The sequence below is a fragment of the Tetrao urogallus genome (genome assembly GCF_951394365.1).
Source record: "Tetrao urogallus genome assembly, chromosome: 5".
Taxonomy (NCBI): Eukaryota; Metazoa; Chordata; class Aves; order Galliformes; family Phasianidae; genus Tetrao; species Tetrao urogallus.
In genome coordinates this window covers 49,902,515-50,046,693 of record NC_136818.1, presented here as the reverse complement: position 1 = coordinate 50,046,693, position 144,179 = coordinate 49,902,515, and the positions used below count along the sequence as shown (strand labels likewise).

The following is a 144,179-nucleotide window of genomic DNA, read 5'->3' as shown; positions in this document are numbered from 1 at the left end:
TCTGTGTGCCTTATGTTGAACATGCTGTATTTGTTGCCTAACACCTTGAAGAAACTGTTAAAAAACTGTTTATGCAAAGAGAATCCCTGAAATTTTGCCAAGGTTAACGTTAGTGTGGGTTACAGACCATTCCAGAGCCCATAGGACTAGAAAGCCTGCCCAAGGGCATAGGAAGGGTGTAGCATAGTTTGGAACGGATTAATATGATAAGGAATGTAATGTAATTTCTGAATACTGAAGAGTAACAAAGCATTTTAGATTAAAGATATGACTGACACTTTTTTTCTGTAGTTGAAACATATGCAGTGGAAAGACAACATTTTCAAAAAAAAATTTCTTCTTCTAACCTTGTACTGTAAGCAATTATTCTTTGCGAATATTGCATAGCTAACCAGCCATATTTTAGAGCCTTATTCTCTTCATTAATCTCTTTTCTTGTGGTAAAGTCCTGAAAAGCCAACACTTTAACTGTGAGCTCACTTAACATCCATTAATGGAAGTGTATGTATATTGACAGTGTAACATAAAATGAGTCTAGAGTTAAATTTAAAGTGACTATTAAAATTGTTCCATGTAATAAATAAAAAAGGGGAGTAAAAACTGTCTGGGGCATTGTCATATACAAAGTACGCAAAACATCTCATCTGCTCTCTGGCATTAACCCAGCTGAGACCTAGCTACCATGTAAAAAACAGATTAAACTAACATCCATCAAGGTGAAAGATAATTATTGCTTGTGTCAGACAACACCTGTTTTTGCAGCATTCCTCAACTCAGTTAAACTAGAAACATGCTGAAGCTTTCCACTGAATTTTACATTTGACAGTTCCCTGAGGCAATTGCGTCTGCAAAACACCTTAAACACCTTCACCTCTTCCTTTGTTTACATTTTGGGTAGATTAAAAATGTTGAAATACTAAACAGAAAATTTAAAATGAAGCAGAAAATCCAACAGCAGACAAGACAATGATGGACATTTGCTGAAAAGAGTCTACATAAAGATCTGTTGAAAGCATTCATTTTAGAATGAGTTGTTTACCTTACTCACGTGAATAATTTCACTTACCTCACTGGAAGTTTGTGAGATGGAAAGACAGTGCCTAAAAAATGCCATCATGCACTCTCGCTATCTTTAATTGCACTGCATAAGTTGTAAAGTAAAATGTTCATCCTGTGTGTTATCTGTATTACAGGCCCAAGGCTTCGCAACGAAGTCGTGCTTCAGATGTCCCAGAACAGTTTAGGGCTCATGGATCAAAGTGCATTCTGTTATGTGACAAGGAATGATACATATGCTTGCTATAGCTTTTAATAGGTCAGCTCACAGAGGGATTCAGTGTCTTTTCTGTTTGGTTTTGCCCTTTTGTGCAGTGTAGGATAAAGTTTGATTTTGTGATTGCAATATCAGCAGATGTCTTTTGAAATAGACTTCTTTTGAAATACAGCTTATTTTTGCTGTAAATGGATAAAAATAAGTTGAGAACTCTAGGTCATCAGCTACTCCGCAAGTAACAACCCGACTTGATCAGGTTAAATACTGAAAAGTCCAATCTAGACTGCTTATATCAGAAAGGGTCTTTTAATGGAATTGAAGTTTGGATTATAGCTGATAGAAAGGCCAGGTGGGTGATTGTGCAAAATGGTATCTCATACGTGAATTTGATTGTAGGAGAATTGCAGCCTCTGGTGGAAAATGCACACTGAGCCGAGAGGGATTGGAAGTGGATAGGAGTACAAATAATGGAGTACCAATCATCCCATTAAAAACAAAACTGCCAGCACACGGTAATCTATGGCAAACTGTGTTCAAAGGGTGAAGAAAGCCTCTCTGCAAAAATGTGCTTCCCAAGAGAGAAGCAGAGGTACACAGAACAGAATGCACTGAGGTCACAGATGTGATATTTATTGGGGCAATAGATTCAGAGGCAGCACAGCATGCCTCATTGCAAAAGGAGGCAGCACTTAACAGTGATTGGTACTAGATGTTTTTAATGACACAGTACTTCTAAAGGCTGCACAAAGATTTGAAAACAATCATAATCAGATGGAAAGATTGGAAACAGATAAAATATATATGCCTTAAATGAAAAGGTGCTGCTGCAAACAAGTTAGGGTAGACAGTTGCACTACCACTGATAAAGTTTTAAGAACAGCTTGTGGGAAACATTCACTAAAAGACCAGGTAGAGGAAATACTGAGTCTATTTCAATTAGTCTTACGGGTTTTATCTGAGAGCATGTTAGGGCAAGGGCAGTGCTGATGCCACCCGCAAAGAGGAGGGGTTGAAGGGACTGCAGTGTCACCTTTTCTTTTTGAAATTAATGTGGAGTACAGACCTTGGTCAGCAGAGTACATCCTTAAATGAGTAACCATACTCCTAGTAGAATTAAGAGAGCAACAACCATAACAAAATCAACAGAGGAGACCACAAATTCATTAAAATGAAAGGGTATCTGTCAAAAAACAAAAACATACACACACAAAATCCCCCCCCCCCCCCCCGAAAATTAGTGATCTGTATCAATTCCTGAGTTTTTGTTAAGCTTGAAATACAAGAAGAATATTAAGTGCTGATGCGGGAAGGACAGTTATTGACACAAACACAAACATTTCATACAAAGGATGCTCTACAAGAACCCATGGTCTTAAAATAGATGGCAGGATGGCCAAGATACGTACACAAAAATATTTTAGTAACATCAACACATCAATTTCCAGAAACTTCAGAACTGTGGATGGACAGAGACCCAAACCTGATATGTCAATACAGTAACTAGAGGCAGCAGTTAAGAGTATGCAAACAGTGTGAGTGCGCCTGTGGAAAGTGTTTTGGAGACAATGCATCAATAGAGGATGAGGTCAGTGGAGAAAGCTGTCAATTATTTGAGCTGGAAATCTACATTGCTGGGAGCTGTATTAACAATACAGCTGGTACTGATTACATAAAAGCAGTACAGGAAATACCAGAAACAGAAGATAAAAAATGTCCTTTGGCTTTAATATATGAAAAATACTTCTTTGTAGTTACAGTGACAACTGTGGAAGGTCTAGAGCATTGCTTTACATTTATTTTAATGTACCAATTCAATTGTTTTGAATAATGTGTTTAGAGCATGACTCTGTTACACTGAACCTAACTAAATAAAAGGTGCAATTGATTATTAGAGAAGTGCAATGAGATCAGTGTGAGGAACCAAATAATTAGGTCCTATATGATGTTTTTTCAGCATTTTATTTTTCAGACAAATCTGAGTACAGACCTAACATGCATTCTTTCAAATCCCAGACATAAAAAAAAAAAAAAAAAAAAAACATTGTCATGGTTATGAAACATAATAGTCTTACCCCTGAGTTTATAGCTTAGAACTGAGTGCCAAGTCTATATTTCTATCTGTGTTAACGCTTTAACCTCTAATACTATCTGAAGTGATTGAAAACTGGTAGAGAAAAACCAAATCCCTAGGCCAACAGCCAACTTGAAGAACAAATCATTACAATTAGCTGCCAAAGAGGAGATGATCACAGCTGGATCCTCGTTGAAGGAATGGACCCACTAATCATGTGCACCAGTTGAATCCCATGTAACAAACCCTCACCCGTGTGTCTATATACCATATACCATGTACTTGAGTTGGTACTAGTGTTGAATGTGGCACTACATTTATCTTACAGATTTTTTCTGATCCACAGCTTCCAGATACCTGCACAGCTAAAACCTGTTTATAAAACTCACAGCCTCTCATATCTCAGTTCCAAGGTACCTTTCTGTCTGGTTTTCACAATTCAGTTTTTCCATGTTCATTTCCATTCAGAAAGACAGCTAAAACCTTTATTTTCCTACCCTGTTATTTCACTCATCTCTCTCTCAGAGCCATTCCCTCTGTAGTGTAAGTCAGTGTAAATGATTTGTCTGTGAAGGAGTTTCGTAGCTTTATCTGAGCTTCTCATTCAGCATCTAAAGGTCGACTCCTATTTTTAACCCATTAATAATGCCAGTATCTATTTTCCACTTGTTACGTTTTCAAAAGAGCACCATAGTGCTTTCATCCATATATTTGGCAGAAAGCGTCATTAAGAACTTCTTTAGAAGTGCAATCTATTTATCTTCATTACCCTTAGATACAATGCCTACACAAAAATTGCCATCAGCAGACCACTTGGGGTCCTGAGACGCCTGCTCCTCAAGCTGATGAGTATTGCTCTGGTGTTCTGTTGAAAAGCTGTAATTTGTTCTCTTTTATGTGACAGTAGAGCTCTTTGGGGCAGGGACTTAGGGATTTCTTCTGTTCTATGTTTATGCAACATTATTAGGACCAACAGATAACAGATGCCAACAGATAAATAATTAATAAAACAGCATTAAAAAGTATGACTCCCAGAATCCAGGGTTATTTACCTCTATCTTATACCTTATGGACAGCTCTACGCAGGGACTTACAACCAGTAAGTGGAAGACTTAACACGATCAGCTAGCTATCATGAAATCCTGATCTTTCTTTACCATCAAGCAGAGAGTTTGTGTGTGATTACACACATCATGTCTGAAAATGGTCTTTATAAAAGCCTGTAGCATAGCTCCAAACATCATATTCTGTATGTTCCCATGTATTTGGCTTCTGCTAACTCCTAAATTTCAGTGACACTGCTTCCTTCTAAACTTTCTCCCTCCTAATCTCTTAAAAATGCATGCATCAAAACAGCGGTCTAACAAGCCATTTTAGGAGCTGATTTGATTGATGCTTCTGTAATAGGTTGCCAGTACAAGTCCTACAACAAATTAGGAAGAAATGGGAAAGCAGCAGCACACGCAGGGTCTACAGAGCAAGGGTCAACTTCCTAAGTCTCACAGAGGGTTCAGTGTTTCTGCTGGGGAGTGGGTTTGGTATACTGTTCTGAACTTCCCAGAGGGAAGACAAGGGAATATGAAGGACTAAACACATATTGGTCACTGCTGCAAAGGTAACAGCAGCCTCAGGGGGCTGGCAGCAAAATATTTCCTGTGCATTATTGTTCCAGTGTAACACTCCCTACTTAGGTGCCAACAGCCCCTTCCTCTCCACAGTCAGCCTGGATGAATCTCACAGAGGGGCTGGGCTATGGGGGCTATGTTAGGGTGTTCTGCAGGGACAGGCCCCACCAGAGTATTGCATCCAGTTCTGGAACCCCTGAAAAAGGACATGGAGTTGTTGGAGAAGGTCGAGAGGAGGGCCACAGAGATGTGCAGAGGGCTGGAGCATCTCCCTGTAAGGATAGGGTGAAATAACTGGGGCTCTTCAGCATGGAGAAGAGAAGGCTCTAGGGAAACTTTAATGCAGCCTTCCAGTACCTGAAGAAGGCCTACAGAAAAGCTGGGGAGGGACTTTTTATAAGGGCATGTAGTGACAGGATGAGGGAAAATGGTTTTAAACTGGAAGAGAGTGGGTTTAGACTATCTGTAAGAAAGAAATTCTTTACTGTGAGTTGGGGAGACACTGGAACAGATTGCCCAAAGAGGTGTGAATGTCCCCTCCTTGGAAGCATTCAAAGTCAGGATGGATAGGGCTGTAAGCAACTGGTCTAGAGGAAGGTGTCTCTGCCTACAGCAGGGGTTGGAACGAGATTAATTAATTAATGATCTTAAAGGTCCCTTCCAACCCAAACTGCTCAATGATTCTGTGCATGTCAGCAGCTGAAGAAGGGTAACTTCATCCCTTGTAAAGTTCAGCAGGTTGTGAATTCTCTGCTGCATGGGGGGTACATAGAAACAATGAACAATTCAACTGGTTTGTTTATTTGTTTTCAAAATAGAATGACTATGGGAGCGTACAGAATGTTCTTGCTGTAGGTCAGACCTCCACATGGAATCTCACTGGGTTGTTGGCCTTGGAACAGTGACTCAGTGCCTCACTCTCCCTGTCTTTGTGTACTTTAGGACACCATGGCACATGGGCGGGTCCCCAAACCGAAAAAAAATATTAAGAGAAAGCAGCTGCTATTACTGATGGGGCTCCCTGGCTAACGAGAGGGCTGGATTGCAGCTGGATTCACCTCCAGGTGCGATGTCCTTTTGCAGAGCACACGCCCACGCGCCGCACCGCTCCCTGCTCGCGCGGGCCACTCTGGTGGGAGCGCGGCCGTTAGCGACGTTAATGAGGGCAGCGCGTGGCGGGAGGGCCGTGCGCAGGTGCTCGCGACAGGTGCGGGCGGACAGCGATGCACCGTCACCGGCTCGGCCTCTCCCTGCCACCGGGCTCGGGGCCGTGCCGACGGGAGGGCTTCCTCTGCTGCAAGGCGTCGCCGGGCTCTGGCTCTAAAAAGCGACTGCCTCCTCCTCGCAAACGCAGTTTGAGCAGTTTTGGTCTCCTTGGGAAGTGACGTAAGAAGACGGTGGAACTGCTAACCCAGGTACGAGACGCTCTCTGGTCTGTTTGCAGTTAAGCGCGTCTGCGGTTGGCTCTGGGCGCCGGTTGCTTATCGTTATTTGCATCTGCATAACCCGTTAATTGCGCGATCTGGAGCTCGGCAGCTCCTAGGGCGCGGCCCCGCAGGGTGCAGCCGCTCGTTGGTGCCGAGCGGTGCCTGCGTCGCACCTGTGCGTCCGAGCGGCGGAACTGGGGCCGCCCGCACGGCTGCGGGGTCAGATCTGCCTGAGGATGAAGTGGATGGCTTGGAGGCACAGCTATGCCATTAGGCTTTGGTGCTAAATTCTGGAAAATAAAGTACTATCCTAAGCTGCCTTAGGAGCTTTCTGGTACTCGAATTTGTGGTGCTGTTATTGTTCAGTTGAATGGAAAGATGGGTAGCATCGTTATTAAGCTTTGTTGCAGAGGTGGCACGAAATGTAGTGTTGTTAGTGATTGTTACAGCTGCAGTAAGTGAATAATTACAGTAAGTAGAGTCTGGGTTGTTTTTCCCACTCTTTTCAATGGAAGGAAGTACTGAGTGACTGTAGTCCTACAGATCCTTGTGCAGTGTTGTTATTTTTACAGGCAGTTTACAAGAGGCTGAGCAGTTGCAGGGCTTTAACGCTAATGATATCATACTGCAAGGCTTGTTTGAATCCTATGTAGTATGTAGTTATGGCTTAAGGTGGTCAGAAATCTTTGTCACTTGTGTGTGCTGGTGAGTTATGAAGCTGAAGTATGGGACATCTTGCAGGGTCTTAAAAATAATTTTTAAAACCTCAAAACATTTTCCAAGTTGTGTCAGCTAATGGGTCTGAAGTTGATAAAGCATGAATTGAGACTGCTCTAGAATTTTCAGTAACTCTTAAGAAGGGATCATAACAGTTGTGTGCAAGAAGGCTGAAATTTAGGGTCTGTAAAGAGCATCACTAAGAACCTTAAATGCTCTGTGTTCTCTTCCTGTCCCCTTTCCCCCTCCCCCCCAGTTTTTATTTATTTATTTTTTTTAAGGATAGAACTGTGAGATAAGTCAGGAATGACTGTGACAACCTTCTTCCTTTTGGGGGAAAAAAGATTTCAGCTTCTTCATAATAAAGAGAATTCAGCACAAACATGAAAATGAAATCGCAATGCAGGCAGCCAAGTGAATTCATGTGTGCAGAGTATATGCATTTTAACTAACTTTATCTGTGAACTCCCAGCCCTGGAGCCTATTTGAAATAAGATAGGAAGCTTCAGTCTTGTCACAAATGCAGCTACAACTTGTCCTGGGGAAGCCTTCGTAATGGGGTCAGGTAAAGTTCAATGAACTACCAAACCAGCACTATTTCAGAAATGCTAAGGTGCTCTTTCCACTGATCTCTCTACTCTCTCTGGCTGTTATTAAACTGGTAGTTTTTACAACATCAATAAAGAACTTTCCTACCCAATTGCCCCAGACAAAGGCCTGAAAGCTAGGTTTAAACTATGAAAACTTTGTGTTAGGTTCATTTAGATTGTTTTGCTGTGTCAAATACTCACTTGAGTTCAAAAGTTCACATGAACCATGAACTTTGTCATTTCACAGCAGGCAGTTCTACAAATACAACCTAAAAGTGAAAAAATTCACAATATTTAGGGTGCATTTGTTGTTGGGTACGGAACACGCTTGGAGTTCTGTGTTTGCAAAGTCCTGTCTGATTTAAATAAATTTTTAATTCTTTAAAAGAAGGAAAAAAACAAAACTAAACACAAGCCAAATAATTCCTTGATCCCTGACCTTTTAGGTTTTCAAACTAACACATATTCAGTGTCTAATCATTACTGCACAAACTAAACCCAGCTAATCTTCTTAATAAATTGTGAAGTCTTGTATGTCTCATGGTTTCAGTGATGGCTTTTCTCCCCGTCTGGAATACTGTGGAATATCAAAACAAATGGGTCATGGCTTCGCATATTTGTTTAAGGCTTGAATCTATGTCATCTCATGATATGGTCTTGAGTTGAGCAGGTTTTACAAGTGTGTGTGAAGTAGAAGACCATTAGGAATGAAAAAGCAGTCAATGCAGTTTTCACCTATTTATTAGATAAAAACAGGTCGGCAAAAACTGTTTGTGCAGAGCTGCTTTTTAAATGTGGAAATTTAGCTGACCGAGGAGCCTGTAATAAATTCAGCCTCTTTTCCATGAAAAGGAATTCTTTATGCCTACTCTCCTTGTATCTAGTAGGTCTGGAGACTCAATCTATCAGGAATAAGCAGCATTTTATTTCAGACTTAAATCTGACATTAAAAACTACTGCTTTAAATCTGTCATCCTCGACTGTTAAGAAATTGTGATTCAGAGAATTGCTATGTCTGTTTTAAATAAATAATTAATCCATGACATCTGAACTATGCTTTTTTAGTATCACGCATATTTTGTGACTTCTACATTAGGAAAAAGCTCAAATTTTTGAAGTTCTCTTCATGCTGTGTAAGAACTGGTACCTTGTTTTGAGGGCTTGTCTTATAATTGCCACACTCTTGGAAACCCTCACCTAAGGGAAATATCAACTAATTGTAGAATGGGTTTTTTGTTTGTTTTGTTAAATTCGCTACATTTGGTCACTGTATGAGGCACGTGTTCTTTGCAGAAGGAATCATTTGATTATTCAAAATAATTGATCGCTATTGTGTAACTCAGCAAAGAACAGACAAACATAAGGAAGAAATTAACAGTCATGTCCTTTGTGAACAACAAAGATGGAAGAATGAGGAAATGTCACATTTGGCGGACATCTGCAGTAGTTCAAAATTTATGGTGCTAAACCAATAGTGGTAGTTGAGATTGTGATCGAGCTGGTGATGTGAGCTGTGATTGTTGCTAGGATCACAACTCTACCTCCTGCCTCTTGATTCTGTTAAGTGGAAAAAAGTATTTGTTGTAAGAAAGCATTCGTTATCTTGGGCAGTTCTGTTACATTAGAAAAGGCTACAGTATCTTAATGCCATGCACCCATTCCAGGAGTTGGTAGTGCTTATCTTATGGGGCTAGCTCTGCTGCAGTGTGAGCTTTCCTCCTGCTTCCAGGATGTTGTGGGATTAAGCTAGCGAAGAAAAAGCTGATTTTTCCTAAGCGCAAGCAGCATGTCTCAGTGGCAATAGCTTCTTATTAGGGTTAGTGAGAAGTATTATATACCACAGACCCATCTAATGGTTTGTTTGTAACCAACCTAGTTCATGCATGTACATGTAAGACTCTTCAGTTCTTCATGCTGGGTAAAAATCACAGTGGTAATAAAAGCCTTAAGAATTTCGGGTGTAGGTAAGGCTAAGACTTCTGTTCTCTTTTCCAGCACTTGTGCAGATGGGTTGGGCAGTAGAAGAGTTACTGCAGGTGAGGGCTGTGGGCTATGCTGTTACCATAATTTGGTTGGTGAGTGACCCTAGAAACTGCGAGACAGCCTAGCATCACAGAAATCTCAGAGACAGCTTTAAGCCGGCTGGGCATTCTGAAAGCTCTCTGTGCATCTGCATAGGGATACAATATGTGTACAGTGTGCCTGAAGTGCTGTATAACCTGAGCTGAAGACAATTTCTGTTGATTTGCAGTGTGTAGTTTTGCAGTACAAAGTCCTTTGCAAATGTCTGAATGAAGGTAGTTAGCTAATGCCGAGGCAGCTGTTCTTTGCATCTAGTCGCTGACATTGGTACAGGTGAAGACATTGGAAGGGAAAGTTATTTTTCTCCTATTCTGGACCTGGCCAGTAGTTTTAATCATCACCTTCTATTTGGGAAGCTGTGTTTTATCTGAAGAACATGCTGCAGAACTAACGATGTTTATGCAATTAAGTATTTTAAATTTGATTAAAATAGGCAATGAAATATAGTGAGAGCAGTATTTTTCTACTTGTGGATATCTCTTGCATAAACAGATGTTCAGGGTCTATCTAATTCACTGTGGTAGGTCCTAACAGGTGAAAACTTCTTACCAGGTTCCCTGTTTTTATTATCAGTTCTCCTAAATGTTTCAGGAATGCATTGATTTTATTTTATTTTTTTTTCAGTTTTCTAACTGCAACTCCATAATACATAATATGGAGTATTACATAATACATAATAATTTAGTTACAGTTAGAAAACTGAAAAACTCACTTTTTTTTGTTAGAAATTTATTTCTATAAGTCGCCTTGGTCCTCTGTAAGCACAAATGAAAAATGATAGATACAAGATTTCTTATTAAAGCTACATGAAAAAGGTCAAATTCATCTAGTACCAATCCACAAATTAGACTATGGTAATTTCTTGTATTCTTTTGACTGAACTATTATTGGTGGCAAATACAATCAGTCTTTCTTTTCAGGTTGTTGTTAATTGGAGTCATCAAATTGTTTGATTAATTGAAATAATTCTAGAGGTAGAGAAAGTGACTCACCTGGGACTGCGTTCTTTGTGAATGCTTGGATTACTAGACTTTTCTAATTATTTATTACATTTATTATTTAACAAATGTAACAGATGTGATATGTTATTGTAACTTTTTAAAAACTTTTACTGAATCTTTTTTTTAAATTTTGATGTATAGACAGTGTACCAACATAAAAAGAAAGCATGATTCCTTTTCAAGAAATAGTGAAGTTCTGGGTTGGCAGTTTAGGCACCTAAAATACAGTTGGGTCTTCTCAAGCTTCCTTGGATTTGAATTGTTGGACAGAAAGCTTGAAATAAAAAGTCAGTTTCCGAAATTAACCTCTTACTGTCTATTTAGGCATATTTGGTGAAAAGAGTTTTCAGTGGTATTTTGGCCTTTTGGCTCTGATTGCAAGGTAAGTAAGATTGAAAAATCATTAGGGTTATTTCAGAAATGTTCTGTTTAGACTTTGTGTAAAAGCATTTAAAATATTTTTGGATTACCGTGGTGGAAAAATTGTACATTTTTTTCCAAAGCGGTTGAACTAACTCAGTGCGGTATTACCTATATAACACAGTACAAGTTTTGAGCTTCTTTTTGAAACAGTGTCCTTTAAGAGTAAATACTACTCTTACACTCTACCTCCATAAATATTGCGTTACTTTGGTTGGATTTGTGTCACTAGATCAACCAGTCTTTTGGGGTTTGACTTTTAAATAAGTGCTGAACAGTAGAAAAGCTGAGGTTGGCAGTGAGACCGCAGAGAAGGCAGTGGTGCACTTGGTTAATGGTTGGTTAATGGTTAATTGGTGTTAATGGAAAGCTGACCAAAAGATGTGCTTGGAAGTCTGAAAATAATGCAGTAGTATTGGTGCCCTCCCTAGAGGGAACAGGCAAGTGGCAAATTGCAGTTCCAACTGTACGTGTTTGTAGTCAAACCCTGTATGGGCAGAGACAGCTGCTGTGGTGTTTCGGTGTTGGTGTGCAGGCGCAGGGAGATGTTTCTTCTAGTGACTTGTGGAAGCGTTTGCCTTTAATGGAAGTGTTTACATACACAGCAGTTTCCCTGTGAATGGCAAGGAACAACATAATCGAAACAGTGGAAAGAGCAGAATGATAATATGTTGTAATAGTTGCAGCAAGGAGTTTGTCTTGTTTTTGTCTGCCTTCTGTATTCTCCAGTGTGCTCTCTGACATCTGTTAGGGATGCTGTCAGGAGAGTGCTTTGCTTTGACCTTACAAAACAGTTGCCATTTTCCTGCTAAATGAGAGTCCCTCCCAGCAGGTTAGCTGTGAATTTACATGGTTTACATCTTTCATATCCTCCTTCTCAGATCAGATAATTCACCAAATTGTGGCTAGCAAGTCTACTTCTTTGGATTGTTTGCTGGCTGCAAAGCTCCATTGCCTCGGCCTTCAGCACTGCCTCCTGTCCTTCAGCCAGTTACTCAACTGCTACCCTCTGTTTCCCTGTTCTTTTTGAAACGTATTTCCACTGCTACAAACATTATTTTTACCTCCATTTTCTCATGGCTAGATGAAAATGAGGAACTGTCAGTACTGGCTTCACAGCCCAGACATGAATCTGTGCTATTGCTAGTTTTCACCACGTTTTTTTTGGGAAGCTGTACTGTTGTAGGAGGCTGCTCCTGTGCAGCTGTCAGAGCTCGTGCAGTAAAGTGACACTCATTGCTGTATGTTTTCACCTTGGTAGGTCATGAATGCTGCTGGCCTGTCCTGTGCCCTGGGAGGCTATCCCACCCCAGTACAAACTGCAGAGGATTAACTGTTTTGCTGTACTGAGAATGCTAATGCCTTGTCAGGTCATCCACTGCTGCAGGTTTCTGATGTGGCCAGCCTTGATTACTGAATCAATAGGTCTATCTGTACAAGTGGCAGCAATCCTATGTGTGCAGACTGACATATTTTGTTTGCCTAAAAAGAAAGTTTATTTCCGTGCTTTATTGCAGCTGTGGAGAAAACTTAATATAGATCCACTGCCTCAGGTGTCTTTGTGCATTTCACTGCCACTCTATATGGGCAGTTCATTTATTAAGGTTTCTACAGGATAGCTTAAGAGCCTCAAAGCAACGTTCAGTTGGGTAGACCTTTGTCGCTGGCAGAAGTCCTGCTCTGAAATCGTCTGATAATAAGATCCCTCTCCAAGTCAGAGGCTTGAGATTCTCACGATTTTGTGAGGAGAATTGTCCCTGCTTGCAGTCATGCCTGGCAAGTATGCTAAGCTGCCTGCATGTACTTGCTTACTGGTGTGTTTAGAGTAGGCTCAGTCATCCCTGATGTTTAGCTGAGATGCTGTTTCAGAACTGAGTGTTCTGTTATGTGACAGGGCCTTGAAACTTCAGAAGGGGATAAAATAACTGAGAGAGCCCGTTAAATAGTTGAATTTTTCCAGTGTAGTCAGTGATACGTGACATTGCTAAGAAACTTCTTGCAGAGAAGTGTGGTGGGAATAGGAAGAGAAGCAGCTACTTACTTTGAAAACAAGTTCATCATATATACAACCTCTCTTTGGATAAATCCATTATATTCAGAAAAGAACTTTGATTCTCCTAAGATACTAAGGTTTTACATCTTATATACAAATATTGTTGAAACAACTTCATATAAATACATATATATATTTGTTGGGAACAAATATTTTAATTAATATCTTTTCTTCCACTGTCAACTTTTGTATACAAATCCTGTCCTTACCTGCCTTTTTGCTTGTCTTCTGAAGCTTTTCCTTGGATTGATAGCGAGCAGTGTTAAATACCCACTTTCATCTTCCAACCAGAAATGAAAGATTATGCAGTGACACCTTATTAATCTATGTGGAGTGAGTATCTTTTGACTTTAAATATTGTTTATTATATAGGTCAAATGTATTGTGAAAGATAATATTCGTTTTCGAAACAAAGGAACACCTGTGTGTCACTTGCTAAAATCCCTGTGCTGTAAATTCTGTAAACTCAGTTTTGCAAGTGTTTGCTTTTTAATGTTCTGAATAAACTTATTAATCTTCATAGGAGTTGCTTCTTTGGTTAGTTATATTAGTGGACTTCCTGATGTTGTTTCCAACTTAAGATAGTGTTCATGCAGTACTTTCACAGTTTGTTTCAAATCCCAAGTCCAGTCCAATGAAATAACTTTATTTAAATGATTCACTGCCCAATCTGTAGATGGCTGTTTCATGTAGCTCACAATTCACTGTGACGCTGATGATCTGCTCAGCCTATATATGACTGTGCAGACATCTGTCCTTTTTGTAGTTCTTGTGTTCTCTAAAAGTGTGAAGTTGTGGCTGGTAAATCTGAAAGTTTGTGGTCATGCTAGAGAATCGGGATCTGTTCTAAGTTCAAGTGATGCTGTACTTATTTCCCTTGTTGTTTGTATTTTATGTGCTTCTAGAAGGAATTAATTTTTCTTTAAAAAGAATCTCTTTTACCTGCAGTCTTATCTATTCACTTTCATATTAGCCTCCTAAATACCACTGCTACTTCAGCTGTTCTGTAAATATAGGAAATATACTTCCACTTTTAAAAATATTATTTTAGTGGAATGGCTTTCTGTCATAAAACCACACAGAAAGCACAGCTGAGGAGAGACAGAACAGAGGAAATCTCATTTTTATGCTACCTCACATTGGGATCTGGTTAGCTTCTGACACAGGTGTGCTCGGAGCAATCTTGCATTACTGCTGGTGGGTTAGTGTGTGGTCCAGGATAAATGGAGTATATGATAGGCTTGAGACTCATCTTCTATATAGAAAATGCTGTATGTTTGTTTTTTTTTTTTTCTCTTTTTCAATCTGATTTCTATAAGGATGTTGTTATGGCAGCAGAGTAGCAGTTAGTTATTTTTGGAAGAAAAGCACTTTACCTGTCAAAGAGTGTGCAGGCACAGGACCTGCAGTGTACCCACTGTTTTCTTGGGAATATTTGATCTCCTTGTATTGATGTGTCTATGATGCGTGGGTTTTGGAAGAATCATAGAAGACCAGGATTCTTCAGATGGTTTATTATTTAGAGCCATGCTGTGTTATTAAAGTTAGGATTGTAATGCAGTGAAAAGACTGGATTCCTGGGCAATATGAAAACCCTGGAAATCAGGCCTAACTGCTTAGAGAAGAGGACAGAAGGAAAAGGTAAAATCAAGAGTTGATGAGAAATTATTTGGCATGGGAGGATGTATTCATCAAACGTCAATGGCACTTTCAAATAACAACCTACCTTTTAGATGTTCTTGCATCTGTGATCTCTGCTCTGAAAAATCTCTTGCATTCTTTCACCTTACAGCTGGAATATTGAATAAGTGACCTTTTCTGACTCGGATACATTGTTGTCTCTGACCTCTTCAAATCATGGTTTCACCTTTGTTGCTGCCAGATGCTTGACTACCTTCCATCTCTTTACACCTCAAAAACTGTCCTTCACTGCTAGCCGAGACTTTCCTGTTGGTCTGTCACCGAGCTGCTTTTCTCACCACTTGCCTCTCAGATAATTATAATTGACAGGCATTTACATTTTATTCCACTTTAGGAAAGCAAATTCCATATGGGAAACACATTTTATTTGATGCTTATTTTATCCAGGAGCTGATCTTAGTCATAACTGTTTCTCATTCAGGGTTGCTGCTTTTCTTTCTGTATTTTCCAGCTGGACTGTTTGAGGCATAGGAGGTCAAGTGACTCGTCCCAGACTGAGTCAGTGCTGTGAATTTGGACTAAACCCAGTATCCTAATAGCTCTGTCTTCTCCTCTGACCATTGCTAGACCATGCAGCATCTCTGAAAGGCTTGGCTCTATAGAAGAAAAGAAATTAAGAACGCAGAGTTTGAATCATTAATTCCCAGAATGTAGCCATTGAGCCTTACTCAAATTACAATGAAAATATGTTTTTGTAAGTAAATAAACCATGCTACGGCTTTTTTAGGTTTTGAATTTGTCTCTTTTGTGCCTTCTTAAGTCCATAGTACTGATAAAATGTTTTTTATCACCAACTAATACAGCAGGGTAAGCATGAAGGGGCAGAAATCTATAAGTATTTGGCCTGTCATCATTATTTAATGTATTTTGGGCAGTCTGACTCCTGTAGCTGCATGAAATTGTAGCTGGGTAACTATTCCACTTAGTTTGAGCGTACTGTTGTTGAAAGTCTGAAGGTCAAACCCTCTTCTTTATCTGTGGTATATACCATATCCTATTTTTTTCAGAGGTGCCTTCTAGAATGCTTAGGCTTCAGAGACCATAGTTAAAACATTTTGCTTTCTGGGAAGCTCCACAAAGTGACAGAGTACTCCTCAATTTAAATGAAGTATGATTAAAGTGAAGAGAGGTTGGTGCAAGAGTGTCTGCTAAATTTGGGTCTCCAGTCTAAAGACTTTAGACTTGAGTTATGAGGGAGAAGAAATTATGTTGCTTATGCTTTAAAGGACTTTTAGTTATTGTTGCCTGGTTGTTTTTTGTTGCTTTTTTTTTTTTTTGATGTTTTTTGTGGGTTTTTTTTTGTTTGTTTGTTTGTTTTTGTTTGTTTTTTGTTTTTAAAAGAAACAATACGAAAATGACTTGTTCACAGCATCATTGTAATTCCACAAGTTAGAATTTCAAAGAATTCATCTTGTGGAGACTTGTGACAGTTTTTATGCTGACAGCACTTATAGTGTTGTCCTCTGCCACTCAGTAAAAAAGTAATTTGCAGACATAAATCCTTTTGCTGATGTCCCATGAAGTCTTTTTCTGCTTTACTGTTGTTTTTGTTTGTTTGTTTCTCTCTTCCCATCCTCTGGCTCTTCATCCTGGTTTCCAGTCTGAGCTTGTACATGAGCAAAATAATGGTTTCCCATCTAAGCCTTAAGTCTTTGTTCTTGAACGTAATAGTGCCAGGCATTGTCATCTGCATGTCCTGATGGGGCAAAGCTATTCCTCTCTTCCTAAACTTATTTCAGGCAGCAGTGCTACAATTGCACTGAAATTGTCCAGGAGTCTGTCCTGGAGCAGGTAGGAGGAATGGGAGCATTCAGATTAATCAGTTGGGGATCTGCAAAATTAGAGGCAGTTGATAATGTGATGTGAAATATTGTATATCCTTAGCTTATTTGGAGTCAGACATTAATAGAGTGAAGCTGCCAATGGTGAGTTGGCTCTGCAAGAGCCACTGTTACATTGTTAGTATGGCTATGGGGCTGAGCTGTGAAGGAAAACAGCAGAACTTGGCTGACAGGCAGTTAGATTTTGCTAGGTACCTGGCTTTGCCATTGTGTATCTTGTTTTCTTTTGAATAACATGCAGGCCCCTGGCTGCTTCCATCTGCTTTATTACCTCATATAATTAGGGCTAAATTTGCTTTTAGTCTAAAATAAATCTATCATCAACGCTTTGACTTTTATATCTATATTACTATAAGCCATTGGTAACAGCACTCCTGATAATGCATTATGTAGTCTTTTGGAAGATCTTTAAACTACAGGAGCTCGTTTGGTTTTGAAAATACCTAAATGTGATCATCACACTGCTTTTAGTCAGCTGAGATCACTTCAGTTATCTGGTTCTTGTGTCAAATGTTTTTGATGATGCTCAGAATTGATTTTGAACTGGTGTTTATCTTTCTTTAGGTGCTCTGCTCAGTAGAAGATCTAAGACCCCTTTCACCACATACACAAATTACCCAACTATGTTTTAACTTTATTCTAATTTTAAATTTAAATTCATTTTGTAAGTCTCTAGACAGAGGGGAGTACAGTTAGTACTCCAACTAGTACATCTCTAGAAGCAATCATTAAAGAGGTCATTTAAGACTGACTTGAAAAAAATGGGCACATAAGAGATGGCATTTACATACTGTAAGATTCCAAGGGAAATAACTCAAGTTTAGCAATTCTTGTAAGATGTCTGCTCTTTGAAACTCTTGGAAATTCATATTCTCATGAATTTTTCAACGAATGAACAGAATAGAACTAAAGCAGATCTGTCTAGTGTTGATTTCTAACTGTAGTCAGAGCAATTGGTTCAGTATTGGGCAACTTCAAGAATACTGGCTTTCATATCTGAAATCCTTTAATCTGCTGAAATATTAGGCTGAGGCAGAATTATGTAATTGAGGTTCTTACTATATCTCCTGTCTAACAAGCTTTCCATAATCATGTGTACACATAATTTTTTCCTTTTTCTTTTTTAAACTAATGTTGTTTACCAGCTTACACCTCTTGTAGAATATAAACATAGGGTGAGGAAGCATTGCATGTCATGGGAATTTGGGGAGGGAGGGTGTTGGGGTGTTAGTTCTCTTTGGACTTTTTCTGCTTAAACTTAAATTTGAGCTCTAGAGGTAAAACTTTCCAAAGTGTATCTCTCTTGGATTTTTTTTTTTTTTTTTTTTTTTTTTTTAAGACATAAGTACTTACGAAATGGGGAATGTCTGGTTCAACACTTAATCTCAATTTAGAAAATATCAGTTTGCTATTGCTCAGTCTTTATGGTAAAAAGAAAATATTTTATCTTCCGATGCTGTCTATTGTTTTTCCTGCATTTGAAACTTTTCTGAGGTAGTGGAACAGGAACAGTATATACTTAGTAAGTATAGTGAATGTGTTATGTAAGCACTGGGTGGTTTTTTTTTTTTTTTTTTTTTTTTAAGCTCTGTAACTGTGAAATGAATAGTTTTAGTGCTCGATCTGTCTGGAAAGCTGAGCGAAGTAGCAACATACGGTTCCGCTTACTTTACTGTGGGACCACAGTATGCAAACTTGCAGCATAAACTGTTGCATTCAAATGAGAGAAAATGAGAGTGAGGGAGGCTTGCCTGGTTTTTCACCTGCTGCTATGAACTTCTGACTTCACAGAATTTGTATAAAGCCTGGAAAAGCATTAAAGTTTAACAGCTACTGGTTCTTCCATCAAATCATTTGTAACAAGCAGTGCATAGAATAATAGTTGCTCCCTTGAGTTTTTTATGTGCAACACACAAGTGAAGTTTTACTTTTGCTGTTTCATGTACTGCATTTTCTTCTATTTAATAAAACTTACTGAATGCTTCATAAGATCTGCTGTTCAACATACACTGCCAGCCTCCTACAACTGTAGCTGGTAAGGGAAGTAAAAATGTTTCACTGCTTTTATTTTTATTTTGTTGTGTTTTCTTTGTTTCTCTTTTCCTTTCTCCTTCTTTCTGCATATTACAGCCCCTTTATTGTCATTAACACTTAACATTGACATTTTTTTCTTTCCTCTACAGTACCTTACAAACTGGGCAAATAATTTTTTTTTGTATGACACAGAAAATAAAGCTATGCATTAGATGTTGCTTTTAGCTCTTTGAATCTCCCATCTACTTGTTCAAAAAACCTTGCTACTGATGTTAAGTGCTGAACACAGGAACAGGTAGTTTGCATCAGGGCTTCCCTTATAGCTGCAATAAGTTAATTAGAAAGGAAGGAAAAACTGACCCATAATTAGTAGGTTTAACTTTTATTGTGGTCATCACTAAATTTTGTTTTTGGGTTGTTGTTGTTGTTGTTCCCCCCCCGCAAAGAATATTCTTTGAAGAAGATATAAGTAAAAACAAATGACTTCCACAAATTTGCTACAGTAACTGGGAGGTTAAATGAAACAAGTTTTGATATTCTGTTGTTTGAGGGGAAGGAGGAAGGGGACTATTTGTATGAGATATCTGAAATGGGGAAAAAAATCTTTGGGAAATTTGTTTTATCTTTATTGAATTTTCTTTTGAATCAGTTATGACATGGTGCACCAAGAATGGCTATTTCTCTCCTTCCTCCCCTAATGAATTCTTCAACAAGTAGCAAATTATTTAAGATAAATGTCTACTGCTGTAGACAGCTGCCAGAATAGAAGTGAAAATAAACTGGTGAAAGGAAACTGCCCAGTTCATGGAAAGGGCAGCAACGATATAGTGCAGCAAGTCCATGACACTTCTGGATACACATGCTGAAAGACTTACCCTGGCTGGCCTGCTACAAATCTCCCAGTAATTCATTAAGGGAAATGCTCCTTGCAACATTTCACTCCTATTTTAACACCCTTTGTCTTTACTTTCCATACTCAGTGGGTTCATTCCTATGTCAAGTGAGCCTCACTGAAACCAGTTTTTCATTCCTGATAGAGCATTCTGTTTTGCTCGAGTAGAAAGATTAGATGGATGCTTTTACTGTAAGTATTTTAACAGTCTGCCGTATTTTTCAAGGTTTGGGGTCAAAAGAAGGATGTGATCATTGTGATCCAATAAATAATGCAGAATAAAGTAGCGTGACTAGTGACTGTAGCAGTGATGAATGTTGTCATGTTTTGCTGTAACTTTGAGAGACAGCCTTGAAGAAACAACATCCTCTAAACACATTGCAATGCATATTAAGATAGAAAGATAAAAATATTGTGGTGCTTCTGATCTGCTTCAAATCCCTGAAATTACAGAATTAATTTATTTTCATTATCATAGAGGGCAATTTGAGGACAATTAGTCATACTTGTTCAGGGAGGAGTCCCATTAAGCTCACTCTTAAATTTTTCTGAATGCTGACCGTGAGATTTGTTCCATTTAAACAAAAGTTTGCCATTTATGCCAACTGCTATTTAGTTACATCAAATGTCTCTATTCTTCCTTATGTAACTTGACTACCCTAAAGAAAGTCATAGCTGAGTCCTGGTTTAGTAATTTTGTATTTCTAAAACAGATCAGAGTGAGATGGGACAATACTTGATTTTACACAATAGTTTCTGAAATATGTTGGCAGAAACCTCGATAACCTGAGTGCGTGTATCCACAGAAGTCAAGAATGTCATCTTTTGCTTATAGTCTACAGTGTTATAAGATTAGGCAGAATGGGAAGACAAAGTATAGGAATACCTGTGCTTCTGGTATACTTTTAATTTAAGATGTAATAGTGTAAAGGAAAAAAGGGCATGATGGATTGATGGCAATTGCTGCTGTAGCTAGAACTGATTTGATTTTTCTAAACAGTAGTGTGCAGATCTTTGAGTGCAGTTTGTGGAGAATAGTTCTATTGAGCAGATTACAATATTGTTCTATTAAGCATGTTGTTCAAGATGTCTGTTTATCTTTAGTGTGTCTCTAGCCACAGATTCCACCTTCTTATAGACTGGAGAAAAAAAAAAAAACCAAACAACAACAACAGCAAGATAAAATGCTCATCATGGATGGCCTTCTGTGTGGCCTCTAGATTTCATTCATAATCCTGTGGGATCTCCATGGTCTGGAGATATATTCTATCGTGCATATGTGCTCATATATACATGCACATGATGCAGTGTTAGATGCGTAAAGGAAACTGGTCTTGAGTAGATGCATGTAAGTGAGGCATGATCTGGCTGCTGGATTTTTATACTGGGATGGGAGTGGATTGTATGTTTATACTCATCCCTAACCCAGTAAGAAAGCTAATTGCTATAAATCTTGGGAAATTTTATTGGCTGTGTCTTGTGTTGCCGGCATTATGCATCATTATTATTTTGTGCTTTTTAAAGTTTGTTTTTAGTGGTACTAATCTCTGAGACTGGAATCTAGATTGCAATAAATGCTGTTAAATCTGATGGGGGTTTCAACTTGGAAATCTAGTCAGCTGCTATGTCAGTGGTTTCATTTAAAAAGTTGTTTCATTTGCTTGTAAATCACTGGGATGGGAACTGGTAGCATTATGAAGCAGAAGGAAGCAAACTCTTTGCAGTAATTATTTTATTTTACTCTCTGCTTTAAGTTTGAGATACTACATCAATTTCTTTAAGTCAACTTCATCTTTCTAAGTGATGAGAATATCTGAAGTGATGAGTTTGTATATGGGTGAGAGGAATGTGTATTTGTCATCCTACTGAAGTCCTATGCTTTATGTGTTCTTACTATTAATGTAGAACATTATTAAAGTTTCTCTTTCACTCTTACATTTTAGCATTCCTGTTTTTCCTCTGTGATTATATTTTGTGTCTAAATATTTTTCAATGTGCTATGATTCATTTAGGCTTAAACTGTCCCTACTCTGTCAGATATGTGCATCACCACATGATGAAAATAAATGATCACTGTTGTCCTTTTCATCCCAGGCCATTCTATGATTCTATCACCTGCTTGGTATCGTAACATATGCTTTGCACTTTAAGAAAGAATGCAGTGATGCAGTCTGAATTCTAACAAGACTATATTTAATGCTCTGTACAGTTTTGGAACCTGAGGTTTCCTTCTCCTAAGATGAATAAATTCTCTGTGTTTATCTATGTGTTCTTGTAAAGCCAACCACATCTGATAGAGTGGGTGCAATTGCAAGGCTCCAGGGTTTTTACTGAGAGATAATTTTTCCCTTTATTCTGTGTGGAAATATCTCCTTCCTTTCTCAGTTCTTTCAAAGTACGCCCTTTATTTGCACATATGACTGCTAGGTTAATCAATCCTTGTCATATATGGACAGGAATATTCTTTTCACCTTTTACCTTTATAAAAGTTGCCTGGTCTGTTAGAATGTAATCACTCTTTTAATTAAGCGCATATTTTAAACTGTTTTGATTTCTTGTGTCTTTTATTCCAATTGATTGTATTAGCCTTCTGCCACTTTATATTACTAATCCACCAGCAGTATCTCCCTTTTTGGTCAGCTTGCACAATGTAATCAGATACAGACTTCAAGAGCAATGGCAAATCAATGTACTAATAATATGAAAAGCAAAGAGTAATGAAGGTAGAAGAACTAAAGCCAGTAATAAATTGAGTAGCTAACAGAAAAAAAATATTAAGTAATATTATTTTTGAGTTACTGTGATGGATGTGGTTTTAGCTAGAGACCTATTACACATGCCTTAATGAAACAAAGCAGTATCAACTGGTGAAAAAGCAGCGAAGCTGATTTTTGTAACTCTAAAAATAGGAAAGTGGCAAACTGTGATGAATAACTGCTTACAGAGGTGCTCCTCTCAGTCAGATGAGCTGTGGTACCAGGAGTCATTACAAACGTGAAGATTTAACTTACCTGAACTTACCTCACCTTGTGTACAAATAAGGTGATGCATGACTTTAAAATTAACATTTAATACATTTCTGTAATTCTTCAGATTTATGCCTTTTCCTTTGTTAGGTGGAAATGGAAATTAAACATTCTGCAGTATAAAAAAGATCAGTGCCTTCCTGATTCAGTACCAAATGTGTTTGTGTGTTTAAGGCTGCTAAAGTACAGCCTTCTCTAATTTGTAAATTCTTTTGGTGGATAAAGTGATAGACTGAAAACCTCTGTTACATAAATCATTGTTTGCTCTTAAAGATTATTTGTATGCCCTGTAGTCCGAGCATGGCACTAGTATGCAAGCAAGTTATTTCTTCGTGTTTGCCATTCATTATGAGAATCCACGAGTGCTGCTGTTTTATCCAAATTCAGACTGTTTGACTGCAGCACTGGTTTTATGAGTTTAGGTTTTACTGCTGGAGTTGCATTGCTTTTTGGGAGTAAGGTAAATTGTAACTCCCCTTTTTAGCTGGAGGTTAATGAATAACGAACAGGTACAAGAAACATTCTTATTTCTGTGATTTGAGATATCCTTGACCACAGTGAACTAATTAATTTGTCAGTGATAGGACTAATTTGTTTTCTTACAGATCTGTGTTCTGTATCCCTATTTCCTAGCTAAACCCTAACTCTCTTAAGCTGTGTGGTTCCCTTTGCAGTGTGCTGTTCCCATGTCTGACAGTTGCTCCTCTATTTGAGAACACCTGTGACTGTCTCATACCCGTTTGCCACCCATACAACAAGAAGCAGTGTGTTCTTTGTTGGCTTAGATTTAGTTGTACTTATTTGACAGTCGTTTTGTATGTCTAAATTAGCCAACACACAGGCAACACAGGATGGATGGCTATCAAAAAAAGGTTACAGTCTTGCAGAGATGTTACTGGTGCTTGCCTCTTTACTCCTCTTTTGAATTCACAAACTGTGTGTGAACTTGAGAACACTACTTAGCTTTCTCAACTTGCTTAATCCAGTTAACAGGCACAAAAATTATAGGGGAAAATGACAGATAAACAAACTATACAGTTTTAGGAGCCTCACTTGAAAATGAATTAGAGCAGCAAAATATCAGCTCTTCTTGAAACAGAAGATATATTTGTAGCACTTGAAGAGCTTACCCTACCCTGTTCTTTCACTTGGTGTATAGATGAGTCTTGTAAATCAAATGAAATTAAGTAGCTGTTTGAGTTGAATCATGAATTTGATTATCATTATCAATGATGAGCTTTGATTGCCTCTGCTGCTTTTTTTAGCAACTCTTGTCATCTTCTGCTTTCACATACCCTAGCAGTGAAGAACTTGGAGTTTTATCCTTGTGCACCCCATGAGAATGTGGGTTTGTTTGTTTGTGGTGTGTGTGTGTGTTTTTTTTTTTTTGTTTTTTGTTGTTTTTTTGTTTTGTGTGTGTGTGTGTGTGTGTGTGTGTGTGTGTGTGTGTGTGTGTGTGATCCACATTCTTCTTCTTCTTCTTATGTTTCTTCCAATTCTTTGGTATCTCAGCAGTGATACTTACTGTTGAATCTGAGGAAATATTCACATTTTAGTTTATACGTTGTTTCTTTTTTTCCATTTCCATGTAGTTTAGGAGTGTCTCCTATAAATTCAGCAGCAGCTCAAAGCAAGAGTAGAATTGTCAGTAACATGTGAAAGGGGAATCAGTTCCTCTCTGTGGACTGCTGAACTTGTATAGAGATCTATGGAGGCATCTCTCTCTGCAGATTCCTAAGCCATATCAAGAAGAGCTGTACTTTAGCAGCCTTAAACACACAAACGCATTTGGTACTGAATCAGGAAGGCACTGATCTTTTTTGAATCTGAAAGGTTCTTAAAAAGCTTTCCAGATATTAGTAGTTATTATTTCAAAAACTGATATCTTTAAATTCAAATGCACGTGTTTATGATGCAATTTCATTAGGACTTCCAAAAACCTATGCTTTGCAGAGAACTGTTTCTCATCATGTAGACCCGTTAACCACTGGCTCCATAGTTCTTCCAGAAAACAGCAAAAATCGATGTTACTTTCCAGAAGTTCATCCCTGGATACCCTAGTGATGACTGCCCAGAACATCAGAAAGCCGTCTTTTTAGAAAGTGAAAGTACAGCTAGCTTCTCATTTCAGAAGGGCTCTAGCAACCTTCCTGCTGGAACCTTACAGCTCCAGAAGTGCGAAGTGCATTTCCTTGGAAGGTTTTAATCTGGCTGTTGTAGCAGGAGTGTTACAATCTCTGGATTGACACAGAAGGTTATTAATACAGGCATAACTACCATTTCTTGTGCTCAAAATAAGAATCCCAAAGCTAAATTCTAAGTAAAAATGCACATACTGTGGGATGGAGTGTCTGCCTTACCAAAGTATATTGGTTTAGTATAGCAAAAAGGAAAGACTGTAATGCATAGCGCAAAAATGAAGGGTCATCATAAGCATCATTGCTTTGCTGCATCATGTCCCTGCTTCAGGAAGTCATCCTTACTTTAGGAAACATTAATAATAGAAAAAGTGAGATTAGAAACAAATCTAACTGGGCACAAACATAAGCACGGATGTGTGTTAGAAACATTAAGATTCCATAAGATTTTTTTCTTCATTGAAAGTGAAAGAATGTTTCAAGTAAGGAACTTGCAGTAATTCAGTGCCCCAAGTGTATGCTCTTTGAATTGCAATAATTACTATTAGGGTAGGAGAGGAGTCAGAGATCACTTCCTTCATGCTGTTTATTCTTTCTAGTGTGTTGCATGATTGAATGTATGGCAGGATGGGTGTCCTGCCAGTCTTCTGTGACACTTTAAATATGGCCAATCAAAAAGAGTTTAGTGTACCATCACCATTGAGTCACATTTTCATCTGGCAAGAGTATCAATTACAGCAAACATTAAAGGGAAAGGAGGACTTTCAGAGAGCAACAGGTCTTAGAAATGCAAATTTTCTAGTGTTCCAAAAGTGGTAGAAATGCATAGGCATTAGTAGAATAACTTTCGAGAACAGTGTATGCTTTAGTGGAATAGCTGCATATTTTCTGAATTAGATCACATACAGTGCTGAATTAGCTCATCCCTACCTTAGCCACTTCAGAAAAGAGCCAAGGGCCTGTTTATCAGACAACTAGCAGTTCACCAGAGGAGCAGATCAAAGGCACAACCTGGTAGGTGCCCTTTCATACACTCAGTGTTCTCATGCTTTTCCTTCTGGGAGTCTGTCTCTCATCAATTCTGTCCTGTGAACAGTCAAGTGTGTCCAGTGAGATAGAGAAGTCACTTGCCCCTATACTCCAAACACTGGCTCGTCTAGAGTTGGGCTCAGGTTTTAGAATTCACTGTGACAGTTGTCCTTAAGGTGAATTAAAAATGCCATAGATTTGTCTGCTAGGTAAAGTAGAACATTCAGATCCTTGGGTTTGGATTTGCCTTGCTATCACCATATTACAGTACTAAACAAAGAAGACCAGTACCACTAAATTTTATTAAGCCATTAGTGAAATCATTATGAAAAAATTACCGGCAATACTAATTCTTGATCATGGTTATTTACTAAAAAAGAAGAGGAATAAATAGAAGTTTTAGAGCAACTGGGATTACTTCAATCCAGGAATGAGTGGCTCTGATTTTCAAGAGAGGTCTTCTGGGGAAATTGATTACAAAATTCTCTTTGCTTTCGTGATAGTTCTTGATTCCTATTTGTTCCTAAGTTGTGTTATGTACATAATCAAAGATGGGCTTTTTGTTTGTTTTTTGGGAAAGCAGTTTGGTATTTGAAGGAAAAGCCATGAAAGAAAGAGTTCAGAAATCAGGTTATATTTTAGACTGAAGAGCTGAGTTACCACTGTAGTCCAGTTACTGAATATCTGGAATACTTTCCTGCCACCTCTAAGGAAAGTGCAGTGGGAAATGGGGATATCCATTTATTCCTGGGAAAGAAAGGTAAATACCTGCAGGTTCATGCTTAGACCATGATCATGAAAAACCAATTGGTTTGTCTCCTGCTCAAAGGAGAAACCATGGTACATCCACCAAAGTGTGTAAGACTTTTATTATGACATAAATAAAGGGAAATGATGGCAGTCTTAAATAAATTTGTGAAAAGAGGATTCTCTGTGTTCACAAAGAGTGAATCTGAGCTTAGCGAAGTTCTCAGACTTACTGAGAAGCCCTTAATACAAGAGAGCAAAGGCTAAAATATGAAATTAAGAGTGAGCTGCCATGGGAACTTCTTGGGTGATTAAGAATTGCCATGAGCAAATTTTGTCCACAGAGGTTTACCTAGTATCATGTAACAAGTTAATGGCTGTGCCAGGAATAGAGCCTGGATCTCTTGGCTGCTGATCCAGTGACTTATCCACTGCCAAAAGCAAACGGTGATTAATGAAAAAGCATCAACATCAATTCTGGCAAGAAATAGGAAGCCATAATATGTTTGAGATGGCAAATGCCAAAAAGCTGCTTAGTCCACCTCTTACACACATTTGAATTGGAAGTACATTAATAAATCTTGGTTAGACAAATGAGCAAATGTCAGGAAATATAATATTTCTAGTTAATCTTATTTTATTTAGTTAATCCTGTAATTCATACAAAAGGACTCCCACTTACCCAGAATAGCAAAATAAAAATAACTCAAACTTTTCTTCTGTTGAGGTCTTAGTTAATCGTTAGAAATGGGGTGTGTGTGTGGTGGTGGTGGTGGCGGCGGCGGCGGCGTTTTGATTTCCCTCCCCCACCCCATATTTTCCCCTTTGGGTTTGTTGTCATTTCCAGGTACTTTTTTGGTCTGATTTTCAAGCAGCATACCTGACTTACTATATCTCTTTTAACTTCAGTTGCAAAGTTTTAGAAGTTCAATAATTATTTTTTTTGCTATGAAAAATGAAGTTCTCAGTGAAAAAGGCTTTTATATGGTGATTGGTAGGTCTACTGTATTTCTGGTTTTAAAATTAACTTTGTTCATTTTTTTCCAAAATTTTTTTGCAAAAAAGAATAGTGTCAATATTGCATTCTATTGAGCGAGTTTCCACTATAGGCACTCAGACGTCAAAATGTTTCAAAAAAATATAAAAAATAAAGAAATGAATAGAAGCTTCCTTGTTCCTTAAGTTATTACTGTGTTACCCTGAACTGTAAGTGAACCCTTTTTGCTTATAAAAGAAGCAGCTGTTCATGCGATTGAAACCATGGTTCATTACAAGCTGACCTCAAATTCAGGAGTAAAACTTCCTCTATTTTACTACAACTATTCAGACGTGGACTAGAGATAAACAATAATCAAAATCAGGATGAAACTTGACTGGGAAACCCTCTATACTCTTTGGCAGAATTATAGCAGCACTTGGATCAGGGAGAGTGATATAATGTTAAATGACCCTAAAACATTCCCTTCTCAAATGCAGCAGGTCCATGCTGCCAACTCTGTAGCAAACAAAGGCTGATTGTGATGACTCCTTAAGCATAAGAGTATAGAAACATTAATTATCACATTTTTTCACTTTAAACATTTACGGAGAGTCAAGATGTAAATGGGCCTGTTTATGTTCATTTTATACTTATTTTTTGGGTGAATTGCATTCTATTTGAATTTCTTTCCTAAATGAATGGTTTTACTTTTAGCTAGCTTTGTAGTTATATTGGGTGTAAAACTAATGAAAGTAAGCTCCTGTTACACTACTATTTTGACCGATGATGTACATCTAGAATAATGTCATACCATTAAAAAACGTAAACTAAATTAATGCTCATTACTAGCCAGCTCTCTTTTATAAATGAAGTAGGGCAGTGACATAGTGCCTTGGATGTATGTTTCTCTCTTTTGGTCTATTGTGTTTGTTATCCCTTTTCTGTAGCTCCCTTGTTTGTTGTTTGTTTTGAGACCCAGCAATCCTTTCTAATATTATTCATGACCCATATAACGAGACTTGGAGATATAATCTTTTAGTATTAACAAGAGTTCCGTAGGATTTCTTTCTGAATACGTGTTTGCCATGATATATTTAACTACATAGATTTGGGGTAACAAGTTTGAGTCAGTGAAGTACAGGATGCGTCAAGTAATAGCAATATTAATGATACTTGTTCAGTAATTTGTAGTATAACTATTCAGATCATTCTTTTGGGATCTGGCCTGACTTTAAGTGTGGGGATTTTAAAAACTCTGCAATGAGTACACGTCTCTGGATTTTAAAAATGTGTTGTGGAAATATCTTAAGAAATGTCAGAAGTAAAAACCAGGGGGCGAAGCTGTTTTGCTGGATGGGAATTGCTGGGGATTCGTAATGCTGTTCTGAGAAAATGCGTATATAAAATCTGATACTATCTCCCATTGATAGATAGTTTTCATTATGCCTTATTCTCCCCCTGAAGTGCATGTGATTTGTGGCTTTCATTATTAATAATGCATAGAATTGTTGATTTCCTTTACCCACAGATTATTAAAGGTGGTGCTTTTTTTTTTTAAATTTCTTTTTTTCCCCTCCCCAGAGATGGGGTTTAAATTGTCTAGGCTTTCAATCTTAGGAAAACAAAACTTTCTTCTCCTTTACTGAGGTGTCGTTTTGAGTGAAGATCACTGAAGAGATGAAATGTTAGATTTCTCTGAAATGTTTTCTTAAGTTTGTTGGATTTTCTCTGTTCTGCATGCAGTGCCATTTTCCTTGCTCTGTGGCATTCCACATCATCTTTGTCCATGTCTGTCCTCCCATTTCTGTAAATAAACCAGGAGGATACCAGCTAACTGTCACAGCAGTCTTACTAAAGCCACTGTTTGGGTTCATCCCAGTACCTTCAGACTCCATTGGGTTACTCATGTCTTCTTGTTAGAGTATTGAGGAGCCTTCCTTGAAGCCACAAGTGGGAGAGAATAAACTTGATATGTCTGGGCTTTTTCCTCTCACTTTCTGCTTAAGTTTTTGCCCTGTTGGTGCGAACTCTGCCACAGTCTAAGTGGAGAAGATAAAGGAAAGGGGGAAGGGAGGCTGGCTGCCTTTCTCTCCATCCAGACTCCAGGGATGAATCCCTTTCACAGGCTGCATATATCCTGTTTTCCATGTCCTACAGTTTCCTCTATAGGCATCTGTCCTGCTAGAGGAACTAAAGCAGTATTACTGTTAAGACTGGGAGCCCAATTACCTTCTTTTGATAAGCGAGCATCCGCCTTGGTACTGATCTTTTTGATATTTGAAGGGCACAGGCTCATTGGTCATTGTGACCTGCTTTATTTCTAAAACAACTTTGTGGTGTTTTAGACAGCTTCAGCTAATTTCAGGACCTTTTGAGGCAGAGCAAATCTTAGGTCAGCTACACTTGTATTTTCTAAGCACAGTTGAAAAGTACCTTTAAAATCTGTTGCAGTTTCAACAGGTACATCAAATACATCAGACTGAGAGATTGCTGAAGAGATGGATTAGAACAAAGCTTCTCAAGTTACTCAAAGTTGTTTCACCCACTCCTAAAATGAAACCATGCCGCTTCCAAGAAAGGGAACCGAGGATAATGTGCTCTAGAAGAATGAACAGGACTGTCCAGAGAAATCAGTATGCTCACCCCTAAAGATGGCCTGAAATAATTAAAGATCTAAGTGATCAGGAATATTTTTGTGCCTGTCATAGCAGTTGCTCTAAGTTCTGAACTAAAGCCAAAGGAGCCTGTTCTCCTTGCCTGATAGCAATAGTGTCACCTATTGAACTGCTGTTTCTCCTGCTTAGAGCATTCTGAATTGTCTTGTGTCTGTTCTTGTCTGCCCAGGCTTTACCAGGCTGATGGTAAACTATTTAGATGGCAGTGTGATGGGTACAAATTGCAGACAGGCTACCGCTTTCTGCCTCCCTCTCCTATCTCTGATGAATTTTTTAGATAAGAATATTTGTAGTTTTAACCTTTCTTCTCCTTTGCAGTGGTTTGAGTTAAAAATGAAGTGTCAGATGTAATTTTTAATTTCCTGTCTATTTCATTTTAACCCAGGTCTTTTTGCTTGTTTTAATCAGTGTGATATTTTAATGCAGCTGTTGACAAGTGACTCTTGCTTAGGCATGTTTTAGAAACATGCAAAATATCTGCAATTCAAAAAGCAAATGATGCATTGCAAAATTGAAGAGCATAAAGAGCAAAGTAGTAGACTTGTTTTTCTCTATATAGCTAGAAAGTAACAAAAACTGGTAATCCTAAAGCAACCTAGAGCAGACTTTAAAAAAATGATGAAGGCCGTATGTTCTTGGAAGATGCTGCATAGGTACAGCCCATGCGGAGGAGAAAATGGTTTAAAATGCGAGGGATGGTTTTCATTTAAGAGACTTTGTAATTTTTTTCAGGCTTCAAAAATGGGTTAACAGAAAAAAGATATCCACTGCTATTCATTCTTTGTAAGAACAAAGCAGATAAATGCCTGTATCAAAATTGATATTAGGATAAAGCCTATGCAGGCTGTACTGTTTGTCATTCATGGTCCCTGTTTCAGGGAAGCTAGTTTTCCCTGTTTTCATCTTGGATTCACTCAGGAAAATGTAGAGGGGTCTAAACATCCTGGAGAGGACTTCTGGTGCCTGTTGCAGAGGCTGCTCTTGTAGTGATGTAGATTGTACTTATTTTCAAGAAGAGTCAGAACAAGACAACCCCTCCATGACTAAAACCAAAATATATGATACCTGAAATGTATCAACTTTCTGGTGCCTTCTTTGTATTGAAGTATTTGTTTATTTTGTATGTCTGAAAGTTTTGGTTTCATACATGTTAGAAACATTTAAGAAGGTAACAGCACGACTAAAGACTTACTGAAGCTAAAGCTAAGCAAACGCGATGTAAGGGGAGAGTGGACACTTCTATTTATTTCTACTTGCCTTTGTTATTTTGTTTTCTCCATCTGCTGCTTTATATCTGTTTACTCGCAGCGTTCTGTTACTGGGTATTTAATTGCACATATGTGCCTTGTCTTGTATAACCCTTTCTTAATCTATTATACAACTCTTATGAGTTTTTTCCGTTTCATCTTAGATTTCTTCAATTTTCAAACTTGTGTAAAGCATTTATTTCAGCTGTAAAAATGTAATGTTCTGCTTCAAACTGGTTGGTTGCCCCAGACCTTTTTGGGAATTGCTCCTAACATGTTGGTTTTTGTGAAAAGTGCTTATTAGTCTGCCAATTATCTTACTATGCCAGAAAGATATACATGCACATGAAAGATATACCTACAGCAAAAATGAAACCTGCACTGTGCTTATGGTCTACTCTGTGCTTGCTAGTCCCGGGTTGCTGCAGCCTGGAACGTCTTTTACTTGCTTGCAAGAATGTTAACTGTGTGATCCGCATACAAGTGCCAAACAGACGATTCATCCCATCTTGGGGGTGTTTGTGTCCCTAGGCATAGAAGAACAATGGCCTTTGATATCCTCTGTGGTTATGGAAAAGCTAGAGAAGAATGCAGGCACTGGATTTTGCAGTTCAGATATTTTATGAGGCAGATTATTTGCAGATTAAATGGATATTAAATTGTTTCTTTTATGTTAGTTACTGTTTGTCTCTAATTTGATTTTTCAGAACAAGACAGTCTATCAGGAGGTGCTGATAGCTAGACCCAAAACTTACAACCTCTATAGGGTTGTGCTTTTTTTTTTTTTTTTTTTAGTGCTACTCCTGGCTTATCTCATAACTGTATTGATTTGTCTTTCATTTTCTCTTTGCTGTCCTCACTTCAAGAAAATCACACTACTCTATAAACTGTCAAACTGGTTAATGAAATGAATATTAGTACTTACAGAACAATTCTAAATGAACCAAAGAGGTTGGTTGGCAAAGCCATGTTTCAGCTCTAAATTTGAGATCAGTTAAGTGGCTTTGACGTGGTTTTACGCTACTGCACTTACACTGCTTTTTTTTTTTTTTTTCTTTTTTTTCTTTTTCCCCCTATAATCACTTACTTTCTGTATGGAAAAGTAAGCTGTGTAGTGTGGAGAGCAAGTGGAAATTGTGTGGGAAAAGGTTTGGGTCTCGGAAGTCCTTAAAAAGGAGTTCTTAAGCTTTTAAATCAAAGAAGAAATTTGTCAGTTATTCTACTTCACAGCAGTAGGACAAATTTGGTGTGAGTGAGGACTTCTGTCCCAAAGCTACCTGAAGTTGCAAGTTTTGGCTTTGTTGTTGATCCTTGACAGAAATTGTAGTCCAAGTTCCCTTCACCCTCTTGAGACTTAAAGAATGCTGGCTCTCTTCCAGCTAAGTCACTGTTCCAGAGGAAGGTAGTATAGCTAAGCCGGTTAACTGTCTGAAAGTAGCTGAACTAGAAAGGAAAAAAGAGTGTAAATAGAGAGTGTCTTTTACACAAAAATAAGAGTTGCTTTGCTACAGATTTTTACATTGACTTGTTCTGACTTCTCTCTAATAATAGCCTGAATACGTTTCCCATTTATCCCAAGTTTACTATGTCCCCACCAGAAGAAACTGGCTTGAGGAAAACTTGGCATAACAAGAAGTCCTATATTAAAGAAAACTAAAAATTAAGCAAAAAGATTTAATCAGCGGGTGTCTTTTAAAACTGATTTTATCTGAAACACCTCTTCAGAGCTGAGACAGGAGAGAACAGTGTTGGCTAGTTTGTAGATTGGTTAGAGACATTTAAAATTAAATATCACTTAATGCTGGATGTAATTTAATCATTTTTTCAACCAGAAGATTAAATGAAAGAACGCAAACTTCTGTAATAAGTAATTGAACTGAAACATCTTTCAGAGAAAGGTCTCCTGTTTTCTTGTCCTGTGCCTTCCTGGACTAGTAACATTTGTGCAGCCGGAGCGTTATCCTGTATGGCTTCAGCGCAGTTTGGTGCTGTCTTTTGCCACTGTACGTATAAATGTTTTTTTTCATGGGTATTTCTAATTTGGGTATCTGCATATTTATAATGACTTAGCATTATTTATTGGTGTAAGTGCTCTTCTTTTCAAACTTTTCTTCATAAAATTTCAGGAAATCCAGGTGGTTTTTTTTTTTTTGTTAGTAGTACATTTATGGGATTAAGACTATAGATGCTCAAATAAAGAACCTCAAAATAAATTGTTTTTTTTTTTTTTTTTTTTTAATTTGGCAGAAGTTCTCTCCACTTTGCTGAATTTAGATTAATGAAGTTTGGTTTTCACGAGGTCAAGTTTGTGTTCATCATGAGCAGCAAGCCCACAAGTGGGTGCCATTTTCAGGCAGGATAACAGAGTTTGGTGAAAATAGCATTGACATATGGGGTGATTAGATTAGATCAGATGTGGTATGTTATGGTAAAGGCTGGTTTGGGGAGTGAGAGAGCTGTGATATGCCAGTGAATAGTTTTCAAAGGCATGCTAAGCATCTTGGGCTTAGTCAAAGGTCCACTTCTGTGGTGGTCCCATGTGGACTAGTATTTTATTTATTTTTATATATATGTTGGTTTTTTCTCTCCAGTGTTTGTTGTTTTGGGGAATGAAATGAGGGAGTTCCTGAATACATGCAAAGGCTTAAATGTTTTTTTTTTTTTTTTTGTGTGTGTGTGTGTGTGTGTGTGTGTGTGTGTGTGTGTGTGTCCGTCCCTTTGGACTTAAATCCCAGTGTGACTTTGAAATATCTTTAGTCTTTGAAACATTTTGTTTTTCCTAGCATGCCTTACAAATAATCAGCCTTTAAAAAAAATTCTAACCAGAACTGAAAGCTGTTAAGAGAGTCTGGAAATATTTTTCAGATACCTTTATGATGAACAGTTAAGGCTTTTGCAAGTATAATCCAGGATTTAAAAATAAAATAATAGTTAAAAACAGACAAATTCAGAGAGCACCACCTTTACAAAAGATAATAATTAGATGAAATGGCTAATGGTCCTTAAAGGCTGTAAGGGAGCTGAGCATCAGTGTTAGTGTCACACCATGTCCACACAGGGGAGGATTCAGGCATGTGGAGAGAAAGCTAAGCCTTACAGAGCATGGTTTGTTTTTTTTTTTTTTTTTTTCGTGCTGCCTCATATTGGCTAGCTCAAGTAACAGAAATATTCACCTTCAATGCGTTTAAGGTATCATGCAAGCCACTTAATCAATCTTTTCTACTGATGAGTGCATGAAAATAAGAGAAGCTTTGTCTGAACATCATAACTTTGAATGTTTGTAGCAGGTGATTGTGGATTCCACAGTTCCTTTTTTCAAGTCTAACCATAATACCAAACTCACTCACTCAGTAGGATGGAGGAAATAGTTCACAGGACCAGCCACCATCTTAAAAATGTTGGGAATGTCTTGTCTCCCCTGGCTTTGGCATTGCTCCCTCTTGTGTTTCCAGTTATGTCTTAGTAGAGATTCCCACTCCTATTGCGTGGAGAATATGTCAGCCTCATTTAGCATCAGCCAAGGTTAGGATCATTGAAGTTGATGCATCTGCATAGTTCAGCATAATTTGGCACAAGATATGGCTCAGGTCCCAAAAGCAGGATATTACCGATACTACTGTGGGGCTGCACTTCTTCCTCAGAGAATTTGATTATTTGGGTATGGCACTGATTTTGGCTGTAGCAGATGAGTTACTATTATTTTTTAATGCTCTGTTTAGGCAATGACTCTATAATTGTTACACTGAAACCATGGAGGTTTGTTCTGGTGGATTAAACCTTGGACCAGAATTTTAGAAAACTGACTCCTCTGGTTTCTGACCTGTTGACGACAGTGGGCAAAGCTCAATACTTAACTAATAAGGCATGTTCATACGCACTGTAGGGAGATATCACTATTACATGCCAGAGCCAGGAGTAAGAGTGTTGCTCTACAATATGGGCTGTTTTAGTCTGATGCGACATCAATCTGTACTCATCACGAGTGTGATCAGTGGGGAGTTACCCGGATCTTTGTTCATGAAGATAAATGTCAAATGTTATCAATCCAAATTCTCATATGTTTTTTATTGTCACAGTACCTGAGTGCGTCCGAAGTCATAGCACTCACAAATTCATACCTAAACCAGTTAGCAAAAGATGGTTGTAAAGATGCCTCTGACAATTTTCTGGCGGTGTCTGTGTGGATCGAATCTATGCTGTTTCCGCTAATTCTGTAACGGGCAGAGATAAGCTTGTTAAATTATTTTGGTGGTGAGGGAAAGGATTAAAACAAGGCTAGACTTGGACTCAATAATGGAGTACTAAACTCATAATAAATTCTTTCTTTTACCTTCCTCCTAGTTTGTCTTTCTACCCAGGAGGCTAAGGACATGTTCTCTCTTCTGAAGTCAGTCTTTGGAATAAGCACTGCCAACAAGGCCAGGTGTAATTTAAAAATATTTATGCATTGTCAGTTCTGGAATTAATCTTTCTTAATTGAATTGACACGAACGCATGTCTGCAGGTAATGTAAACTGTCAAACACTCTGCCAGTGACAGCATGTTGGTCAGGGTGGTTAAGTTAATGAGAGATCTAAATAGTGATGGAATATCTCAGTGTTGGCTTTGGAGCCTGGTGTTTATAAATGCATTAGTAACATCACATTAACTGCAGGCTACAAGACTCCTGAGTTCAGAAGGGCTAATTATTTGTTTGCAGTTGCTGAAAGAACCAGGAACAAAATGTTTGTGCCTCAGAAACAGGAGTATATTTACTGTATTGAAGTTTCTTGCTCTTGAAATGCATATAATGGAAGTTTTAAGCAGGATTTGTTTCATTTGATAATCTATTTTCATAGACTGGATATACTATTTTAAAACAAACACACTGAAGCATTTATCCGTGCTGTCTAGGAGCATCTTAGCCATTTCCACTGACAGCTAGATCAAGCCTACTGCTACCTTACAACAGAGCACACAGTCTAATAATGATGCTTCCTTCCCCTCATGGCGAAATGCTTTAGCTTTTGCTTTAGCTGTCTAACATCTGGAGCAGTGCAGGAAGGATACTGTGAGAATAGCAGAAATCATAGATAACGTTTGTGTTGAAAGAACAAAATTAGCAGACGAACCATTGCTCGCTGTATAGACAAATGTTCATAGGGGTTTCCCAGGTTCCTCCAAGCTTAGCAAAGTATGCAATCTGCGTGACATGCTCAAGGGCTGAGGCTGCAGCCAAGTTATGTGCGTGGAGGGAGGAACTTATGAATTTGCAGCCTGAATGATCTATATCCTGAGAGAAATACTTGCTTAAGTGCCGTAATAAATAGTAGTAAGTATCACGCTGCTTTCTGGGCTGGAGTTCAGACCTTCTTTACCATAGGCAGGCTGAGCTCAATGGAGATTTACTGCGTATTCCTGGGTGGAGCCCTGGGAGCAAAGTGTTAAAACGTTTGAATAGGAGATAATTGAATGCTTGACACTGGGACAGTCACTCTGTAGATGTGAGTAAAAATGAGCTCAGAACTAAGTTTCCTTTGAGACACCATTTTGCTCTGGAATTTGTCAAAAATACCTTTAAGTCACACAAATCTTCCAGAGAGATGTACTTATCTTAAAGAACTAAGTAACATAAGTGAAACTTCAGGTTTGCGGGTTGATTTCTGACTGTTGGGAATTGTTAGTAGCTGATTATCTACTACAAAAGCAATAACTGAGAAGATGCACTGACATCTGTGCAGGCAAGCCTGCTCTGCAATGAGAAATGTGCTGCATGCAAAGAGCAGATAGGCTACTTCTTGGTTGTAACCCTGCTGAGGTGGTAGTAGTTTCATGAGAAACTTGGCATTCTGTCTTATTTTACAGTCTTAGGTGAGTGATGCAGAGTTTTGGAAAAGGAGATAGCTCACAGAAGTAGTCTTGTTCCCTGATAAATGTTGCTCCTACCAGATCACTATTGTCTAGTAGTTTTTTTTTTTTTCCTCCTAGGAATGTAACTCATTGGCCTTTTTCCTCATGTACTTTCTTAGTAGCAACATAAATTATGAAAATTCTGTAAAGCATCCATCCACATTTTTACAAGGCAATAGCTTTTATGGCATGATTCAATTCACTGCTAGTATGTGTCTTCTTTTGATTTTTGTCTGTGTTACTCATTCTCTTCCTTATCTCATGGAGACAAAGATGAAAGAAACTTATAAATGGGTCATCTGAAAAATGCAACCCCAGTAAGACTACAGTTCACCAGGATCTTTGGAGCTGTTGTCTTCATGTTAGCACTTGGCTTCCACATCAGAGTTCATACTGTTGTTTCTGCCAGCTAATCCGTAAGTTCTTTCAGTTTTCTCTTATGGCTGAAGTAGTATGGCAAGTGTTGGGGTTGACAAGTTCAGAGTGTTCTGGCCAGTATTTCAACTCATTCTCCTAAGGTTCTGGTGTGTTTTTTTTTTTTTTTTTTTTTTTTTTTCCTGCTAAAAATTACAGTGACTATTTAAATCCTTCTAGATTATATGTGGTATGTGATAGCGTGGTTTGGATTCTTTTTATATCCATACTCCTGAAAATTTGTACTGCCATGGACATGATCATGAACTGGTTAAAAACAATAGTAATAGGACTAGCACTTATGCTGGTAGGTTGTTGTGATCAGGCCTTGCCTGTATGGATTAACAGGAGTTTCTACTTTGTCCAAAACTGGAAGTAGCTTACTTGATTGAAGCCTACAGTAGACAGACCATTTCTGAATCAGCTAAGCAGAGTCAAAGTAGTCACTTCATTTTAGAAGGATTATGACTAATGAAGCAAGTTCACCAAACTTAACTTTCAGTTGAGGTAGTGTGTGCTGATCTTTTGCAGATAGTGGGGCAAGTTACTATTACAGCCTGACCCGTGATCCTAAGAGCTTGTGTAGTTCCAACACTACATACTGGAAGCAATACTGGTAACTTTCTGCAAGTTTTAAGTGAAATTGAAACTTGTATTCATGATAAAAACTGATGTGTATGTTATTTTTACAGATCAGCAATCAATTTCTTTTCTTTCTTCTTTTTAAATTTTCACACCAAATTTTCTCAGCAGTTAATAAGATTGTATTTTCTTTATATCCAGATCAAAATATTTCAAAGGTGAAATTTGGGTATTTCAGTTTTTGAGGCAGTAGTGAGGTGCAGCAGTGGATGTACACAAGATAGCTGAGGTTTTACGGAGCACGCATCCAGATGCTGAACAATTGCTGTGGGAAGGTATTTTAGACACGACTTTCTCACATAGACCCTGAGTCAGCATCTCTACCGTGTGATCTTTGCAAAGGTAAGGCTGGCTGAATTAGAGACGTTTCCCCATCTGTTCCAAAACGGACTAAGAGCAGATAAGTAGTCAAAACTGACGCTAAGTGCGGAACCCTCACAGGCTTTGCCAGGTTGTCTGGCTTTTGCTGTGCAAAATGAATTTGGGGTTTCCACGCATTTTTTCTTCTCGTTGCCCTGAATGCAGAAGTTTGCTTTCAGGCCCTTCTGCTAGTTTGCGAGCAGGGGAGGTACATTTCTCTTTTCCTTGCTTTGGGGGATTTCCATTCCATTTTCCTTTAATTTGCTCCTCCCTGTTAATCGCATAAGAGAAGCTCAGAGTGTTAAGTGAACAGATAATTATTGGTCTATGTATATGGACAAGAAGAATTCAGATTTACATGAAAATAGCTAACTTCAGGTTAGATCTTTACATTTGGAAATAAGCTCTTTTCAGGTCTATTTTCCTTCTATTGTTATGTGCTTTATTTAATGTGAATGGTGGATGTTTGAGGAGGGACAGAGGTTTGTTTGACTATTGAGATTCATTGGCAGGGTTTAAGTTGGCACAGCATGGATCGGAGCTGGGTGAGTGGAGGCATCTGATTTCTAATTAAAAACACACGCAGCACGTATACTTCTGCAGTTGAAGTAAATCAATTAAATCTTTTCTCAGAGTCGATCGCTTTTACCGGTCTACTTTTTTGTATGCGTATGTTTAAACTCTCAGCACAGTGGGACCATCACCGTTCTGTCAGAATTTTCTAAGGCAACAAAGAGAGCCAAAAGCCAAAACAGATCCCCATAACAAAGCCTGTGAATGAGAACACCGGGATGAATTTCTGACCAGGTGTTCCAGTTCTCTTATTGAGTAAATAAATACTTGTCTCGGTCTTTTTTCTCTCTTAATTTTCTAACAGTAGCATTTACACTGCGCAGGATTTTGCGGGAAGGCTCGCAGGTTATGTGGTAGAGCGCCCGTGTTTTGGGCTAGGGGACTTGATGCGGGCAGCATTAATTGTAGGAGTTTCATTGTTTGTCTCCTGCTCTGAAAGGGAAATCCTTCGCTGTGGGGGGAAAAAAAGGAAGCTGAAGGTAAATTCTGTGCCAGCTCGGAGTGTCAGAAATGTGGAGCAGGAGCTGATGGCTGGAGCTGCCGGAGGTGCCGTGTCTGGTGTCTTTGCTCGCTAGAAGTAAGGGCATAAGGCTGAAGCAAAGGCGCTAATTAACTGTTAGTTCTCAGTCGTTGTCTGAAGGAAAATATTTGTCAGCTTTGTTAATTAAAATAAAGACTCGGTGTATCCAGGAGAGCAGATGCATGTACAGAATATTTCTGCAGCATTTCTCCCCTTGAAATCAGGAAAAGTAGCATCGGGAAGTCTGGAATTGTGTTGCTGATACACTTCTCCCCAGTTAGCGATTTGTAAGGCTTTGCTCCTAACTACTTTTACATTTAAATAAGTGTCAAGCGTCTGAAGGGATTCTCTTAACTGCTTAGTTGCCATACTTGCAAGGTCTGTCTCCATGTCTAGTATACATGTGGACTGGTGGCCAAATACTTCTTAGTTGGTGTTTGTTTTTCTTTTTTTCTTTTTCCTCTTACGGTATTTATTCTTGGGGAGGTGGGGGAGAGGAGAATATTCGGAAGGTCCTTCATACGCGGTTGATATGATCTCATCCTTTGAGTCTGGCAACTGTCCTGAAAGTGGTTTTGGTGCACTGGGGCTTGCTAACAGAGGGCTTGACTTCAGAATATTTTGTTTGATGTCTTAAGAGATTACCCTGTAGGATATACCCTCTGTTATTTATGTCAGCACACTGTAGCGCTATGGTTTGAAGCAAATAATAGTTTCACACTGAAGAGAGGAGGAGGAGGAGGAGGAAAAAAAAAAAAAAAAACAACAACAACAAAAAAAAAAACAAGACAGGGTGTAGTAAGAAATTGGTGTTGCTTTTTTTTTGTTCTAAGTCTGATTTTGTCGGCTGACGATGGGGCAGTGGACAGGAATAAATATCTAAAGCTACTAGTAGCATCATTGCCAGTGTATTGTGGGGCTGTAGCCCCAGTGGAGCAGGGACTCTATAGCTGATTCATGATCTTAAGAGAGTTTAATTTCTTCTTCATCATATTTGATCTGATAACCTGAGTGGTAAGGAGGAGTATACACACAAGTCAAGAAAGCTTGGCAACTGTGCAATGAGAGTCTCTCAGCTGTGAGTATACATTGCTGTTCCCAGCTGCACAGTGCAGAGCTGAGTGCTTTCGTAGGGGTTCCTGCCATGGGCACGGGATGCAGTGAAATATGGGAGCTTGTTTATTTTGCAGTGTTTTCTTATTATGTAAATGCAGGGAGGTACTGTGTCTTTTCTTTGTTCCTATGGAGTTATATTCTCTGGTGTTTCAACAGTAAGCTAAAATATGAACAAAAATGTCTGTTATCATTTAGTAGGTTTTTTGCATTTTTTTATGCTCAAGATTCTGAGGGGGAGAGTAAGTCTTCATGTGTGCATATGGGTGGTTTTAATATTCTCCCTGAAGAGAAGCATCTAATTTATATGATCTCTACTTCCCTGTGGCTTCCATTAGAAGTAGTATTATTACTCTGTCACTTCTCAGGCTAGTGCTGACCTCTTCATCTTTTCTTCTACAGGAAGCCTTACTGATTGCTTTCATTGTTCACATTTGAATCTTTATTCATTTATTACGGGCCTCTTTTGAGACCTATGTCAAAATCAAACAGGAGGTTTGAACATAAGCTGATTATGATTGATAGAACATTGTGACATTGGTTTATTCACTGTGCCCGGCTGGATGATGGCTGCATTTTTTTTTTTCTTAATTGCTGTTTCACACAGAGCTGTCCCATAGAGGACATACCTGTTCAGTGGGAGTTCAGGTGCTTGGGTGCAAATTAACAGTTCCATTACTGCCTAGCACCAGTTGCACTTAAGATATGAATTCCCTACTCTGCTATTCTGCATCTCTTTATTTATAGGGATGTCTGTGTCTTCTTACAGCTTGGCACCTCAGCTTTGTTGTGGCCAAAAATTCAGTGTTTCTGGAGTACTGAGAGGAAGTCTGTGCATATTCAGTTTATTTCTCTGTCTGAAAAGATTCAACTCAAATTTGCTACCTCACTGTGTGTGCCCTTACAGATGTAGTGTTGGTGGGAACTTCCTCCAGCACTGTTACTATGGTAGCAGCACTACTGCAGGAAAAGGATGGAGAAAAAAGTTTTGGTCTGTGGATCCCAAAGTTGCTGGCAACTTGCTGCAGCCCTCAGCTGTGTCGTGTACGATGCTAGAGGATCCTTGTCCGGTACTGGTGACAAGTAGCTCCCCTGAAGGAAGTCAGTGAATGCCTCTCTCCTCTGTGCTGCCACTTGTGCTTCCCTTTGAGGTGGCTGATGGTACCACTGCTGTTCAGGTCTGTTCACCTCCTGTGGTGTTCTGAATGCCCTGGTGCTTTGGTGCTTTTTGCTGCTATTTCTGGCAACTGTTAGAGCTAGGAGAGGAGCAGAACTGCCTTGGAGTCTTTCATAAGCAATTATAGTGTATTCAGAGCTTTTTGGTGGCTTTAGGAAAGAAAGCATTTTCCCTGCGGTATTCTTCATCCTATATTTGTCACTGGAATTTATCTGTCAGCCACAGCAAATGTAACAAAAGAAACTTTTCTGAAGAGTAGCTTTGTGGTTAGAGCACTTTTGGGCTCAGCAGAGCTTTTTTGGTTGTTTGTTTTTGGGTTTTTTTTTTTGGTTGTGTATTTTTACAGAATTTTTCAATTTTCTTTTTTTAGAGAATTACTTTCCGATACACTGCATGACAGTTCATTCATACCTAACAGCGAGCAGTTGTGTAAAACACCTGTGTTATTTACTAGCTAAGATAATAAGTTAGATTCAGCACTGAATGCTGCATTCTTGTTATCTGGTACTGCTTTCAAGTTGCCAGTAGACACTTAGGCGTCACTTCAGCATGGAATGGAAACTTACACAACTGCAGCACTAGACTCGGTGTGAACCAGGCTGTCACTTTGAATCACTTTCTGTATGTATTTGTAGATTAGGTATGTTCCAAAGGCGTTGACAGCTGTGCTTACCAAATACACTTTGTGAAGGAATGGGCTTCGGTGAGACTGCATTTTCCCCTAACTATTAAATAATGTTATTGTTCGTATGTGAACTGTGTTTAAGGCAGGGATGAAGCATAAGCACTGGACTTTGCAAACAAATGAGACTTGGGATGTCATCTTGTGGTTGTTTGAAGAAATGCATGAACAGTGTGTGGCTGTTGCTGAGTTTACTCCTTTATTTCACCCTGAGCTGGTTTGGGAGCAAACATTTCTTCTTGAGCTACATCATAATTTTTTTTTTCCTCATATAATCCATCGAGTTGTAAAGTAAATTACAGGAGGTCTTAATTTTCTCACAGCCAGTAGTCTGGTCCTGGGAAACTACAGAGTGCATTTGCCACCATTTGAAGGGCATCCGATAGGAAACTGTACACTTCTTGGAAGGCTGAGTGCATCATTGCAGCTGCTGCTTTTGGAATATATGTGACTTCAGTGCTGCAATTTTGGTGTATTGATAGCAAGTGATGATATACCGATTTTATTTAGCCTTTTTTGTTAAGTGCTCTCTGTCCAGCTTTAGCCTTTCCTAGGCTTTCAGCTAGCTTGTATTTCATGTCTTAAGGACACTCAGGTGTAGCGAAGGTAGCCTCACAAATAGAATTCATTTTTCCAAAACAGAGAAGTTATTTTGGACCCAGGTAATCATTTCTTTGGAACAAAGAGTCTATGTGTGTACTAAGGACTTGTGACAGGAGTGTCCCTGAACTGAACATGTCACTACAGTATTTTGGATGTGTAACTGCTGAAGTGAAAGACCAAGTTTATTTCTATTTTTCTGATCTGATCTTTACTTCCTGGTTGAAGGCTGGATTTATTTTTTTGATTGGGTGGATGTACTTCCCAAGCTGCATTAACAGCTTGCAAACTTGCAGGGTGCAGCTTGTGGAAAAAGTGACACAGATCTGCTCCAGGCCTTGAAGGAAATTTTCATTAGGAAAGTGTGCAACCTCATGTGCCAAAACACTGATCAACTATAGGAATATGCTTAGTTGCAGTACAGAGGACAATCACTCTTTAAACAAGATTTTTATGTGAAGTCATAACTGTGTATTTAACAAGCTACCATTTGAAGCAAAGCAAACTTACAGAAATTCCTCTTCCCGTGAGGAATTTCTAGGGTTAATTCATTTCCCATTTCCTATCACAAGGACTGGTGTTTTTTTTTTTTTCTTCTGTGGATGTAAAGGGTGTTACCCTCAGTTGCTGTCAAGTAGAGCAATACAGAGCCATCTTGGCTGGCATGGCAAGAAACAGCATAATGTTGTTACCCAGACAGAGCTAAATCTTTGCTACAGTCTTTTTAAGCTGCTGAATTTTGGAGTCAAGCCTAACAGTTCTGTCAAGGATTACAGATGTGACTAGCATTGTATGTAAATGATAATGCTCACATTTACTTGCTTGTAAACACATGCTTTCTTTGTTTCTGAAGTCAGCTGGGAACTAGGATGGATTTTCCAGCTTTTTAGTTACTTAAAACTGTAACACTTGCATAATTATAGCAAAACCATCAAGCCTAGGTTTGTTTGCACAGAGGCAGCTGGAAGAGAGTACCAAACTAGGTGCTAAGGGAGGAGTCTTGCTTGGATCTCTGCTCCATTTTATTACTGTGTTCTGAGGAATGCTGTTCCTAAATACCTCCTTAAAGCTAAATGCTTGTCTTGTGATAGCCATTACAAGCAACAGGTTTTTTTGAACTATGATGAGAAGCAAGCTGCTGGGTTTTTTTTTTTTTTCTCTGTCATACCTATGGCATTGACTGAGATAGGCTTTATTGGTGGATGAGCAAACACTAGTGATGCTACCGTCAATTATTTCTGGAGTGTATTTCATTATTACTGTAGGGACAGTCCATCTGGGTAGAGATTAATTCTAGCTCTGAGCTCTCATTCACAGATCAAGATGCTTGAGCATTTTTTCACCAAAAAATCAGGATGTATCTTTTTGACAGGATGACTGTTGCTTGTGCCTCCACTTTAACCAACAAGGCATCACAGTTACATGATGCCTTTACTCTAACTCGTTCAACAGAATTAAGGCAGTAGCATTTATTTTGCCTGACGTGCACAGTTTTCACAGTACTGCTTAAAAAAAGAAATCTGTGTGCTGCTAAATACAGACTTTAATTCTTGCAATTTTGACTGCCATCTTTCTTTAAGGCACGAGGAGTCTCAATGCAGTTACGTATGTCACTATCACACAAAGTACAGATCCTACTGCAGACTTCCTATGTTTAAAGAACTGGAAAATGTTCACAGAGAGGCTACTGCTTTGACCATCCATATAATGAAGGTGAATCTCAGACTACAAACCTGATTTTAGTGCAACTGAAGTTTTGCAATGGATGAATCTGGAAACTTGCATTTTACTTGTGGATAAGTTTATTTAACCATTTTTAAGTTACAATAAGTAAATAGTATATTAATATAGTTGTTTCTACATATATGCAGTTCTGATACGTACATAGTTACTGCAATGTAGATTTGATAACGTTGTATCCTAAGCAGAATGATGCTGAATCATTTTATGAAATCTGACCTATCTTTAATACACTGTAACATTTCCTTGGTACATGTAATAATAGTGGTGTAATTTTTCATTAATTTAAAATGCAAGGTGCACCAATGGAGAGGAATTATCAGAAGATGTATCTGTTGAAAAACAGAAATAGCAAGAACTGGCAGATTCCTGAGTGATTTTCATGAAAAATCTAGTTGGTATAGAAGCAAGGAAAGTCAGAACCTTACTGGGGTAGATATTACTGTATTCAAGAAATATACACGTGGGTCTTTTGTATGCTTTCTAAAATACCAGTCATGACCCCTTGAGTCTTGGATAACCTTGGTTAAATTCTTGTAATCTATTTTCCAGTTCAAAATACTAGCCAACAAAATACATGGAAAACCTTGCTCAATTTGGTCCGCAGTCTGAGGCAAAACCTCAGTACTATTTAAAAAGATGAGGTGGAAAAAAAACTCTTCTTCAAATTGGTTTCACCATCTTCATTGACAAATAGTTCTGTGGAAGCGAGAGAGGAAGAAACGAGGTGAAATGATGTATATGAAATACTCAGTGTATTTTTCAAAGAGATGTTATGATTCTAGCTGCGTCAGAATGCATTCAGGATGTGCTAATTTCAGTTAAAGAAAATAAAATATTTCAGAGTAAAGTAGAATGTAGGGAGTAAAGTAACACTTAAACATTCTTACCGGCAATGAATAGAGGAGTACTGCTACAAACAAGAGTATAATCAACAGGATGATAAGGCCTATGAAGAGCCATTTAAACCTGCGCCACACAATAAACTTCATTGTCTTGCAGGGGTTTGTAAACCAAAGGAAGGAAGTATCAGGTCGGCTATATTTTGAAAAAACAAACAAATATTAATCATAGTTTAAATACAGACAATACTTAAGTAAGTGTGATAGTACAAATTATTTAAAATGCTCTGATCTAAAGCTCTGAGTTTAGAGCTGAAGGAGTTGTTTGTTTTTTTTTTTTTTTTTTAAATCAGTGTCACTCAAATATTGTGCCATTACACTGAAACAATCTTGCATTTTATCCTTATGCTTGTGGAAGGAAGCACAGATGGCTTTTAGAAGCAGTTCTTTAAAGGACAGATATAGCGAATCTATAATAGCTCATTGTAAATGAAGATCTTTGTCAGGAACATCATAGTAGCTAGAAATACGTTCCTCAAGCTAGTAAGAGAAAGATATCTTACTTTGGCAGATCTAGTTTGGGGTTCATGTTGGGTTCATCTCTTCCTTTACCAGCTGGCCTCTCCTCAGCTTCTTTTTCATTGACAACTTCCAAGGTCATTTCAACTTTACCCTTCAGAAAACATATGACATAGTATCTTATTGAAAGAGCAAGAAGAATACTTGTTTGGTACCTAAACACAGTAGTCATGGACAAGCTCATTTTGTGTGTGTCTGGGGGTTGGTGTTCCATTTCCATCTGAAAGTTCTGTACTACAATGGTGTCTGAGAATGATAAATAGGAAAAAAGATCAACAAAAACAGCACATGTTTTTGCTGATTCATTAGTAGTTGCATATTAAGCTCCATATTGCTTTTTCCAATTTACTAAAACAAAAACAATTCTGCTTTTCTTTCAAGAACAACTCAATTACTGCATCTTTGCCTAATGACTAAGCATCTTGTTTTTTTTATTGCTGTTGCTGACAAATGTTTTGGACTTTTTTCCCTTCGTTTATTGAGTTGTTGTATCAAGTTTTAAAAGCAAAAGCACTAGAAGAAAATAGAGCATATATTGTAAAGGCTTAACACTCTAGCAAATGATAAATATGTATTTTGTTTAATTCTTCACACATTCTGAGTCCAAGGTCTAATCATATGCTTGAATATCTTTAATTATGAGAGTTCAAACATAGCAGCGGTTAATTAGAATTTTTTCCCAGGTAGATCCTTTGCAATTAAAAGATTGCAATTTTGCAGAGAAGGAAAGTAATAACCATACCGCTAAAATGCGAGAGCCATCCTTTTCAACACAACATGGCCACCACCCCTTCATGGATTTCTGCTCAAAGAGAGAGGCAGTCATGGAAGCCTTCTGAGAACTGTCTGCTTTGTATTCTGGAATCATGTCTATATTGCACTTCTCCGGAACTTTTGCTGGAATTATTGTTTTATGTAAATCAAGTTCCACAAAACCTAGCAGACAAACAGAGTAAAACATAGACACTGCATAATGTAACCAACAAAAAGCAAAGTGGTTCAACATAAACCTTTCCCGTATCCAAACATGTTCCAGGAAAAAAAAAAAGTGATCAAATACATGTTACATTCTTCTTTGTTTAAGCATGTTGTGAGGGGCAAGTTTGACGCAGTAGGCTGTGTTTACACTTATCTTTTTGATGTTGAATGCATTAGTATTGATAAAATGTACTTAGCAAGCTGCAGTACCAACCCTCTTTTTTTTTTTTTTTTTAAATGAAAGATAACTTGATCTTTAATTTTTTTTTTCCTTAGGTACTTAAAAAGAATATAACAAAGTATAGAAATATAATGCTCAAGTAATTTGTGATAGTTAAATGTATTATTTAGCCAACAATACTTTCAGCATACAGCCCTTATATAATAATTTAAAATTGTTTTGCTTTCTTACCAAGATAGTCATCCAGGGAGAATTTGTCATTATCCCATATCTGGATGATCAGTTTGGGTGGGATTCTGAATTCTGTCTTGTCAAGGCTCCAAAAATGTTCCTAAATATTTAAGAAAAAAAGGGGGGGAAAAAAAAAAAAAAGGAAAGAGAAAAAGAGAAGCCTGCCACTTGTGGCCAACATTGTTCCTGGCTAAAAGGAATCTAATGTTTAAATTTAATATTTGTATTGAGAAAACTATGACAAACTGAGCCAAGCTGCCTCTGTGTATACAGTGAAAAAAATTCAGACTAGTTAAAATCTATGTTTTAAGTATAGAAATTTTCAAAAATACCTACCTTTTTGGAAACTATGCAGAGTTGCTCTGCTGGGAGATAGTCAAAAGGAAAAACAAATCTCCAGTTGAAGTTTCCTTCTCCATCCAGTGATCGGTAGTGAACATCTGTTTTCTGCTTATTTTCCTCATTACCAGGCATCCATCTGTAAGCACAGATGGACATCTTTGGTGGCTGCAGTGGAACCACACAGTAGCTTGTACTACAGCCATGTTACTGAGTAGCTGCAAACAAGCCAGAGAAGTTGCTCACAGAGGCATGGAGGCTTTCACACTCTTTCAGTTCAGTGCTGCAAACATGAACACTCAAAACAAGCTTTTGATCTGCCAAGACTATTGCTCTCTCTGTGGTGAATTGGTTTGTTACTATTTTTTTTTTTTTTAGGAGTTGTTAGATAAATATGCTATAGTCTTTTGGTTTCTGTTGAATTTTTTTACATTAAGACTAGGAAATTTACAAGATTTCAGGATACGTAGCACCAAAGCTAACTCCCTACTTATCTGTTACTTCTCATCTCTAGGTTTTATTTTTTTAAAGGCTGCACTTCTGGGATTTTTTTTATAAAACAGTAACTGATCATGCTGTATCTTACAGTACTTCTGAGCTGGGTACTATTTCAGAGGGTACAGGGTACACTGATTTGGCTGAACCAGATCATTTCTGAAATTCATTCTCTGGGCCAGGATATCCTGAACATCATTCATCTGCAAGTGTTACAGAATAGGATGCTCCTACCCCTTCACATAAATGTCGCTCATTTCTTCCCCTGTGATGCTTTTTTCATCCAGAAGGACATCTTTGGTGTTCCAGACAATCACTCGTAAGACATACCTAAGAGAAAAGATGTTCAGAGAAAAATAATTGAGTTAGCTTTGTCAGGGCTGACAGATGGTGTGCAAATACAAATACTTACTTTTTAGCTTTTCGGGGAGTGATGTTGAATGGAGGGCCTGGAGGTCCTAAGCTTTTGGGGAAAACATCAACCCACATCTGAAGCTTTCCCTGCAGTGGTAGAGAAGATGAATGAGGGAGTGCTATGTACACGTTCATGTTGGTCATGATAATTCCCTGGAAATGCCTACTGACTTGCTTAGTAGCATCTTCTAGCCACAGAGCAGACTCGATGTTAAGACTGTCAGAACTTCTCAGATTCCAGCTAGGGGTAAGCACAATCCCTCATGTTATACTTCCTCAAATAAACAATGCCAAAAATTCAGAAGGTGGTAGGGACGTGAATTCCTAGGGAATTCAGCGCAGCTGGGTGCCTAAGTAGTTCTCATTCTGTAGTTACAATTTTTTGTTCTCCTATATTTTATTAAGTGCAGCATCATTTGTGTCTGATTATTTGTGGCTGGTGGCCTTCCTGCTGTAGAGGAGCTGCCCTCTACACTAGACTTAAGCAAGGCAACCACTGCAGATTTCGTACTCTATTTGAAATACAGGCTCATCTATTTATTTAACTTCAACTTCTCTGATTGCTATGGGAATGCAGTATTTCTGCATTCAAGAAACTGAAATAAAACCATTTCACAGTACCTGAGGGATGTTGGGCTGGAAGGTGCTATATAAGGTCCTTGTCTCCACATGCTCAGGTACCAAACCCTGAGTTCTGAGAATATGAAGGGCAAGCCGCTCTTCACCTGGACCTAGGTGCTGATGTAGTACTTTATTGGCTTCTGAAATAGAAAAAGGAAATAGAGCAAGGGCTTATGATCCAGAATCTGCATTTGACATTTAAAAAAAAAAAAAGCAGAATTTAGCACAAATCTGTGCACGCTAGAGTCAGATTTTTCCCCCCCTCATCTTCCATAAATAGTGGAGAAGTTTTATATCTGTACCAATGTGAATTTAAGAGAGAAATGTAGAGTAGATGAACAAGCTCACCAACTTCCTCCAAAGTATAATCTCGTCCCCCGTAGGTAATCCTTCTACCATTTTCAGAGAAGACAGGAGGAGTGTAGCCTTTAAACCTGGCTATGTTTTGCAATAACTGGGTTGGTTTCAGCTGATCACGCCAGGTATTCACACCTGAACTTTTAGGAAAGCAACAAAATGTGTCCTAAAATTAATCACCATTCCAGGTATTTGCAGATTGTGTAAAATGTACTTACTAGCTTTAAACCAATCCAGAAAGGGCAGAATTGCAGCTGCCTGGACCAGCTGATTCATCTTGATAATGACACAATTAACTTTTGAGAGAGAGTGCATTTTTCTTTGCATATCAAAACAACGCTTTAACAATGCTTTCATATTAATTCCCATGAATAGGTCAGAAAATTGTGTTGTGTGTTCTCTGCATAGAAAACGTACATTTTACTACAGGAAAAGAATACTGAACTTTGACTTTTCCTTTTTCAGTTAAGGCTCTTCTGAAGATTTTGCAGCTTTACTTTAAAGATGATACAGTGAGTTTAACAACCAAGCAACAGAAGCCACGCTCTTGTTTTTCTTCATTTTAATTATATATTTTAAAGTGCCAGTTTATTTGTTACAGAGTGAGGACTAGATCTACCAGATACAACTTTTGAATGGACAGCATGACTTACGTGCAGTACTGCTGTGGGATGCCACAGTGAGATCCGTAACGGGACAGAAATCTGTTCTCAAGATCAATTATGGTTTCACCTACTTTTTCATCACGAGTCAACGTGTCATAGTCATAGACTGAAATTTTCAGGTCTTTTTCTTGAGGTAAGAAGCAGCTGAGTTCATACATTCTAAATATAAAAATGTCCAGTTATCACTATTGCTCAAAAAGTTTATTTTTGAGGAATGACCTTTATAAGATATTAAACAGATGCTTTTGGTGTTGATAATTCTAGCAGCAGTTACTACTGATACACTCCTTGGTATTTGTACTCATTAATAATTATGTTTTATAGTCTTACAGATATTGCAACATTCCTTTTTGCACAATGTGATACTGATAGTATGGCTTTATTAGCCACAGTATAAAAAATGCTTGTTTAATCCATAGCTTTTGTATGATCAGAACTTAATCTATTTTTTTAAAAATCACAATACAAACACAGCTGGAGCTTCTATAAATGTTTTAAATGTTTTCAAATTTCCCAAATGTAAAAATTTTCCTTCTTTTTTGTATTTCTTTATTCTGGCATTAGGGCAATTTTAAGATGCATGTTGTGTTTGTGCTGTTTACGCATGTAATTCAGAACATTTATAGACTAGCCAAACACCTTTGCTACCCATTGATTTCAAAGTGAAATGCCTTTTGGAGCTTAATTTGTAATTGTCCATCTATAACTGTGAATACTACATTGGATCTCTATAATAACAGTTAATTGTATGACATTATCAGAAAGCATGAAAACATTCTAAAATACAGAAGATTAAAAATACAAAGAAGTTTGTTACCTGCCAAAAATGGGGTTGAGAGTATTAGGCACATAATTATCTCTGTCTTCAATTACTTTTTTGCTTAGGGTTATTTTTATATAAGGATCACACTATTCAAAATAAGAAGAAATACTGTTAAGAAATTATTATAAGCTTAATTGTATTTAATCTCTAGTACAGCAGGGTTACATCACAGACATTCCAAAGCCAACAAGTCTTACCAGCCCATTATTATCCTGGGGTTGAAGCTGCAAAGCTCTAACGATATAAATTCGCACAATACACTCCTGAGGCCCACTGTCTGGTAGCTCACAGAACTGGCGGGGAGGAGCTGGAGTAGTGGGATCATCAGGTAATGCATAGATTTTAAAGGATCCCTAAAAAGTAACACAGAGAATCAGTCAAGATAAATGTAGAAAAGTCAGTCCTATTTATCCTATGCATATAGACAATTTTACATAGAAACAGGAAAATCACAGTTGAATTCAACTTAAAAGTTGTAACTCGGAAGTCATTTGACTTGGGTAAGACCATAAAAGTAAAATTACATCCTGGGAAGGTTCTGTTCCACAGGGAAGAATGCATTAATATTAATTAGTTCTTTTGAATTAACAATTATCACATACAGTGTAAACCATGTGCAGCTGTTCCTTCTGTGAAAAATAAAAAGGATCATACCTAAGCAGTTAAGAGCATCTGTTGCCCCTACTAACACACGCCTCTGTATTTAACTGCCGAAATGCTTGCATTTAGATTTACTAAAACGATAAATACTTAAATGCTGGATGCAGTCTCTTGTACTCTGTTTTTTGCCCATTACCTGAAATTTACCTTAAATTCCCCAACAACTGATGGATCATCACTGTCCTCAGCTTTGCCTCTGTATAGCTTAAACGTATCACAGAAATCTGTTAGATTATTAAATTCTGGTACCTTTTCCAATTCACAGTCATACACCTTTAAAGAAAGAAGAAAGGGTAAAAGCACAGTCCAGAAATTGTATGTATCAGCTACAACCGTTGGCACTGTTGGGAAAGCATATTGTACATTGGTTAGAATATTTTATGGAACTAAAGAATTCAGAGCTATTTTTATTTTTACATCTAAGTGGAAGCAATGGAATATTTGAATTGCTATCAGGCTTCATTTAAGCCTCATTAAAAACAATAAGTACCATTTCACCACCTAATCTTTACATTCTTCATTGAGTGCATTTAGAAAAGTGTGGAAGTGGTAAGGTTTCAACTTCTAATGAAGGAATGCTGCCTGATATAACTAATAACTGATACTATATAACTAATAACTGATACTGCCCCTTGTCTGTTCATACTTTCTCAGTCTGGATGTTTAGGAATAAAATTCCGTTTCAGTGTTAGACTAAACTCTTAATACGTCTCTCAGTAAGGGGAGTCATACAGTAAAGAAGCAGATTTCTTAAACTTTTACCACAAGAATTAATAACAGACCTTTACATGAAATCATTACAGCTAAATTTTGAGGTTTTAAAAAACAAAGGGTACAGCTTTGACCAGGTTTGGGGCTTTTAAAGTTGGCAAATATTCACTTCTTTTTTCTAGAGCAATACCTTTAATGTATCATATCCTTTTGTAATATACTGTCCACATTTCTCATGTTCTCCTATTGAAGCATAAAATTTGCTCCACCAATCAACAATTTCTTCCTCCTTTTAAAAAAAAAAAAAGACAAGACTTTTTACAGGGAGGTAGAGCCTCTCATTCCATGCTGTGCAGCCAAAACAACAGTTAACCATATAAGAATGTATTCTCCAAAACTTGTTAGCAGTTTAAAAATATCAAAGGTTTATATGAAAGACAGAATTTAGAATATAATTAAGGCTGAAATAGGTGGAATTTCTCTTACCCAGGGTTAGACGTCTATAATGCAACTACATTTAGTAGTCAGAGAGCCATGTCCAAGAAAACAAGTATTAATTAGCTGTGTCTAGATAACCATTTTAAAGGTTTGATTTCTGGAGGCGTACTTATTTCTCTCCTCCATCTTCCACTAGTGCAGCACAGCCTTCTATAGCTTCCTATGTCCTAGACTGCTTAAGTCAGAGGAAGTGAATGTACGCTTAGATGGAGCATTCAGTTACTCAGTGTTTTTCCTTAAGTCCATCATATCTGGGGTCCATTGCAGGAATTGCATTCCTCTAAAAACTATAGCAAACCTGTTATGTAATTTTTTAAGGTATTTATCCTGAGGGGAAAATGTGCTAATTTGCTTTTGGTATTCCCTTTTCTTTTCAAATTGTTGCTGTATAATTACATCAATTATAATTACAGATCTGCAAATCTAAACATACATCACTCCATTAAACGTGGTGGAAATCATCTGTACCACCGTGTCAGAATCCTGTAGGTTTCAAATGCAGTTTAAAAAAAAAAAAAAAAGCAATGAACTTTTAAACACAATACTTCAGCAACTCTCATGCAACTGCTACATGCTAACAGTTTGTACGTTCAAGTAACTGTAGTTTTGATTTTTTTTTTTTAAAGTTATTTAACACTGATAACAGATTCTCCCCCCCCCAGCAGAGTACTATTTTCCATATTTTTCCCCACCTATTAACATAACATAACTACTCTCTCCTGAAAACATACTCTAATCAGAAGTAGCACTTTCCCACTGTATATTTTCAATTGGGGATTTCATTTGTGAGAAAGCAATGTATAGATTTTGAAGAATAGTATACGTTACCTTTTCTGTAAGCTGCTCAGGAGGATCAGTCCATTAAAAAAAAAATAGAAACAATTATGAGGATATGCTTTGTAGAATTTAATAGACTTAAGTAAGCTTTTAGAGCTTTGCTTTCTTGTATTTTGTTTTTGTATAGTTTTGCATGTAAAATAACGAATACCTTAAAACTTGTAAAGAATATTCAGACTGCATAAATATAACTTTTTTGCTGCTGTCAGTATGACCTTGATGTTAAACTTGATTGAAAATTTATATAAATGAAAAACAAACTATCAAAAAAATTCCAAGCTGTATGTTTATAGGGCTGTGAGGCACTACAGTCCTGTGCTTCCTGTCCTTCTTCACATAAAAAAGCAAAACATTTCACTGCAGCATTCAACTCTGGCTTCTATTTATTCATTTCCACAGTACTTGGAGCATTCCCTGCTTTTCCACTTGCACTTGCAGAGTACACCGGATCTGATTTAAACATATTTCATCTGAAATAAGAGCACTTGCGCAAGTGAATTTATTCAAGAGATTCTTTCCCAAACAAGTTTTGCATATATAGAATTGAAGTGTTTTGGTTTTTGTTTCTTTTTTTTTTTTTTTTTTCTTTTCATATTTTAGATATCAACTTCTTTACAAAACAATTTGCTAAAAATCAGTAGCATTTTCCCTTTCTACTACCATTTTTTCATTTGTTTACAGGCTACAGAATTTCAGAAACTGGAAAAAAATGTGAATTATAAAATGCACTAACAATCAGGATGTGTGCCTACAGATTTATCTGTGCAATAACAGTCTGCACAATCCAAAACGCTTCACCTGTTGAATAAGAGATACTGCAAACAAGATCAGATGTTCCATTAAGAGCAAGCATCATGCATTCCATTTGGAAGCCAGGATTATCTAGCGCAATTTGTTCATGTTCGTGTTGTGTCTATTGTGGCTTAATTTAAAGGCATAATCCATACATTTTGGTGAAAAGCAAAAGCGATGTGCAAAGCATTTTATGAGTACAAGCCAAATGCATCAATAGGTCAGGACGCCATTCTGATATATTCTTTTAACTCTATTTATATTCTGAACATAATTATCTTTCAGGGATTTTCAGGCCTGCTATGTTTTAGTAGTCTTGTCTAACTGTAAAACAAAGTGCCCCATAAATCTGCAAAATATTGTCTATTTCTGCTTTAAAGGTAACTCAAGTTATTTATTCTTAGAAACTATATTACTAATTCACAAAATTTATAGGCAACATTGAATTAATTGCCATATTTAAAATTGACTTTGTTTAAACACTGGTTTACAACATGAAGGGTACCTTACAACTGTGTAACCACTGCCGAAACTCCAAATTTGGAGACTATTCACAAAACATAATTGCAGTATAATACTGACTTTTTTTTTTATATATACCTTCAGGTGTCCCTTCAAGTAATGTACTTCTCTGCATTGAGAAGAAATGGTTATGGAAAAAGTAAATCCAAATCTTCGGGCTTTCTTTCAAAATTATCAAAACAAATAGTGAGTCCTCTGGCTTTGGATGCTATTGCTAAAAGTGGTAAGTAGGATGCACTCATAGAATGCCAAGGAAACAGGGTAAAATGCCATATGATAAATTTGAGATTTTGGAGTGAAATATTCACTTGGTAAAGACCATTTAGCAGTTACTGCCTTTTTTTTTTTTTTTCTTTTTAAATCTGTCCATTGATTTCACTGTGGATTGTTATACATAAGGCATGTCTACACTGAGCTATTAGCTTTTGAATACCTTAAAATTATAGGAAAAAAGAGAATGGATCCCTACCAAAAGTTAGGGTTAGAATTTTATTTACTGCACATTTATTTTAGTGTCTGGAAAACAGACTTTTGAACAAATTTCATACACCAATAGTGTCATTGAATCATTTTTGTTAATTTTGGTGCTGTTAGTACAAAGATTTTAAATAATAATGATATAGCAATATTTAAATATTATAACAGTAGTTAATACACAGACATAGCGGGATATTTATAAGTCTCCAAAAAAAGTTTTTTATTACCTTAATATTTGTAATTAATCTTATTAGATTCACTTATAAGAATCATTTCCTCCAAGATCTCTGTATGGAATTATTGCTAAGATAAGCTCAGCCACAAGACCACATCCCATTAATATTGTGCTACCATTCTGGTCATCTCCATGCAGTATTTCCATACATACATACATGCACTGTGGTTGGAGAAGCCATTTTGCTGAGTGCTGTTGACATACTGCTTAAACACTGGAAATTGGAATGTAATTGATGAAATTTCTGCCTTTTGTGTCCTTATGATATTGCCTGCATATCCCTTATGCCTTCCACAGTTGTACTTAGTTATTTCAGACTGAATTGATTTGAATATTATTCCTTCTCTCATATGGATGCAATAACTGTACACAGGTTTGTACTATGTTTTGTTTGGGTGATGTCAAACTCCAAAAGAAATTGTTTCACCTTATCTAGCATTTAAAATATTTCCTATCATAAACAAAATCAGCTAGAACTATTCACATCAGTTTTGCCAGTGGGTTTGGATCTTTTTAAAGTCTTTTTTCTTAATTTTTACTACCTTTAGAAATGCTATCTGTGCCATCTAGAAAACATTAGAACATAACAAGGCTTAATTCAGATTAAAGAAAAGACATTTTTCTACTGTTATAAATTAAATATTTAGGACACTTTACTTGTATGAAGGAAATAAATGTAAGAAAATCTATGAAACAACTCAGTTGTAAAGTTTCATGACATGAGAATGCTAAAGAAGAAATAAAGGAAGAATAATACAATCAGTGACATTAAAATAACAAATACTATTTACTTTGGGACCTCTGTAACAATGAAAAAATACTTATTTTTGAAAAATCAAAGTTATGGATTAAAAGCCTACGGAATTAACATACTAAAGCATACTTAGCCTATTTTTGTCAAGAAAGCTCTATCAGTAATTTGTGAAAATATCTTCTAGATTAAGTTCTAAAATTACGGATAATTTTTCTTTGAAAAGATGTTTGGAATTTGCCTTCTCTGAGGTTCTAAGCCAGGAATACAATTCTGCAAGCTGAATTATTTTTACCTGTAATGTCAGACTGCACTGTGGAAGTCCTGAAAGAATCAAAGCAGTAGTATAGGGAGAGTCAGAAGGCACAAGAGAACAGGAAAGAAAAGAGGTGTTAGTATAGAAAATGTTTGTGTTAGCAGTTTTGGATGACTGTACAGTAAGAAAGGCAAAACCATACCTATGGGGAAAAAAAAAATGAACAGCTGTAGGTCTGTGCTGCAGCAGTTTTGATTCTGTCATCACCAAAGCATATACCATCTGCTTGCTTTGCTTTATTTGAAACTGCTGTGTGAGAACAGGCCACTCTAAAATTACCAGTAGGTGACTGGGTAATATTCTATCATACTATCATATTCTTTCCATTGAATGACTGAATTTCTAAGCTACTGGGTAAACTGTAACTTACATTTACAGTTTGATGTTTACTATATGAAAACAGAGGATAAAATAATGATCGCATTTCCTTTGCTTTCCTGTATTCAAAGGAAGTTTGCTTCATCTGACTTTTCAGGCGGCTACATTACTGATAGTTTTGCTGCTTAGCTAATCAGAAATCACAGCTCTGAAGAAAAAGAAGAAAGTCAAGCATCAAATTTCAGACACTACCTGAGCTGCTAGCAGTGGTTGCGTGTCCTCCATTTCTATTACTGTATCCCGGCGAGGTGCAGCAGAGAGTAGACTAACTGTAAGCCAAAGATTTTAATAAGACAATACCACGTTGGAAAAATACCACACTAAAACTTTCCATGGGATTTGAAATCCAAACAGTTACAGAAGATGTAAATTAATTCACTGACTATAAGCTTGATCCTCCAGAGAAAGCAAAACATAGCGATGAATTAAGAATAGATATGCATCATGATTCTGTGCACTATACACAAATATTTGTCAAAAAAAAGAGAATTAAAAAGAAAAAAATTGGAAAAAAATACAGTTGAAGATGTCAGCTTTGCAGTCAGACCATTTTTTGCTACATTACTGTATTGTATCTTTGTTAATGAGAACAGTGGTAACATGCAGGTAGTTAAAATTCAAGTTAATTCTAAAGAAGAACTTCAGTGAAGCAGCATGCCCATTCCGACACTAGACTTTCCTTTGCACTTTTAATATCCCACAAACTACTGCACCATTTAATTTTTTTCCTTCAGGTTATATCTCCAATTAAGTATGCAACACAAGAAGGCTGTTGATCAGTACAGCATGCACAGTAAACATCAAAGGTTGGTTATTCTAGCATTTCACAGGAAAGCATAACTTGTCTTTTTCCAGCTTTTTACCTTTCAGTTGTGGAGCAATGTCTTCTTTTGTAGCGTAGGGGTCACAGCGAAAGCTTTCCAGTAAATCAATAGTACACTGTCCCACAATGGGCTTCCGTCCAAATGGTCTGTGGTCTATTACTTTAATAACAAGAGACGGGGCGTACAACTCCTCTTTTGGCAAAAGCTAAAAGCAAAATGTTAGAGTTTGATTATAATGCAGGCAAAAGGAAAATGAATAATAAAGATTTCCCCCCCAAATTAGAGCTGTTACTTGATTTAGTATTGATCTACTACATTTTATGAGTATATGGTGAATGAAATTTCTGACTACATGAATGATTCAATAGAAGTCATTAAGAATACTTTTAGTTGCCCTAAATCTTCAATATTCTTGAATCTTATGCAGCCCCCATCCTAGCAATAGGAAAGTAATCACACTTCTATATGTAAAATGATGTCTTCTCAAATACATACATCTATCCACTGTACTGGAGCATATCAGACTATACTTTTTCAATGTACACACAGACATGATTACATAATCTTCACTAGAATTTTCATGCTCAGTAACTTGCTTATGTTAAGTCAAAAAAGGTTGCGCATGTTTTTCTTTTCATTCTTACATAACAAACCTTAAAGTATGCAGTAACTCATTTTCTACTGATAGTTTATATAGTAAATAGGTTTTAGCAACGTACAACTTTCATGAAGAGAACAGAAGATGGAAAATTTGGCGTCTTTTTGAGGTTTTTGATCACCACAGATTCCACCATTTCACCCCCACATTCCACTATGAGACTCGGTGATGTAACAGGCGCCAGCTGGTAATTTTTCATGTTCCGCAACCCCCAAGCCAGAATCTGTAAAATAAAATCCCATAGAAGCGAAAGACAGAGAAAGATCGAGGATCAATATGCTTAGCATGATATTCAAAAAGAAGGAAAGAAGAGTCTTTTCAATTAAAAAAACAAAAACATAACATGACTGGCAAGACATTAAGGTTGTTTGAATGATGAGAGAAAAAGTGAAACCCAAAAATGCTTATTAAAAAATCCCAGATATTTCTCACTATTTTTCTCCTCAAAGCAAAGAAACAATCTTGCTGCCTGGAAGATGAGATTGCTGCATTTGTTTTCAGTTAGCTTAAAAATAAACAGTACCTCAACAGCAGTGAGTTGAACGACTGGTCTGATTCCTTGAGGTACCATGTAAAGCTTTGGCGCTCTTTGTGATGGAAGAATTGGAAGGTTGGAGCCACTCTGTTAAGAGACACACACAAATACTGATTTCTCTCCTCTTACTTAAATGAAATACTTGGCAAGCATTAAAATAATTCGTTACGTTATGACTTTCTATGAAAGAATATATATGATATGACACACACACTCATACACATATACGTACACACATAAACATATACACACACACAATACAATAAATACATGCCTTGTCCCTTAAAATAAGTTCTGCAGCAAAAAGAATGTCTCCGCTAGCTTTGCCATTATTTGTTACAGGATACCAGAGCAGTTTTGGTGTGATGTCTTCTTCTGGGATTAACTTGACCATGGGGGCACAAACACTTCTTCCAAGGAATTCATCTTTACCCTGTAATAAAAAATGAAAATCATAGTCGTTAATGTTATTGTCAAATAACAATAATAGAAAAAATAATGATAAAACAAGAATCAAGGTAAAAAGCTTTCACATACCACTTGGTCACTGTCAAACAGTTCAATAACAACATTAGGTGGATTTTGGGCTACTGTCTGTGGGTCCCCATAGATCTCAATTTCATTAAATATTAGAGTTTGGTCCCATGTAGGATTTAGAGTTGAATGAATGATCTCAGTTGTTTTGCTTTGATGGAGGAAAGAAACATGAGCGTACGGATCTGAAATATTATGCAAAGATTGAAAAGCCTGAAACCATAAGGCACGCAAGCACAATTTTTATCAAACAGTACATTGTTTTTCTTTTCTGTCATTACTATTTCTACAGTCTGTTCTACAGGAAAAAAACCAAAACAAAACAACACACCGTACATATCACTTACATTTAATAGAGCAAATTTCTCTTGATTTCTAAATAGCATCCTTTATACCACTCTTTAATAACATAGTAATAAATGAAAATGATTACAGTATCTTGAAAATCATAAACTAAACTTGAAAACTAAAATAAAACATTGGCTGTACTACACTCCTCTTAAAAATGATCTGTAGAAGCTTTTTTTCCACTATCTCAACTGATACATAACTATATGGATAATAGAATATATATAATAGAATAAATAATAGAAAGGAGTTCATTCTGAGTAGCTTGTGCAAAATAAGTTTTCACAGGCTATATTACTCAGATGAAGCTTCGATTTCAGATATCTTATTTATAACAACCTCTTCTTGTGAAACAACTGTATGATTAAAGCAGCCCTCTGTTTGTCAGGTCTTTAAATCAAGAGCTCTACAGAAGGTATCTGATGATGGTCATTAACATTTCCTGTACAAATTGCAATTGCTAAAGACTTGAGGCTGTTTTAAAGGTTATTTTTAGGTCAGTTTCAACAGCTTTTAGTACCTGATCAGAACTGTACAACATTTGCATAACTACAAACTAGTTTCAGAAGAAAATAAAATAGAAGTGTTTTGGTTTACGTGTGACTGTGTCTGAGGTACCCCTCTTAAATTCTACATATATAAATCAGAAGTATTTTTTATTGTCTCTTAATATTGTTTTTAAATGCTACATATTGATTTAAGACAAAACACAAGACAGACAGCTGTACAAAAAAAGCCCAACAGCTTCCTCTCAAGAAACTGCAGTAAAATATCTACAGCTGTTTATCTTATTTAATAATATAAGAGGTGCAATTGACTTAACTAAAAAGGGGAAAAAAGAATACCAATGAATGACAGTTCTGATAAAAATGTATTCTAAACTGCCCCTTTCATCTTTCTTTGAATTTACATAAAGTGTAAAGTCATTCTAATAGAATCCAATTTCAATTTACTCTCTGACTTGTCAGTGGAATTTTCATTGTAGTTAACAATAACTAAATACTTAATAACCTGAACATTGAATTAGTCTGACTACAGAGATACTAACTAGATACAGCACAGGTGGAATACATTGTAAGAGCTGGAAATAACAGTGCTGAAGTTATTCTTGTAAAAGCAAACAAAATCTCTGCCTCTTAGTAAAATTCAGTGTAGCTTTCTACAAGTTCATATCCCAGAAATTAATTAATATAAAATATTGAACACTGACAGGAAGTTGCTCACATAACAACCATCCAGCTTTCCTCATCCCCACTTTTATGCAGGTTTTCTGTAAGACATCTTAAGAACTGCATGTATTGTTATTATTATTAGTACGCATGTATGGTTAAGAGAAGCTAAGGCATAGGGAAACAACCGGTCATAGGAAAGTGACCTGACCAGACCAATTCCCATTCCCCACTGAGAATTCCATTGACAGCAGAAAGTGCATGTTCAGAGCACTTATTTTTTAGCTGTACTAACAAAACCTGGATCATACACAATGAAGCCGAGGTTTCCTTCCTGGCATAGTTTCAGTGACTGGGACCTACACACAGAACTTACAGATTTAAGATCCTCTGCAGGTAATTCAGATTCCTAGTTCATTGTACGCCTACTTTTCCACACTACAAGTAGGATTTTTCCATACCTGAAAAGCTGTCTTTGTCTAAAGCCATGAGATTTCTTGCCTGGTATACATAACAGCGCAGGTGGTAAGTATACACCCCTGTATCAAAAGGGGAAAAAAAAAGTTCAAATGGACTGCACAAACATCTTTCCTACAATGAAGCTATTTTCAGTCTATACGAATGCTTAAAACATTTTCTTGAGAAAAGCACAAGCACTATATTAACTTTTCTGCATGCTTGCAGTAGAACCTGCAAAAATTTGTTCCAACACAAGGACAAATTAACTTAAAGTAGAAATGAAAATAAAAAAGAATGCTAATTCTATTTGGGCTTCTTCAGTGCATTATCATCTAAAAATCCTTCTATTATTATTATTTTTTAAAACAGTGTGATAATCTAGCTCTTCCAAACAGAGTCAATAACTGGGTATTCTAAAACTTAAATTATTCATTATGGAACTTGTAAAGGCCTAGGAGAGACCTTTCAACTACCTCTACATAATAATTTCAATTGCATCCTTATTTCTGTGGCTAAAATATATTAAAAAAAAAAAAAAAGAATCTGCGGAAACATGATGGAGTAGCTGAAAAGTAGGATGTGATGGAAACCCTGACCCAGGGCAACATATGGCTAAGTTACTACACATTTTCTTTGAAGATGTCAGCTCTATCACTTCCAGACCTTGTTTTTTTTTTTTTTTTTTTTTTTTAAAAAAAAGAAAAAGCGCCACTCATAACCACAATGAGTTGAAACCTCTGAACTCTGGCAGGAAAAGGAGCTATTTTCCTCCTATTGTGGTCATTACTTGAAAGAAACAGCAAGATTACTTCCTCAGCTTCTGAAAGATTGGGGCACTTATTCCCAGAAGGGAGATAGGAGTTACGTAGGTTTCAAATAAAGGCACATTTTCCAGTCACAGATCTTCAAGAAGGATACTGAGTCTTAAGAGGGGCACTGAATTGGGCTCTATTCCTTTTAGCACTCACACCTCAGTGTTCCCATCTTTGTGAATCCCACTATGGTAACTTCAAGGCATTTTAATTCAGTCAAGGCTGGCAAAGTAATAGTTCTCAACTCACCTGTATGGTCTTACTGCTTATACGGGGTCAGGCATTTGTCTGACCTAGCAGTGAGTTGGTTAAGTGAACCAAACCAGCAGAAAATTAACTGTACATACATAATCTCTGCTGGTTTAGCTTCCTGCATTCTCATGAATGGACCTTAATGCTAAAGATGCCTTTCAATAAGGCCTAGAATTCTGCTTTTGTAAAAAATAGCTTAGGAACTTTGTCCATTTTACAAATGTCTGATATCAAACAAAATGAGATTACTTTATCCATATTAAATTACTTCGTTCTTTTTAAAATATTAGAATATAAACTAATATGAACTGTAGACTATAATATTGAAATGATCAACAGTATTTTTCACTTAGTAGGATAAATAGGCTTCAATCAAGAATCAGACGGATAATTATCACAGGAGGTTTGTAAGTCTAGATGTAAAACACAAAGAATTACAATTCTGTTTGCTACCAAAGAGAAACAGACAATTTGTAAGAAAGGAATTGCTAGGAACCTACTGTCAAAGTAGCAGGAAACAAGTGGTGTATTGGCACCAAACACCTTTGTGGCTGAGTCCTTGGTTTTGTCTGAACCCTTCCCTTCTCCATCATCGGTACTAGTGTCTGCTCCCTAAAATTTTGTGAAGAAAAAACATCACTGCATAGTTACAACTGCAGAAACAATCTGATAAAAGTATACCATATGCAGGAACATACAGGTTTCAGCCTCATTTCCAGGAAAAAGTATAACTTAATTTCTTAAGTAAATGGACATTAAAAGATGTTTAGTTCATACAAAGCTCATGTCATCTTGCCACTGAAGGTGTGCAGAAATCAATCCAGTCGTTTCATCTCATTGCCAGAATGTCTTACTGCTGGAGATACATTAGCTACCTCAGCTCTTAGTGCAGCAGAGTTCTTCTGCATTGCCCTGTTGCAGAGAAATGCTCTAAGGATTTATTTTAGCAATAGTGCAGGAAATAGAGTCAAATGAGGAAGTTAGTTTTCAACTCTGTGGCATCAAACCAAGTGGTGAATCATCGACTGTTTTTGGTGGGGGGGGAAAAAAAAAAAAGGAAACAGAGAAAGAAAAAAAAAAAGAAACATTAATGCTATACTCTGAATAATCAGCTTAGAAAAACAAAGTAGTTTCCTTACAAGACTGTGTTTTTACTATTATGGGCTCAAATTTGTATCTCGATAAACAGAGCTTACCTATGAAGCTGTGTTAACCTGAAAACTTGACAAGTAATTAAATTTTGATAAACTGTGACCTACAATATTCTGACCTTTCAGATACTTAGCTATTTTCTTTTTTTTCTTGTGCTTGGTTATTTATACTTGCAAATATTCATCAAGGGTAGCTATTTCAGTTTCTTTTGCTTCTGGTACTGATGCTGACACATCTAAATTATGCACATTAAAATCTTTTGTAAGTCATCTTTTCACTTTATTCCAGATGAGCCTTCTGTAAGTAAAGTGAAAAGATAACTTACAAAAGTAATTTTGCCTTTTGATCTAGATCTCATTATACAATAATAATTTGAAGAATCAACAAGCATGTTATTTAAGAACTTAAGTACTTACTTCCCCTTCAGACTAAACAATATAAACTGTATTAGTTCCTCAGTTACACATCAATTTAATGATTCAGAGACTAAAAATTAATAGATTCACCTCCTAAGGGCTTTTTTTTTCTGATACTGTGTCCCTTACCAAAGCACCTTCAAGTTTAAAGATAGCTGCAGCACCATGTGTCTCTGAGGGAGCCATCTTTCGTCTCCATCGTCTTCGACGGAAAGTGTCAGAACTGCGTTGTTTCCAGTGAAATTTCCAACCAATCAAGGAAGCATATTCCCATCCTTCTTGATCTTCATACGATGACATTCCCTGGGAGATGTAAATCTCTGTTATCCACAATATTGTATAAGTGTCATGAAAAAAAAATCTGCAATTGCTTTTGTAGGCACTGTTGTGATGTGCAAGTACAGTCTGTAATTACAGCTCTCTTCTGCTTACCCTTCCTGTTGTTACTGCCTGAGCTGAATCCCTCCTACGCTTCCGCACCAGCCTTCTTCGTCGGTGTGTATGATACATTTTCTCTGCAGCAACCCATGACTTTGGTTTAGTGTCTGGAGGAATAGTAATTCCATATTCCCATCCTAAAACAGAATTGAATAGTTGGCATATTTCTAGAAACACATGCAAGACACAAATAAGAATAACATGAGAATTTATTTTTTATTGTGACTACAAAGAATGAAGATTTAGTCACATGAAACTATTTGATATGTCCTATGAAGACAGGATGAGAGAACTGAAGTTGTTCAGCCTAGAGGAGGCTGCAGAGAGACTTTAAAGTGGCCTTCCATTACTTGAAGGGGAGCTATCAGGGAGTGCAGTGGTAGGATAAGGGGTAATGATTTTCAACTAAAAGGAGGTAGGCTTATATTAGACATTAGGATGAAATTCATTACTACAAGGTGCTGATGCACAGGAAGAAGTTTCTGTATTTTGGATCTACACGTTAGAATTCAGTTGTCAGGTATTTAGGACTGTCTTTTATCTAGATTGAACTAATAAAATGTTACTGCAGAATCCTAGCAGGTGTTCCAGTTAAGACACTTATGGGTACTCTACAATAAATAAGATCTCCTTTTTCCTGTTAAAATCGCTATTTATTTAACTTATGTTTAAAGCAGTAACTGTTTGAGAATTTTTAACTGTTTTAAAATGAATTGAAATTCACGACCACTTAGCAAATCTTCTTGACTTCAGTCTTCTACAGGCTTCCCTTTTGCTTTTATTACCTATTTGCTTTCCATACTATTAAATACCCCTTAGATACTTTGCTATGAAGGACTGACTGCTTTTTCCTATTTCTGTAGAATCCAATTTATTGGTTTATGTGGTTGTTTTCATCACAAGTTCCAAGATGGTAGTAGTTTTCATTTTGTAAAAGTGACAAGCACGTTAGAGTTGTAGCAACTATAAACAATGGCTCTGCTTGGTTACGATTTTCCTGATTTGCAGTACTTGAAAACATTCTGTCTAGCAGTGTTACACTTGTCACAGAAAGACCCTGAAATCATCTTCATTTTGGAACTGGCTAGTAACTTATTTGTTTCGTAGTGTTTACATTCTGATCAGTTTTGCACACCTCCTGCACATATTCATATGAATATGAAAGCAATCATTTTGTTTTCAACAATATAGAAATTCTTCACACCCTTGTGTCATCTCCTGCTAGGACAAACAGACTCCTTTCCCTTTCTTGATTCCTACACCTCCTGTTTCACCTCTTAGCTTTCAGAGAATCACAGAGCAGTTGGAAGGGACCTTTAAGATCATCTGGTTTCAACTCCTGCTATAGGAAGGGACACCTCCCTCTAAACCAGCTTGCTCAAAGCTCCATCTAGCCTGGCCTTGAACACCAGTGAGGGCATCCACAACCTCTCTGGGCAACCTGTTCCAGTGCCTCACCATCCTCACAGTGAGTAATTGCTTCCTTATAGCTAGGCTAAATCTACTCTCTTTCAATTTAAAGCCATTTCCCCTTGTCTTGTCACTGCCCTTTACAAAGAGTCCCTCCCCAGCGTTCCTATAGGCCCCCTTTAGGTACTGGAAGGATGCTACAAGGTCCCCCCCAGAGCCTTCTCTCCTCTGCGCTGAAGAGCCCCAACTCTCTCATCCTGTCCTTGAAAAGAAGGTGTTCCAGCCCTCTGATAATCTCTGTGGCCCTTCTCTAGACCCAGTCTGACAGCTCGATGTCTTTCTTGTATGGGGTGGCTCCAGAACTGGACACAGTACTTCAGGTAGGGTCTCACAAGAGCAGAGATTCTGCCTCAGTCTGCTGGTGAAGCTTTTCTTGATGCAGCCCAGGATATAGTTGGCCTTCTTGGTTGCAAGTGCACATTGCCAGCTCATTTTTCGAGTTTTGCTTGTTGACTCTTTCCCTGGCTGAAGGCTTCCACCTGAAATACCAGACAAACTCGACCCTGGCTTTGCCACATACCCTAAGGTAGAATTATAGGTGCTTGATGTCTCAACCTAAGCTTCCGTCTTCTTTAAAACAATTGACAGTACTGATCTACATCTTACAGGCCAAATCCTAATCATTGGATTTCACTAACACTGGATGTAGGAAAAAAGTTTTGGAAATGTATTTCAAACAAGGACAGGTTCTATTTCTAAGCATACTGTTCATACAACCCAGCTTTATGTGGGTTGTATGTGGAACCTTTCATGTTAGCAGATCATTGTTCACATGACACTTCTTATTTTCTTAATTTTTTAAAGCTTTTGGCTCAAAAATACCTGCTGCACTCGAGACCAACATACAGCTTCTTGGATTCTATGATTTGTTCTCTGGTAGACACAGATACATTTATTAGATAGCATATAAACAGTAAATCTTACCATGCTCATCTACTGCTCGATTTAAGTCTGACTTCCAAGCATCATCTTCCCACATCCATCCAACAGGACATGTGAACTCACGTGGCGGTGGAGCTTTTTCTCCATTCTTTTATATAGGGAAAACAGAGCAGTTCCATGTATTAGTAGATAAAATACACTGTGTAGCAAATCTTGGAACTTTTTCTCTTAAACTCTCATCTTTTTACAGTGAAAAGTACTGATTAATACATCTCACCACATCTGTGAAACTCTCTTCAGCAGCTTTCCATTCTCCCCCAGGATAGCGGCTCTCATTCTCATACACTTCATCAGTAAACTCGGTATGACCAGCATCAGCTTCAGTCAACAAACTGCAAATCCAAACCAAACACAGTATTAAGCCAAAATTACTTATGTAGGTCCCAGAGAATACACAGAAGCAATGTACATGCTGTAGTTCTGGATTATTGGTCTTTGTAAAGTTCAATTTTCAACACAGCTCACAAGTACAAGAACTTTATTCTCCTAGAACATCTTCCTAACATTGCAGCACCTCCTCTAGAAGTAGAAGTAGTGCTAAATTACTCGTGTGACTAGCAGGAGTTGTTTCAACTGCCATTATTATTCACCTGCTTTGAGAACTTCTCTTGGAAAAAAAACCACATCATACATCTAAACAGAGAGAAAAACAGACCATGTGATAGCTGTATGTATTTCTAACTTTTATATAACTAGCTATACACTAAAATTTGAGAATATTGTTGATTTTATCCCTGTTCTGTTATTTACAAACTGAGTAACCATTTGATAAGTTTCTAACTCGAAAGCAAAATACATAAAAGAACATTGAATTAGAAAAAATAGCTTCTATTTCCATTTGTTATTGTGAGTCAGAAAGCACTGAAATATGTTCTTAAGTGCCATCTGCTGGTCAAGTAGAGCCACAAGACTATTTTCCAATAAGATCAGGTATGAGGCATAAACAAATGTGCATTTTAACTGGAGATTTCTCTTCTGTTATCTGAGAAAGCATCTCCATGTTGTTGCTTGTCTTCATCTCAAACTATTCATTGAAATAATATGGAAATAAATCCATTGTAAATCCATGTAGGTATCCATGTAGGTAAATCCATGTAAATCCATGGAATAAATCCATGTAGGTATCCATTTATACCTACAAACATGCATGACTTCAAAATGGATCAAATAGCACATATTATCCTGCAGTGATTCTATAGGAACATACTGTGTATTTCTCACAAGAACAAAAGAATTAAAGATTGAGTGAATCTTTCATAAAAAAAAAAACCACACCAAAACAACAAAAACAACACACCATAAAACACACACACACACCCCACACCTTTTTATTTTTATGCTGGTTTTTGTTTTTTGAGCAGTTCATTTACCAAGTCCTATTTTAAGTGTGACAACACAAATGGCTGAGCTGGGACAACTTAGGAATTGACAGCCTCTGACACAGCAAGACTGAACCTGGTGGAGCTGGAAAGATGGAGACCTCATGAACTGGAGCTGTCAAGGGAAGAAGAATCATATGACAGCACAGCCCTAGCCTCTGAAAATATCCCCTGCCTTGAGTCACTCTGACAAATAACATGTAACAGTTGTTTCATGAGGGTCCACAGACCTTCTCAACATACAGTGAAATAAACAAAAAATAATAATCCAGTGTATGTGAACAACAAAAGGCAATAGTATTTTTAGAGTTATTAAAAATCTCTGACTATTCTCAGCAAAGAAAACAGAGACAGGATATCTTCCTCCGCGCTCAGAAGAATAATTATTATAAATTCCTTTAATTCCTGCTTGAATAAAATTAGAAGCATCTTACCTTCTTTCAGGGTCAACCATCCATTCTCCTTCCCACTCCCAGCCTTTTGGGGGTAGAAAATACTCTCTCTTCAGTTTGATTTTTCCTGTGACATCAGAAAACTTGTGGCGACCAACAAGACCTGAGGTACCCCACTTTCCAAAAAGAAGAGCCTGATTTTCATACTGTTTGAGAAGAAAGAATAAAACAGTACTTCAGGAACAAGAAAAAGATTTCAGGAGGAAAAAAAAAAAAAAAAGGTTTATTTAATAGTTATAATTGAAGCATTCTACTAGTCACTTTATTTGAAATTAAATACCTCCTTCCCATGCCTTCCACTACCATCATTAATTTCTTTTTCTTCTGTGCTGTCTTATAAACGTAAGCAATGATTCTGCTATTAATTGACACTTTATTCTACAGCCAAGCTCCCACCAAGTTAAAGGTTTGTTAAATAAAATACCTTTGCACCATTTGAACAAGAGTTTCTTCCATTCCCTAAATGCACAATCCTCTCATTCTTTTCCAATTTCCATCTCCTATTTATACTTTTATTTTGTAACACATAAAACTGAAAATAATTAGTCTTACGGAAGCTAATCAGGAAACAATTCTGATGTCAGCACAGATTATATACTGTATTTCCCTTGCTGTTAATGGGATTATCCTAGTTTATAATGTTCTGTTCTTACTGCTATAAAATTGTTGGATTGCTTTATGAAGAGCAACAGATATTCCATATGCTCATAAACTTCTACACTAAACAAATAATAGCTTTGAAAAATCCACTGCCTATTTTAAGCTACTTAATATAGCACTACATTTAGTATTTCAGGCATAGGTGCAATGATGACACTAGCCTCTGTAAAAATGCCATTTCCTCAACTGATATAGTGGATTACACGCAGCTTTAGGCATGCAAATTAGGCAGAGATAAGATGCTTACAGCTTATCATTATCATGAAGAATCTCTATTATATGCTGTGGGACTACTAGAAGTATTTTTCTTTCAAATTTTTTTTGCTTTTACCATTCACATGTTACAATATAGTCCTTTGTCAATGAAATCTACTGGTTTTGGCCAGTTTTTCCTGTAGCAGTTAGTTTTTGGCAATTTTTCTGCTCCTACAAAAGAACCATTATTAAGCAAAAACTGCTCGTATCCATGCATCATTTGTAACGAAATGAAGAACCAATTAAAATATATACTAGTATACCAAAACATTATGTTCTAGAACTCAATCTTAATTACAATGATAAAAATCTAAAACAAGTGTCTTGAAATCACTGGAATAATCCAGATTTTCATCTGATTAGCCAGTTCAGATTCTGTTTTGCTGAAGTTCATCTGGTAGGCACAATGGACTTGATTATTAAATTGCCTTCAGTGTGGTCTACTTGTTTCAGCACTTTTTTCAGTATAATAAATAATACTCTCCTTTTCTGCCAGGCATGCAAAACAATTACAGAAGAGCTCAAACTGCACAGAATTCATAAGGTTCACATTTAAGTTTAATGTAAGAAAGCGATGATGGACATACCATTTCTGCAAAAACACTGAACGTTCCCTCTGCAAAGCTATTGAACTTCTTTTCAACTGCACTGAGCCCAAGCCAAATGTTAACTCGCAACTCCACAGGCATTTTGACATCTTTCGTCTTGTCCTGTGGGTACTGACACACACATAAATAAGGTTATTCTTTGTTATGTTATATAGGTGTTTCAGCTTTCAGTACTATCTAAACAATAACATAGTTAAATGAGTAATAATACACGATTTATCTCTTCCTGCATGGCATTTCCTCAGAAAGAGCTAATAAAATAGTTCAGGAAGGAAACATTCTTTAAATGGTGCCTGCCCTAGGCATGTAAAAACCAAACACAGAAAACATTTGTATAATCCCTGCTCCTGTATATCCTCTCTCAAGTTTAATCCAGTAATGTGTTCTTAATTATGACAATAATTTAAAGCTCACGTGGATGTTAGTGTTTCTTGTCAGGAGAGTCATGCACATAAAAGAAAGTTTAAGGATTTAAAGTTTCAGGATTTTGAGGAAAAAAAATACCTTTAAGAAGATTGTTTGTGTTTTTCCACAGTATTTACCAGATGATTCAGGGCTTGTGGTAGAATACAGCACTTGGTGTGCAGGAACACGAGCATAAGCCAGTCTTTTCTCCCCTCGGATCATCCATATGATTACATCAGGCATACTGTTTTGTGGCTGTGGATTATTTGCAGGGCAAAGAAAGTTGAAGTTGGTAATTAATAGAAGGTCAAATGAATCTAATGCTTAGATAACAGAAACATAAATTGACCCAATGCTTAGGCAACAGCAACATAAATCTAGTTTGTATTTTCAGTTAAGAATCAATAATAAGCTTGAATTTATGGTAAAGAGAGGAAATTGATTCACCTCACAAGTAATGCAGTATATGGTGGTGAACTAATCATTAAAAATATCATAAAGATTGCTGGAAAACAATGTGTTGTTAAAAAGATTTTGTTCCTATATCTTTTGCAATTTTATCTAGAAATGCATTGTATCCCAATTCGTTTACTGTACAGTGACAGATCTCAGTTGCTATAGCTTTGGATTAACAAATACACACTGAAACGCTTGCAATGCTTGCGCATTAAGAGTAAGTCCTCATAAGACTTAGCAGAAGACAAAAACAGCCTCCCACTTTTTTTTTTTTTTCAGATTTGTCCAGACTTCTGCTGAAGTCTTCCAAATTAAGTGATGTTTTTTAAAAATTTCAAAGTAGAAGTGACAAAGAGAAAATAAACACTTCTACAATGTCATGAAAACCAATTATGAAAGAGCATAATCCAGATAAAAACTCAAGACGTTGTTGAGAATTCAAAAATCTCCACAAGAAGTTAATTACTATGGCTTATGACCTGCAGAAGTACTACATACACCCTGTAGTCCTTGAACCTGCAGTGTGATTTGCAGATCTGGAATAAAATAAAGGAAAAAACACAGCCACTTTGATGAGGTAAAGAGCATGACCTGCAGAAGTACTACATACACCCTGTAGTCCTTGAACCTGCAGTGTGATTTGCAGATCTGGAATAAAATAAAGGAAAAAACACAGCCACTTTGATGAGGTAAAGAGCCTGTTGTAATTCTACAAGGTTATGTTCCAACAATACATTCTCAGTGAAATTGGGTAACAAGCTGGAATAATATATTTAAGTAAATCCTAATTACAGAGAGGCATGTTTTACTTTCATGGCATCTAAAACTACCTTTCTAAATAGAGCAGATATTGCTTGATCAGCAGTGAACATTATACCAATTTGGGTGAGACGGCTACTTTTAAACTTACTGAATCATTGATATTGTGTGGTACTAACCTCTTCACTCAGTTGCATTAATTTATCCAACCAATCCTCAATTTCTGTCAAAGTGGTTTTCACATCAGTAGCTTCATTCCTCATCCTTGTTGCTGCTTCTCCAATCTGTTTGAGAGACCTTAAGCGCAGCTTTTCTATCTGAGTGTCAAGGACTGTAATATTAGATTTGCCTTCTATGAGGGGAAATGGTTTACTGAAAAACAGAATTATTATCATGGTTAATAACCTAGGTGAATTTTATTTAGCCATACACTAAAGGAGTACATGCATACAGTCGCAAAAGACTGAGTGCTATCGCTTTCTGTAACTGAAAATCACCAGAATAGTTTTACAGCATTCATTTCCGCAGACATTTCCAGCTGACCAAGTGTTTACAGTAAGTTGAAGAAATGCTGTGCTTATGTAAGAAGCACCAATGTAGAATAGTTTGAGGCATGTGCTATCATGTAATTGCTGCTTACCAAATCAAGCAAAATCTATTCCCTAAAATATGCAGATCAGAAAATTATTGTCTCAGAATGTATACCTCAAAGATTAAACTGGCACCTTCAGACCAAGTTTAGGTTCCCTTACTTCACTGAAGCCATAAATTCTCAGAAATTCAATATATAAATACAGCTCATGTCTGTGACTATGAGAGCTATCTAACTCTGGCAACAATACATGAAAAAATCTCTAAAGGAAATCTGTTACACAGAACTTTTGTGACACCAGAGGGCAGAGTAACTATTTAATGGAAGTAAGCAATACTTCAGCACTGCAATAAAGCCCAGGAAAGCTTTTCTGAGGTGTGGGTTTGGAAAAAAAAAAAAAAAAAAAAAAAAAAGGTAGCTTTTCATAGATCCACAATTAAATTCCTTCGGTAGAGTTCATTAGAAGTTTTTTAATGTGATACTTACAGAAAATTCCAGATGCACGGCAAAGTTTGGAAAGAGTGACCCTTCTCTGACCTAGTTTTAATAATAAGCCATGCATTTCTAAGGACTTTGACTCTGCAAAACCTTACCACTGACTATTGCACCTATCACTAGAGTTATTTCTACTAATCTCATTGCAAATGCTGCCTGTCCAGGTACAAGTACTTACACTTGGTCCAAGTGTACCATATCCAAACTTCACAAAGTCATCACATTTTAGTTATAAGTGGTGCACTGAAAACTCCTATTCGTTAAAACTTTATCACTGCAAAGAAAATTGTTCTATGAATTCAGTCCAGAGTATTTATTTGCTTTTGACAAGGTTTTTGTGAGCTTCCTGAAAAACTTCAGAGGGCTCTGTATCCTATAAACAACAGAAAGCTAATGTGGTTGGTATGTCTAGGTGCTACTATTATTTAATAAAACAAGTCTGAATAGCAGTGCAGATGTGTCAGATGATAGATTGTTATCACCAATACAAAGCTTAAAGTTTCTATACTCTCCAGATGGCTCCATGGTGATAATAGCTTGCCCTTAACGTTCTGCTTTCCTAAAGCACATCAGTTTTTTCTCTGCTTCCTTCTGTACAATACAAGGTTTATATTTTGAGCTAAGTTATATAACATACAATTATTTGCTAATGTAAAATGATCTTCACAATGTTTGCTTTTTCCTCTGCTCACTTCTACTTTGGTTCTAGAGCTTAATGAATTAGTTCTTCTGTTATTTTTGTTATTGTATATTTTCTGTTATTTACTCTAACAAATAATATTTACTCTCATTTTTCATTTCCCTTCCTCATCCCCTTTTGTTAATTCCCCTTTCTCATACAATTCTTTCCATGCTATTAAGAATTTGTTTTCCTTCTAGACCTTAAGTGATGACTCCCACTGCATTTTCTGACCACATTACAGATATGTTGACTAAAGGATCACTCAAAAATCTTATATTTACAGCCGTTAAGCTCTAAACATCTGAAAAAGCTTTAAGATAAAGTGGTAGAAAGACATCAGAGATTCACAACATTCACATCTGCAAGGCAGTTCTGCCTTAGATTCCCCCCCTCCCCAGAGAGATGCTGCTTCATTACCATCGACATAACAGAGAATAATACACCTCGATGGCTGACTGGCAATATCTGTGATGTTTTACTACTTTCAGAAACTTCTGGAATTCCAGTTTTCAAGTCAGTTCATAAGGGCAATGAGTTTTATAGTCTTTAGAATTTGTTTTCTGACTCAGTAAAGGCAACAAAGAAGATTAAAAGCAGACCTAGAATGATAAGGCAAGAGATAAAAACATTATTTTACCTTAGATCATCCGTAAGTTCGTCAATCAGCTTCAACCACATCTCAGCTAATCTGTTTTCAGAAATTTTAGCCTGCATTCCTGATTTTAAGTTGGTTAAGTTGGATTGCTGAGGAATTTAAAAGAAAAGGATTTGCACTTAGAAACTTAAATTGCAGTACTGTAGTCAATATAACTTTCAAGACTTTATTTTGATCTTATTTTAAAGCCCAAATCAAAAAAAGACTAAGATATTCAAACTTGATTCCAATGTAACATGACTTTTTATATGTTCTTTCATACTGTATTTATTACTTCACATTGCACCTAACTTCAAGGCAAATACAGTTCTACAAACTCAACACACTCCCAAATGAAGAGGACCCTTCAATCCTGTGTGAATTCCCTGCAGATTCAAGCAGCATTAGGCCTTCCCAGAATACACATCTATGATTATCAGTGCCAGTTCTTACATTGTTCTACATTTAACTTTGAACAGGAAAGAAGGAGAAAAATTATGTTCTGTCATTTGCTCAAAACGTCTTTTCATTACACATTCAAGAAAACAGACAGACCAGCAAAAAAGAAAGCTCTTAAGTAACTTACCAGTCTTTCAACCATGTTCAGGATTACATTCACAGGGTCTAATCTATGACTTATGTCCTCCCAAAAAGAAGTCAGTGTTACCACTGGCTTTGTGTTTGCCCATGGCAGATAGTAATAATAATTACCTGGTGTGAGACATCTACACGTTAGATGTAGAACTCATAGCAGGGATACATACTGTACACTGTACAAGTTGTTCTATTCACATCATTTATAAACTATCATTTAGTAAGAACATGCAAGCTAGCCCAACTAACTTATCAAAGGATTTATATTTTTCAGCGTCTGTAGCATCGGTTGGATGGTAAAACTTGACTTCAAACTGTACCATAATAAAGTGGATTTTTTTCAATAAATAATCCATTAACATTCATTATTTTAACCAATTATTTAATAATGTAAAACATTGTGAGAATTAATGCATTTCTCTGAAATAAAGTATTCAAAGAATAATTTTCTGTGATCTTTTAATATACAGAGAAAATAACTCCTACTGTTTGCATTTAATAAACTAATTTTATAGCCAAAACATATTTTTCTGTGAAATTGGTTACTAGCTTTTCTTTCAGGCCGCCAGACCCTCACTTAAAAAAAGTTTCTGCTACCTTTGAAAGCAGAATGTTCTGACGGTGTTTTCCCTTCTTAATCCCTAGCTTTTAGATACCTGTAAAACACTGTGACTTATTTTTCCTACTAGTTTTCCTAGCATATAGACCATATTTGGTCAGAGACCAAACTGAATTCTACAAAAATTTCTTTACAAGCCTTTGCAGGCTTTTCGGTCTACTCTTCAAAGACCATGAAGAACCATGCATTATTTTCTGTCCATTTTCCAGTAATTTTTAGTGGAGTAAGAACTGTTATTCCAAAGCTATAAATACCCTGCACCTTCAAAGCACAATTTCACATGATCTTATCCCAAGATCAGCAGCAACCTTACCATCAAAAACAGCACGACTGTACTGAGTTGTCGATGCCAAAGGTTTACAGGTGGTATCAAACTTATTGCCATAGTTACCGATGCTAACTTCAAACTGGATAGGCTCACCAGTGTCTTGCAGCATGGTAGCAGAATGAAACACAGCAGCCAAGCAAAACTTTCGTCTGCGCTGGTATTTCTACAACAAGAACATTTTTAGTTCTGTTTAAATACTTGTAAAGATATGAACCACAATTAAAAAAAAATAGTAGTATTTGCTCAATGGAAACAATAATTTTAATATTTTTTGCTTATTTCTGGGATGTACCAAAACAACAGATGTGTGTCACAAGTTACTGCATTTGAGAGTATAAAAATGATACAATATCATAGAAAGGCTAACGTTGGAAGGGACCGTAAAAATTATTGCACTCTGCTGCCCCTGGACAGGGTTGCCACCCAGGGCTCCATCCATCCTGGCCATGAACACCTGCCAGGATGGGACACATCCATGGATTTTCTCAGCAACCTGTTCCAGCGCCTCACCACTCTCTAAGTAAAGAATTTCCAGCTAATATCTACCCTAGATCTCCCCCTTGTTCTATCACTATTAGATTGGCAGCCCTTCCTTCTATTGTATCAACTGTATTTGTATCACTTTGCTTGGTGTCATCAGCAAACTTGAGGAGGGTGCACTTGATCCCATCATTTATGTCACCAATAAAGCCCAGAAGCCTGCAGGGCATGGGCTGGATAAGTCGGCTCCCAGCTGTGGGTGCAGGGCGGGGTGCAGTATCCCCTGCTCCAGCCAAAGGCTCCAACCCTGACGGACTCTGCTCCAGACCCCTCATGAAGGGTCCCAACTCAGCATCAACAGCAGGGTGGACATACACCTGGGTCTGATATTTCTGTAGCTGTGTTATAAATAAGCATCTCTTGATTCTAAGATTCAACTCAACAGTTTCAATTTTAGTACATTAGATCACACTCCAGAAATAAGCATACAAGGCAGAACTCCATTACCAGCAGTGACAATAAAACAAGAACTTACTTCAACAACCAGTATGTCATCATTAGGAATCATATCTAACTTTTTATTAACAGGTTTGCTTTCAAGCACTGTAGATAGTTCAACCAGAATTCTTCCTCTATAAGCAACTCCTTCTCCCTAGAACAGAATGACAGATTTAATCCAGTTTTACATTTTTCTCTTGAAGTAACAATCTTTCTTTGCCTGTACATGCTTGTGGCATCACTGAAGTGTTTTTAAAACTTCTGCATAGGCATGCATATACATATTTGAACAAACGAAAAAAAAAAAGGCAGATAGAATTAATTATAAATATAGAAGTGAAAAATATTGCATACTTAGGAAAACAAAGAGGTAAGAAATACAAGTGCACTAAAAACCTCTGTTGCTCCTTCAAAAATTTGTTTTTATAAAAAATGTAAGAAGCTACCATCAGAAAGAAAAACCAAAGGGAGTATAATATGGAAAAAAACAAAATTTAAAGTGAATTAATAAATTGATTTCACCCAAGTTTAATCCTTTTATTTAAAAAAAAAAAAAAAAAAAAAAAAAAATCAATAAAGAAACTGACCTTTCCAAAGTTTAATTCATCATATGGATCTGGGAATCCTGTGTATTCTCTTGGACTTCCGTAGAAATTTAAGTAACAGGGGCCAAATGTTGGTAAAAAGCCAACTTCTGTTTCTCCAGTGTTGACTAATAAGCAAACATCACCATTATATCTTTGTTAGTTATCATTCAGAGACGGAAAAAAGTCATTACTTTCAAACTCAACAGAACAAATGTTAGATATTAGTTAGGTATTAGTTATTAGTAAATTAAGAACACTTTATTATCTGAGTACATAATATGAATTTAAAGTAACTATATTTATTATTTGTTGACTATTTGTTCCTAAACTCCTCTTTCATTGTATATATTTACTGTATACTTCTGCGTGCAGTAAAAAAAGCACAAAATAAACAGAACTTCTGCCCCACTCCAAATACTAGATTTTCATGAATGTGAATACACTCACATGTTAATAGAAAAACATCTTTTCCACAAAGAAATGAAACACAACATTTGCATTCATTTAAATGCAGAGGTCATCACTTCTCTAGCTGAACAGCCACAATAAAGATGCACACCATACCACAGAAATCTAGAATTTAGCAGAATTAATCTCACTGTTTTAATTGTGGTGTAACTTCTCTGTGATTGTACTTCATGGTAAAGCAAAGACTAACATTTAGAAGGCTGATGATCACATACTACAGAAGGCAATTCCAAAAAGCTATTTTGGCCTTTAACTTAGTATTACTTTAAGAAAAATAGTAAAAAGTATTTGGGTGCAGGAATGTGTTTGTTACCTTTGAGCTGCACTCCAACTATATTTATTTTTCATTACATAAATATTTATATGAAATCTTCCAAAGTGGTGAAAAAGAGCCATATCTCCAGCTAGTCACAGAATCAGATTTCATTTTTCAAACTTTATACACATGGCTAACTATAAGCAAAGCATGTGCTAATTGTTTTTTGCAGTTATTTACTACTGCAGGGCTAAGCAGCTGCAAACATAGTTTTGACCTCATGAGTAAGTTAAAAATTGCAATCCACTGTTAGAGCACTTCATAATTGAAGCGAGCGCATGCTGAACTCTAAAACACAGCTTGAAGCATCAGCCAACCAGAAGCAACCAGTTCCAATGCCAAAACTGTTTTATACAGTAAGCTGTGTTTGATAGTCTGTAATTACAATGGTGAAGTCTGAGAGAACTTCTAAAATATGTTTATACATTAGAAATGACGGGTTTTCTTAGGCAGTTTGGGCAATGGAGTAAAATCAGTAACAGACCAAGATATATAAACCTTCATATGATGAAGACCCAGCTCCCGAAGATGAAAGTTCTATATTATAAAAAGAGAAGATGTTGAAGATGTTACAAGACAGGAGACAACAGCATTTAAAAAAAAAAAAAAAAAAGACAAAAAAAAAAAAACAAGCTGCTTTAAAAATATAGTTGAAGGCCTGAGAAAAAAAACAAAAGTTCACATGGGCTAGAATTTCACTTATAATACAAAGGTGTTACTTTTCTTATATGAATTCCAAAGGAAAAGGAGCTTCTCAGTCATTTAGAAACTGGAACAGGCTTCAATCCCTGAAGCTCCTGGGAATATAATCTGCGATTTTACACAGAAATGGTTTATTCCAATGTCAGTACTTCAGTAGAGAGAGAATCCAAGTAACATGTTACCCAGCACCTAAATGACGCACTCCTGGCTCATAAGGGAGCTCTGACTCAGCAGCAGTTCAAGTTACATACTTGTGTTGGTAGTACAAGCAATTGTTTCAGAGCTGAAATTTCCCCAACAGCCCAGCCCTTCTCTCTTGGGTTTCTCATTGCCTTCCTAACCTTCGCTTTTGGCTCCGGTTGCATGTGGCATATATGAAAGTAAAGCTGTACTTTCAAAAGCAGTACTTTTAAGGGAACCAGACCCTAAGCTTGATGTTATGTGGCTGGCAATACAATTCTATCTCAGATTTCAATATCTGCTCACATCACGCAGAGTTGGAGCCACGCATTTTGTTTCTAAACTCCTGATATATTTATTTGCTGAAAGACAAACTGGACTGCTTTCTGACAATAAGTACACATCTCATAGGTTTTGTGAGCAAGAGAAAAAGAAATAAAAATCAGTGATTTAGGTTCTTATTGTGGAAATGGCTTTGAGTCAGTATCCTACAAGTTAATGAACAACATATTAATAAATGTCAAGTGTGTTTAACCATGAGCTTTAAAATTACATATGGACACCCAATATGCCACACTATGTTCATGAAAAAGAAAAAATATTTCTGCAGGTAAAGTAACATAGAATCATTGTCATGGAGCTGGCTCAACTGTATGAAAACCTCTTAGGAAAAGATGATATTATAGACATAGATACCAAAGATGTTATTTGTAAAACATTCTCAGTATTATATTGGAATAGAAAGATAATAGAAACTGCATTACTTAGTATTCTCCAAAATCTCTGCACAAAACTACTTATCATACTATTATAAAGAGTTTTATTACAAATTTATTGTCTAATGGAGACAATAAGCTGGAACACAAGAGGTTCCACATAAATATGAGAAATAGCTTCTTCACAGTAAGGTAACAGAACACTAGAACAGGCTGCCCAGAGAGGTCATAGGGTCTCCACTGGAGACATTCAAAATCCTCCTGGACACATTCCTATGTGACCTAATCTAGGTGTTCTTGCTCTTGCAGGGGGATTGGACTAGATGGTCTTTTAAGGTCCCTTCCAATTCCTGACATTCTGTGATTCCGGTGATAGGACAAGGGGCAGTGGGTGCAAGCTGGAACACAGGAGGTTCTACAGTATGTTACAGGCTTCACATCCTGCCTAACAAAATCTGATTTCTTGCAGTTAGTGAGTTTTACCTTTCAATTTTTATGAAGTTACAAATCCAGCAATGTAAACTGACTGGCATGCAAATTAACGACGCGCAATCATAGTTCCTAGTGAAACTATTAACATAAGGGTTGCTAAATGACAGTCATGTGGAGTTCTTAAGCAATGAGTTACAAAGCTGCTGATTAAAGCAGTGACTGATCAAAATTCCTCTCAGCATCTGAAAGCAGTATGATGGTTCTAGATCATTCCTGCAGGCTAACTACTCAGGAATATTCCAGTTTTGATTTTTTTTACATTCTTTTCCCAAGAAGAAAAGAGATTGACTTACAAGGTCACAAAAGAAATCTTGTCTGCTAGTACCCAATGAAGTAATGATTATGAAACACTGCCTCTGAATTGTTTTTAAATACCTCAGCAAATTTACTTATCTCACTAATGGTACACTGTGAGATCACATGGTTTTCTGAATTTGGGAAATTACAAATTTAATTGACTCATTAACTGTATGTACATATTTATCATTATATTTATTAAATATTATTTATTAAAAATACAACACTGACTTTTGAGTTACTGCTATTTTGATGTGATGTGGTATAACATTAATACTCTGAAAAGTTCCACTGTATGTTTTCTGTAAGCGTTGTTTTGAAATCTCTGGAAACAGATAATCCTGTTGCCACAGAACTGAGGAGCTATATGAAAGTATGCTTTCTTAACAGCACTGATGCTTACTGTTCCTTCAAAGAGAAGAAAGTATGTTACATACTGCTGAATTATTTACCTTCAACTTCCCCTCCAGATGAAGCAATTTTTGAGAGACTTAAATATGTTGTTCCTACTACATCATTTTTGGTAAGACGATCCCTGAAAAAGAAAAAGGAAAGGTTTTAATTAAACTTTATATTGGCTATCCTACACAGAAGCAAGTACAGGTGGCTAAAATGCACTCCAAGACAGTGTGCTCACGTTTGTATCATCTAGAATGTTTTTTTATTATTAGCAGAAGGTAATGACTAGTTACAAAAATGGTTTTTATCATGAGGAAGTCATGAAAAACTGAAAAACTCCTTCAAAAATAGTAGAATTTTAGTAACCAACTTAGAAGCCCTGCTGAAAATAATCATTTATATATCTAAGGATACAGTCAGAAATTTGTAGTAGTCAGAAATTTGCAAACCAGATCCCTCTGAGATTTTCTGCCTTCTCTCCAGAACTATGCTTAGTAAGAATAAACAGGCATACAGATAGAACAGCAACTCTAGCATGCAAAGATTTGAACCACCTAAACCTAAACGCTAAGTGTGCTTAATATTCAACAATCCATGAATTAATAGGGAAGACAATATTGATACGTGCAAGACAAATATTTACAGAATCAGTCATTCAAGTTTTATCTGAAAATGCAGTGGAATTCAAGCATTTTTAAAAATACAAACATACTAGTTAGTGAGCACAAAACTAGGAAAGAAAAAAGACAAACACAAGTATTACAAATACTACTCTTCACTATCACCTAAGTAACAATAGTGTGTATTGCTCACTGCACAAAACTAACACTATGCTAATCAGGCATCTTGTAAAGAAACCGTATTAAGGATACCTATGCATCTTCTTAAATACTCTTATAGATTGAGGCCAACAATATCTGACAGATCAAGAACCAGACTTCACATAATATAATTTATGTTGTCCAGTGCTTTAAGTCATAACTCACCAGTCAACAATTGCAAGCTTTATTTTCTCACACATTGAGGGAAACTGAAAAAAACAAAGCAATGATAATAAAATAACCCATTAATTGTTTCAACTCTCTAATCTTAATAATTTGGGTACCAAAAGAATGTCTGTCTTCTAAATAAACAAGAAAAAAAACCTGACCTTGACTTGAAGATAAATAATTTGGTTCCATTCTGGATTAGCATTTTTCTCAATTATGTTTGTGCAAACCTGAAAAAACATAAAATTAAAAAAGGACAAAGATTAAATGGACCAAAAAAAAGCATATTCTAGCTATGATTGGGGGTCAATCATATTCTACTCAGAGAGATAAGAGGTAGTGATTAATGATGAATACTGAGGTTCTTATGCTGCAATAAACCAGTTGTTTTCAATTCATAAATATATCTACACTGACCTGCATAGGCAACCTTAACAACTATTGGAGGGAAAATTCTGAAATAGCATTTAAACCTGACACTGGAATTACCCTAAGGGGAAAAAAAGCTTCTTGTTTCCACTAGCTATAATGAAGGTGCTTGTAAACTAATGATCCCTTACCACTGCAAAGAAACAAGGCAAAGGAAGGACCTAATTTAAGCTTACTTTATGCAGATTTTGATGAAAAATATACTTTTTGGGGAAGCCTGTATTATTTGTTGGTAATGTCTACTGAAAACCTCCTCTGAGATCTGGCTTACTGAGGATGGTAATTTGATTATATAGCATAATAAAAGACTGACATTTTTCCTCTTTAAGACTGGATAGCTATGAGTGTAGGCTGTGCAATTGAGCTTCAGCTCAAATTTGGTATTCTGGGGAACATATTAGTCATAAAATGTACAAATGCTGTTAATCTGTCCAGAAAAATCCGCACAACCAGTTACATAAAAGCAATCAGGAACCAGTAGATAAGCAATCTGGCATGCATCAGTTCTTAGCCTTTAGTCATACATTCTTTTTATTAGTCATCAGCTTTACACCCATTCTGCTGTACCTTGTAGACTGTCCTCGTTTTATTAGGTGAATTTTAGCACCAATGTTTTTACATTTCCATAATTTTGGTAAGCTTAAAACATACATTGGAATATAAATTCCCCCTCACAACCATGATTAAAATGCAATGACTCAGATACTTATTTAATTACCTTTTTTCCAGCAAAAGAAACTTCCACAAAGGGATCTACCAGATTTTTCTTGTCTGCTTCTCCTCCAAATATTTCCTTGACAGTCTGTGCAAAAGCATCATCCACTGGAGAGAATATTCATAACAGACATTAAAGTCTGTACATTTTTCTCTAATTTTAAACTTGCCATAACATTCACACTAAAATCAACCAATTAATAGATCAAGGTAGAGTGAAGTCTAATCTGATGAACAAAGTTATGAAGAGCACACATTTACTAGTGAAAGGGGACAACTTAGGCTCTGGTGTAATTTCAAGAATATAAATTCCTGAAAGACCATAAAGAATGCTGGTGTGCTCCTGAGTTGACAATCACAGTTGTATATTTGAAATATTTTACTCAAGTACCTGTAGACATGGCCATCTATCACAGATAGAGGGGAGAAATCATGCTATAAAGGGATAAAATTGGCACATGCACTGCATACTCAAAACCAATCATAGAGCATTCAGCATACCTGCAGACCAACTGTGCTTGAATGTTAATTATGTGCATCTAACTTCTGTGATTGGATGAAGGCTAATGAACCACCTCTTGAATCCCACTCATCAACAGATGAACATCACTAATCTAGTGTATAACATTAAATTATCCACTATAAGAATTAAGAAGATATACTGAGAACTACCAAAGGGCTGAAATAGGCTACTTAAGCCATCACAGAATTATTGGCTCAAGCAGCAATGTTTTATGTTCATGCACAGCTAACATAGTTAGCTGTGTCTGAGCAGCTAGCGTAGGTAGTTCTATAATGTTAATTTTTCTAATGTGCAATCAAATACACCAATAGGCACATAGTTAGAATCTACATACTTTGTGGAATGTCCTCAGCTCTGTAGATTTTGAGAAGGAAAGTGACCCATCGAAGTGCAATTCCAGCTGGAAGTAACAGATTGCTCTCCACATCATCGCTTTCATTATCTCTTTCCCTTTTTTCAACCTGTTGGGAGATACAATGGTACACAGCAGATAGTATCTAAGAAAGATAGAGTTTAACATACAGGTTTAAGGCAATTATTTAAACTGGTGCCTGCAGTCCACTTCAGGAAGAAGACTGTTATCAGTTCCATTATAAAGAATGAAATTTTGTTGTATTATCAATCAAAAAAAATTAATTTCATTTAAACTATTTCATTTAGTTTTCACCTCTATCCAACTTATCACAATCACACTTTTAAAACCATTATCATCTGATGATCATTAGTATACTCACACAAAATGCCAACTTCATGCAATTTTCATACTCATCTTGAGATTAATATTGTGGTAAGGCATCATATTACAACTAGCTAACATGTACAATTCTGATATAATTTACCAGAACTTACTGTTTTAAAAATAAAGAGATCAAAAACTTCACCATAAAAAACTGCAAGCATCACTGTTATATCAAGAATCATTAAGACAGCACAAACTTTAAATTTTCCAACCCAAATTATTCCATGGTTCTATAACACAGAACAAGGAGATACTCCATGATTCTAGGGATCACATTACGTTTAATTAAGGAAGAGCAGAATGTAGAAGTCTCAGGCAGGAGCAATAGCAGAATTGAAGCTACAGAAAACATTCAAGGGTAAAAAAAAAAAAAAAAACAAAAAAACGTGACACAGGAAGAGGGTCTATTTTTACCTTGACAAGACAGCAAACTGTTAAGGACTGAATTTTTAGTAGCAGTAGTTACTTTAAACAGTCATTCTTTCCTATACATCAAATTAACTAACCTGAAACTATTGATGGGCCTGATTTTCACCAGTTAAGTATTTGGAGCTTTCTGGTACAGAGGTTTCTCTGCATGCTCATCTACATTATGCAATAGCTGAGACATTCCTGAGTTAGTCTTTCAACTGATACCAATATCCTGCTCAGCCTGATTACCAGTGTTAAGTAGAATTACATATTAGCTCACATGCAGCACCAAGATAGCACATTTCTGCTTCTTCCAGGACATGAAGAAATACCTACAAATGGTTGATCAGCATATACAAAGTTTGTCCAAAGGTTGCTTAATTGGCGAGGGTAACACTTTGAGAGTCACTTAGTACTGGATGCCCCTGAAACAATTCCTAAGTATTTCCTTACTTTTACACACTGCTCACAGAAGGACTTACACAGAATCCATGAAGTGTGAGGAGGAACATGAATACATATCCATGAATGAGGTGGAGAAAATAGAAGAAAAGCAAAAAAGCATATCAGTCAAACTTACTGGTGGCTCATCTCCAGTTCCCAGGACAAACATGCTGACTTTCATATAGCCTTTAGCTCCTGAACTTGTATCCTCAGGATCACTCAGCAAAAGCCATTTTCTCATCACTGCATGGCCTAAAATTAAACAGGCAAAACTCACCTAATAAAAACCATTTCACAAAAGGCAAATTTCATAGTGTCAAAGCTAACTATTTAAAAAAATTATCCTGTCTTAGGTCTCAGTATCTACATTCAGATGAGACATCTAGTACTGCTAAAAATTTAAATGGCATACTAGTACAGTGACACAATGAACAAACAATTTTGTAGTGCTTTAAGCACTTCTAAAAATGTCTCTGATATCAAAACTAATATACAAATTTTAGTGCTTGTTCTTCATCTTGAAAGCACTGAAAGGAATTACATACTGGTTTTTCTTTTTTTTTTTTTTTTTTAATACTTTAAGCAAAGTCTCAATTTACTTAAGAAATTGTAATGAAAATGTTTTGATTTCAAGTTTCAAACTAGGAAAGAAGTTATGAAGTAGCTGTTACTTACCAGGTTCATCATAGATATAGCCAATGTCAATCTGCAATAAAGAACAAAAACTTCACATCTGAAGATAGATAGAAGCAAAATGGGTGGGAAAACTCCTTTGAAGTTTTTCCACAAGCTTGGGACAAACAGGATAAAAGTTTACACGGTATATTCTTGGGAAGAAAAAGAGAGAATGCCCTACATTGACAAATGAGGAATTTTGAACAGATATAGCATCCAAGAAAAAAAACCATAAAAGATGTATACAATCTAACAGAGATAGTTAATTCCTTCTTTCTTTGGATCTCTGGTTTTTCCATTTATCAGAGACAGAAGATGGAGTTAGCTTATTGCTTTCCTGAATTTCCGGATTTTCCCTTAATTTTACATTCATAAAGCAAGAAAACAGTTCTGAAAAGCCTATCTCCTGATGAAAATCTCATCCTTCAGTTGCAGAAATTAAACTCCTTTTTCTAATGAATCATTTTTCTTTTATAAGAGATAAGCAATATTTCTTCCACTAGGCGAAACATGGACAAGATTGCACGTACACCACTACTGTATTAATTGTATCAGATTTCAAACATGTTCAGGAAGGTTAAGTATGTCTGCTCATGGCAACTGGAGCCAGTATTCCTCACAGGTCTGAAAAGAGTCATTTTTTCTAGAGAGAATTTCTCCTGCAGGGGTTACTCCTGAAATTTGTGCAGGAACAGAAAGCATCTGAAGTACAAGCTGTCATCTGCTTATTTTTCTTAGTGAATGAACAATCAGAGCGACACTTCACTGTCGGAACACTGCAACATTCACTGTCGGGATCACTAGAAATTATAGAGGAACTAAGCAGCAAGGAGCAAAAGCTGCCAGATTTGTGTCATAACCTTCATATAAAGAGCATTCTTCCATACGTATCTGGTCTAGAGATGTACTGCGTTATTTCATTACAAAATAAGCAAATGTAAGACAATCAACAATGATACTGAAAATGTTATAATGGAGAATTTGAGCAAGCATTATAATTTGCATGTGAACACTTTGTTTGTATTGCTTTAGGAATACCCTTAATAGGGCAGATATTTACCTCCCAATATTGACTGTAACACATACCAATAAAACCAATCACACTATTATCATGAGAAGTTACTTTAAAAGGTTTTTCTGTGATCTCTTTTACTTAAGCTTCTGATCAAATTTACACTTTTCCACACCATTTCAGAACCTGCATCTTTATGCTGTCATGCCAAATAATCAGCCTGTTACTTTTTGAGTAGAGCAACTACCTTTTGGAAAATAGGTTTTTTCACTTGGATTACAAGTGAGAGAACTTGGTATATAAAGCAGGTACAGTTTTCTTCTAATTTAATTCTTTTTTTTCTTTTAATCTACTCAAATAAGAAAAGCAATTACTAGTGGTTAGAGCAAATAGTCTCTAGCATAACAATCAAGGCATCAGGTAATTCTCTGGCCCCATGATAAAGCACTATAAATTTAAATGCTTAAAACAGAGACTTCAATAATTTCTCTTGTTTATTTTAAATTTGGTCAAGATACTGAAGGTGTTTCATACCCACCTTAAATTCACCCATTAGACAGTCTGCTCGAAGGGAGTAAGAATCATACACCTATAAAGACAGACATGAATCAGGAATGCTCCTAACTAATTATGACAGTGAAACGGCCAGAGAATCCCATATGCACTGCCTTCCTTACCCGAATGCTAATTGTTTCATCAAGCAGCTCTGAAGGAGTCATGTGGACATTGTAGAAGAATATCTGTTAAGGTAAAATCAAACAAACAAAAAAACTTGTCTCAAAATGGCAAACATATAATCCTTTGAGAAGAAAATCTGAAAACATGACCTTAGGAGGCTTATGAAACCTAACCTGTTATCATATTTTCAGTCTGCTTCTGTATTGAAAACATTATATAATTATTTACTACAGAATTAAAAACTGAACATGGTAAATAAACTTAGTACAAAACAGAAGACAGTCAAGACTTCCACTGAAAAGAATGTAGTAGGTATAGTTGTGTCGGAAACTTTGAGCACTGCCTTTGCTCTGCACTTCATGTTCTCCTCGGGGAATTTTCTGCAATTGTAAAAGTTTTGTTCTCTAGGACATTCAATCCTAATTTAGTCACCTCTGCAATAGCTGTCAAGAAGGTTTTGTGTAGTGTTTATAATGACAATGATTTTAATGATTTGCATCTTTGAACTTCAGTGCTACAGTAAAAATCCGAGTTGGACAGCGTGAGGATAAATACACTAGCTTACTTGCTTTATTTGTAGTATGTGCTTTACCAGGTTTGGTGTTTGAGCTCAGCCATACTTCAGTTCATAATCTATTCAACAAGAAATAAGGGTACATAAATATGGTCCCTCCTTTACATACTGACGAAAAATTGATTAAATTAAGGTGCAAGTTATTTTCTCACTCTCTTTTTTAATTCTTTTTTTTTTTTTTTTTTTTGGCCAGTATGAGTGAAACATCATAAACAGTACCTTTACTGTTCCAGATACACAATCACTTTTGTGCCCTTTAAACTGCTATGAATTCTATTCTGCCATTTCCGTATGTTTCAGGTACAAGTCTCTATCTGGAGAGAAATCTAGCTGTGCATTCACAAATTATATATAGTGAAGCAGTGACATTTCCAGATTCTGTGTGGCAGTCTTAATAAACTAAAGCATTGCACTGAAAGCTCAGTTGCAGACGCCATAGAGGTCTACAGTAATTTCTTTTTTTTTTTTCTCAGTGATTTTATAGCCTGCACATAACTATTCAAAGCCCTTATTATATCACATGGGCAATAGCATCAAGGAACAGGTTCCACATGACTCTTACAACACCCACTTCATCAAAATAAGGGTTGTTTCCTCTTTTGATTCTCGTTCGGTGTGTCTGACCACAAACATGAACTTTGACGACTGGTTTTATGTTATTTCCAGGTAACTGACGGCCTTCGATGACTCTAACGCGAATCTGAGTAAATAAAAAAAGACATAAATAATCAAACATTTGTATTAGCTCATTCCCTAAGGTTTCTATTGCCCAGCAATTTCTGAATACACCATCAAAAAAAGTTAACCGAACCTCAAGTAGCTGGTAGATATGGACCGACTCCAGCAAAATTAATTATGACAGCAAATATAACTTTACTTGAATTTTACAGGACAAACTGGAGATAAGTTTTTCAATACAGTTTCTTTTTTTACTTGCTTTCACTACTTACTTTTAAAGCTGATACTGTAACTTGGTATCTTCCAACTATATAGCAAATAAGATTCACATATATTTCAGTCAGCTCTTCAAAGCTGGACATCTCCGTAACAATATGAAAAATTCTTTGGAATTTTTCATTATTTAAAGGTTTTTAAATTTAGAGGTTGATTTTCTTCACAGTGCATTAGCTTTGAATGATCTGACATTAAAAATACTCAATATAATGTGAAAGGAGTGATGTCAGAAAAAGGCAACATGCGGTATTTAATAAATTGGTTACCTGAAAATCTTGTGGTTTGTTAGAAAGGATTCTCCGTGTTTTCTTTCCCTTGGTGATGCGTCTAGCTAGCTGCGATTCCCTTGTGCCACTTGGAACTGTTGGTGTGATGCCAGCAACAGCACCATCCACAACATCTTCACAATCTCCATCATCTTCTCCATCTGCTACAGTTAAAAAACAGTGCAGATGATAAAATTCTTGATGTACTGTTGTTGAAGTTTCAGTAATAAGAATCTGACACACATGAATAGTATTGAAATTATATTATCTCATTTACATCCTAGCCAAACTAGCTGTAGATCTGTCCTTATCTGGGGTGCAGATTACCTAAGACAATTAGAATTATATAATCATTTGAGTTGAAAGGGACCCTTAAAAGTCATCTGGTCCAACTCCCCTGCAATGAACAGGGACATCTACAGCTAGATTAGGTTGCCCAGAGCCCTGTCCAGCCTGACCTTGAATGTCTCCAGGGACAAGGCAACTATCACCCCCCTAGGCAACCTGCACCAGTGTCTCACCACCCTTAGTGTAAAATAAACCAAAAACTTCTTCCTTACATCCAATCTAAATTTCTCTCTTAGTTTGAAACTATTTCCCCTTGCGTTATCACAACAGACCCCATTAAAGAGTCTGCCTTTAGTCTCCCTTTAGATACTGGAAGGCCACTCTCAGGTCTCCCCAGAGCCTTCTCTTCTCCAGGCTGAACACCACCAATTATTTCAGCCTGTTCTTGTAGAGGAGGCGTTCCATTGCTTGAATAATTTTTGTGGCCCTTCCCTGTATGCACTCCAGCAGGTCCATGTCTCTCCTGTACTGATGACTCTACATGTATGTGCATTACTCTTTGTGAGGTCTCAAAGTGCAGAGCAGAGGGGCAGGATCACCTCCCCCACCGTGCTGACCATACTTCTTTTGATGCAGCCTAGGATACAGTTGGCTTTCTGGGCCACAAATGCAGAATGCTGGTTCAGCTTCAGCTCATGGATGGCAAGCTGAATGTATTTCTCCTAGCAGCAAGACTAGACTGTTGCATAGCATTGGTTTTTACTTCAGTATCTTGAAAATATGAAACCATTTATGAGTTTGTGAAGGGAAATACTGCCATTTAAAATAAAACATTGAATCCACCTCCACAGCATGCATCTGCAGAATAAGGGGAAGTTTGTTAAAACTCCTCTTTAAAGAGGGTTCTAAAATCACAGTTATCTTAGTGGAATACAGTTCTACAACCCCATGACACTACAGTACTGAATCATACAGTGAAATTCCAGTATTATGAAACAGGACCTATAAATATCTAGACCACAGAAGTGTAATTCCCTTGTGTTTTTAGCTTCCTTTATTAAATGAAGGACGATGAATACGGTAAAACATACAGGAAGAATGTGCTGTGTATGGTAGTTAGCATTAACAGAATGCTTGTTAAATTCATGAGTAAGTTTACCAACACACGATGTTGATCACACTGCATAATGAATTCCTCAGTGATCCTTGTAAGAGATGCCTAAAATCATGATTGACATACATTTTGTGACTGGAAGTCTCTATCTCCCTAACAACTTTAAGAATTCTTCTGCCCTGGTTGAAACATGCAACTGACTTAATACTTCATTTTTAACTTCTGATTCAGAACTGCAGTAATCACAACTCATTTAACAGGAAATAGACATTTACAATAATGCACTAAGAGGTGTTTGCTAACTAGCACTGAAATAATTTTCAGTTGCTGGATACTATCTAAAAACCTGTATTTTATCTGTATTCCATCATAGAATATCTTTTAAAAACTATTAAAATAATCTCATACAAATTGATTAACATTTTTAGCCTTCAAGTCCACTTTTCCACGTAACTATTCTGAATTTTAGTAATTTAACACACAACTTTTGTGTCTGCATTACCTATCCTTCCACTCCCCAACCACATCTCTCAGTGGAATCAAAATTTCACCCCGGGAGACTCTTAACTTCATTTTTTTCCTATCTTATGTTACTTAATATCAGTAGATAATAGCGAAACTGATTTCTTCTCAAGCATATAACAGTTATTACATTTAATTATTTCTGCACAAGCATGGTCTGACTATTAGTGTAATTATTTATCTGTCAACTGAAAACAGTTGTTCCTTCACAGTTCTCTGATGAGTTGGAAAAAATGGAGGATCTCAAAAACATTCTCAGCAAAAGTCTGGTTAAAATGACACATAAGACAGCAAACAGTAATTTTCTGAAAAAAGACTGAAATACCTTCTTGTGAATTGGTCCCTCCTGGGTCATTTGGATTTGCAGGTCCAGCTGGTGGCTCATATCCTACTACCAAATCTATTGTTGCCTACAGAAAAATACATGGTTTTCTATGTTCACAACAACTCATTTAAAGCAGTGAGTTATTATTCATGTACAGTATTAGAACAACTACATATGTTCACAGGTAATTTTATAATAAAATTTCAGACTATTGCTCTACAATTTTATTTTACAAAGTGATATATATTTTTTATATTTAGAAAAATCAGTTCCAATACAAGTACATAACGCATTCAACAAATATTAATTTATTTAGTTTCACGATACTGATGAAGATTAGGTAACATCCTACATTTAAAATTAAGAAAACAAAGAGACAAATAACACTATCTGACCAGCAATGTAAGTCTGAAAAACAAGCAGCATTTCCTATCTGGCTCTTTAAATTGCCAGTTCATACGTCCATCCTGGAAGTAAAAACACGTTTCATTTTCCATTCTAATTGCAGAATTGCATTTTTGTGCTTCTCTGTGGTTTTAGATGATTGAATAAAACATTATTATTCCTAGTTGCCACAGTAACATGAGGAGTCAGGAAAAAAGAAACAGACTCCATGACCAACCAACCATGATATTAAACTGTAGCTGGTGAAATACTGAAATTACCCTTTAAGGCCTCTTATTACGTGAGCTGGAATGTAATATGAAGTGCCTTAGCAGCCAGTCTGCACAAACAGCAAGTTTTGTTCCAGACGTTACTTTTATCAGACGCTGGTTAATCACTCTGTTAAATTTAAACTCATGCTAAACTAAGTTGAGCAAGTTCTTGTGTAATTTTCAGAACTGAGCTGGAAGTAAACATTCACATGATTATGTGCTTCCTAGAATCACTGCTATGACACAGGTGGACATTAGAAAGAATACAGCAAAAAGTGAAGTGAACTTGTTACCCGGGAAAATAATATATGTATGTGAAAATCAGCCTAGTATTAAATACACCCTGTGGCTCATTGTATCTATAACACACATACAGATATGTAATACAAGCACAGAAAATAATTTAACTAACCTAGAGGAATCTCTCTGATATCAATCAGGCTGACTATACAGGAATAATTACATCTTGCTACAAATTATATTTGTCTAAAGCTCTTACTACAGAACTGCAAAGCACTTAATCTATACAGTAAAAATAACTTTGAAATATATTTGCTTCTTGCTGCTGGACCATTTTTGATCAAGACTACAATAAAAGCAGGAAATGCAAGCCACTCACGCCAGTTTCTTGTCCCCTTTCATTTAGCAGAGGTATGAGTTTGAAAGGGCATGATCTGCTTTGGTTACCAACAAGATCCTTAAGCGCTATGGATGCACTGCCAATTAACCTGAAATGAAGTAAATATCATTATTAGAATACAAGTATTTGTTAAGCACAAGTTCCTTTTCATCCATAGCTTGTGTCTGTCAACCAAACGATTCCAGCTGTAACTTGAAAACCTAAAAGATCATTGCAGATGTCATCTAATGACTGAGTAGTGCTAATTCACATTTTCTTTTTCACTGAGCGTATAGGTACTCATTTTCTTCACAGAAGAAACACTAAACAAGTAAGTTAAAATAATATATAAACAAGTATAAATAATATATAAACAAGTAAGTTAAAATAATATATACATTTCTGATTATTACATTCTGTATAGCCATCATCAGTTATGTTAATTGTTTCACTTACAGTTCTCACTGGCAATCAAATCTTTTCCTATGTAATTTTGCAAACTCTCAGATGAAAAGTACTGCATACAGATGTTACACCTTAACACCCAAAAACATGCACAAAAAGACACACACACACCTATGTAATAAAAACAGTGAAACAGAACAAATGCAATCAATGTTCTTTCTACATTGTTCAGAAATAATCTTTTTACCATACTCCACATTTTCAAATAGGTTTATCATGCTTTCCTCTTGGTTTTCTAATGCTTATATATGCCTCTAGAGATACCTACCAAAAGAAGATGCCCAGGAGTTACAAGTCAGACTCTCTTGAGCTGCTTCTGCCTTCTTGAAACTGCCTTTCTAATCCTCATCTTCATTAAAAAGTGAAAATTACATTCATTTTTAAACTGAGAGATTTCTTTTAGGCTGAGTTTCTATCTGTGTAGAATCACTGTCACAATGTCTGGCACTGGATTTAGTTACCAAAATATGTAGTAATAGTTAATACCTATAAAGTGGATTATTGGAATAAGTGAGATTTTTGCCAGTGAGAAACCCCTGGAATAATTTCATCCTGTAAATACTGTAAGAGAAGTTTTTCAAACAAGACACCAATTTTGCTGCTGACATGGCAAAAAAAGAGATCTAAGTGCAGCCCCTTTACATTGCTTTTTAGAGTATGGTGCTTTTTCATGCAGAGGGTAAAGATCCAAAGGCATTTGTGACATGAAGCAAGAACATTATCGTAGCCTTTTCAGGTGCTATGTCACAAGAACATAAGTTGCTAAGTACATTAGGATAGGTATAAAACACTACTTTCCTGCAAATACTGATTTCAGGTAATACATACTACAGCTTTTGCTTAGCTGTGCACAAACCCCTATGCTTCCTGCTAGAATAACCCATCTGAACCACCTTGTAAAGCAACTCTGCTTTCCCAGTTCACTTCACACCTCCAATCCCAGTTCTCTTTTTGATTGTTTTCACTCATTCTTCTAACCTTTCACTCCTGTCTCCATTTTTGTTCCTGATATATATTGAGATAAATTGATCTTGTGATCAGTACCAGGATTAATAATTCTGATAATTTTTCAGGATTCTGCTGGGTCTATGCAGTTCAGCCCCGCCATCTTTCCATTTATACAACTCCGCATGCCAGATGCAGAACTTGTCTCCAGTTCCCTGCTAACATTTCTCATTGAACTTGTAACCCTCTAGACAGTCTGTATCCCAATCTACCGTTCCTTCCCTTGTCTTAATCTTTCTCCTTCTCCGTCCCACCTTAAGAAAAAACATTCTGCTGTGTTTGCATTCATACTATTGCCATTTTGTTTTATCTGCCACTTCACTGAACACTTTAGTTACTTTTCATGGGGGATACTCCAGCTCTCAGAACCTCTCCAGTCCAGCCTCCTCTCCTTCACTAAAAGGTTTCAGTGTCTTCTAAGCTAAATCACAGGCCATGCAGAACAGGTGAAGCTGTTCTAACCTTTAAAATTATCACAATTGAAACTCTGATTCCATTTCTGACACCTGCTTTTTTTCCCCTTTATTAAACAGACACCTCAGTTCAGTAGCGTAGTCTCGATCCAGCATTCTTTAAAAGCCATAGGAATACAGGTTATTTTCAGTGGGCATTTAATCAGTCCTAGGTACATTTTCACTTTTTACAAACTGCTGTACAGAGCTGAAATTAGCTGTATATGGGAACTGCTGAATCATGGCCTGAACCTCTGATTGATCACCTGAGACAAGCACCTAGTCAGCCATGGGAGCACAGGTGAAGGCAATTCAGCTGTGTGACCAGAACGGGTGGAGCCTGGCTGCACCTCTTTTAGACTTCATTTAAGGATTGACTGCCACTGAGGAAGGATCTCTTCCTGCAGAATGCTCCCTTGGGAGTTTTCCTGTGAGCCTAGGACATGGGTGAGCATTTTCATTTATTTGCGATTATCCCTTTCCACCGTGATAATCTTTCTAGCTGTACAATCTGTAGATACCAGCCTAAGCACATTACTCTGTATATTTGTTGATTATACAAGCTGACACTCTGACTCCATGCATTTCTCAACTTCAGGGAGCGTAAGAATCATTTTCCCCTGTTATGTAATAATTGCATTCAGTTCACAAGAAAAACTTAGATTGCAAACATCTGATATGCATTACCACAGTGCTCCTATTTATACTTCCAACTGCAGTATTATTTGACATAGCCTTCAGCAGTGATTTCATTCAGCAAATCCTACCAGGCAGTAATATCTACTGACACAAGAAACAACAGATGGCCTTTCTCAAACAGATAAAGGCTTTTCCCCACCATGTCTTAACATTCCCCAAATCGATGATCCATAGAAGTCACATAAGTCTGACATTATACACCAGAGAGATGTCTTCCTCTGCATTTGACCAAATTTTACCACACTAAGGGCAAACAGCCTGCAGGCAGTTATACTATTCAGCTGTCAAAGAGAAGTCAAAGAAGTTCATTCCATGTGACTGCAAAGCTCAAAGTGGTTAAGCCAGGAAAATCCTGTGTAGCTTAATGCCTTTTTATCTTATAGGCTTCTAAGATGTAAATATCATTGAAAACAAGTATATGAACAAATGGGAAACAACTCCTATAAATGAAAGGTACAAATGCTTGAATGCTTTATGCAGCTACATACTGAAAGAAATCAATTTCTCTTCACTATTCTTCCTTCAATGCAAAATTAATCAATAAAAAATTCTATTTCAGATTTTCCTAATGTCCTTCAACTATGACTACGCTTTTTTTATTTGAGAATAACAGACATAAATTTACGTATCTTGAAGTATCACAAAAGGGAAAAAAAAACAGAAGCAAAACCAAGACTACTCAAAACCAACTAGCCATACCTGATTCTAGAGAAAGGCAAATAAAATCTTTTCCCATGTACATAAGCAGAAAAAACCTGCATGCTTGCTATTATGTTTTGATACGAGCTGGAATAACTTATATTAAATTTGAAAAGAGCCTCATCTGACTGGTAGGTTCAGCAACCACACTCTCTTATCTGGTGATGTTAACTGAAGAAATCAGTGATAGTGCTTCTGAGATTTTGCAGCCTAAATTTGTACTTCTGAATTCTCTTCTGTCCCAAGCAAATAAAAACAGTGCACGCATTTAAATACATTGTAATATTTTCTAACACGCTGATCACCTCAGGCAGACTGAGTACGACAGACCACCTGTCTGCTTCTAGTTGCCTCTGAAGTCCTTTATTTTACCCTCCTCTAACAGATTGGACAACAGTCTCCTATCTTTTCCACTCCAGCGAGACCAAGAAATCTAATAAATAGCTGATATGTATCTTAGACTTATTCTAAGCTTTAGAGAAACTTTAGGAAGTCAGTCGTTTGCGTTCCTCAAAGTGCTCCTTTTCATTGGATGTCAGTTGTTCCACTGCTCCCCTGTAAGAATGACAGAACTGCTCTAAAGCTGTTCAAACCCCGCTTCAAGTCAGCTACAACAGGTTGCCAGTCCAGTCTGGTTCTGATCATGTGGCTGCTCAATGGCTGAAGTCTTGTTTTTCCAAAGTAACAAGGACTACTTCAGGGTCATCGGTGAGTCTTGTCTCTATGACTTCAAAGATGACAGGGAGTCTTTCAGCAACCAAGCGCTGCTTCTTAACTCTGCATACATATACCTATCCAGTCATCCCCAAGACTGGTACACGCAATCTGCTCTGTCAGGCAGGTCTCAAACTTTTCTGGCTTTGCAGAAGAAAAACAAAAGAACTTGGCCTGCCACAAGCAGTTGTGGTATATCACAGAATAAGACCTCAAAAGAGAAATGTAACTTCCACATTCAGAAGCACATTTTTAACCACTTGAAGTATAATTTACCATACTCGGCCTGTGATACTTTCCTGTCCATAATCAATGGAAATACTTAAGTTTATCAGCATGAAGTCACTAAGCTGCTGATGCCCAACAATTAGAAAAAGCACTGTATTTGTGCTAATGCTAATTAATCTGTTAGTGCTGTGGTTAGCACTTCCTGTTAGCTGCCCAAATAAATACCCAAGAGAAGTGAAACTTCACACCCATTCCTGGATCAGGATATGCTAACTCACAGTACCAATCATTTTATTATTCTATCCCTGTTTGGAGGTCGCAATCTGTACTGAATTCTTTGACATATCAAGTACTCCATCTGCTTAAATACTACTTGTACTAAGTTCCAAGTGACCTTAAATCAGCTGACGTTCAAGCCTTTGAATTCTTTTGCCTTATTTTTGTGGATTTACTTTGGCAAAGCTTATACTGATTGTTCTCATCAGCAAACTTGAACATAAGAGTTATAATTTCTACACTCACTCTTTCAGTATGTGTGTTGCATTATAGCTTTTGTGTTACAAGACCCTCTGTTAATTATCTTGTGTTTGCTCTTAATAAACACTTTCAAGCCAACTACTTTTATCTTCTTTAGTTATCAGATAATAGTTGTTTCGCAAACAATATTTAAGAAACAATACACAGATATTATTTTGTGCAAAGCAGAAAGCTCCCGAATTGAATCTTAACCAGCCTAGATCTTGCATGCAATGTGTGCAAAGAAAAGCCAACTCATGCACAGCCACTCTGACGTAGAGAAGAATTCACACTACAGGATCCAACTGCAGGAAGATTCAAACAATCCAGTAATTGTTTACCTATGGAAAATACTTAAACGTGATTAAATTATTTGCTGCACCGTAAGGGTGTGCCCAATCTGTTTCTCCTCTGTGTTGCTATGTTGCTAACTACACAAAGAACTCAGAGAAACATGTAATCCCAGCTCTTCCCATCAAATCAAATTAAAACACTTCATTCAAACAAGATTGTAACTTAATAGTATTTCTTTTAAACTTCTCACGGATGACTGATGCAATTTTTTTAGTTTTTTTTTTTTTTTTCTCCAACTGCATAAGGATTTGTTCAGAGAGTTTGAAATCTTTCAACTAACATTTCTAGACATAATAGAAAGCAGATGTGTTCTTTTTTCAGACAACTTTACATTGGAAAATCTAGCTCAACACAGATCATGAGTGCTTTCTGGTTTATTCTTATGATGATCTTTCTGCATACATGTAAGTTGTGGTTTGCTTCATTTCTCTTTTTGAATGACTGTGTCTTTTTACCATGAACAGTACTTATTTAATCTATCTGCAAAAGTTTAGTGATCTTGTAAATAGAACAGTAAATTCTATCTCCAGGAAAAGAGAAAGGGAAAACATTCAAGTGCTCTTTCAAGCTTGTTTTTACAGAAACATGCCAAACCAGTGAGTCATTCACAGCGCTCCTCATCCTGCACCACCGTAAGAATGTTCCTCTAGAACAAAGAAAATAAAGCTGAACACATGGTGTAGTTTCTTCTCATTGCTCTCTCAGCAAACACAGACCCCTGCACTAACCTGTTACAATCAAAAGCTAAATCCCAGTTCAATCTAGAATTCAATGGAAAATAACATAAAAAAAATAATGAACCTCTACAGAAAAGATTACAGTAATGAACTATTTATTTGCTTTAGAGTCAAATCCCATTACACAAGTACAAGACATAATTCCAAAGCTCACAAATAAAGTCAAAAGTCCATGACAAACACTGTTTTTCTGAAATAATGAGCCTTTACATCTGAAAAGCTTGAGTTCAATTAGCAACATCAATATTGCATCTAAAAATTAATACAATACACTACAGCACTCACTTTCCTGTCCTGCCTTATGTTTGTTGCTTTGTTTAACATTACTGTCATTTATAATGAAAGTTGTAAGGACCATAGGTAGACACTGAACTCGACCTTTCCAGTCCTGAACTAGAGATACACGATACAGTCCTGAACATAGAGATACACTGCCCTGAGATACATGCAAGACAATTTGCGCTTTCTTTGGCTATCCACCTCACAGAGCAACAGATTCATAGAAAAATTAACTGGAGGAGTTTTCAACAAAAATCTTCTCAGATATATACAAAGAAAACAGAATTGTGTAATTGACTTCCTTGCAGTACAAGACTTTCACAAGCTTTTTGCGGACTTCAATAGTTCCCTAATTATAAATGTAAAGTGCTCATTTCTTGGAAGTCAGCAGAAGTTGAGCTAGATGTCATGAAAAAGGTTACATTTGGGAACCAAAATTTGAATTATTCTAGGAACGAAAAACCTACATTCTTCTTTACCTACCTGCAGTTGTTCCTGTTCATTGCAGGGGTGCTGGACTAGATGACCCCTAAAGGTCTCTTCCAACTCAAACTATTCTATGATTACAAATGAACAAGGATAATAACCTGGAAATAAACTTAATTTCTATTATATTTATGCACTGATTAAATAAATATACCACTGTGTTTGACTGACTAGAAGATCTTGTCTTTAAAGACAAGATTTTTGTATTAAAAAGAAGAAAATTTTTAAAGTATTCTTAATTCAAATAAGTTTGTCTCATTAGTTTTTAGAGACTCAAACTGTGATTGAGACCACCTTGATAAAAACAACTATCAGACTATTCTGAAGAGCGTAAGCAATGTAAAACAATAACATGGCAGATCTAAAACCTTCCCCAACTCAATGATACTAAGTAGGATCAGTAACTCTACAGAAATACAGGTTACGCGTGCATGCAAGTATTATGTGGGAAACTCATTCCCGAACTTCCTCTCCCTCTTTTATATACTTCTGTCACTAGATATTCATTAACATAAAGCCTCTTCTGCTGTTACAGTGCTTTCTGTATTGAAAAGAAATTTTGAGATGACATTTCCTATTATCACATTGGAGTCAGGATGCCTACTCATCTATTCCTACTTCTAACTCTGCTTATCCTGTTTCCTTGCCAAATACATCACATACTGCAAATATGTGGGGGAAGGTTCAGGATTTATTTTCAAAGATAACAACTTTGCAGGCACTGCTCCATCTTCAGTATGGACTATATGTATTCTTGCACAGCTCTGGGCATGAAAATCACTTTCCCAAAGAATTTTACTCTTTTTTTTTTTTTCCCCAGTTTTTTTTTTTTTTAAATTTGTACACAGAATAGGTGAGTGGACACACTACATAAGCATGGCATTTGTATTAACTGTGGCTAGGCTCTACAAGCCCAAGTCACAGGCCCAGATGATAGTTACAAAAGGGTTTGAAAAACATGCTTGCTACAGTTTGAACCCCTGTACAGAATGAAGTATTTTAAGGGCTCAAGTTAAGTACCTTCCCTTTTTTGGTAACAATCTACAAATTCCATTACAACATTCGGATTCCTGGCAAGCTTTCCTCCATTAAGTGGTTTCTGGGATTTTCCTAAAGTCAGAGGCATGCTTTACTGCTTTAGTGACCTAAAGAAATCTCAGGGATCTAAGGGCATCTGCTCACACAGCGAGTTTTAAAGGCAGACCTGATGAAGCACTATAAAAATGCGAAATGCAGTTTAACTGTTGGGAGGAGGTAGAAAGGCTCAAAGAAAATCTACAATGGAAGTAGACCGCTATCAATAGGTGCAAATAGTGCCATAAAATACGCAAATTCATCATCATTGCCTTTCAAAACAGCATTAGCCCTACTTGGCATTCATGGAGAGGAAGGGGCTGACCAGGAAAGGAACAGATCCGTTTAAAAATCTTGGAACTTCATACAAAGTAGTAGGGAACTGACATCTCATTTTGGATAAGGGTTGTGCTGGTTTTTTTTCCTGATCACATTTTAAAAATTCCTCTCTGACTTCAAGAGTGGATACTTGGCAAAATATACCTATTTACCTTTTCAGCAAAAAGCAGATTAGCTGAAGATCCTAACCACTGTGGGAGCTTAAACAGACTAAAATCTTTATCTTGATAGGAGCGCTAAGAAAGAAATCCTAGGCTTTGCCAGAGCTTTTAGTACAATCATGTTTGGACACAAAATAATAAATTCTATCCCTGCTGTGGATTGCCTAAAACAGGCACATCCAAGTCGCTGGCCACATGTGGCCCAGCACAGCTAGCAATGCCCCCTGCCCTGCACCATCATGGCAGTGGCTCTGCCCCACTGAGTGGCCCCGTCCGGCCCCAGGCATCCCCATCACTCAGTGCCAACTCACTTTCTTTATCACTTGCTTTGCTATATTTGCAACTCCATTTTCAGTCAACATAAATACATGACCTGCAAATTTTCAAATGAATTGTACAGCACTGCAATCAAATATTCAAGTAAAAAAAATGCAATTGTCTCTCTCTACTCAGCTTTTATAATTCATCACATAGAGAAATATCCCTTGCTTCACAGTCACACCTTATTCATGCCATCACTTTTTGGCAGTACATATGTTTGCAAACAACTGTTTTCAAGGATGAAAACCAGGAAAAAATTCATCATAAATCTCTGACACTCACTAGGAATGGCAACCACTTCCATTAAACAAGACTGATGCATTACGTTCACAAAAACAGGGCCACATACCCCACTAGTTTTATGATTTTGTTGCTCTTCTTTTTTATGTTTTAATAAAAAACATTAAAAATGTTTTGTTACTCTTATACATTAACTATATATTTTATGAGGGCAGCTCCAAAAGTAATGCCTCCTATATGAATCTGTTTTCCCACAACAGAGGGAGATGGTGGTATTATGGTAGCAGATGCTCAACCTTCCCACCAGTATTCCATTACATGTTGTTGCCACATGACAGATGGCAGCTGAGAGGAAGTCTGACAAAATGGTGTCTGACATGGATGTGTGTACAAGCCAAAGGTGTGGAACTGAATTTCCACATGCGGAAAAAATGTCACCACTGACATTCATTGATGCTTGCTGAATGTTTATGGAGACCAAACAGAGAATGTAAGCACAGTGAGGCAGTGGGGGGTACACTTCAGCAGTGGTAAGAGCTACAGTGGCTTGTCTCTGCTGATGGAGGTTTTTTATGAGTATGGCATGCAACTTCCTGTTCATCACTGACAAGACTTTTCTGCTGTAATCACAGCATGTCTAGAAAGCCTGGACAAATTTTTCTTTGTTTAATTGAAGGAAATCCATTCACATTTTATATCCTTCCAGACATGGGTAGATATTGGTACCATTTGTTTATCTTTAGTTCTCTAACATTGATAATGAAGCCTGATTTAGTAAACACTTAAACTAAGCTTCTTAGTACTGCACGAAAAATTTTTGTCTGAGCAATGAGGACTTCCTCAAAAGCCTGACAAAACTGCATGAATGAAACTCTCATTCAGCCTCTCACAATGGAAAAAAAAAAAAGAAAAAAAAAAAAAAAAAATCTGCAGCCTCAGATCCCATGATATTTGATTTTTAGATGCCTGAAAAATACTTTGGATGATGTTAACTGTATAGACGCTCTACATATTATACTAGGAAAGTTCAGATTTTTAGAGCAGGATTCACAGGCCTCTCTGCATACACTAACAGTACAAACCAGAAGAGAAATGGAGCAGGAAGGATAAAGCCTTAAATTCCTGCACATGATCAACATAAAGAAAATGGATATGTCTGTGTGCAGAATCCTTTACTGATACCAGGAATCTCTGCTTTCCTTTCAGATAAATGAACAACGGAAAAGGTAATTCTCAGTGCCTTCCCCGTTTCCCATTTTTATAACCCTAGTTCCCCTAACAAATGGAAAGCCAGATATGCAACTCCTTCCACTAACGTTATTTGATTTACTTTTCCCAGAAGACTCTCGTAATATCAAACTACATATTTTCTTAAAAATAAAAAACACAAAACACAACAAAGCCACCAATAAAACAAAAATCCTCACTGCTTTTAAAATCTTTTTATAATAAAATCAGAAGAGAAGGTAGCAACAGTGTTGTCAATCTTCAGTGTATGTCACGAGTGTTAGGTTTATAACATTCAGCCAACAGGCTGAGCTAAGATTTAGTTTCTCTGCTCAGTGTAAGGGAATATACCTCCACTAAAAAGAGATTTACAAGTTGACCTTGGGGAAGTTACTCATGTTTTCAAGTCTTTTATTAACTGCACAGAGAGCTTAAAATTATTGAGTCAGGAAGAGTAAGGAACCTGACTTTTCAGAGATTCCATTTACTAGGATACTCAAAGGAAAAGGAACCTGGATTTCATTCCCAAGACAATTTTATTCAACATATTTATCCTGATGATTAAGTTACTCTCCCAGGAGATGAATCCCTTCAGACAAGGTAGGAAATTGAACAACTTCTGCTTCCTTTCTTAGACAACACTTTGATAAGTGATGTAAAATACAGTATCTTACGGAGATTTTAAATAAAGAGCTTTTAACAGCATTAGTTTCTTCAGGGCTAATTTTTGGAAATTTATTAAGTATAGTAGTTTTGGGTACTGCACTGCACACTTCTGCAAGATAATGACCTGCTCCAGGTATCCGAAGTGACAGAAGTCTACTTACGAGAACCTTAACTACAAGGAAGTACTGACTGAATCACGGTATCTGTGCTTTTCAAATGGCAGTAATAGCCACAGGGGTCTGAATTTTAACAAAATTCTGCCGTAAACAGCTTTGACTTAGTTTCAGAATTTCTAAAATTAAGCTGGCACTTTTTTCACAGTAACAATCCAATGGGTGAGGGATGGGAAACATGCTGCCTTACAGGCTAAAAGTAGTTATTACGTCAGAAAACACTGAATTGCACACATCATTTCTCTGCAGCAACTATCAGTTTTAATTGTTTCCTAGACTTCTATGTTAAAAGTTGTGTTTAATGCTGCAAAAAAGCACATACTTGTTTTGTCCAATGGTTTCAAAATCCTTCACAATAGCTGCCAGGGAAGATGAATTATCCAGAGGGATTCCTTTCAAGTCAAATTCAAGAATCTGAGGGGAAAAAAAAAAGTAGTAACAAAACTAAATCATATTACAAGTTATATATAAGGTAATTAACAGCAGAGCAGTATATACAGTAAAATTAATCAGAAATAAATTCTGCATTTAGTTAGAGATATACAAGTATGAACTGGCATTTGCAAAAGCAGAATTTGAAATCTTGGAACATGCTCAGAGAACACTGAGTTGCTGCTTTCTATTAACAATGCAGAGAAAGAACTCAATTGTTTAGTTTTTAGACACCATCTTTTGCAGTTCCACTTTGCCATACTAAGTAGTTTATCATTATTTATAAGGTCAGGTACAATTCCCCTCCAAATCTGGAGGAAGTCAGTTGCTGTTGAATTTACACAGATATTTGAAGCTTCCCTTTCTTACATGTTATAAATTCAAAGAACAACCTTTAGCTTTAATTTCTGTTTAAAAAAAAAAAGAAAAAAAAAATTTCCCCAAGAAAAATATTACTGAAGATGCAAAATAGCAACCATAGCATAAACCACAAGGAACTTCAGTTTACAATTCATTCTGTTGTTTTTTTGTTTTTTTTTTTTTTCCCTAGTATATCATAAAGGATCCAATTACACACTCGTATACAGTACTGAAGGGCTGAATATAATTTGGTCCTAAGTAAGGAGAAAAAGAATACCAACCACGTGCCACAAACTCACCAGATACTCATTTACATTACCTAAAATCATTATTTACTGCATTATAGTATGTGGCACAGGATGAACCCATTCACTTGTATTTACTAACACCTTTTAAGAACATACATTCATTAGCTCCAGCATCTAATATTCACAACTGTAGAAACTGACTTTCAAATTTTATAAGCATTTTGTATCATAAAAATCAAATTAAAATTACCTCATTCCAAACAGGATTGAGTTCACTGTCAATTTTTTTTGTTTTCTTTTTTTCATCTGCAAAGACAAATAAAGAATGATCATTTGATTTCACTAAGGCATTACTGGTACCAAAATTTTTCCTTTGATTTCTCAAAACAAAAAACTTGAGCGTTAAACCAAATTTTTCAATTCTTTCTGCCCCCTTCCAATATCTGCACATCTTTCAGTCAAAAAAACAATGTTCCTGGGCAATTTTAGAGGTTGCTGAGGCTTTTTATTTTGTTTTGTTTAAGCATGGCTAGACCTATTCCCATAAAGTAAAATTATTGTTTAGGTACTTCTATCTTTTGTGACTTTTGAGCACAAGTTCAGTACTGATGGAATAACACAGACTAAAAAGCCTGGAGACACCTATGTGGTGACCTCATGGGAAGGAACTTTACTAGTTAAGGCAACAGGTTGCACACATACCAAATCTGTATTACACAACAGTGTAATTCCGAAACAGCATCACTTGAAAAAAAAAATCTTAAGGTATTAAACTGTCAGCATTTTCTGCTTTAAATGAGCAAGTATTAGCAGAAGTAAATCTGCATTTAAGAGGAAACAGTCCTTCCAGAAAAAAAAAAAAAAAAAGAGGTTTCCAGAGATCAAGTGTTTTCAGAGGTTACATGTATGACTTTATTAACAAATACTTCATAGTAAAATTTGCACTTGCTTAACCTACAAATGCAAGAGGAATTGTCAGTTTCTTAGACTGTGGTGTTTCAAGTTCCTTCTCTGGCCAGGAATACTACAACTAACTGCTGCAGAGGCCCTCTGCAGGCCCCCTCACCCCTAAGAAAGGGAAATACAATTCTGTTGTTACAGAAGGTTCAAAGCAAGTAATAGTTAAAGTTTTAGCAGGCATACGGCTCTGCTGGAAAAGATGTCTTGACATAGCACTTGGGAGTACAGAAAAATACCAGCAATCAAGCAGATCTCTAAAGAGAAATGCCATATAATAGTGTTAACATATATGTGCATCTCAGCAAAGTCAGTATCCTAGCTGCTGATCCGTCAGATGCTCAGCCATCTCAAGAAGCCTACATTTTAGACAGACTTTGAGTTAAAGAAGTACAGTAAAGCTGGTGACACTTACTACTTGCATGTTATGTCTGTACTTTCCCAGGAAAACTCCGTAAAGGTCTGGGAAGCAAGAGCAAAGATATGCCATATGGGCAGATTCATATACACACTATACAAGCAGAAGCCTGCAGTGACTGCTTCTGTTGGATGAGTGTACTGTACTGGGAAAAAAAAGTCATCCCATAATGTAAATTGCGAGAACTGACTTGCATTTATGCAACAGGAATTGTCCACAATTCATACAGGATATTGACTCACATCACACCACCAAGGAAAGAGCATTCATAACCTACTATGCTTCAGACTCAGAACAAGGAACTAAATACCATGCTAATAAGGGAAATCCACTTAATATAAAAACGTTATCTAATAAAAGACAAAGCATTTTGAAATCTGGATATCCTAAAATGCCTGTGGCTTGGAATTGATACTTGAAGACCTCCTACGAATTGGAGCCAGGGAAAAGATGTTCTCAGCGCCAGGGGAAAAAGGAACAGTTGCAGCTGTTTGCAAAGGAGACGCTGAATCACAGATCCTGAGAGAACTAACAAATAAAAGTCCTATAATCCCTGTCTAAGCTCAAATGCAACTCTGTAATGTGAGGAATGCCTTGCCTCTAACATCAGGCAAGACAATTACTGACAGGGAGTAAAGTATTCCCACTCTGGACTATCACTTTTCATAAAAACAAGAAAGTGAGATTTACAATTCTCCACTACCTGTATGCATATCCTAGACTGTTCTAAGAGAAAACATCTTGTGTTGTGCATTTATATGAAAGTTGGATGAAAAACACTGGGAAGCAGTGCATACATTGGTGTTCTGCTGCAATTTTAGTCAGTCTGAGCGTAGCATTTATATTTCTTAGTCACATATTTTCTCCACTTTCTTCTTTTTTGCAAACTTTCTATTTATTACCATTCTTATAATGTACTGCTTTTTTTTTGTTGTTTGTTTGTTTCTCTTTAGACTGTAAGAAAAACACCTTCTTCCCACCAAAGTTACCTTGCTAAACACGTTATTGCCAAGCAGGATAGGATGGACAGCCCAGTTATAAGTTCTCAGTCTGTCCTCTTCTACTGGTAACAAACCCACTTACAGCAGCCAAGACTATAATGCAACTCACAGTATGTTCTAAGATGGGGCCTGTCATCATTTTTAGCTTGGTCCTATCAAGAAATAAGAGTAAGAAATGATAATGGATATGAATGTGACACTCCACCTGTTTGTTTCCTTAAAAAGTAACTACGGCATTCCTGATACCACAGAAGAAATCTTTCTTTGCTTTATCTGGAGAAAGGCACTATGCTACTGCAGGTTGTTCATTCTTCACTGAAAACATTTCAGTGCAAAAAGAACTTTGTGATAAGTCAATGAGATGACAGCATTTAAAAGATTCATTCAAAGATGAGCTGTTTAAACAACAACTGTTCCATCATTAGAAAGACAATCACAATACTACAAAACACCAATGCGTTTACACTTGCGTTTACAACCCCTACAACAGCTGGTGTTTTTAACAACTTCAGCGCGTGGGGAATAGCAGAAGCAAACATTATCTGCTAAAACAATCCTAATCCTGAGATTCAAAAGAGCATCACAATCCACTACACCTCATTTTCCACAGAACTGCTGTTAATGAAGAATTAAGATTTCACAGTAGTAGAAACAGAGCCAGCCAAGCAGAACAGACCTCCAAAAGCCACAAAATGAATGTTATTTAATCTCTGCAAAACAGAAGATATACATTTTGTGAATCATTACATTCTAATAGACCTTTCTTTTGCACACTGAAATACGAACCAATAAATGGCTGCGGATCTGCTGGAAAGCTCTTAGATTAGCCACAAGTGGAAGATGACATATTCAGACAGGCCCAGTTAAACTGAATACTGTTTCATGGCGGTTTTTAATGAATAAAGATAAATGACAGTCAAAAGGAGGGAACAATGTATTAAAAGTCCTAGACCTGACTGCACATATGAGCAATTACATCAATTTTTGCTTCCAAAGACGAATCTTACATATTTTTTTCCAACTCAACATATTTAACAAGAAAAAAAAATAATACTGACATAATCATTATCACTTCCTGCCACTTCAGCAAACGACAACACTTTCTCATTAGTTTGACAAATCATTTATCTTGCATAAAATAACAACAAACTCAGAATTCCGCAGCAACAGCAGCCAGTTCCAGATGGCCATACTGGTTTACTCTCGGGGCGTAGCTCTCTTTGAACAATGAGCTGATCGTAAGGTAAATAAATGAAATGTTCCAACCCGCTGGACTGAATAGAAATGTGCAAAAAAATGTCAAATGCTTACACAAAAAGTCTTTGTTGTAAATAAAACATCCCATGAAAACAGATGCTTATTTCCTCTTTATATGTACTTGGCACCACTTTATTAATTGTGCTGGCACTAGATAGTCTATAACTAGCTTAGATACACAAGTACTGATGAAGTCTATTGAATAACAGATAAAACTACAGTAATGTATGCAGGTTAACACCAAGCGTTCTCAGTTACTTCCATAGTAGTAGCTGTAGGGCCATGGCCTTTTCTTCACAATAACAGCTGTAAAGATCTAACCTTGAAAGATACTGAGAAATCATCTAAAAATCATTGAACCTTGACACCAGCAAAGGCTATGGAAAGCTGAAGTCTGAAACAGCTAAGGAAAAAGCAACATTTTAATGACATGAACTTGAAACTGGTGTGGGGGAACTGGCTGTGCATAAAACATCTCAATAAAGAGCCAGAAGTTCAAGGTATTTCAGATATGATCCCTATTTCTTCGCATTCAGCAACCAGCTACTTCAACTGCAAACTAAAGCAGAGCTCCTCAACAGCCCACACGAGCCTGACACTGCTCACCTTACACAACTCTGCTCAGAAAGCCAAAATGCTGACCTCTGCTAGGTAATGCAATGACATAAAAGAGAAGTGGCAGGTATAAGGATAAATTAAATGCCAAAATTGTGAGGTTAAATTGAAGACAATAATTGACCATGTTTGTGAATATCAATAATGCCAACTACAGAACATAAAGTACAAAAGTAAACTCATTCCTTTAATATTTGTCACAAAATTCTTGTGTTAGGGTACTAACATCAATACCAAAATAAGTAAATAAGCGAATTCTGAAAATTATATTTACTAAGTACAACTGAATTGTGTTAGACAATGTAGTAAGAACAGCAGATCACTGGCAGGATTTAAACAGACACTTGAGGTACAAAAGAAGAGAAGGAACAAGGTAGTTCTATAGTATGGAACTACAGGAACAGAAGTAACACAGAAAGGCAAAATTGACACAAGAAAGCAAAGAGAAGAAAAAGAAGCTGAAAATATGAATAGCCCCTTTGACAGGCTCAGCCCTAACACATTGAAAATCCAAGACAAACTTGAGAACACGGAGCAAAAAAAAGGAAATGGAATGATATCATGTCTTTTTAGTGCTAAAGAATCTGCAAACTTTTTATTTTGGAAGTTAAGATACTGAGTACCCACTGTCTCTTTCTATTCCAGCCTCCAGCAAAATGTCATGATTTCATACTTGGTTTCTGAAGGCAGTAAGCCCTTTCAATGATTAATGACTTCATGCTTTAAGAAATACCATTCTCATTTCAGGGCAGTTAGAAAACCAGATAACTTTGCCACAGTTTCATCTAAAAATCCAAAATAGTTGGTTTCTGCAGGGTTTCTATACCTTTAAGATAAATCAATATTTGCAATCAAGTTCCTTTAGTCAAGACAAGAGAGGAAATGATAGCAATAGATAAAACACATGGCAAAACAAATAATAAAACACAGTAAACTTCACATATTACGAGTGATGGCAATAGTTAAAACATACAGTTTTCATATATTACATGTAAATGCTAATTATACCAGTTTTCTCCCCGTCCCAGATGCATCTAGCCATTAAAAATGCAAAATGTGGTATCCGTTCTTCATCTTTAAATTAAATAGTCTCAAAATTGAAACATTTCAAGTGCAAATCATCTTGTTAAAAAAATTACCCTAGCATCTTCAGTAATCGTACTGCTCTTTTACATACTGGTAATATGGCAATAAACAAGTCAACAACTAAAGATACAGTGCTGCAACAGTGGCACTGCTAGTGGACAACAGCTCTGCAAAATAAAGGAGTGATTGATCAGAGGGTACTTTTAGATATCAAAATTAAAAATCAATCTCTGCAATGTGGCTGGGTTTTAAAGCAAAGGGCTCATCTTCTGCAAAAGCCCATAATCTGCATCCCACGACAGAAGTGCAGGAAAAAAGCAGTGCACTCCACCCAAGTGCAACCCACGCAGGTAACTTCAGGTTCTCTAATTAAAGTTTTTCCTAACAGTACATCAGAAGTAACTTCATGCAAACGTGTTTTTACAGATTTTCTAACTCTTATACAGGACACTATCCTTAAACGTTCAGAAGGGAGGTCTGCGTATGACAGCTTTCCTTACCTTTAAAAACAACGGAAACGATCGGATCTGGCTTCCCGAACTTGGTTTTGGGGATATTGGACGCAGATTCTACGATCACCCGGAGCATCGCTCCGAGCCGTCACTGAACGCAGAGCCACGTAAGTAAGCTGCGGGCTCCCAGGCGCAGCTCAGGGCGGCAGCGCGAGCAGGAAGAGGCGGCAGGGAATGGCACGGCACGGCCGGAGCTCGGGGTGGGTCTATGACGAACTGCTCCCGAAGGCTATGACAAATTCAATGCCTGTAAATTGACACCAAGCGCCGCGTTTTTTTGCACAAAAGGAGATCTGACTGGTGAGATCCAGCGACAGAAAGGGCAGATTTTTCGGTGCGCATCAGTAACCAAGGCAAGCATGAGCAACGTATTCAAGGTAACTCCAGCAGTCAGGATGCATCGCATCTGTCTCTACACCAAGGCACTGCATTCCATGGCAGCTTTTTCTCCGTTCCTTTTTAGAACTTCGCAGTCCGACCGGACGGCCCCGCGGCCTCGCGCGCCCCCTGCTGCCAGCTGCGGGATCTCCGCGCGCCCAACGAGGATCGGCCGCACAACAGCTGCGCTTGGAACGGACCCAGCAGCAGCACGCAGCGCACTTGCTGCCTCCACACACGGCCACCCAAAATCACACCGTGCGTTGTGCAGGCGATTCCTGAACTTTGCCAAGAAGGATGTGCCAAGCTACTGCCTTCGCTGCATTTAATGCAACGTATTTAGTAGATATCTCAAAAAGGCATGACCAGAAGTCATAAGTAAAACTGTACAAGAATTAAGCAAATATGTGCAGTGAACAACCAAGACAATGAGACCCTGTGTATTGGAGGCCTATATCTTAAACACAAACACATGCAGTAAACTCCACTAAAAAAAATCTTGCTAAAAATTGCTTGGCAAGAACAAGAACTCTTTGCTCCAAGTTACCCCATCCTCAGTTTTATCATAGTTTTTCTCAGCTATGAGCCAGATGTAAAAAAAGAAGTAGTTCATGCTACTTCTGCAAAATCTGTGTTTTTTAAGCGGAGATGAGGGCAGCCAACAAAACAGCACAGAATGAGTCCTCCACAAAGGTCAACCGAGTTTTTATGTGGGGACCCACAGGAACTACCTGTAACTTATTATTTTTGAAGCTGGTATGAAACTTGCTTCCTTTTTCAGACGAATCACAGCATTGCTAAGGTTGGAAAAGACCTCTAAGATCACCAAGTCCAACACCAGCCCCCACCCTCCCCCCACTGACCATGTCCATCAGTGCCACAGCAACACGTTTCTTGAACACCTCCATGGACAGTGACCCCACCACCTCCCTAAGCAGTGCGTTCCAGTGCATCGCCACCATTTCTGAGGAGAAATGTGTCTTTAACATCCAACCTGAACCTCCCTTGGTGAAACGTAAAGCTATTACCTCCCCTCCTATTGCTGCTACCTGGAAGAAGACACCAACCCATCCTGCCTCCACCACAACTTCTTTTCAGGCAGCTACAGAGAGAAGATGGCTAGATTTTAGGTAGCGGTGAGGAATCCAAGAGAAAAGAAGCAATGCAACATGGCACATTCAGGAAAGGTGATGAGAACAGAAGGACTGTAGCCCTAACTGGACTCAAAGAACTTGGATAAGCACTACTCTAAGCCTTCTAGCCCTCCTGGCTGCCACTCACCTTCCTGTCTGAATGCCTCACACAGAGCAGGACAGCCACGCTTAACAAGCAGCACGTGGAGTGCACACCTGTCACCAGCCCACATTGTAAAACCACCTTCTCATTACAAACTAAAAAATCCCGTTAAGCAAAAAATTAATTATGACTTTATACAAGAGAAACAACCAGCAGCATACCCTACTCAGCTCAGCTCCAGGTGTGCTGGTACAGCCAAATGAAGCCTCGCCTCACTGCGGCCAGGTGTGAGTGCAAGACCTGGGGCAACACGGGGTGAGCAGAAGGCCCCACCGTATTGGCCAGGCAGCTCTGCCACTGCCGCGGCAGCCAATGGGGAGCCTCCTCTCAAGCCCGCAGCAGCGCATGACCGGCCATTAACGGCCACCTGGCCCAGGGCAGCACGTGCGCCTCAGCCTCGCCCCTTCGCCCCGCCCCTTCGCCCCGCCCCCGCAGAAGCGCTCGTCAATCCCCGCCGCCGCTCTATTTTAACCCTTGGGGGACGCCGTAGCTCTCGCTTCACTTGTGAGGCGGCGTAGGCGGAAGTGACGATGTCGCAGCCGCGGCATTCAAACTCCCGGAAGCGAAGCAGGGACTGGGTGGGGCGGCCGCTGCCCTGTGCTGCCCGGGTCTGTGGGCCGCCTGGTTCCGCCGCAGGGGAACCGTGCTGCGGGTGTGGGGCTCTGCGAGAGCTGAGAGCCCTGTGTCGTCTGAGCTCCCTCAGAGCTGCGGGAGAGGTCCTGCTAGGGGGAACGGTCTGCGTAGGCGCTGGAAAATGAATTCCAAGACGGCCAAGGGCGTCATTATTGGCAAATGGGGCTTAAAGTCCGGTAGCTCTAGGCTAGAGAGCGATCTCGAGAAGTACAAGCAGGAGAATGCAGCCCTAAGAAAATCCCTGGAGGAAATCGCCAAAGGCAAGGGCCGAGCAGAGGAGCCGGAGCGGAGCCGGCTGCTGGAGGTGAGGGATGCGCTGTGACGCTTCTGTCATCAATTATTTCCCCGTGATGACTGAGCAGATAGTCTTTTATATTGTTAAATATAAAGGCTCGAGGCCGGAGCACTACTGAGTCTGTTTGGTCCTGCCCTGGTGTGTCCAGCTGACCTGAATGCATCGGGTCCTTTGCATGAACGAGGCTGCCAAGCACCTTCTCATCCATGGGTAAATAAAACTGTAACTAATTCCTCATGTTGTTATTCTACACTCATTTCAGAGCAAAAACTAAAACACTGCTACTTCCATGTCTTGTAGTCCATTAAAGGTAAACCTGTGACTGCAGAGAAAGAAGTTATGCTTGATGTGTGGTGCTGTCAGGCTTTCCAAAAACACTGGGAAACTTTCAGTGGACTCTCAAGGAATGTACTTAACGGGCCAGGCACAGTATTTCTGGGCTACTTCTTCATAATGGTTTTGCTGTGTCTGTGCTGTAGTGTCAGTTCTGATGCTAGTTTAAGTACTAGTTATGGCTCATTGCCATGGCAAATTCCTATTGTGTATTTCTTGTGTGTGGTGGAGTATGCTGTTTGCTGAATGTTGGTTACTTAATAGCTAGCTACTAGTTTACATGTGGACAATTATAGGTATACTTAAGTATACCATTAGGCATCAATGTTCTAGTTTCAGTGAGTGTTGGGTGTGGTCACTGTGGTCATAAACCACTCCCTGAGGTCTTATAAAACATGAATGCTTCAAGTTTCTCTGCCACCTTGTAATGACTTGATAGCCACTTATAGGATTTCAGCTTCAATATTTCTTGTGGGGAATTACTTGCTATTGTTACAAGTTCTGTGATTCTGTGAAATTTAGCTCTGAGGTATCTCAAAATTCTAATGCTATTCAAGAATTTACTGCGCTAGAAGCCTACCTAAAAGTCAATGTGGGGGGGAAGCAAAATGTTCTTTACTAGATCTTTAAACTAAAATGCTAGGTAACTTATGAAAAAAAATAGCATTTTTCTCCTGAAAGCTCTATTAGGCTCTTGTAGGTTGAGTAATTGTTGCCTTAACTTATATAAAAAGTTCAATTGCTCCTCAAAAACTGCTTAATATCTTACTGATGTTAAGAGAAGTATTAACTTCTTTTTGAATTGGAAATGCTCTAGAGTGCTTACAATATTTATTCTCTAAGGCTCATACACCATAGTGATTTGTATTCGTAAGCAAAGCTGCTTACCAAGTCTGTGAAATGTAGTTCTCTGCATTATTTTCTTGATTCACCTGCTATAGACTTACAATCATTTGAAATATTTCAGGTGGTTGCTGTAGCATTGTCTGTTTTACTAAAATAGTAATATTCTCAGGTAACTAAAGGTGAGGAGAATGTTTCAAAGTGAATATCTTAAACTGCTGTGCATTTGCTAATGTTATTGCTATATATACAGATTTTTTTCTCCTCTGTGTCAATTCTTTGTTTCATTCAGAAAATTCTTTGTCTTGAAAAAGAAAAAGAAAAATACAACCATCTTCTTGGAGAGAAGGACAAAGAAATCCAAAACCTAAGAGACAGACTTAAGTCCAAAAACAAGAACAGTGAAGTCTCCTTATTACACAGTCAACTAGAAGAAAAAATGAAGGAAGCAGAAAGGAGAGAACTGTTACTTAGTTCTCTGTCAGAAGAAATGAACCAATTAAAATGTAATTTATCCACTATTACTGTGAAATGTTCTGAGATTGAAAACAGAACTGGTAGTTCTAAGGCATCCCAGGTAAGCATTAAGGAAATATAGTAATTGTTTACAGGTTAGACTTGCAATTTTAACTCATTGAGCACCTTTATTTGTTATAAAATGCAATTTTTAATCTTACAAGTCTTCATATAAGATTTCAGCATACAACACAGCAGGTGGCATCCAGACTGAACACTAAATAAGTCAGGAAGTACAACTTCTGGTAGCACAGCTGGGAAGACTTCTGTGCTGCCATGACCTCTTTTCCTTGCGCAGGCAGGTATGACTGGTGGTATGGTATGGATTCACCTGCTATTGCTTTAGCAGACAGTGTAGCCTCCATGGATTTGTGTGCTCAATGAGTAATCAGGGTGGGAAGGCAGCAGGAATAGGCATGGGGCCTTAAAGGAATGCTAAACTCCCCACCTACTTAACTAAGGGTAAATGGAGAGAATACCTTTCTCCTCTCTACTCTTGTAAATCTTCATTTATTCTTGGTTAACATGGCATAATGCATGAAAAATACTTCAGTGTAACAGAAGATAGAGTAATTTTCCATTTAAACTCGTTAATAGCTGTGGTGTCAGGCACTTTGTTACTTTTACGAATGCATTTTGTTCGCTCTGGTTGTTTTTTCACCTATTACAATGCTCTACAGAAAATTCAGTATTGTCTCAGTAGGGGGCACATGGGATTCAGTACTTGAAAGCAGCTCCTTTCAAGTCTCTTTCAGCTTGCAACCTGTAGATGGTGCTAGCTCTCCAAGCTATATAATGGAGTTGAGCAATTTCTAGAAATTCAGCTTTTAACAAATATGTTAAGTTGGTGGTTCGTTTAATCTGTTCATTTTCAATTATAATACTGCACTATTCAGTGGAATACAAATATGTATTTTGGGAAATAAACACATTACATCTAGCGGTATTATGCCTAATTCCAAAGCACTGAAGAGTTTCGGAGAAAATTTTAAACTTGCATTCATTCAGCATGGCTTTTATGCTGTCCCTGTCAATGGATTTATTTGTCTAGTAATCACTGCATGGATTTGTAGCACAGCAATAGCAGGACTGCAACTCTGAACAGTAAGTTGTTTTGTGTGGACTTTCCTTATTGCATCTAGCATAGTATCCTACAGGCAGCACAAAGTTACGGTTCAGTGGCAGAGCACATAATATTCTAATACACATAATATTCTGACTCTGCAGAAAGATTTAGTGGCATACCAAGATAATAGGTCATTAAAAAAAAAGTAAAGAATCCTGTAGCTTGATTTTGAAGGATGACCACTTCCTTTCTGTACTGAGTCTTCAGTTCTCAGTTAAGGAGTTTTAAGCAGGAAGTGTATCTTTCAATCTGAGGTACAGAACAGGAGAATTAAAGAGTAATTACTACTTACCTCAGCAGTGAGGTAAGTGTTCAGCAGGCTTTTTTCTAATGCTAGAAAATTACACTCTTATTTTAAAATAACTTGTTTGCAACTGGTCATAAAAGAAGCCCGAGGGAAGGCATTTTGCACTGTTATAAATTGGATTCTGATTGCCAGATTAGATATATTAGTAGAGGACAAAAATGTTCTTAGACTTTCTTTTGAATGTTTTGAGAAAGTTGAGAGCAAATTGAGTAATGTTTCTTAAAACTGATAGGTGATGCACAAGCAGCAGGTGTACTCTGAAGTGGAAAGAACAATTGTATGAGAACTTGAAGTGGTGCAGTTTTCACTGGTGCACAAGTTCTAATATTTACAGAAATAAGAATCTGAACAGTTGTGGTGAATCTAAATCCTATTAGAAAGAGCTGAGCTTTAATAATTGTGTCCAGCTTTAAAATCTCTTGTATTTTTCAGTCATGAAACTTGTTCTAAATCATATTCTGCAAAAACAGGAATACTTTAGCTAAATCCAACTACATTTTTCTAATCTCCATTTGTGTCCTTACAAGTTCCCTCTGGCTTATCTACACAACTTTGAAAAGCTTTCTGTTGTACAGTGAATAAACAACATATTATGAAGAAGTTTAAATGTTTAGCAGATTCTCAGTTCTACATGGGGCTAAAGAACTGTGAAACTCATACTTCAAGTGCTCTGCTGTGGATCGGGCCTTGGGAAACTCATATGTCCTTATGGTTCTGAGCAGACATCCTTTTCCAAGCGTTTATAATCCTATGGTTATCTCAAAGATGTTTAAGTTCTCTGGCTTCCCCCAAGAACTCCCATAGGTCTGTTTTATTGTCAAACTGCTATAATGAAGACATGAAAATAGAAAAAAATTACATTTTGTTTTTTAAGTAAAAACTGTAGATATTTGAGTTCTTCAGAAGCTGTCCTGTACCCTTCAGATCTCTCAAGACAGAAGTTCAACCAAAAGTGGTGTTTTTATGAAATGTTTTAATGTAACTGTTATTCAGTGAACTAAATTGAGATATGTCCTGTATTTTCCAGGAGACTTAAAAAAAAAAAAATCTATGTAATGTTTTGCCATGTAATTTAGTTCCTTCTTAAAATAGAACATAGATTTTCTTTTTTAATTCAAGTGTCAGATAAATGCATCTTAAATTTTAAACTACTCTTATGCTAACCCTGGGATTAATAGTTATACAGAACTAGATATGCTTTTCTATTTTAAAGAATGCTAATTGATTGCTCTTTGTCTGTAGGAAACAGTAATAAACTGCCCTGGATCTCCAACTAATCTTAGTGAAGTTGAAAAACAGCTAAAAGATGTAAGTTCCCCTATACAACATTATATGTAAAATCATGTATTGTATAAGAATGTAAATGATCACCATATATATTTTTGGTTAGAATGGGACCTCAGAGGGTATGGTAGAGGATACTATCAGATAAAGCTGCTAAGAAGATATCTGACATCAGACTGTAAGTTGTAGTGTTAGCTTATTCCACTGTATTTGACCAAACGAAAGGTTAATTCATTAAATTTTTCAGTGATTTCCCTTTTCCAGTAAACAAGCCAATCAGAATTTAATATTGCTGCTTTTTTAACTTATGCTCAATAACACCAAGAAAGGTTTTATTAATTATGCAGAAAAGATTAATGCAATTTGCAGGAAAACTAAGTAGCTTTTCTTTAAACAAATGTAAAACATGTAGTTTTTCCTCTTTCGTTAAGAAACAAGGTGAATAATACTTACAAACCTGGTGAAGTACTAGAGGCTTTTTTATTTTTTTTCCACAAAGGCTCTTGAGAAAAACCAGCAGTGGTTACTGTATGACCAGCAACGTGAAGCATATGTCAGGGGACTGCTGGGAAGGATCTTGGAACTTGAACAGAGATTGGAAACTGTTAGTCAGCAACAACCCAAAGAATCTAATGCAGAAGGTATTGATTTTTTTTTTTTTTTCATGAATGACCCAAACCATAATTATCTGTAAAATACATTTCCTATAAAAGCAGTGATCATTGACTTTCTTTATAATATTTTGCTTTATTTGTAAAACTTCTGAATTTCTTTGTTTCCTGTTTTTTAGTTGTTACCTGATCATTTCCTCTTTTTCCTATTTACTTCACTAAACATTTTTTTTAAAAGCTTTGACAGTTTATTGGCTACCTTTCTGCTTGCTGAAAGTGTCGAGGCAAATATATGCATATCTCCCATCCTTCAAAGTACACAGCCTCCATAAAGAAAGCATTAAGAATTTACTGGCTAGGTGTGTATCAGTCTGTTTCTTTCAAAATAAATATTATAAAAATGACTCAAGCCTGACATGATCTGTTCAGATGAATAAAGAACATTTGGCATCTGTGATAGGTTTTTGACACTTGTCCAAAATGTTTTGCAATAATGGGTCTGGTTACCTCTAGCTTACTTCCATGTTGTGGAGTTCCTCATTAAGCACCTTCTCTGTAGCATGTATTCAGATTGACTTGAGTCATGCTTGACCAGCTTGTAGGATAAAATTAATTTTGAACAGAAGAGCCAGAAGGAGTTGGCTTCCTTTTCACATCAAATTATCAGTTTCATACTGCAGCTGATCTGCAAGGTAAATATAGAAATAGGCATGTAATTACTCCAGGTGAGGATAGTTCTATGGGTAATTACCATTTTGTAATTAATATGCAGTGGCTTTGTTTCTATATTGCTGCTGGTAACCTTACAGAAAACTGTGAAATGTTACTTTTTAAATCTTTAAGAGTCTATGAACAGTGTATTGGAGGGAGGGCAGCCTGTAGTAGCTCACCAGATGAAGTAATCAGAGTTACTATGGTCAAAGCTTTGTCATGAAAGCAGCCAAGAAGCACAGAGTGAATGTTCCTCTTTGAGCAAATAGAGAGCAGTAGAAATCAAAGCTTAAAAAGCTAGCTATATGAATTGAAAATGTTTTTTTTCCAAGGAAAATGTTGACATCTCTCTGAAGAGCTCATTGCCCTGTAAAGGAGTATTGCTAATAAATTTAAGGCTTAGCATCAGGTGGGGAGTGTTGAACATTCAAGGAAGAAACTTTCCTTAGTAGTTTCATTTTGAAGAACATGAGGGAAATTTTCAACAGGAGAAGTACACAAGACAAGAACTTGAGTACCAGAAATCACAAGGGACTGTGAATGACAGCATTCTTTATTCTGCTTCTAGGTGTACTTTATATTATGAATTTCTATGGAGCACTTTTTCCTAGTTAGTTTTTTCTTGGGTCGAGAAGCGTGAACTATTTGAACAGTGATTTAAGCAAAGGTCGTTAGCTAAGAAACAGACATTCTTCATCAAAAAACCTACTTCTTTTTCCTTTAAAAGCAATGTACAAGTGATCACGTACAACTTGAAGACAACAGATATTCCATTTCTGTGTGGTGATAGAGCAGAACTTATAGAGACCCCCCCAGGGTGTCTCTAGGGAGAAAGTAATGATGGAACCTTGACTAAGGAGTGTAAATTGAAACATGAGATTCTAGTGTCTTTTGATCTCTGTTCTGATGTTTCAGTATAATGCATGATGCTGCATAAGAACTATTAGTGGGACCATACAGCTCGTGTAGTCAGGACAAATGCTGTAATGTTGCTATAACAGTTAGTGAAGGAAGTGGCTGTAGCACTACATGGAAGCCAAGTTGCTATTTTCCAGTAACTATCCTTAAAGAAGGATAGTTACTACTTTGACGTTTATAAAGCTGTTTTGATTTAGTTTGGTGATGATCTAACCTGTGTAATATGCTAAAATGTCAATTTACATCAGCGTGCTTCAAAATGCTACCAAGAGTTTGGTGCTCTGCTTCTGAGGTGTTTTTGTGTATTCTCTCCTTATCTCATTAAGGACATCTACAAGAAAAGCAAAAACATTATGATCAGCTCTTAGAAAATGCAAAGAGTGATCTTGAAGCTGAAAGATGCACTGTAACCCAGTTGAAATGTGAACTTAATGAGTTAAAAAAGAAGTATGAAGAAAGGCGACAAGAAATAATGAGCTTAAATGCTTTACTGCAGTCACAATCTGTTGAAATGAAGGATCAAGAAAACGAAAACAAAATTAGAGGAGAGAAAATACAGATACTAAAACAAGAAAATGAAAGTATTAAATTACAGCTACGAGAGGAAAAGAAAAAGTCTGAAGATCTCTCATCTCAGGTAAGCAAATTAAAAACTAAAGATCATTAGCAAAGAATCAAGGCAGCTGGAAAGCCATACTTCATCAGAACAGACTGTCACTTGGTCTGATAACCGTTATTTGTGTTCACCTATACTCATATCCTCCTTGTGGTTAAAACTGAATCCTTTCATACTGGTTCAGTGATCTGGTTTTGTGAAACTTACTCATTTAAGCATGAGTTTGCTTATTTCAGTAGTACTGTGGGGGCACAAAATGGAGCAGGAGAATGGATCACAGGTTTTAATTAAGCTTCATCCTCAAGATTATTGGTGAATGAGAACAAAAAAGGTAAAAAAAATCAAGTTTAATATGTTATTCTATTTTGTGGTCCAAAGTGGAATGTAACTGGTATTTACTATTAGCTGTAGTCTAACATTTACTGGATAAACAGACACATCTCCCTGGATAGCGTCTCCAACTGACTGCTGCAGCCTACACCAGTTTTTTTTTCCTTTTTTCCCCCCCTCAGATCCCATCCTCGGTTTTCTGTATTATGCCAGGGATAAAACATTATAAAGTGCATCTCACTACTGAAAAGCAATGTGTAGATAAGGGATGCGATGGAACTTCAACTATTGCTGTCTTGGAGACAACTATGTTAGAAACCAATGACAAGAGTTCTGTAACTCATTACGGAGCTCAGGAAGTTGCCTGTGAGGCAAGCTGTTTGTTATGCATGGCTTGTGCTGTTGCCTCACCTGCTGCTTTTCTATCATTTTCTAACTGTTTGCAGGGCTTGCCTGTTTCCCAGAGAGTAACTTATGAACAACGTTATTTAAGCCATTATGTGAAGTTCTTGACTCTTCCTTTTTCTTTAGCCCAATTACTTTTCACTACCTATCTGGCTGAGCAGAGTTGGAAAAACAGCTTATGTTGTATGTTAATGTTAAAAATAATTCAGTGCTTATGTTTTGTTTGGAGTTGTCACAAGGACTCCCTGCGTGGACAACTACAGTGGGTAAATTAAAGTATTCCTGTCAGCATTGTGGTGCTAAATAGAACTTTCTTCTGGACATGAGATCGTGGCCATCTCTTAGATAAAGAGAACCTGGCATGTTCTTCTTTATGGACTATACTCAGGTCATCCAAATAAGATACACTTTGTACTTGGTGGTCAATTGAGCCGAAATTTGAAGTAAGATGTAAATCAATAGGCATTGATCTAGGCTAAAACTAGAATATCAGACTAGCTCTCTAGATGCAAGATAGTGGTTATTAATGGTTAATAGTAAACTGTTACTTCGTAATTTTTCAACAGAACAAAAGCATTCATTTTAAAAGTTTGGTATGTCCTGTAAATGGAGGATATCTTATAAATGCATTTAGTTAATGCCTTATAGTTGAGTATTTTCTAACTTTTCAGTTCTATTTAAAGTAAGCTAAACTGCTTATTAAAAACAATAGCATGTTGTGTTACATAGGCTTTTTTATACATGTATTTTTCTGTTCTGCCAATCACCTGGGAAAGTTCAGTTGGTTTTTATTCCTCTTTATTTTTTTATTCAGTAAAATATCAATCTACATTCTTCCCTACTCTGTACCGTAATAACATTTTCCTGGGGGTTTCCCCAGGGAAAGAGAGGTATTTGAATCCTGTTTGGCTGCTGTAAAATAGGCATGTGTTTTCTGCTGGCACTGGAATACAAAAGTTTAGTTCCATTGCTCCTTGGGAATTTTTTCTTAAACTTACTGTGCGTGGAAATTGCTTGTTTTTCTGCCTTGTAGGTACAACTTCTTCGTAAATCATTGCTCAAGCAACAGGAGGAACACACTAGGATAGCTTTGTTGGAACAACAGGTATGCAGTTACATGTTTGGATGTGACTTGATTTTTTTTTTTTTTTTTCAAGAATTTGATACTTAAATTGTTTTAGAAAGTCTATGTGCATATTATACTTCAAACTTAAGAATAAGTAGTATATTAAAGTAATAATAGATACTAATATGCATCTCTGGGTGATCCCTCTGTGCTTCTAAAAATTCTTGTGTTTTCTGGAGGAAATCTGTAAGAGGCTGCAACTAATGCTACTTTCTGCACAATCATTATTTCAAATAAATACTGCACAGCCTCAAATTAGGTCTGGGAAACATCCTAAAACCAATCAGCTCATTGAAACTTGTAATGTGCAAATAACTGCATTGCCATCTGCTCTCTGTTTTTTCAAGGAAGTTTTAAGAGATCTCACTTAAATCCTTGAGAGAAAATGTTGTATGTTTGCTAAGCTGTGGTATAGTGTTGCCCTTAGTTTCCTTTCAGATTGCTACAACAAAGATCATGGAGTAGAAACTGGCATTTCTGGGGGTAAACTTCCACTATATGCTTTTCCAGAAAATCTTCAGTTTAGGAGTGTGAGACAGATGAAATACCCTCCAATCAAAATAACTTTTAACTCTACCTCTAATTATTAATTGAGCATATTCCACTGAAATGAAAGCAACAGATGATTTTAATGTATTTTAGGATATGATTATAAGTAAAGCTTGTTTTAAATACATAAAGAGGGAAAATTGCCCTCCTTCCACCGCATTCTTGATAATTCTACTTTTACATCTTTTCCCTTTGTGGGGTTGCAAGATTCAAATATGCACTGCAGACTTGGAGAATGAGAAGCTTGACCGCCAGAACTTGAAGCATCAGTTAAACAAAATCTTTAAGGAATTGTTCAAGGCTAGGGAGCAAATAACTCGTCTTGAACCTCTGGTACGTATTGAGTAACTTGCAGGAATTTTGCATAAATGAACAACTCCTCACCCAGGAGGTCTTCTGTTCATGTCATCAGGCATTCACTGTAGTTGCTCACATCCATTAACTATGCAGTCCAATGATGCAGAACCCTACATTAGCTAGTTAAATACAAATTCTGTTACAGAGAAGTGATGCTGCAGAAGGAGGTGCAGAATAGTCAGGTTCCTCAATAGAGAACATAACTGTGTTGTCACAATGTATCTCTAGTTTTGTCTGTTGTACAGAAACAGGAGTGTAGTATGCTTCTACTTGAACTTGCTGCTAGTCAACAAGGCACAACCCTTACAGCTGAATCCCTCTCCCCACACCCTATCCTGTACCTCTTACATGGAATGGATGGATTACTAATATTCATCCATTTTCAGAAAGATCTGTGTAACTCCTAAGATAAAAAGGGATGTTAGTATTGTCTGCGGGCCATGTTCTGCTTGCTACTTATATAATCCCAAGGAAAGCCACCTAGATTCCACCACTGGTTTCAACAGAAATTTAAAAGGAAAGATTAAACATCAAGCAATCCACTAATCTGTTTGCTCTGTTGTATCCAGAACTGCCTCAGTCTTCAGCATAAATGTATTTTGACTGTTGGTGTTCCTGGAACTCTGTTAATGGTCTTGCAAAATTGTGATAGCTGAATAGAATTGAGTCTGCAGTTCTGGACTTATTTAAATGAGGTTCAGAAGAAAAAAATTACATGCCTGTATCCTTCATTAGATCAGGTTTGAGGCTGCCTTGCTGCTTACAGAAAAGATAAATCCTACAGCCACTAACAAGTTGCAGATCAGAGGAATTCTGTCTCATAGTTGCTGCTGCTGCCAGCAGAGGCCACTAGAAAATCCAGCTGCAGGAGCAGCTGAAACTTCTGCAGGGCTGCAGTGTTCAGTTTCCCTGTGCTGAGAAGTTGGATGGATAGCTGTTGGGTCCTGTTGTCCATTAAGGGAAAGCTTCATGCATAGAGACTGTAGTTCATAGCATCAGGTGGAGAAGGGAAAATTAAGGAGTTTAGGAAGGAAATTAGGCAGAGGCAGCATCCTGTGTAGTGCGGATTGGTGCATTTGATTAAGGGGGGGGGTACTTTATGAATGGCTAGAAAGATTGTTGGATAAGAATTCTTTGCAAAAAGGAGAGATTTCCTAAGTGTAGGTGTAATTGTAAATCATGTTGAATTCCCTAATACATATATGGCATGTTTTTAGAACTTTCAAAGGAATTTCTAAAATAAATACAGTCTTCAGTGTTTGATTTTCATGAGGCTTGTGGTCCTGCTGTAAGAAAGCTTCAGTCAGTGTTCTTTATTTCCTTCATTCTTCCCTTCTGTCAGGCTTCTTCCCCCTCAAGAATACAACAACAATACACAACCCTCCAACCCTACATAGGTAGACAAAAATGCATTAAGATCTATGTGCAGTACTAACACTTCTGCAAGTTATGTTCCATTGTTCAGTATTTAGGGTGCAGAAATTTGGCTTTTTAATTAGAATGTGTATGAAAGTTGTAAGATGGCCAAGTAGCTGCAGATCAGCAATGATAATGTGTGAGTTTGAAGCTTGCTGTCATAGCTTCTGCCATGGCTTTTTTGTTATACCTTATGAAATACTCTGATAGCTGCTGCACAGTGTTTAAAGTGACAGGACTCATGTTTTCCTTCAGTGGTTCATGAAGGAGAAGAGCTACTTCAAACTAAGAATATAAGTTAAATACTGCTATAATGTAATTGATGTGCTCCATCTTATCTGCTTGTACTTAATGAGATGTTGTAGAAAGCCTGTGTTAAGTAGCCTGCAGAAAAGCTACCTGCAATCTAATTCAAATGTCATATGAAAATTATTCAACAGGCCCATATTGCCCCTTGCTATTAATGCAATAGCATAACTGCATTTAGCCATCTTCAAAATTATGTCCTTAGTGCTGTATGTAACATGTAATTTGTGCCACCAAATATGACCAGAACCTCATTCAAGCATGCCCCAGTTCTTCACTAAACCTTCTCCTTTTTCAGAAGCTCCAGGAGTCTGGACATGTGGAACCACAAGATTTGCAAGCTGCATTTGAAGAGAAGATTGCAGCATATGATAGTAGTCCTTCCCAGAAACATTCAAATCCCCTTGATGAAAGTTTCCTTGAGTGTCCCAGATGTAAAGCGCAGTATCCAACAAGCAAGCACAGAGAATTACTAGCGCATATTGATTTCTGTACAGCTTAAGCTCCAAATGGACTTATTTGCTCTTTATGCACTGCCAGTATACTGTTTAAAAAGGCAAAATATTTTTGTAAAACTTTTCTTTGAAGGCTAAATGAAGGACTTTCTATTTCTGTTCAATGAAAACAGTAATTTATTTGGCATCAAATTTTCCACTTGACTCTTGTGGAAATAGTCATTGTATTTTTGCTTGCAAATGGAAATATCTGTAGAATTAGGGCTATTTTCATAGAGCAAACTACTGATTTTTTTTTTTTTTGCACTATTAAAAATGAGAGCAGTAAAAATGCACCTACTGTGTTGGATTAATACTTGACATATCCAGTTTTGAAACTGACAGAAAATGGAGTGTTATTGTTTTGTGATCACAGCACAATTCTCTCAATCTACTGTAGACCTGGGTTTGTTGTATTTTCCTCATTTTACCTGTAGTGAAGTCTAAGTCATTGTTATCATGAGAATGATTAAATTAAGGACTACTTGGAAGGCAAAAACTAAAAAAAATGAACTTCTCTTACAATTCTATGGTTTGCTGAGACCAGCAAATTACCTGCACACAGACTGTAAGATAAATCTATCCCTGGTGTACTGTTTTGAATTGCTAGCCAGTGTTACTTTGTGCATCTGACCCATAAAGTTCTCCCTACTCTTGAATGGTTAAGCATTATTTTTAAATATAGGGGTATTTTCAAAGTTGTTTCCAGTTACTATTGTAATATTGCATCATAGTGTTGTTAAAAGCTAATACTTAAAGAAAGACAACAATTATGTCACCACTTCTCAATTTCACTGACTGTCAGGCTAATCTTTGTCTCTGACAATTTGGCAAGCAAACTGTGCTTCAGAACCCTAAAGTTTTTGTCATGATGGAAATTCTCTTCATTTCACATCTTTTAAATTTGGGATAACCATGCTTTTCATTTCAACCTAATGACCTTAATCACTTATTGAACTATTTTAGAATTTTAGGTTAGGTGTCTTTTAATAACATATTAATCAGCTAGTACTCCATTCCCAGCTGTATATTCAGCATGGTTTCTGCAATAAATTCTGATCTTTTATGTATTATAGATGAAATAAGTTTGCCTGCTGCAGGTCTTCTCTGCAATAATTTAGACTTTCTTAAATTAGCTTAAAATGCTTTCTCATTAAAGCGGGTGCTACCAAGGAGGACCAAAAGACTGCAGCTCATTAGCTGCTCCGTTATTTAATACTAAATAGAGGGGATTCCGATAAAGTTGATAGCCTGATATTTTTTTTAAAGTGCTTTGTTATTCTAACACCTCCTCTGGATTTTAATGTGCTTAGGTCTATATATAATAACCTATCTTATGTTGCACTTACGTTGGTGCAACATAAGAGAATGTAATGATACATTTGTACAGCATTGATGTTGTTTGAAAAGTAGCAAAATGAAATTCTTGAGTGTGGAAAGTCTTACTTTGAATGCACAATCACCAATTTGTTATTACTACCAACCATAGAAGGGCACTCTTGTTCTTTCATAAAGCATGCAGGTCATATCACTGTCTCTCTCCTGTGGTCACTGGAAGTGAAGAAAGATTCAAAGACTGAAGTTTTTTTTTTTTTTTCCTGAATGTAAACAGGTCCTGTAAAAGTTCTGCTGCTTTTCTCTCTTTTTATGTCTACAAAAGGTGGGTTTCTACCTAATGCTTGTCTTACTGCTAGGACTTAGCTGTAAGTTTAATAATTAAGGCAAGAATTCAAAAAAGAAAAAAAAAAAAAAGTGCTGGTATCTCAAACACTTTTGGTATTCCAGCAGTCTATTCTTATGTCTATTTCAAGTAAGTGAATTTTAACACAACTGTATTTCAACATTGAAAAAACTCTGAAATCTGCATCATATGAAGATGTCAGTCTAGGAAAGCTTATGGATTAATACAGCATATTAATAAATCCTGGCTTTCACATATATGGTTCTTTGTACATAGAAACTGAATTAAGTGCTTTCGATGTGTAAGTGTGATTGGGATGAAAGCTATACTGAGCCTAGCAAATGTCTTTTTTTTTTTTTTTAATACAAAAATGTCTTTTTTATACAAGGACAACTCCTAATGAAGTAACAGCAACTGAAAGATAGCTCTTACTCATCAACTTAATGTGAGATTGTATCCAATGAACCATTCGGTCAACTCTTCATCACTTATTTGCTCATGCAATTTTATTTCTCAGTCCCGATCGTGGTAATCTTGTGCAGTTATTTGCTGTGCCAACAGCTGTTTTACAGATGTTTAGGCGAGCTATATTATAAACCACTTTAACCACACAAATGTATTATGGCAGGAAGGCATAGTGCCTTTTATGCTGTAAAAGAATCATGCTGAGCCCCACAAATATTTAGAGAACTGGATGCCTCTGTCTGGCAGCTAATGTTACCATGAATGGCATGGTGTCCTCAAAACAAGATTATGGGGAATAGTGCCACCCTCGTGATATCTCTGTGACAAAGCAGATGTAGGAGAGAGATTACAAGTAATGAAAATATAGCAGTTCTATTTTAAACTGCCAATCAACCTATTAGTTTCCACATCTTGTATGTGCTTGAACAGTTAAGATTACAGTAGCAGTTGGTTTCATTGTAAAGATGATAAAAATTATATCATACAAGAAAGATACACTGTCTTATAATACAAACTACAGTGCATACAACACTACTTGTAGCAGTTCCAAATCTTTTCTTTCCTCTAATTTGAAAAACATGACAATTTGGTAGCCCAGTTGATCTGTTCCCTGCAGTAAGGAATGATCTTGTTGAAAGTCTCCAGGTATTCAAAAGAACCACTGTCACAGGTGAGGTCCGTTTGGGCTATTTTCAAGACACAACACAAGGTTGAGCGGTTATGAATCTACCAGACAAGAACAGTGAAGGACTTCCCTGAGATCATCCACATGCTATGATGTTTGAGGCCTATGGAAGGTAGGTGGGATTTTAAGACTCAGAGGAAATGAAAGAAAAGCATGATACCTAACGAGGAAGAAGAAAAGCCATATGAATTTAGAGAAAATCAACCTAACTTCAATTCCTGGAAAAAGAAAAAAAAGACCATCAAGAGCTGACACTTGGAGTCATATCATATACTTGCAGTTTTCCTTATTGTGGAGAGGAGAAAAAAAAATGCTAATGTGAACTTTAGTCTCAAATGCTAGTTTCTTAATGCAGGGAAATGTAATTATTTCCTCTAGCCTATACCACAGGTAGCACAAGTAGTTGAAAAGCTATAATATTTAAGTACCAATAATTCATAGCTACTAGAACATAAATGCAGCTAAAGGTGGGTCTCTGCTCTGACTTACATGATTGGAACTTACAGTATCTCTGACAAGCAGCATCAAGTGGATGTTGAGTATAAGGACAGGTGATGTATCTCATCTCTGAGACCTGAAAATCTCAGGCTTTAAGAGCCAGACACAGTTCCCATACGTTAGTAGCTCTCCGGATTTCTCTCCTAGGTTTCCCTTGAACTCCTGTGAAAACATGAAATGATTAAATAACGGATGTATTAGGCAATTCCAGATTAATCTACTTGATTCCAAAACTACTTTGGATTTTCAAAAATGAAGCACATAATGCTGCAGCACTGTATGCATGAAGTCTGAGATAATCCAAGGTAGGAACTAAGAGCTCTTCAGAGAACATCATTAATTTTCAGTTTCTCAAGACTAATGAGCTGAAACAGGATGAATACAGTAGCTATTACAGGTACAAATAATCAACTATCTAAAAGCAAAATCAGTGGTATGACAGTTTATCAAATTCTCAGGAAAGCTGCAGAAATGGAGTGTGATACATTATCCTACTTGCAAGATTGTACAGTTTTACATAATGAATAAACAGACTGTTATATGTATTACACATATTTCTACATGATAATGATGAGTGTTTTAGCTGGAAGACCACATCTAATTTCAAGTACTGTACTTCAAGAAACTGACATAAGGAAAATCGTTCTGGTGGTTGGGATACATAAGCAGTGAAACACTACTCACTGAGGCTGTAAAATCTCCCCAGGGACAGTGACATAAAACTGTCTAATCCATTCCAAAGACCCGAGTTCATTTCTGCTGCCCTTCTAGCCAAATGGTAGCCTAAGTATTTCAAGCTGAGTGGGAAATCTCAAAATGAGAGAGAGACGAAGTGCCTCAGAACATCCTTCAAATAAAGAAGTCTGGGACTTTATCAGTACCAGCTTGCTTCCTGACAGAAGTGCAGCCAGGTTTAATTTCTCTGATCTTCTCCAAAGTAGTGAGCAAGCACACTGCATTAGCAAAAGTTCAAGTTTTATTAATGTAACAAGTATGATCTGGTCAGTATTATCTCATTCAATTAGATGGAAAACTATACAGCCTAATTTAAGTGTCCATGTGTCTGGACATGGCTTACGAGAGGCTGTATGCTGCTTCTCTTTAATTATCTCATTTTAAATTCTAATGTAATCGGACCCCAACCAGCCACAGATAACAAAAAACATGAGAGCAGTGGGGGAAATAATTAATATGATTTAGCATTACACTTGGGAAGTCAGTGGGTTTTACATCATGACTTAAAGGAGTTATCTGTACTTTCTCTCACTGGTGGTGCAAGAATGGCTTTTCTGTTTCTCTCATCTGTGCTAGCTGAGCACAAACCTCTTCAAGAAGGACAGCACTTTTTGGTTGCAGGGAGTTACTCTGTAGCCTATTATTTCAGAAATGCCTGAATTTCAAAATGAAAGCTTTTATCCTGATTATGACCTGAAGAATCTCTGCTTATCTCATCAAGTCACTTCTAAGATATAATGGAAAGAAAGCAAGCCAGTATGTAAGTAAGAGCATTCTCTAGTTACTGTCTGTGGAATATGAGAGAAAATTATGACATGATTGTGTGCAATCCAGTGCACAGATGTATTCAAAGAAGATCTGAATACATCTCATGAAGAAGACAGGTTGATGACGATTTTTGTTTGTAAGTTCTCTAGAGGAACAATATATTCTTTGGTGGATCTGCATTAAATCTCATCAGCAGGAATGTAAGTAACTTTAAGCATAACTGAAAATTAATATCAGAGAGCTGGGGCAGGGCTGGCAGGAGAAGAGCAGTGCTGCTAAGTTCAGTGGTGCTTCAATATCAGACTACAATACTCTATATACATCTAGCTCTGGTCTCAGTTCCTTGGTAAGGGCAAGGAACTCCTGAAATCCAGGTTCAAGATACGTAAATGTAATACAGTATCTTAAACTTACAGGAAACTACATTTAGTCAGGAGAGCCCAGCTGGAGCTGAGTCACCCTTGTGAAGCTCTGCATAGAGTGTAGCATAACACAGATTACGACTGTAGGAAGAACTCACCCTTATGTGGATTCCATACTTACATACGCACTTAGCTTACAGAGAAATGCCTCCTTTACTACATGACATAAGAAAACTTGACAAAAATTTCTGGTGGTGCTGTTGACAAAAAACCTGATCCAGCTCCCAGCCTTTTTCTGAGGGACAGTAACCACAGGAAAATAAGGCTTCCCAAAAGAAACCAAAGAGTCAGTATTTGATACAGTCACACAGATCTGTAAAATATCTGCTATTTCCCATGAACTCTGGAGTGGGTGAGCTTTCTACTACATGAATACAAACACGGGCATTCAAATTTGCACTACAAATTTAGAATAGTCACTTGGACATTGGTGTAAATGCTTCAGCTCACTGATGTGAAAACATACTTGAGTGAACAGCTAGAAAACTCTCTAAAAAGCAGAATAGCTAAAAGCAGGTTTGTATCTGAAACAAATACTACAGTGGCATAGCTTCTTCCAAGCACAGAAACAGAACAACTCAAGTCTAGAAGCAGAAGAGCTACAAGAACCGTATATGAAAGAAAAAAATGAAAATAGAAAGCTAATCTGCGTTGAAACCTAACGCTGAAACTCTTATTATACAGACATAGCTTGAGTCACCTGCCAGCTTGAAACTTCTGTTGTGAAGACAAAGAGTCAATATTTCTAACGCAACAAACTTATATGACTCAGCAAACAGTAAATATACAACACACCCGTTACAAAAGTGAATGTTATTTACTTGTGACATGGGTGCATGGAAATACTGCCCAAAGACCTAAACAACAATTTACATGCAAGAGATTATTAAGAAATTATTAAGGCAAAAACCTTTCCATGGTCACGTCCAAATGGAAAAAAAAAGACCATCTCCAACATCGCCTAGCTTGGAATGTCCCTCTCCATGGGAGTATTTCTTATGAACAAGAAATAAATAAGCTGAACTACCCCCATCTGTCATGACAGTTCATGGTTGTCAGGGGAACAATCTGAAAAACCGAGCTTGGCTTATGATATCAGGTAACATAGCACTTACTTGCCACAGAGAAGGAAAGACTAGAGCCGTTAATCAGGACCAGAAAAATAAATTAAAAAAAAGAAACATGACATTTAACTCCTGAGGCTGGCTAGCTAGCTCATCAGAGATCCCAACTACTTTCATTCAGTCTAGAACTCTAGATTGGAGTTGTCTCTGTGTTTCATTGCTTCTGAATGTAAATTAAGTTGAAAAAATGATACATTGTAACAGGTTTCCAAGCATTTTGCTAATCACTTCCTGTTCATAAGCATGCATGGACTATATACTGTACACAGCACCCACCTATTACAGTACTGCAAGAGTAGCTATATTGAGGTTACGATTCCTCCCTTCCTCAGATTTCACGTTGTGATGGTTGCTATGATTGTAGCTATTCAATGGCAAACATAGCTTTTGTAATTCATGGAGGGAAATGTATTATTTTAGGTAAATGGATCCATTAGACTCATGAATAATCAGTCTTTTTTTTTTTTTTTTTTTTTTTTTTTGTGCAAGGAACTCCAATTCATTTGATAACACCCCATTATAATATGCTGGGTTTTTTTTTAAACACCTCTACAGTCCCCTTGTACCTTGTACAGTATTTTCTGCAGACAGCAGTGTGAAACTCATTCACTGATGGCATTCTGAAAGTAACATTTTGCTTTGGTACTCTTGAGTAACAACTGGTTTATACCAAAGAGAGCTCTTGTTCACATCTAAGGACCAAAGCTAAAGGTAACCCTTGCTAAAGATCAAGGATATGTCCTGATAATTCTCAGTATCATCCATTTTCAAACGTTTGGTTCATTTATTGCATTCTTTTCCTTTCTGATGGAGTACATCTTAACTTCTTCAATAATGCTGCTTTGGATGTTTTGCTCCCTATTTTCTTTCCCCCATTCTGTTTCAAATGTGTTCACTTTACCCTGAATTGATAAGATCAGGTTCTGATTTAATTTTTCATTGATACCAAAGGGGCTGAAGATTTTACTCATGATTTTCATTAATCTGTGCTACTGTTTGTCAGCTGCTCACTACATATTCCTTTAATGCCTTCCAAGTTTTTGCACAGGCACAAGCTTCTAAACAATGGCTCTTTCCTGCATCCCAGTTCCTATTCAGAACTGGCCACATCACTGCTATTGCTATTCAACCACAACTTAGGGACTAGCTTGTCAGCTTGTATAAAGCCCCAGGCCTGGTAGGATACCAGGAAGGTATCTGCTGTTTTTAAAGATCTGCTACATATTTTAGAGGATCAGCCCATGGCAGAACCAATATAAACTGTGGCCAGGGTTCTGGAATCCCCACTAATGCCATTAAGTAACGGGTTCATTGCAGAGATCACATCCAGAACACTGCAAAAGCAATGTCTCCTTACAGAGCTGTGCTGATACATCGGCTTGGAACAACTTTCACTTAGAATAACAGTTGATAGGAAAATCAAAAGGTGTAGCTCCATATGCCAAAGCCTGTAACAGACACATTAAGCACTTACATTGGCAGTGAATGAAACACTCATCTAGAGCTGTCTGAAGTTATACAACTGTTTACACAGTTCCTTAAAACATTTTATCTTCTTTTACAAGGCATTATCTGCTTGATTTTGACCATTTATATGCTTCAGTCCCAGCCCAGAGTGTAAGCAGGAAGGCCACCTCTAGCATTTGAGCAATTGCTCTCAGAAGTTAATATCCTGAGAAAAGATTGTATTTTCTACTTATGTCTAGATTAACAAGGTTTCTTTGCCAGAACTCATAACATGGACAACAGGTAGGACTCTAGTCAACCTAGTGTAAGAATTCCAAAAACCAGTATGGTGACATCTCCCCTCCACATGGGACTACAGTTAATACAGGCAGTGCACAAGACCACATTTCCAAGGTCCCTGCCAAGACATGAGGAAATCAATAAATCCCTCTTCTTTTACCTTAGGACAGAGCTTGATTTCCTGCCTCCCAAGACAAGCTTGCACAGCCATTCCTCCTTGAAAGCCCCTCCTGGGGCTTCTGTTTCACCCTGTGTTTTTGTGCACGTGCTTTTAGCAGAAGGAAGCATCTTGGAGCAGCCTGCAAGGCCTCCCCAGCCCACATGGCACTTAAAGGGCCTGTCTGAAAGCAGAGCTGTCATGAGGAAAGTGGTCAGGCCCAGGTTCCTTTGGCATGGAGGTGCCACCGCTCAGCCCCATGCCCTCCCTGGGGAGGTGTCAGGAGGCCCCACTCACACCCAGCCCGTCACTGCCTCCTCATGCACGCAGCCTCACCTTTGTGTGAGCTGTGCTGTGTTTACCCTCCCACTTCCTTGTCGCACTGCACTATGAGGGCCATAAATTGTACGGCTGGCACAGCCAAGCCCTCAGCAGCGGAGACAGAAGGAAGAAGAGGAGGGGGATGGCAGCCAGCCCCCCGGCCCTGTGTCAGAGCACCCCACGTGCCACCGTGGTGGTTGGGAGTGCAGCCCTTCCCCAAGGGATGGTGCCGCTGCTTGCAGCAGCACTCTGATGCTCACCAGCCACCCTCATGGTCGGGGCTGAGTGCACACCAGGGGAGAACAAGACTTACTTCCCATTCTTCTCAGACTTCAGAGGTGGCAACGTGACGGCCCTGCGTGTCGGCGAGTCGGTTGTGCTGGGCTTCGTCTTCCTGCTGGCCTTAGTGGGCAACATCTGGGGCATCTGCCTGCTGGTGTGGCGGCAGCAACGGCTGTGTGCTGCCAACTACCTCGTCCTCAACCTCTTCTGTGCCGACCTGCTCTTCATCTCCGCCATCCCGTTCATTGGCATCGTGCGCTGGACCGAGACCTGGGTGCTGGGCGATGTCATCTGCCACATGCTCTTCTATGTGATGACCCTCAGTGGCACTGTTGTCATTGTCTCTCTCTCAGCCGTCAGCCTGGAGAGGGTCATCAGCATTGCTCGGCTGCACCACACTGCCTTCCGCCGCCGCAAGCTGCTGGCTGCTACCCTCTTCATCTGGGGCTTTGCCGCTATTGTCACCTTGCCGCTCTGCTGCTTCTTCACTGTGGTGCAGCTGCCCAGTGTCACTGGTGAGGTAAGGGTGAAAGCTGGATGGCCATCCAGCACATGTGCTTGCCTCTGTACAAAGTGGCCATGCATAGGTTTTTCATTCTGGTATTTTGAAATGCATGCAAAAGTATATCCAACGTGACACTCAAATACATTATTAAGTCCATATGTTTCTATCTTAAAGTTGCTGTTAGCATATGATATGGAATTTACGGTAGTAGTAAGATTGTGGACAATTCATCTAACTTATCTATCTGTACACATGTGGGCTTTTAAAAATATAAAGTAATACAGTAATCGACAGCTTTGCTTGAATGGGAAGTTTTCACAGATTCTATTTAGGCTGCAGTCAATTTTTCCTTGGTCACACAGAGAGATAAATAGAACATAAGCGGAAAAATAACTGTGGAATGTTCATTTTCTTCTTTTTCCTTTGCAAACAGGAGATTCATATTTGTACCTTGGATTGGCCCAGCCATGCAGGAGAAATAGTCTGGGATGTGACCTATGCTGTTGTTGTTTTTTTAATACCAGGATTAATCATTATCATCAGTTATTCCAAAATCTTACAGGTATTTTTAAAACTTTGCTATAGAACAAATAAACAGTAATTCATTAGGCATCAATGTATCATCACTGTATATAAATACACCTAAAGAGTATGTGCATTATTTGCTCAAGTAGAAGAGCATGTGATTAAAAAAAAGGCATTTCAACCTGTAAGTAACAGTCTGTACTTTTCAGCTAGGGACATACTTGAACATCACATTACCAGAAGTCCAATATAAAGTTTGTCCTTCATTTATATATAGTATTTAATACTCGTATCCATTTATGTGTTATTCACATTTAAAGACTGTCAAACTTTTAAATGCTAAAAGACTTTAGTGTCAGAAATAATATAAAACTGCATCTTGCATTCCTTAAGCTTAAACCATAGGGACTCACAAGAGAGTTGTAGGAAAGCAAAGAAAAGCAGGACTAGAAATAAAAATTCTTCCCATTTTAGATCTACTGATTTTCTGCTTTCTGCATATGTCTGTAGCTCACAGGTTTTATTAGAGTACTCTTACATCTCCACAGCTTCTGACTTTGCAGACGAAGACTATAAACTAAGTACTCTGCCTCCATGCTCTTTCTGAGTAGGTGTTGAAATATAAGGCCAGGACACCAGGCATCACAGTGTATATTCTAGATACCTAAATTCCTTAAAAAAAACGTTTTTCATACCCCTTCCTCTTCAAAAAGCTAAGTGGGAAAAGAATCAGAAAACTTGAAACTAAGTGCTGGAATGCCTGTTTTTTTTTTTAGTAACAACAATATTACTGGTTCCTCTATTATGCAACTAAACATATTATTTATAAGGAACATTTTAAGTTTTTGAAAGAAACTGTAGAATACACAGATTATTGAGCAAGGAATTAATTGGTGAAATGGTGAGCACCAGGGGCTGTGAGTAAATGAGGCAGAGCTAGATGTAGATGTTACCATGAACCTATGACCTACACTCCAGGCTCTGCATGTATTGTTATCGATCGGGCTCATAGTCAAAATCATAATCTCTTCGTTTCCCTATGCTCTGACCTCATAACAATCTTGAGGTAAATGCATCAGGCAAACATATTCTAATGAAGCAAAGTACTTGCCTTGTGCAACCTCATACTAGCTGTAGGGGAAGAGCATACAGTAACTCAGTGGAGATTCTGAGTCTGTTGAAAGAATTGCAAAAAAACCTGCATACCATGAAATGCCACAGTCCCAGGTCAGAGGTCAGGACAAGAACAGTGTTCTTGCAGACTTCAGATGAAGCTGGTAGATTTAGAAAACACAGTGGTATATAGGGAGCTAGAGGCCCAAACATGTATTCAGATACTGGATTACAAATCAGTCCCATGCTGCTATGCTTGCACTTCTTTTCCAACTTGATAACACAGATGCTAGATTGTGTTACCATTCCTCCTGAACTGAAAAAGGAATGAGGCCTATAGCAGGTTCCCATATGTTATAATTGGATCTTCTCTCTCACACAGCTATTCAGGAAGCAACCAGAACTCAGCTGGAGAATATCTTAATCCCTGAGTCATTCCCAAGAACAGATTCACTCTAACTTTGTGAGAACACTCTATGATAACTACACACAGTATGATGCTGAGTTACTGCAAGCACTTCAAAGCATTTTTGTATTCAGATAAGACAGCACCAATGATGATGATTGACTACAAAGATAAGACTTCTAATTTGATGGGAAATGTACTCTCCAAAGGTACCTAAAGATAATCAGAATCTGAACATTAATTTTTTGCAATACTCCCACATATGACAGATCAGAAGGCACAATTTGTTAACTGAATTGTTTTTGCAGTGTTTCTTCTCTCAGGCAAGACTCAACCCCTGTGGATTTAGAGAAGAGGCAAGAACCAATAAAGAAATTAGTGCTGGGAGGACATTATTTGTATATACATGACCTTTAAGTTTCTGGTCTTCAGAGCATGGTCCAGGTGCCCACTGTAGTTATCAAGATTCATTATGCTAAGCACACCAGAGAGGGATCCAAAACTTATCACTATCACCCCACTTCAATTGAACATTTCATTAAAATGCAGTCCTAGTGATTCTTGCATTCTTAGTTCTAGCCCGTGCAGTTCCATCAGGAAATACGAGGGATATTTTCATAGGACAGATACAAGGCCTGCTGGTTGAAGAGATTCTTTAGTTGTTTTGAAAACTGGAAGTCAAGGAGGGCATTCAACTTGTTTCTTTCCACTTTTTGGATAAATGTTTAAAAGTCTGCACTCTTATAGTCAAAGTGAGTATCAGTTAGTAGTATTTTACACAAAGCATGTCCTTACGAAGGCAGACAGTGTTTGCTCATAAGTCTTGTACTGAATCCTTCAGAGTTAGCCTGATTTCTGGATTTCAAGTAGATACTGCAGGATATGATCAAGCTGCAATAGTTTTACATATTTAAAACATCAGAATCCTCTGCCTACAGAAGCAGCTCATGAGACTGTCTCCTCAGGATTAACAACTACTGAGAAGCCCATTTTTCTATCACAGGTTTTGATCTATACACCTACATTCTGTTGATAATTTTGCCAGAAGTCTAGAATCTTAAATACTTATTGTAGGCCATCAATCTCTGTGAGAATGTCAGAAAACCGCAGTAAGACTAACAGTTTTCTCAAAGTCTATAACCATTATCATCTTTAACTAAACAAGGAAACTATTAAGTGTTAGTATTAGAATTTAAGTTACTGGTAATGGCATATATCACACATACAAGCAGAAACAAGGTTCTCATGCTTTTGAATTCCTACTTAAACACCAAATTAACCCAACTTTTTGAAAACACCCCTTCTTTACCCATGCAGAATGTAAAAGGGCACCTCAGTTATTTAGTATATTTTTCAAAATATTTCAATTTTATTTAGTTTGCAACAGATACACAGATCCATTAGACTTTAAATCTGCCGTGCAAACATCAGTGAAGACACTGAGATCGGAGTTCTGGATTTAAAGTTTTCTGCAAGCCCTCAAGATTCAACATTCTATCTAATGACAGATGAGATGCACCCATGAATAGTATAGTCCCCAAACTAGCCATACGCTGGTCTATTACATCAGTCAGTAAGCTTACAAGACACAGAGAGACTTTCATAGTGATGAAAGAAGCTGTAGGAATTCAGAGTAATTCACAGAATGCAATTCTGATTAATGACTGAAAAACTAAGAGTTTTGACAAAACTTAAAATCCCATTCAAATTTAAAATATACTATGATTTATGATTCATGCTGCTTCTAATACCTACCTTATAATACCAGCATAGCAATCATACAATTAGATTTTGTTCGTTCTTGTGCATCAACAGGATTGCTAGCTATGTTCCAGTTTGCATTTATGGAAAGATCAATGGATTTATTTAGATAGAGCAAATGAAGTCATAAATTGAAGTTAATGGGATTTCATGAGTAATTAAGGCTCTATTTTATGCTGAAATTTTATGGCTTGTGAAGAGCCAGGCAGAGAACTCCCGGCTTCAATAATACTGATGTGAATTCACAGCTGTGAGGAAGAAAACCTTGCTAGTAAAGTAAAAATGTTGAAATGGAACCATTAACAAAAGTAAACATGGAATTCTGCAATGCCTTTTTTGTGGTCACTTTTAAAAATAGAAACATCGTATACCGAGATCAATTTTGGCACCTGTAAAATGTATTAAGAATTTTTCTATAGGTGTCAGTAAATGTTACTTTCTTCTGTTTTACTGCAGATTACAAAAGCATCAAGAAGAAGTTTAAATGCTGGATTGGCCTACTCAGAAAACCATCAGATTCGTGTTTCCCAGCAAGACTACAAACTATTTCGAGCCCTCATTGTGTTGATGATCTCCTTCTTCATCATGTGGAGCCCAATTATCGTAATTATTTTTTTTATTTTAGTCCAGAACTACAAACAAGATTTAAATATTTTGCCATCAGTTTTCTTCTGGATAGTCCTATTCACATTTGCCAACTCTGCTGTCAACCCAGTTTTATATAATGTTGCCCATTTCAGACGTAAATGTCAGGAAATTCTCCTCTGTTGTACAGGGAACCCTGTAAGTACTGGGGCTGGTTCGGAAACCTCTGCAAGAAGTAAACGTGAAAAATCTCATTTATCTGTCATTACCAGATAATTATTTGAAGTCTGAACAGTGACTCGTTTTGGATATCAGTGTCTATACTATCCCAGTTTGACTAGGTTATCATGCTATAGCATTATATGCCAAAGGAGGCCAAAAAAAAAAAAAAAAAAAGCATTCCAGAAAGTAAAATCATCTTGACCTCACTGCTTTGCCTCAGTAAGATCTGCACAATTTAATCCAATGGATTGAACTCTTCGCTTGTACTGGAAGAAAATGAAATATGGCAGCAAACTTGGTGAATGTAAAATAGTCAAAGTAAGTACTTAGTAGAATTAAATTTTATGGGAGTACATTTCCAGTTGGCAAAAATGTTATTAATTTTAATAAAGTCATAGTGAATCTATATCAAGAGCAGATCTGTACTGTCTTTACTCTTTGTTTTTACTGAGATCAACTTTACAGTGAAAATGTACATCTTCAGAAGTTTTCTGCTCTTGTAGACTACCAGAAAAAAAAAGCCCCTGATTTTACAGTTAGGTAACTGTCTACATACAAAAGGGTTTCAGCCGATGAGATTATAAAGCTTTATTATCAGCATGTGAATTATTGTTTTAGTTCCACCTTGAATTAAGTGGATATAATGCCTACTAATTTATAAATAAAGAATAAATAAATGTTTACTTGTCATGTGAAAAATAGTTATTTTAAAAAGATGCATTTTTTATGACTTCTGTAGTCAAAAAAGTAAGCAGTGATACATACTGTTATTGGAATTCTTTTCTCACTTCTAAAATGCAATTGGAAAAGATTTTCAGTATTTACTGGGGAAAAGAAAAAAGGCATTGTACTTCAAAAGAAAGTAAAAGTTTTAGAAGCAAATACAAATATTTTGATTTTTAATTAAAACACTGTTAGTTAGAAATTGAACCCAGTAACAAAAAAGAATAAATTCTTAATTTGTTGTCAACTGTCAGCAATTTAAAATAGTGCATTATAGCAACAATTTATTAATAAAAACAATGCCTAAATATGTACAGATGTGCATACAGACAATTTGCATCCCCTGTAATCCAAGTTTATTAAAATGTTTTATTGGTTTATTAACAAAATGAGCTATGCAGTTCAGATAAATATATTTTAAATCTAAATGAAGCCATCAAAAATCTTTTTAAAAGAGCACCTGATCAATGTATTAACTCTACATCCATGGTGCTATTACATGGTTTCCTTCCATACTTATGGATGTCCTTAAGAGCAAAATCCTGAAACACACACACAAAAATAAATAAATAAAATAGAATGAATTGTTTTTCATTCACATTAGGCAAAACACAAATTTCCATCAAACAGTCCTCAACCAGACCAGTACTCGGACTAGCCTAACATACTGACTTTACAGTGGAGGAGCACTTTTTTGAGTTTGACAGATATGCAAGGAGCCTCTGTAACACACATCTTTCAAAGTCACAGCATAGCAGCTGAATAGGTACACTTTATTTTTGATTAATGCAAAAACATCCTTTACACCCCTAAGAATCTCATTAGTTTTTTTTGGTTTTTTTTTTAATCTTCAGAAATTTTAACTCTTGACACGTGTCATTTGCAGGGCAGAGAAAAAACAAGAAAGTATCCTACACTTTATACAATAAAACACATCATTAGCTTTCTGATTGCTGCAGCAAATGTAGCAGCATTTTAATTATGTTGTTTGATGCATCATACAGATGTCTTTCCTGAACATACAGGTCAGAATTCAAGAGCATCTGAGTGGTTATATTTTTCCTCTGAAGCTTCATTATCAAGTAGGTATCAAAATCTTGTTTAATCTGCATCTTTGATTTCTCTTAAATCTGACAGTCTTAAATACTTTTATGTTGCTTCCAAATTCTCATCAAGACAAAAATTTCATTTTTCTTGTTGTCAGACACTTTTCTGGTGGGAGGTGTCCTTGTCCCTGCCTATAGCAGAGGGGTTGGAACTACATAATTTTAAAGGTCCCTTCCAACCCAAAATGTTCTATGATTCTATGATTTTTCTGGGTCACTAATGAGGATACTGAACACCACCAAGCTCAGTAGATCTTTCATGCACCTTTTTATCAGGACATTTTACTACATGGCGATATATTACTGTTTGTAGATCAGATGAGCAGGTAATAGAGACAAGACTTGACTGTGTTCACCTGTTCTGACTTTCTTCCTAATACACAGAAGTTCCTTCAGTCAATCTGTTTATTCCAACACATTATTTAGACAAGCCTTTTATCTTGATTTTCAGATTTCAGTGATGATGATCATACAGTGCCTCTTGGTAAACAGTTCCAAAGGTTAATGAACTTTGGAGTTAAACAAATAGCTATTTATTTCTGCCCTGAATGTATCCAGTTTAAAGTTCCATCCATTTTATTTTATTATTCCTGTGCTTGCAAGCCCTTTACTAGTCGGTTCTTATTGCTTGTGTGGATAAGCACAGACTGCTCAGGTCAGTCTTTAAACTCTTTCTGATGAGAAAAAGATGAAGCTCTTTCAAACACTCACTGCTGGACACATTTAACAAACTTTCAACCACTTTCTTTGCTCTTCTTTGAAATTTCTAATTCATTCTCATATCCTTCCTGGTTATCAACATCATTAAACATGACATATCAAGCAGACCCATGCCAAGCATCTATGCCTCATATGAGTCTGTAAACATCCATGACTTATGCATTCAAGAATCCCATTAACTCTTTTGTCCATGGCACTATGTTGGGAATCCAGCTGACTCACCTGAAGATACTCTGTCTTCCAGAATGCAAAGGTACGAAAGGAGGAACAATGCTATTTTATTTGCCCTAAATACTCTGATCTATTTTCTTCATTCTTCACTGTTGTATTTCCTCCATCAACTACTTTCAAGGAAGGTAAAAGTTCTGATTAAAGAGATAAAATTTGTTTTTATAGCAACTAAGAAGTTACTATGTTTAATCATACCACACTGATTTAATTGTTTTACAGCTTCCTTTAATTATTGCTTCAGCTGATATGACATGCCACATAAAAAGCTATACACTTTGGCTCTCCTTCTGATAAGGGAAGTAAAAGTTGAAATGCACTTATTACAAGCTCCAGTTTTCAAATGACAATATTAAAGCCACTAAGTATAAAACTTAATGCATTTGCTATTCAAAGAGATTCCCAATACTAAGTCCTGAAATAAAATTATTAAAAAAAAATAATTCTTACCATTATGAACGATAACTCTGTATTTTCTGTCCAAGCAGAGGTCTATCTGCCTTTGTCTAACAATTTTCTGTGCCTCTGGAGGCAATCCCTTGGGGTCCCGGGAGAACACAAAGGAATAGCTATCAGCGCAAGTGCCATCTTCATTTAGCTCACGGCAGGAATAATGAAGAGCATATGTATCGTAATCTGTGTCCACTACCCAGTGATCATCATCTGGAAGAAATCATAGCAAAGCATGGGAGTTACAGAGACACAAATAAAATGTAGATCGCTGTCATAATTACATAACTTTAATACAATAACAAAAGAAATTTCAATGAGTACTGGTATGAATGATAGCAAATTAGCTGTTAGTTTATATCTATGTCCAGTATTTGATTCTATGTTCGGAGAGAAAGTTTGTTTG

General features: G+C 37.2%; 4 protein-coding genes across 5 annotated transcripts in view; 2 read left to right on the top strand and 2 right to left on the bottom strand.

The window, feature by feature from the left end:
- Nucleotides 1–45,941: 45,941 nt before the first annotated feature.
- Nucleotides 45,942–111,771, bottom strand: MYOF (myoferlin; the record flags this gene model as incomplete). 2 transcript variants are annotated; one of them, XM_079536075.1, is made up of 54 exons in its annotated part: nt 45,942–45,977; nt 46,169–46,316; nt 46,684–46,793; nt 47,442–47,635; nt 48,090–48,189; nt 48,426–48,567; nt 49,158–49,253; nt 49,336–49,424; nt 49,959–50,098; nt 50,307–50,455; nt 50,969–51,139; nt 51,798–51,889; nt 52,001–52,156; nt 52,611–52,736; nt 53,365–53,463; nt 54,501–54,512; nt 58,173–58,249; nt 58,844–59,009; nt 59,524–59,685; nt 59,986–60,084; nt 60,272–60,430; nt 60,535–60,716; nt 62,510–62,587; nt 64,072–64,183; nt 65,269–65,442; nt 65,572–65,714; nt 67,972–68,077; nt 68,207–68,321; nt 69,803–69,966; nt 71,323–71,454; nt 71,848–72,003; nt 73,143–73,335; nt 75,370–75,476; nt 75,953–76,077; nt 76,893–77,070; nt 77,923–78,039; nt 78,473–78,597; nt 79,755–79,793; nt 82,096–82,178; nt 83,029–83,072; nt 83,193–83,261; nt 84,179–84,282; nt 85,032–85,158; nt 86,428–86,543; nt 86,967–86,997; nt 88,517–88,567; nt 88,656–88,718; nt 89,802–89,930; nt 90,451–90,614; nt 92,700–92,784; nt 93,975–94,083; nt 105,132–105,223; nt 106,100–106,155; nt 111,684–111,771. In XM_079536075.1, the coding sequence occupies 54 exons, from the start codon at nt 111,769–111,771 to the stop codon at nt 45,942–45,944; spliced, it is 6,180 nt and encodes a 2,059-aa protein (XP_079392201.1). The 2 variants fall into 2 exon arrangements, with proteins under 2 accessions (XP_079392201.1, XP_079392202.1); XM_079536076.1 differs by having other exon boundaries at nt 90,451–90,611.
- A 2,352-nt stretch (nt 111,772–114,123) lies between these two features.
- Nucleotides 114,124–126,553, top strand: CEP55 (centrosomal protein 55; the record flags this gene model as incomplete). The annotated part of the gene is made up of 8 exons (XM_079535637.1): nt 114,124–114,306; nt 115,766–116,050; nt 118,665–118,730; nt 119,206–119,347; nt 121,273–121,583; nt 123,331–123,402; nt 124,180–124,305; nt 126,350–126,553. 8 exons carry the CDS (start codon nt 114,124–114,126, stop codon nt 126,551–126,553), a joined length of 1,389 nt encoding a protein of 462 aa, XP_079391763.1.
- An 8,774-nt stretch (nt 126,554–135,327) lies between these two features.
- Nucleotides 135,328–140,600, top strand: FFAR4 (free fatty acid receptor 4; the record flags this gene model as incomplete). Its single annotated transcript, XM_079535966.1, has 3 exons — nt 135,328–135,949; nt 136,368–136,496; nt 140,196–140,600. Exons 1-3 carry the CDS (start codon nt 135,419–135,421, stop codon nt 140,598–140,600), a joined length of 1,065 nt encoding a protein of 354 aa, XP_079392092.1. The 5' UTR covers nt 135,328–135,418.
- Nucleotides 140,601–143,368: 2,768 nt separating this feature from the next.
- The window catches only part of RBP4 (retinol binding protein 4), a gene marked incomplete at its 3' end in the record, with an annotated part of 3,175 nt that continues 2,364 nt past the window's right edge, over nt 143,369–144,179 (bottom strand). Inside the window, exons 4-5 of the mRNA XM_079535918.1 lie at nt 143,774–143,986; nt 143,369–143,460 (exon numbers count right to left, since the gene is read on the bottom strand). Coding sequence (XP_079392044.1) covers nt 143,369–143,460; nt 143,774–143,986 — 305 coding nt within the window. The remainder of the gene's footprint in view (nt 143,461–143,773; nt 143,987–144,179) is intronic.